General features: G+C 38.4%; 3 protein-coding genes across 15 annotated transcripts; 1 reads left to right on the top strand and 2 right to left on the bottom strand.

Moving 5' to 3' along the window:
• Positions 1 to 30,086: 30,086 nt before the first annotated feature.
• RPS6KC1 (ribosomal protein S6 kinase C1) lies at positions 30,087 to 123,142 on the bottom strand. 12 transcript variants are annotated; one of them, XM_026695765.2, is made up of 16 exons: positions 122,931 to 123,142; positions 116,841 to 116,876; positions 109,332 to 109,452; positions 103,610 to 103,725; positions 101,580 to 101,673; positions 100,497 to 100,547; positions 97,991 to 98,353; positions 77,986 to 78,107; positions 73,319 to 73,411; positions 63,988 to 64,035; positions 62,246 to 62,378; positions 57,461 to 58,996; positions 57,100 to 57,189; positions 41,978 to 42,060; positions 38,268 to 38,363; positions 30,087 to 32,222 (listed from the first exon to the last, which is right to left on the bottom strand). In XM_026695765.2, exons 1-16 carry the CDS (start codon positions 123,033 to 123,035, stop codon positions 32,112 to 32,114), a joined length of 3,198 nt encoding a protein of 1,065 aa, XP_026551550.2. In that variant the 5' UTR covers positions 123,036 to 123,142; the 3' UTR covers positions 30,087 to 32,111. The 12 variants fall into 12 exon arrangements, with proteins under 12 accessions (XP_026551550.2, XP_087789419.1, XP_087789442.1 ...); XM_087933296.1 differs by lacking the exon at positions 30,087 to 32,222 and adding an exon at positions 35,515 to 35,589; XM_087933280.1 differs by lacking the exon at positions 30,087 to 32,222 and adding an exon at positions 36,982 to 37,140.
• A 2,711-nt stretch (positions 123,143 to 125,853) lies between these two features.
• Positions 125,854 to 128,193, bottom strand: KTI12 (KTI12 chromatin associated homolog). Its single transcript, XM_026695768.2, has one exon. It carries the CDS (start codon positions 128,191 to 128,193, stop codon positions 127,426 to 127,428), a length of 768 nt encoding a protein of 255 aa, XP_026551553.1. The 3' UTR covers positions 125,854 to 127,425.
• Positions 128,194 to 128,383: 190 nt separating this feature from the next.
• On the top strand, positions 128,384 to 141,543 carry ANGEL2 (angel homolog 2). Of its 2 annotated transcripts, none has more exons than XM_026695769.2 (9): positions 128,384 to 128,912; positions 131,343 to 131,749; positions 133,884 to 134,140; positions 134,793 to 134,862; positions 135,668 to 136,089; positions 136,831 to 136,957; positions 139,218 to 139,281; positions 139,835 to 139,998; positions 141,118 to 141,543. In XM_026695769.2, the coding sequence occupies exons 2-9, from the start codon at positions 131,350 to 131,352 to the stop codon at positions 141,267 to 141,269; spliced, it is 1,656 nt and encodes a 551-aa protein (XP_026551554.1). In that variant the 5' UTR covers positions 128,384 to 128,912; positions 131,343 to 131,349; the 3' UTR covers positions 141,270 to 141,543. The 2 variants fall into 2 exon arrangements, with proteins under 2 accessions (XP_026551554.1, XP_087789393.1); XM_087933267.1 differs by lacking the exon at positions 128,384 to 128,912 and adding an exon at positions 129,178 to 129,911.
• The last annotated feature ends 2,636 nt before the right edge of the window (positions 141,544 to 144,179 follow it).

The raw sequence follows: 144,179 nt of genomic DNA, 5'->3' as shown, positions 1-144,179 counted from the left end.
CATATGGGCAAAGTACCCAAGCAACTACATTCAGTCTTCAAAGAGACCTGTGCTGCAATAATCTATTCTGCATAGTAAGGCTAATACTGTTTTCTTTACATAGAATCAAGTGTACCAACCCAAGATGTTTAAAAGAAGTCCAGGATGCAGATGATTGTGGTATTTATTCTTTTTGAACTTTAACATTTACCTGTTCTATATCTCTCAGACCAAGAGAGAGAGTGAAATATATCTAAACTTTTCCAGAAGTTGTAATATAGTTCCTGGCTTAAAAAAAATAAATCAGAATGTATTTTAAACATTGTGTTTCAAAATGTGTCTTTTATATCTATAAGATATAAAGGCCTACACTAAAATAGCACCATAGAGAAAGAAAAATAAAAGACAGCAAATGAGACCAACTTGGTTGCACAAGCAATCTGACAAACTGTGGGACAAGAAGGAATGATATAAAAAATGGGAAGAGGCATATGTAAAAACCAGCAAATAGCCCAAATCTGCAGGGACGGAGTCAGGATGGCTAAACCTAAGAATGAACTAAGACTTGCAACAAATACCCAAAGATAACAAAAAAAAAATTCTTTCAATATGTAGGAAATGAGAAAAAAGTCAAGGAAAAAGAGCAAAGAACCTGAGCTTTAACTATGTCTGGTGCAGAGATGGTATTCAGCAGGTTCTAACCAGTTCTGGAGAACCAGTAGTGGAAATTTTGAGTAGTTCAGAATACCACCTCTGACTGGCCCACCCCCATCTATTCTCTGTCTCCCGAGTCCCAGCTGATTGGCTGGGTCTTCTTTTGTTGCCCTGCACAGGAGAACGGAGCTGGAAAGCAGGTTAGTGGGATGAGGAGAGAATGGGATTTTGCACTATCCTTCCCCTGGAGTGGGGAGGGAATGGAGATTTTACAGTATGCTTGCCCTGCCATGCCCACCAAGACACCCTCACCAAGCCACACCATACCCACCAACCACTGGTCTGATGTACCACTGGTCTGATGTAGCTTTTTGCAAACTAATTATGGTAGCTCTAGGTGGCAAGCTCTCATTCTGATCGTTTTACATAAATTCAATTTAAGGTCCCCAGTAGAAATCATATAACCTGCTGGATATAGAGTTACCTGATCTCTCTCCCTTGCTGCAGAATACTTTCAGATAAAGTAGACGATGTGGTAAGATACTGTAAGATGTTGAACAAGAAGTGAGGAGAGTCAGTTGAAGTCCTTCCTCAGTCCTTCCTGGATGACAGTTGAACATTTTAGGTCAGCTGCTCTCTCTCAGCCAGGCTGTTTTGCTCTTGGGAGAAAGGAAGGTTATAATGCTAACGCTTTTATTAATATTATGCATAAAGCATCTGAAAAGAAACATCTTGAATTTAAGACCCAATCCCTTAAAAGGACAATATAAATGGAAAAAAGGTGTCAGGGAGAGGGAAAAAAAGCGAAAGACTCAGTTTAAAAATTGTAAAAAATTTAAAATTCTTCAAAGAATTTTATCCATAGAAATATTGGTAGGTGTTTGCATCTCAATGGTGTCTTTTCTTGCCATCCCATTGAGTAAATGCAGAAATGAACGAGCATCTGAACACATGACAATACAAGTGAAATAATTAATTTGCTTAATGGAATCTCTGTCTAGCCCAACAACACATGAACCTAAATTTTTGAACATAAACATACTGAGCAGGTAACATAAATCATAATAAAATTCCTGGTGAATATTATTATGCCCAATTGATTGCATACCACTATGCATACCACTATGTACCTTGTTTTGGACTGAATTTTCTACAGTTCCTGGGAGAGTTTTTCTCCAGCGAAAGGTAACCTGGACATTGGGGGCAAAAGTGCAGATAATAAAGGGACTCTTGTTGCTTATTTGACTGTGCTGTCTTTGTGCCACGCCCCGGGTCATCACAAGACCTCCTGACCATTTTGAAGATTCTCCTGCCAACTCACCGAACAGAATTCTGGGGGAGGGGGAAGCAGGAGAAGTGGAAAGTGAACCACTGAGAGATGCTGTTGGGGTGGCATAGTGAAGAACATGAAAGATCTTGTTCACCACACAGCCCTCCCAGGACTGATCAGGTATTTTCAAATATTTTCTAAACATAGGTTTCTTGCTATTTCTGAAAAGCATTAAACATCTAGAACAGAGGTGGGATGCTACCTGTTCAGCCAAGTTCTGCTGAGCTGGTAGCTCCGAAGATCAGCTGAGACCAAACTGGTTCTCTCAGACAATCTGCTGTTGGGCCCGCCCGCCCTCCTGGGCTCCCATACTGACCTTTATTTCCTGCTTTTGAAGAGCAGCTGCTTTGCACAGCACAGCAGATTGTCTCACGTCAGCTGTTGAAGGCACAGGGAGCATGCAAGATTGCAGAAGGTAAGTAGGAAAGTGTGCAAAGTGCATGAAGTGCATGTTTGGCACATGCATGTGTGCAAAGTGTGTGCATGCGTGCAAAACATGCCTTCCAATCACACCCACCAAACCGGTGGTTAACCACTTTGAAACCCACCACTGATCTAGAATAATTCTAAAAATTACAGAGAGAAAACATGGAAATGAGGTATAGTGGGAGAACTCTGTTAGGAATATAAGTCACCTAACATGTATTTGGGTTGGACAATATATAAACCAGGATAGACATTTTAATAATATTTTTTTAAGAAAATATTAAAAGTGTAATTGGGTGTGGTTTCTCAAATGTCCATAAGATGGAGCCAGAAACCTGGGTTGTCTTAGTCTTAGTCTCAGAAGAGAGTGTATCTTAGTGAGTCTCTGTTTCCTTCTGTTGGAGAGTATTGCCGTTCCTCCATTTTTCCTAACTGACTGATATTCCTGGATTTGATGTAAGTCTGATACTGAACTGTTTTTGACATTGGACTTTATTATTGGATTATCCCTGGACTAAAAACTGACTGATCTTACCTGTGAATGACTTTGGATTGCTTGTTTTGAACTTTGCTTAAAACCTTTATTGGAAGTAAAAAACCAATATTTACTGTACAATGTATCTATGTGCTGTGTGTGTATTATTCAAACACTACTCTCAAATATGTCTCCCTGTATGCGCTCATTCTCCTAACGGGGAATTACCTCAACAAACTCCTTCCTACTTCAGCTCAGTACTGATGTCATCACTACACCTGTCAGCTCTTTTTAGAGTGTTTTTTTCATACATGGGTTTATCACGCTTTAAGAAAAACAGTAAATTATGATTAAAAGTAAGTTGGTAGAAGTCTTGAAAGATATCGACTGCGCTGGATTGTGAAGTGGGAAAGGTCACTACATCTACACACACACACACACACACACACACACACCTTCCCCATACACATAGAGCACCCATCAATTTTGCAGGATCTGTCTGACAGATTCTTTACCCAAGACTCCAACAGCATGATTTAACCCATGGCGTCAGACAGCTTGCATGTAAACTATTGAATCCTCCTGTTCCCACATTTTCCTATTATAGCTCCTTATAACCAGGTCTCCTATTCCATAAAATAGTTTTGTATGACCAAAGTCCTTGGTCTGGGAATCTTTAGCTATGCCTGCCTCCACCACCCCAACATCTGTTGCCTTGACTTCAAATCTTGATCTGCTGCCACATCTGGGAGAGAAGGCAAGTGACATAGAAAGAGATGACATTTTACTATCCTTTTTCCAGCACCATGACAGCAGTCTAAGCAACTGGGCACCTGTCAGATATGGGAGAGACTATGGATTGAAAGAACTCAACTTTCCTATTACTAAAAAGAAGAATGGGCATAGAAGACAGTAAAGGGATTAGAAACAAGAGGGTATGTCTGCAGCAGCCTAAAATGGCTTGTAGGTGCCGATCAGCTCCTAACTTTTACCACTTAATTAGCCATGTCATTGATGAATGGTTCTACAAAGTATCCAGGGGTTCTCCCAATTTGTATGGAAATAACAGCACTATGTTTAAATTAGAATATTAAAGACAAATATAAATTGCTCCTTATATTTGGGTTATGGATAGGATGAATGTCATGACATGCTGAAAGCAATGAGCAGATCATCTTCATGCTGTGGTTATAGGACATGCTCTTAAATCAAGGCTTCAGTGTGCTGCCTCCTCAGTCACAATAGCAAAGCACTTAGATTTATATACATTTTCATAGTGCTTTACAGCCCTCTCTAAGTGGTTTACAGAATCAGTCTGTTGCCCCCAACAATCTGGATCCTTATTTTACCAACCTTGAAAGGATGGAAGGCTGAGTCAACCTTGAGCCTGTGAGAATCGAACTGCTGACAGTTGGCAGAATTAGGCTTCAATATGCATTCTAACCACTATGCCATCATGGCTCTCAACAAGCATCACTATCAGAAAGTAAAAGGGGTTTAAGCCAAATATTCAATTTAAGGATTCAGATATTACTGCACATCTGCTAAAGCTTGCATCCAACAAAGGGATCACAGTTGACCACAAATTACTCTGGACCCCAAATTACTGTGGATATATCCCTCTTGACAAGACCTCATAGCAAAGCCCAACACCCAACCAATGATAAACTAGCCTGCTACTCCTTCCTTTTGCCAATGTTGAAGCAATATTGAACTGCTGATGCAGTTTTGTTCGAGATAAGGAATAGGCAATTTGGAGCTCTAGGAAACCTTGCCCATTTTTCTCAGGAGCCACTGGAATACTGCAAAGTAGCTTGCTGTTTCCCACTGCCATTAGAAACAGCTTGGTCCAGACAGACAATGATCAACTAATATTACTGATTTTATTGTCTTGCGAGTAATGTACCCTTGTACAAGAGTAGCCCTGGTCTCCAGACTGGCAACTTCTCAAACCAAAGGGTGCAAATGGTGCATACTCAGAGGGCACATATGGAAAACCAAAGCAAAAAATTATTTAAATTAGCATACATTTAATTGAAAGATCACCAGAATCTCAAAGCTTTTCCCAGCTTGTGCAAATATAGCTAAATGACTTAGTTAACAATCCCAGGGCCAATCTGCTCTATGCTTGCACAACCTGGAAAAGCTTAAAAAGTAGCCATGGCAAGCTCATACCCACATTCTTTGCAAAGTACGCCCTCACACCTTTTGCATCTTATTGGATTTATTAAAGATAAATCACATATTTATTCAGCGGCAGGGTTCAAGTATTATGCTAAACTGTGTCTTATTTGTTTTTTGTTTAGGAACAGCGTGAAGCTAGCTGTTGGGTTAGTTGATCATGGTTTATGGCTTAATTCTGGGATGTAGCTTACTCCAAATGATGGTTGAGGTAACAAGGACTTACTGCTACAAATAAAGCCATGTTCTAGGAGTGTAAAAGTTTCCCTAGCTATCAAATTAAGCATTATCTTTTGTCAGCAATGTCTTGACAGGGGCTCAGATTCACTTCTGGGAAGCCATCAATTCACCGCAATTTCTTTTTTCCCAGAGTTATCTAGGAACTCTTTACATCAGTGACTTAACGCTGTTCAATAGCTTCTGATCTTGGTGCCGTAATTCAAACGTGTCACCATTTTATGCTTTAAAATTTGGAGGTCTCCTTTCCAAAGCAAGATGAGGTTGATGTCACCTATACAGACAGAAGCCACGTGTGATCCAGTAATGTTTTGCATAACATTGGGAAAATGCTCCGTGCTAATCTCCCAAATGGCATTTGAACCTAACCAAGTTGGGATGCTTTTTCTCCTTCTGCAGTTTTTCTTGAAGTGGCCCAAACCGGGAGGGAGGCAAGGCAGTTTTCAATGTTTATCATTATTATAGGTTATATATACAGAAAGAAAAGTTAATTAAGCTTTAAAAAAAATCCATCACACATCAATGGCTGCATTTTAATGAGTACAAAAAGTTGAGGTGTTTACTGCCAATTAAAGTGGCTTTTTAAAATAAGCATTAATTAACACTGAAATTCAGAAGAAAGTTATGCCTTGTCAAAGAAAGGCCAGTGCTGGCAGTGCCCACTTCTGCACCCATTCATATTCAGATAGTAATTATTGCCAACCCTATATTTTCCATAATAATGAGGACAGGCTGTCATGTCTGTCAAACAGGGGGGGGGGAGGAAGTGGTGGGTTCAAAACACCTCAACCTGAAGCAAACTTGAAAAAAAGAAAGAAAGAAAGAAACCTCAGGGGAGGGAACCTCTCTCACCTAACTGGAACTTAGGAAGCAGATTGCAAAGCGCCGATGAAATCACAGGGATCTGCCAATTGCTTCCCCTCCTTGATCTTGTCTACTCAAACTCGGGGTCAAGTGAGGGTTTTCTCCACAGGAACCATTTCTATCAACGCTACTTCCAAACTTCTCAAAGTGGGATGAAATAACCGTGCTTTATATTGCCAAGCCGCAGTTATATTCCTTAGACTAGCATGGAATAAAGAGAAAATAAATAATGACAGTCCTTTAGACCAAGGGTGTCAAATTCGATTTCATTGATGGCCACATCAGGGTTGTGTTTGATCTCAGAGGGGCGTGGGGCCTGGCCAAATTGACATCAGTCATCGAGGCTCCATTTTTGGCCGCAATGGCCTCCTGCAGCCCTCTGCCAATGAAAACAGAGCTCAGAGAGGCTGTGTGCAGCCTCCCTGAGCTCTGTTTTCGCTGGCAGAGGGCTGCAAGAGGCTGTCATGGCCAAAAATGGAGCCCACATGGGCTGCATGCAGCCTCCCAGAGCTCCATTTTTTTCTGGCAGAGGCACCAAGGGTTGGTCCTTTGCTGTTTCCAGGGTTGGCCTGCAGGCCAGATCTAAGCACCCCATGGGCTGGATGTGGGCCACGGGCCTTTTGTTTGACACCCCTGCTTTAGACAGTCATTTACACCCTAATCTCCTTCCAGCTTGACTCCTGAAACACAATCTATCTGGGGTTGTCCTTGAAGAGCCTCCAGAAGCTTCAATTGATTAAGAATGCAAGCAAGTCTGGCATGCCTGTGGCACTCTCCAGCCTTGCAAGCTGTACTGGTTGCCAGTTTGCTTCCAGGTAAGATTCAAGGTGTTTGTTCTGACCCATAAACCTCTACATGGCCGAGGGCCTGGTTACTTGAGGGACTGCCTATCTCCTTATAATACCTGCCCAGCCAATCAGATCTGGCAGGGTTTGTCATGCTCCAGAATCCTTCAATTAAATACTGCCATCTATTCAAAAGCAGAAAACTGCTTTTTCTCATCTCTTGCCCTCTGAAATGAGGTTGCCCCCATGATGTGGGTGATTCCCTTCCTGCTGGTTTTTTAGAGGGTTTTGCAGACTTGGTTTTGTTTTTTCAGTCAAACCTTTGGCAAGGGCAACTGAACCCCATCTCCTTTCTGGATAGTATGGGCCTGCTTTTCATTGTTGCTGGTTTCTGCCATCTTTTTTCCTTGTGTTTACTATTGCATTATTTTACTCTCTTTTTTCCCTGTGGAGCTTGTTTACTTGTTTTGCTTTTAAACTACCCAAGGTCTCTGAGAATTAAGCAGTGCACAAATTTAATAAATACTATTGCCCCACTATGATCCAAGGTATAAGAACTGACCTCTAGGCCATAGACAGGTCAGAAGCCACATTATCCCTAGTGTGGTGATGGGGAAAACAGTCAGGTATTTTTCCCACCAGTCAGCTAATCAGCATGATCTGCTGGCCCTCTAGAAATAGACTGTTGGTTGTTATCATTGCAACTGGGAGATAGTGAGCTTGTCATACTAGTCAGCTGATCAGGTTGAGCATATTGAATAGATTGATAGGTGGGAAAAGCACCCTGACATTTATCTTGACTGGATCACTAATGTTCTGCTGCTAACAGCAATGAGAATTCAACTGTCTAGGCTGAATTACTGAGAGAATGGTAGTTAGTTCGTTATTTTGTGGGTCTTTTCTGCATTGCTTCAGGTCACTGACTCCTTCATAACAGAAAACCCGTAAACTTTAGCGACATCAGAAGTATCTATCACCCAGCAGAAAGGGAAGGGAACGGGGAGAGGGGTACCCAATTTAACATTCAGCCGGGGAACACACAAGTGCCCAGAGAATTCATGGTAACTGGGCCCTTTTATTTTTAGAAAATAAAGAAAATGGTGCCAGCAGTCCAGTCATGCCTGGGATTGAATCCATCTGCCTAGAAAAGGGGCAAAGATAACCAGGGATAAGATGGAAATCCTCCAGAAGGAGGAAAGGCTCTTATTTAACTTTATAGAAGACCTCAACTTTAAATATAGAAGGCAAAACGTTCTATTATAAAGTATAAGCTGGACCTGAAATAATTATTTTATGTTAATTATTTTGTGATGATTATTTTAAGAATTTCTTTTGACTGAATTCACAAAGTTGGTAATATCATTGACTAAAGCAAGATTTGACCGCTCAATATGGACCATGTGCTTTAACTGCCTCAGAGAAACCTGAGATGTTTTTTCTTTTGATGGTGCACATTTCTGAAGCCAAAACAATTTAAATCAAAAGTTAAACAACATTTTTAAAGTTACAATTACTTATTTTTATGATGCATGGATTGAAGAACTGTAATGTCTAACAGTGAGATTGTTGTGGAGCGATGGTAAGGAAGAGGCATGAGACCAGAGCATACAACTAACAAGGCTTTATTGCAGGGAATAAAGGGTTGTTGCGTCTGCTTGCTAACTTGCAGACTAGCGGGCAACAACAGGCTGGCTCTGCCCGACAGCCGGCTTATATAGCCGACTGTCAAACGGAGCCAACCAATGGGAGCGGCTGGTGCTCCCGCTCAAACAGCGGACCTGGTTGGGAACCCCCACCAGTTCCACGGACATAACACTCCTTTCCCCCAGCTGGGAACATGCGTAGTCCTGTAGGTAAGTTGGCTGTCTGCGCTGGCGACCAGAACGTCGCAGTTCGGGTGAACTGTTGGCTGGTGACAAGTCCAGGCCCTCGGGACGTGCCTCGACGGTCGTCGGGGCATGGGCTTGCCCTGGCGTGGTGTTCTGCGAAGTCGGCGAGTCCCTTTGCTCGGGCTGACCCGGGCGAGTCTCGTGGTCCGGTTGGCAAACTGGAACGCTCGGCTGCTGAGTCGGTGATCCTGGCCGGAAACTCGGGTTCTCCAGTAGACCTTCCTGTTCGTCGGGGAAAACCGGGTCCCACAGGGAGCTTCCGTCTGGCACCGGCAGGGAGACGTTGGCGCTGGCAGGTCGGGTTGGGTTGGTATCAGCCGCACGTCGCCTTCTGAGTTGGTCCACGTGCCTTCGCCACAAGCGTCCATCTTCCAGGAGGACCCTGTAGGATCTTGGACCTGTGACTGACACGATTTGACCTGGTACCCACAAAGGATCCCCTGCATAGTTCCTGGCGAACACCAGGTCTTGCAAGGCAAGGTCTCTGACCAGACTGTCAGACCCTAAAGGGGTGTCTGGGCAGTAGTGGGGGTGTAGCCTGTCCAGGGTGGTTCTAAGGCATCTCCCCATTAAAAGTTCAGCGGGAGATTTGTTAGTAGTGGTGCAAGGCGTCGTATGTTGGCTAAGCAGGAAACGAGACAGTTTAGAGTGCCAGTCTTCCTGGCCAAACCTGGCGAGTGCCTCCTTGGCTGACCTTACGGCTCTCTCTGCCATCCCATTGCTAGCGGGGTGAAAGGGAGCTGTAAGGACATGTCTGATGCCCAAATTAGCCACGTACATACTGAACTCACATGATGTGAACTGCGGGCCATTGTCAGACACCAGCGTGTCTGGAAGTCCATGGGTGACAAACAAACGGGTCAGGGCTTTGACTACTGCTTGGGTGGTGGTCGTGGGAAGCAAGGCCACGTCAATCCACTTGGAGTAGGAATCCACGACTACCAAGAAAGTCTTGCCATGCACTGGTCCAGCCAGGTCGATGTGCAGGCGAGACCAAGGGGCACTAGCACTTTCCCACCTGGTGGGCGTGGCGGCGGGCGGGGCAGCCCTGGTTTCTTGGCAAGGTTGGCAAGAGCTTACCCAGTTGGCGATTTGAGCATCCATGCCGGGCCACCAAACGTAGCTGCGGGCCAATGCCTTCATCCTTATGATGCCCGGATGGCCCTCATGAAGCACCTTCAGGATGGGTACTCGAAGGGTGGCTGGGATGACTACTCTTGTGCCCCACAATAGACATCCCTGTAGCCTCGACAGTTCCTGCTGGTGGGTTTTAAAGGGAACAAAGTCAACTGTACATTGAGTTTCCGGCCACCCCCTTCCCACCCAGTCCAGAACCTGGGCGATTATTTTGTCTTTTTTTGAGTGCGCCGCGATGTCTTCGGCTGTCACTGGAAGTTTGAGTTTGTTGACCTCAAAAATGGCATGAATTGGTGCAGGGTCCTCAACTGGGACTGGCAGGGGGCAGCGACTGAGGGCATCGGCATGACTCAAGTTCTTGCCAGGACGATGCACCAACTTGAATGAGTAGGTGGCCAGAAACAAAGTCCATCTGGTCATTCTGGGTGAAAGTACCTGCGGGGTTTGCTTATCTCCAGATAAAAGTCCTAGGAGAGGTTTGTGGTCAGTCACAAGTTCAAAATGGTGGCCAAATAAGAATTCGTGGAACTTTTTAACTGCAGCAACCGCAGCCAGGGCCTCTTTATCGATTTGGCTGTAGTTCCTTTCTGCCGTGGAGAAGGTCCTAGAAAAGAAAGCAATTGGTGCCTCGGAGCCGTTGGGGAGTCTGTGGCTTAGGACAGCCCCAATCCCAAAAGGGGATGCGTCAGCAGCCAGGACCAGAGGAAGGCGTTGATCGAACTGGACTAAAACCACTTCCGATGTGAGTAATGATTTGACTGATTTGAAAGCGTGGGCTTCTTTGGGTCCCCAATGCCAGGGTGAGTCTTTATCTAAGAGTCTATGTAGGGGTTCAGCGACTGATGCTTTGTGCGGGAGGAATGAGGCGTAAAAGTTTAGAAGCCCCAGAAAGGCTTGTAGTTCAGTCTTGTTGGTTGGTGTGGGTGCCTCGTGGATGGCCTTCACCTTGGACTCAATTGGGTGGATGCCAGAGGCGTCTATCCTATAACCCAGAAAGTCCACCTGCCTAGTGGCGATGGCGCACTTCTCCCTTTTAAGTTTGAGGCCATGCTGCCTAAACTTCTCTAGCACTGTCCTGACCCTCTGAATGAGTTGAGGTCGGCTAGTAGCTGAGACTAAGATGTCATCGAAATACGGAACAACTCCTGGGAGACCTTGGAGAATCCGTTCCATGAGTGATTGGAAAATACCCGGGGCCACACTGACCCCGAATTGGAGGCGCTTACATTTGAATGCCCCTCTATGCATGACTATGGTTTGTAATTCAGCTGTCTGATCATCAACAGGGAACTGTTGGTATGCCTGGGACATATCTAACTTGGCGAAAATGGTACCGGGTTCGAATGTGTGTAACAGGTGCTGAATAACAGGGATGGGGTATGCGCTGACCTGTAAATAACGGTTGAGCGTGGTTTTATAGTCTGCGCAGATCCTTAAACTGCCATCCTTCTTGAGTGGGGTGACTATGGGGGTCTCCCATTTGGCAAAATCAGTAGGTTCTAACACCCCTTGTTTAAGTAGTTTGTCTAATTCTGCGTCCAATTTAGGACGGATGGCGAAAGGCACCCTGCGTGGCTTAAGGCGGAGAGGAATTGCCTGGGGATCTACGGAAAACGAGATGGGGGTGCCCGAATAGCAACCCAGCTCGCTGCTAAATACGTCAGAAAAATCAGAAAATAATGTATCTACGTCAGAAGTTGAGACAGCATGGATCCCAGTTACACTAAGGCCAAGGGAAGGAAACCAATCAAGTCCCAACAGGCTGGGGAGGGCACCGTTAACAACCACTAAAGGCAAATGGCCTTTAAAGGCTTGGAATTGAACGAGGAACTTGCCTTTCCCGAGGACAGGAATGTTCTTGCCCTGGTAGTCCCGCAGTGTCAGGTGGCATCTTTGGAGCTGTTTCCTTGACAGTCTGGGCTGGATCGTCTTCAGAGTGTCCCAGGAGATGATTGAGAGCGCAGATCCCGTGTCTACCACCATCCTGCAGGGTTTACCTTCTAGGAAAACAGAAATTTTAATTTTATCGGGGGTTTGGGAAGTATGGTTAGCGTGGTAGCAGGTATAGTAGTCCTCCACTTGCCTTTGGGAAATAGAAGGTGGTGGAGGTCTTTGAGGCAAGGAGCGCCCTGCTTGGCATACTCTAGCGAGGTGACCCTTCTTTTGGCAGTTCAGGCAGATGGCGTTTCTAAACCTGCAGGATGCCCTAGAGTGGGAGCCTCCGCAGGTTAGGCACAAGGGCGGTTGTTTGAAGTTGTTTGTCTGTCCCGCTTCTACCTGTGAAGGCTTCTGATGCTTAAGGCGGTTAATGTCTGATGAGTCTGTGGGGTCTTCTTCACTGAGCACTTCTTCAGAATGGACGGTTGGACTGCTGGGCTTTAATGGACTGCCCTGAATCTCAGCTGCTGACTGGGCAGAGAGCTCAGCAGCCAGGGCTTCCTCCATGGCTAGGGCCAGATTCAAGTCCTTTTTTGCCAGCAAACGTCTTTGGAGTCTCAGGTCTCTAACCCCACAGACGATCTGGTCCAGCAGCATGTCTTCCAGATATTCTTTGAAGCCGCACTGTAAGGCAGCTGTCCTCAGGGCAGCCATGTATTCGTTGATCGACTCCCCCACTGCCTGCTTCCTGATTCTGAAGGCATACCTTCTGGCGATCTGGGATGGTTTTGGCGCGTAGTGATTGGAGAGTATTTCTTGTAGTTCATCCCATGGGACGCTTCTGATGGCGCGTGGTGCGACTAACGCTGTAGCGGTGTCAAAAACGGCGGCCCCACAATAGCTGAGGAAATAAGACTTCTTTCTATGTTCCGCAGCGTCAGCTAACCCGATGGCATCGAGGAAATGGCTGAAGCGATTCTTGTAGGAGTCCCACGTTTCCTCGTTTGGCTTGAATGGCGGGAATGCTGGATTAGCATTCATCGTGGGTAGTGTCGGGTTCGTCTTCTTCAATCGTCTTTGAAATCACGCTCTTAAAAGAGCGCAGGCTGTGACTGTCTCTCTGGGCTACGTAGCTCTTTTTGAATTTCGCGCTCTTGGTGAACGTTGGCGGCCGCGGCTACGGTGCCGGCGGCTCGTTTCAGTGACTGCGGCTCGAGTAATGGTGGTTTGAATTTCGCGCTCTTTGTGAGCGTTGCACGGCTGTGGCTACAGCGCTCGTGACTTCACTCTCAGTGATTTACAGCTCTTTGAATAGACGCATCTGGCTAGCCTTCGACCATCCCACCCTCGTCGCCAGTGTTGTGGAGCGATGGTAAGGAAGAGGCATGAGACCAGAGCGTACAACTAACAAGGCTTTATTGCAGGGAATAAAGGGTTGTCGCGTCTGCTTGCTAACTTGCAGACTAGCGGGCGACAGCAGGCTGGCTCTGCCCGACAGCCGGCTTATATAGCCGACTGTCAAACGGAGCCAACCAATGGGAGTGGCTGGTGCTCCCGCTCAAACAGCGGACCTGGTTGGGAACCCCCACCAGTTCCACGGACATAACAGAGATGACAATTGTTGAAAAGCTTTAAAATGTTAAATTGATTTTATCAGACTTGTGACTGAAACTGATTCAGCAAAATATTCTATTTCAACTTTCTTAGATAACCCAACAATGAAAATTGAAAATTGGATATCAGATTTTCTCTATTAGCAATGTAACAAAATGTGAGGGCTCATTGACTGATTTGCTTTTGTGAGTGATTGGCATTCTTCTGGAACAATGTTTTAATGTATATAAATAGATTTAAGGGGAAAATTTATTGTTAAATAGGTTGCTGAATTATATTCTAAAAATGCAGAATTTGACTGTTCTTGAAGAACTCTAGATGTATTGGGTGTGGATAATTTTTTAAGAATTACAGTATTTTGCATACAGGTAGTCCTCAACTTTATAGAAAGTTAGCACCCACCCCTCTCCTAGAAGAATGAAATATTCTAGTAAATATTAAAAAGGCAGAATATTTTATTTCCCTGGATGAGAAAAGGAGAAACATGGAGAAACAAAGCAGGTTCCTGCAGCTAGCTCCCTGCCCCCGCTTCAGCTCCAGGGTGATGGGATTAAGACATTGCTCTCGGAAATGATAGGATTACCCATCTCGCCACATGACATCTGGGAAGATTGCATTAGCCAGCACTCAGGTGAAGCCATGTGGTCCAGACAAAGTTTACAAAGTTAGCTAAGACCCCCGCCTCTGGGAGTCTGACAGCCAATGGGATACATTTCTTACACAGGAACAGGAAACACTAAGGAGGGGCTCAACAGAGGGTATAAAACCAAGGGGATTCTCAGCATCTCTTCCCTTTTCACTCAGGAGATCCCAGGCATGTGGTCCTGTCCACCATTAAACCTTTCCAAGCACCTTCCATGAATCCAGTGTCTTTTTCCCCACTTGGAACTGAACCCAGAAGGATATTTCCTCCAACAACTTACAACCACAAGTGAGCCCCAAATTTCTGTTTGCTAAGTCAGGACTTTGTTAAGTGAGTTTTGCCCCATTGTACAACCTTTCTTGCTACAGTTGTTAAGTGAATCACCGTGGTTGCTAAGTTAGTAACACAGTTGTTACGTGAATCTGGCTTCCTATTTAACAAAATCTGAGACTGCAACCATCATAAATATAAGTCAGTTGCCAAGCATCTGAATTTTGATGATGGGGATGGTCGTAAGTATGAAAAACAGTCATAAATCACTTTTTGCAATGCTTTGTAAATTTCAATGGTCAGTAAATGAACTCTTATAAATTGAGGACTAACTGTAATTGGAAAAAATATTATTCTGGCTTTTAAGGATTGAACTCAAGCCACATGTTTATCCACTTATGAAAAGGTAATCTTTTTTACTCATCTAATCTTAATCCTATTACAATTAATCTAATTTACTAATCATAAGATGATGTCATAAATTTTCCTCTTGCACAAATTTCAAAATAATTTATAGTAGCTTTTCTACAATCTTTTTGACCAGAGGCAAACATGTGCAATGCTAACAAGCACAATGTTGCCTCCGAACTCTTACAGAAAATATATTGTCTGGGCCCAGATTGAAATCTAGCCCCTTTTAATATCACACTTGCCCTCTTGAATTTATTCCCTAACCCATCCCCTCTACCACCATTACTACTACTACTATCATCACCACCACTGTAGATACACCGGCAAGATTTCTGAAATGAGCTGAGCTACAATTGACAGGAAATCATATATTGTTCGAAGGCACAAACAAGAAAAGCCATATTATGCTTTTAGTGGAAAGTGTGAACCAGGTCACAGTTTTTCTGTAGTATATGATTGAATATGACAGAACGTGCTTCATGGAAGGTCATGTCCTCTGTTTATATCTAGCACAGAATTGTCTACTTTGATTGTCGATCAAAGTATCTCAGCACTATGACTATCCTTAACCAGGTTCATTGGCACTAAAATGAAAACAATGATGTCATTATGTAAAGGATCCTAGCATCTGGTTTTACAGTGATTTGCTTCATTTTAATCACAGTATCATAATGCATTTATCAGTAGTTCCATACTTGCTCCCCCAATCCCTACCTCTCCTCCAAAGATGCCCATACCAAGATTAAAGTTGTTCCTGAATCTTGGGACAGAACTAAATACCTTCAGCGTGTAACTTAAGCGTCTGGCTTCATGTGATGCATGACCCAGTCATTAACTTAAAACAGAGTCCCCAACATTTCCGGCCCTACGGACTGGTGAGGGGGAAGAAAGGTGGTTCTGTGCAAACGGCCGGCAAGCATGCGCACAGCTCCATTTGCACAAGCAGCATGCATGCATCTCTGCTTCTCACTTAGTGCATGTGCTCGCCCGCTGCTCCCATAAGTGAGGATGTGCATGTGTACCCTCACCAGCTGTTTCTGTGGCCCAGTTCCATGGCAAACCCTTTATGGCCCACAGGTTGGGGACCCCTGACATAAAAGTCATTGTGGGGTCTTTGAGTTTATATGTAAATTTCAAATTCAGGTAAAATCTCAGTTTAACAAAGCGTTTGTTGGGAAGGGTGTCCATTAATCCTGAAACGCCATGAAATCCACCCGCCACACAAATGGGCTCGTGCACACACTTCTTTCTTTCCTTTCTGGGAGGTCAGCTACTGAGAAAATACCCTCCCTTTCTTTAAGGAAGCCAGGCACTCACAAAGACAGCTTTCTAAGGCTCAAGGATGCTCTTTTTTTTTTTACCTGCTCTGACTGTCAGTAAGGAAGTGCTAGGCACCAAGGTGGAAGAAAGGATCACCATTGCTATCACTAACCTAGGCTATTTTCTGCAAGCCACCTACCTACCTTGTTGGCTCAATCAACTTACCTTCCCAGAACTTTCCTTCTCCCTTTCCCCAACCTTAAATTAAAATATGAAGTACGCATACATCTCTTTTTGGGGGGAATGGACAGGTCTATTATTTCAGGATGCCATCTAAATGTAAATGTTTTCATTATACCTGAAGGCCATTACTGTGAGATCCACTGAGGCAAGAATTTATCATAACTTGATCTAGATCACCTACAGTATCTGCCTTGAAGGCAACAGACAGGTAGGAAGTTACATTGTCCTTCCTTTTTTTTAAAAAAAAATCAAATTCTAACACAAAATGTTATAGACTTTGTTTCCAATACAGATGCCGTGATACACATCAGCCTTATTTCTGAAATGTTGATATGGCACTTGTAACTACAATGTCCAAACACTCTCCACTGCAGCTCGGTTCCTGGAAAGTTACAATATTCCTCAGTAACTGGAACCCAGCCAGCAGAACTGAATGAGAGGCAGGAATTTCCTGTTCCATCTTGCCTGAGACCCACCCTCAGCACCTTCATCTTACTGGAGCAAAGATAACAATAAATTCTAGATTACATGCATATTAAATGGTTGTGCTGGGTATTTTATGACCATAAGCTTCCCTTTTATGTCTGATTGACATAAATAAGTTTGTGCTTCTAAACAGAAAAAAAAATCATGAGCAAACCAAAAAGAGTGGATAAAGTGTAGTATAATTTTGGATTTGGGAGAATGAGACCCATTGACAAGCTGGTGTCCAGTTCAGCATTATATCTTGTAGGATATTAGGGTCATCTTTCCATTATCTCTCTCATGGCAATCAGATTTTTTATACCAGGACTACCATATTTAGTCAGCAAAAATACAAATGTCCACTAAATGGCAGCATGTAGCACAAATGACTCTAATTCTTTACTGCTATTTAGTGGAATTTGGAATTTTTGCAACCTTCTCTGATAACCTAGCCTTGACCTTTAGCATTTTAAAATTGAATGTATACAGGTGAAACTTGAAAAATTAGAATATTGTGCAAAAGTTCATTTATTTCAGTAATGCAACTTAAAAGGTGAACCTAATATATGAGACAGACTCATTTACTTGCAAAGCAAGATAGTTCAAGCCGTGATTTGTCATAATTGAGATGATTATTCCTTACAGCTCATAAAATCCCCAAATCCACAATCTCAGAAAATTAGAATATTACATGCAATCAATAAAACAAGGATTGTACATAGAATAATATCGGACCTCTGAAAAGCATAAGCATGCATATGTACTCAATACTTGGTTTGGGCCCCTTTTGCAGCAATTACTGCCTCAATGCGGCATGGCATGGAAGCTATCAGCCTGTGGCACTGCTGAGGTGTTATGGAAGACCTTCAGCTCTTCTGCATTGTTCGGTCTAATGTCTCTCATCTTTCTCTTGGCAATGCCCCATAGGTGCTCTATGGGTTCAGGTCAGGTGAGTTTGCTGGCCAATCAAGCACAGTAATCCCACAATCATTGAACCAGGTTTTGGTGCTTTTGGCAGTATGGGCAGTTGCCAAGTCTTGCTAGAAAATGAAGTCAGCATCCCCGTAAAGCTTGTCTGTGGAAGGAAGCATGAAGTGCTCCAAAATCTCCTGTAAGACAGCTGCATTGACCCTGGACTTAATGAAGCACAGTGGACCAACACCAGCAGATGACATGGCTCCCCAAATCAATACAGACTGTGGAAACTGCACACTGGACTTCAAGCATCTTGCAGCGTGTGCCTCTCCATTCTTCCTCCAGACTCTGGGTCCTTGGTTTCCAAATGAGATGCAAAAGTTGCTCTCATCAGAAAAGAGGACTTTGGACCACTGAGCAACAGACCAGGTCTGTTTTTCTTTAGCCCAGGTAAGACGCTTCTGATGTTGTTTGTTGTTCAGGAGTAGCTTGACAAGAGGAATACAACATTTGAAGCCCATGTCCAGGATCTGTGTGTGTGTGTGGTGGCTCTTGATGCACTGACTCCAGCCACAGTCCACTCCTTGTGAAAGTCCCCAACACTTTTGAATGGCCTTTTCCTGACAATCCACTCCAGGCTGCGGTCATCCCTGCTGCTTGTACACCTTTTTCTTCCACACTTTTCCCTTCCACATAACTTTCTATTAATGTGCTTTGATACAGCACTTTGGGAACATCCAACTTCCTTTACTATTACCAATTTTGAGGCTTTCCCTCCTTATGGAGGGTGTCAATGATGGTTTTCTGCACAACTGTCAGGTCAGCAGTCTTTCCCATGATTGTGATTCCTACTGAATCAGACTGAGAGACCATTTAAACGCCCAGGAACCCTTTGCAGGTGTTATGGCTTAATTAGAGTGGGACACTTTGAGCCTAGAATATTGAACCTTTTCACAATATTCTAATTTTCTGAGATTGTGGATTTGGAGTTTTCATGAACTATAAGACATAATCATCTCAATTATGACAAATCATGGCTTGAACTATCTTGCTTTGCATGTAATGAGTTTATCTCATATATTAGGTTCACCTTTTAAGTTGCATTACTGAAATAAATGAACTTTTGCACAATATTCTAATTTTTCAAGTTTCACCTGGAAGAATAATATCCTGCCTTTCCAGTATTCTAGGACTAGGACAGAAATCTGCCTTTCCACTAACAATCAAGCCAATTTACATAACATTTTAAAAAAGAAACAGAGATGACATGTTAAACTCCACTAGAATAATTGAAAGAAGAACTATTCCAGCAAGGTAGCAAGAAAGTTTAAATTTCCCAACGCTGCTTTATATCTGTTTTATTCAGCATCTTTCTATCAATCTCACCTAAGTTGAAAACAAATATAAATGCATACGTTTGATTGCCACAATACTCAAAAATAGTATTTCAGAACTAAAAAGCTGCTAAAGGGACAGTTAAAATGATCAGGACATCATGAGCAATTTCCATGCAAATACTGATTATAATAATAAGAGTCATTCATTTTTTTTTAAAAAAGCGAACAAGACCAAGAAGACAATGGAGGTTTATAATACTGGGCTTGGTATGACTTAGAATAACTTTATTGTCACTTTAAATGTACACTTATCAGCATACATTAAAATGAAATTTCATTGCATACAGCTGTCAAAGGGTCACCATCTCCAAAACATGGACAAAATGGGCAGGACATTTTCTTTTCATCACTTATAGAAGATCTCTACATTAGCAATTTAAAACACCACCCAGATATCACTGAGTTGATATATCACTAATAGAGACATATTTAGAATGTGAATTTTTATGGGGCTACTATATGAATTTTTGGCCTGCCCAGCAAGGCTTTCTTTTCTTTCATTTCTTCTCTCATGCTGAACTACCTCAGAAAACCACATTAAGGATGAAATGGGGTTTTTCTGTGATGCCCTGGAGTTGGAAGAAAATCAAGATCAGTGAGTACTGGATAGATAAAAAGCTTCTTTCAAGATGTTAGAATCTTAACTTGCATTCAGAAAAAGACTACCATGTAAGACTACCATGTACTGCCTGCTCCAAATTGTATTTTTCCTAATTGCTCTGGTCTGAGCCAAGTCTTTCCTCATCACCACCCTCTCTTCATTTAAGTGAGAAAGGTCAGTTTGATTTTTCCAAAACGGATACAAATCTTTAATTTTAGATACTACATTTCCAAGGACTGTGCCAACAATGTGACAGAGGAAGAAAGAGGGTCTGCTTGCATTGCAGCTGATGTTGCTCTGAAATGGTAGGGAAGGTCACCAAGCCAGCCCTGGAATTATGGCCACGAGACAGTCCAGAAATTCCATGCACTGCGCCAAAAAAACCCTAAACCAAAACAGACAAAAGGCTCACGTGGTCCCCTGCACTGTAGTGGGTGGAGCTCCTGAAAGGGTCATTCACTACTCTGGCAAGCTTATCTCACATGGACAGCACAGACACCTGCCAAGTGTTAAAGCTGATTTGTGTTTTGAAAATTCCAAAAAGTTTGCTAATGTTCAATCTCTTTCTCTTTTACACAGACCCCTACACACAGAGAAATACACACAAGCATAAACAAGTACAGAGATTAAATGGCATAAGAACTTCTCATAGTAGGAGCTAAATAATTAGGTGAATCCCTTCCCATTAGCTCATGTCAATGAGCTAAATTATGTTCAGTAGAGCTATTGATTCATCTAGTCCGATGCCTCCTGCAGAATATTTTTCTGCTCTTTCTCCCACAAATCCTTGTAACATCAGTTACATATTACTACCTCAAATAAATTAACACATAATTCCCACAGAACTGTCTCATTTCTCATCTTTTCTCATTGTCTATGAAGATTCTCAGTCACCCAGGTCATGGTTGTCCCAAAGGTGCTTTTTCAAGAGGCAACTGGACTTTCTAGTTTTTATTTGAGGACGTTTCGCTTCTCATTCAAGAAGCTTCTTCAGCTCTTCAGTTGCTTCTTGAAAAAAGTGCCTTGGGAACGAACATCTTTTTCTCATCTTCCCATCTTTCCTACTTTCTTCTATTGATTTCTTATGATTTATCAATTGTTGTTTGTAACTTATGATTAATGATTGTAACTATAATTATGACCTACCCTGTGAGCTTATGCATCGGAGACAGATTCCTTGTTTGTCTGATCATATTTGACGAATAAAGAATACCTATTCTATTCTATTCTAGTCTAGTCTAGTCTAGTCTAGTCTATTCCATACATAAATACATAAAACTATTGTCCAAGGATTTATTTGGAGATTAGTTTATGCCAACTAATCTCCGTATGCTCTCTGAACAGTTAAGTTTACTCTATTTTGTATATCATCTACAGGAGGTGCACCTCAAAAATTTGCCTGTTGCTTTTTTTCTTTTATAAAGTTTAAATCCAATTTCCTTGCTTTCTCACTCCAAACTTTGAAAGCCATTGGTCAGAGATCCTAATCCAACTTTTTAAACTTTACACTCTGCAGATATATTGGCACCACTGCAGCTCTTAGTGGGGTTGATTGTTGTTTCTGAACTATATTAAAATGGGAGGAAGTGATTGATATGGCAGACAAGAATATTATTTTAACAGAAAAGAACAGATCCAGAAAATCTTTAATATCATTCAACTAAAATTAAGCCAGATGCCCCCTTGTGATTGCATTTATAATGACATTATCCACTCAGTAATCTGATGTTGTGGGGCAATTTAACCAGGCAGGCCCTGATCTACTTCTGAAGAAAATTTTGGTTCTGGGGATTAATGGATGGTAGAATAAATATACGTCTGAAAAAAGTGCACTGGGTTTTGAGTCTATTTATTGCACTACTGAATATAATCTGGAGTAGCAGTAATGTAATCTGCAGGAATAAAGAGTAAAAATGTTTTTTTTCTGTGAACTAATAACCAACACTTGTCAGTAATAGAGTAAGATCTCCCTCTCTCTCTCTCAAAAATCTGTTAAATAAATTCATTTTCTCTTTCCTAGCTTCCTGCAAATAACCTTAAAAGTGTCCCTCAGTAGTCCTTGCTATGTTATTGTTCAGAGCAGCTCTTTAAGCAGCCAAGACTTGAACAAAGCAAAGGAAAAGTACCCCCCCTTCCATCAGAAAGCCCCTAAAGCTATGGCATTTCAGATTTGTGCCATAAAACCCCGTCCCCAATTTTCATAAGTACCTTCTTTGGATCCAGCTGGGTCATAGAAATTTAAATGCCACTGTTTCAAGGGAAAAGTGTATGTCATCCAACAAAAGATTTATCTCTGTTACAACAGTCTCATCCCTTTCTGAATATATGAACAAGCTGCTTTTAAGTCTGTATCATCATCATTATCATCATTATCATCATCTTGTTGTTATTGTTGCTGCTGCTGCTGTTGTTATTCAGTGGATTTTTCTCATTCTTAAAGTAAGTTGGCATACATACATACATACATACATACATACATACATACATACATATATCCATATCCCCTAAGGAAAGAATTCTATTCCTGACTTTTAAAACATCTGTATTTTTCTTTCAAGGAGTTCTATCCCTTAAGGCGCCTGAAAACTGTAATTGCACAATAAGAGAAGGTTGCAAAAGAAACATCAGGATGAAACATCCAGAAGAGCAAATACAGATAAAGTATTCGACAACAATCACCTGAGCTTGTACCTTGCATCTTTAATACATGCATTCCTCCCGCTTCCTTCCTTTCTTTGTTCCCTCAGTCAGGGACCACAGTCTCAAAGAATCAGTGTGCCTAACAGCAAAATAAGCCACATGACAGGCTCAAAAGCAGCCAGCACAACTGTCTGTGATGCCTGCCAATGAACCAGATGCCGCCACATATTGGGATCTGGAATATCAAGCCTGTTCTCCCTGATTTGGCTGGATATTCTGATCCAGACTGCTGAAGGATACAAAAGACAAAGAAAATAGAAAGGGTGAGAAGGAGAAATCACCTAAAGATAACCTCCTTGGGACTGACTTATATGTGCTCCTATTTCTTCTTTGCTTACCTATAACATCTAACAGTGTACATCAAAAACAAACAGAGGACCAAATTGGCTACTCTTCGGAAACCAGAAATATTTGTTTACAACAGTTGATCTTCATAAACTACCTTTCTTCAAAGTTGAGTCCATGTTTATTCTCTTCCAGTATTGATCTGTCAAGAAGAGAGGACCAGGTATCAGGGTCTGTTATATGAACTTCAGGATGAAATCCTAAACATAAAGTGAAGGATGTAAACTCTGTGGAGTTCGGTGAATATATAATACATCCTGTTATATTTGGGGTTGAATGAATGAAAACCAGAAAATGAACTTTAGCTAAAGTTCTTTATTAACACAGTGAAACAACCAGCAACAGTCTGGCTGACAGCACTCCTTTTATAGGGAGCTGTTCTCCCGCCTAAATGGTGGACGTGACTGAAGACTTCAGCTCTTGGTTTCAGTAACTAATTACAATATTTAACACTCCAAATAAATATAACTGCCTGTTTCAAGGAAAAATTGTTCCTTTCTAATGGATATCACATTTGTACTTCCTGACAATGGATAACAATTCCCCTAGCACTGGTTTCTAAAGTAAAGTTGATTGTGTGGCTTTTCTCTTATTTTTAACCAGGTCTTTTAACCAGATATGGTGACCTCAGCCCAGTGTTTGTTGAATATCAACCATTTTGCATGATAGAGGAGTGACATTAGTGCTCTTCCAGTCCCTAATATGGCTAAAATAGGAGAATACAAGTGCTCCAGGCAGAGTCTTTTCTGCAATCTTCCACACTTACATAGACCATGCAATCTATGCTCATCAGGAACCATCAATGCGGCTTTTTTTAAAAATAACACAAACCTTATTTATTTATCCAAGGGTTTTTTTTAAATGAACCCGGGTGACCATAGGCCAATTATCTTTAAGCCTCAATTCCCTCATCAGGTCATTTTGAGGATAAAATAAAAAGGGGGATCATTATTGTCTTCACAAATTAAAACAGGCCTCTGCTGATTAAAAATCTGAAATGAATAACTTAGTTCTTCAGTTTAGCCCTTGGAGAGCTACTTTGGTCTCTTATTTTACTACTTCAGAGATTGCATGGAATATAAAATGACTTCCTCACAGCAGTCAGAAGTTCTAGGGGTGAAGCATTTCCCTGTATTTGGCCAATAATGGAAACATTTGCATTTATAGATAGGTTAAGCATAAGTCAATTGTCCCCCATCTGACTCCTAGGGAAGTGGCCAAACACTTACAATCCCAGTGAACCAATTTCTGCATAGGTTTCTACCCCAGTACTTTAAACCTCAAGCATTCTGATATTTCCATGTGCAGAAGTAGAAAAAGGAAAAATACATCTATCTTAGCATGTCCCTTCTAAGTGATGTTTTAGTGGGGTGGGTGCAGAGGTGGCATTCAGCAGGTTCTGACCAGTTCTGGAGAACCGGTAGCAGAAATTTTGAGTAGTTTGGAGAACCGGCAAATACCATTAATGACTGGAGATTTTACAGTATCCTTCCACTGGCACACCCACCAAGCCATGCCCACAGAACCGGTAGTAAAAAAAATTGAATCCCACCACTGGGTGGGTGGGTTGTGGTTTACATGAGTGTCAACCCCATTATTGAACCTTGTTCAACCACCATGGTTAAGCTAACCACAGTAACATAGTATAAAATCCAATCTGTTCATATTATGTCTTCATTCTGGGCTGAAATAAAAGGAGAACTGATCCAGTGTCACATCTTATAAAGAGAACATGTGGCAATCAAAACTCAGGAATAGGCAAATAAATCTCAATCTTCTTTTCTTATCATTGACTGTAATTTGCGGGCTCTGCAGAAAGTTTCATGAGGATGTCTTTTCCTCCCAAGACAGACAGCAATATTTGTTATAGATCATATTTGAAGACATAATATGATCAGGAATGTAAGAAGTACAAAGTGATAGATAAAATAATTTACAAGTGCAATATAAATGAGAAATAGAAATAGCTGATGTTCAGAAGGGCAGCTTTTTGCCCTTACTCTGTGAAACCTGGCTGGACAAAATGATGAGCTAAACAGTTTCCTGCATATTAGGGCCTATAATTCAATTAATTTGCCTTTCCATCATATTTGGGGAAGAAAATTGCTCAGAATTTTGCATAGTGCCAAGGCAAGACTATTCAAAAATACGCCGCTTATTAACCCCCAGTCAAATTAGAAAGAGGTTTTGCATTGCCGGTTTTTTGAAAGAGCCTCTGACCATCACGACATCTGTTGTTTTCTTGGCCAGCCCTCCCCTAATTCAGTTTTCAGCTTCCCTAGCCAGATCATTTGCCAGCTGGCCAATGTGGTTTATTTCCCCCAGAAGGGCTTTTCCCAGATCAGCCAAACCCAGGATCTGGGGTTTACAGCTGCAAAAGAATCAGGGTGATTGTCCCTCCTCTGCATCTTTCAATGGATGCCCAGTATAAGGCTATATCATCTCACAAGCAGAAACGCTTTAATTCTCACTGGGCATTATGCTTGCCAAGAAGACAGAGGTACAGCTGTCATTGGAGAATTTTTGCCTGTGGTCCCCAACAGCTGGAGCATTGCCTTAAGTGTCACCCGGTAGCAGAACCTGGTCCTCTAAAATGAGTTTCTGTCTCCTCCGTTTTGCATCAGCACTTGCTTGTCCAGCAGCAAGGACACAAGGCCACAATTCGTCTTGCGCTGCACAAAATAATGCAATGCTTCTTGACCTCACTTTAACCTCCTGACTTTCAGAGAAGCATCTCTGGTTATATTCTGTCTTGTATCAAAACGTATTCCTGTTTTGTGAGTTCTCTCCCATAGCTACCCTGATAGCTGTGGGTGCAAGTGCTTATCTTTTACCAAAATGTTTGCCAGAGAGCTGGCTTTGGCCTCTTTCCCACTTCCAGCACTCTTGGGTATGTTGGGGTACAAAAGAAAAGGCTTCCTCAAAATGAGTTGAGCTACTAGTGGCCATATGGGTGTCTGGTTCATACCAATGGTGCAGAAATGGTTTTCATTGCCTTTCTCTAAAATGTCTTTTTGAATTCTCAGTCTAGTTTATAGTTCTTAGGAGTTCCTACTGGTCTCCCATTTAAACTTTAACCAGAAATTAGCTAAAGTTAACTAGGGACTGTCCATGCAGGGCTAACTGTTCCCATAATTTCCAATTAATGTGGCCACTGCCTGGCATGGACTTTTAAAAAATGAACTGTGAGGAAAGATACTATTCTGTTTTTTTCTGCACTGAGGCTTGGCTAAACTTTTAGCCTAATTACATTTGCTTTAGTGCATCCAGTTGAGCCTATGTACCAAGTTGATATAAAATGTCATCAAGAAACATTTCACTCTTTTGAACTTCTGCCACAGTTTCAATCAGTTGCCAAGCAGCAGAGAAGGTGATCATCTTGTGCATTTGTAGGAAGTGGAAGAAAAGCTGCTTTTCTGCAAAGCAGAGGGTGTTTTTTTTTAAAAAAAACACCTTAAAAAACACTTTAAAACACTTTTTTAAAACACTTTAAAAAAAACTGTCCCCCCCAAATTGTATGTGAAAGGTGTTAAGTATTAGTGTACTTCAGACTCTGAGACTGATAGGTTGTATTGGATTTTGTTGCTTGCTTTCTTCTCTTGGAAATGTACATACTTCAGAATTGTGAGAAAATGAGTCGAAAATGTTTCTCACTTAGATTACAAGCATTTCCTGATTAAATATTCTCTACCACCTCCATCTAAACAGCAGGATTCAACTGATATTTGAACTTCTTCTCACAAGGCATTAAGAGCTTTGAAAGCAAATAAGAGCTCATTTTATTACTTAAATCACTATCATAAATCTTATCAAAGAGGAAGTTGCTGTTTCTTCAGCTTCCCCTTCAGTGTCCTTGAGAAAACAAATGACATGACAATTACAAGAAATTGCAATGGGTAATACTTCCCATGCCTTTGGCTCTTGCTTAGTTTACCTCACTTTTTTGCACATGAATTTGATGGTCAGGTCCACTTTGTTACAGCAGTTGCCCTCCAGGTTTTCTTTGCCGGGGACTCTTAAATGCTTTGGAGAGTTATTTGCATATATGCCTTGCAGTACTAATTCCATTCACTTAGGCAGAGAATCCTGGAGCACACGTGGCCCTTCTGGGTAAATCACATACTCAAATGAGGGCCTCTAAGCAGAGTTTTCCAGCCTGATACAAGGATTGAGACTCTAGGAGCTCAGTTGTGAGCACAGACTCACAAGATTTTACTTTTCTATAACTGAAAATATTGTTTTCTTAGAATAAAATCAGCCACAGATTACGTTTGATTTAGATTCGAAGCGATTTAGATTCGCAAGGAAGGAGCTGCCTCACTTTAGAATTGCCAGGTGGGAGATATCCATAGATTGTCTACAGACTGCTACTATGCTCTCTTTGTATCACATGCAGGATCGAAATCCCCTCTTTAGTGAGGGTGTGAGGGGATTTTAATCCAGCATATGATACAATCCCCTTTCAGCAAATAATTAACTCTACCTACAATTATATGGGTGGCTTCTTCCCTTCTTTCTTTTTTCAACAATGGGGGAAATAAATATTATTTGCTGACATCAAAAACAACAGCCCTTTCTGATTAAAAGTTATTTTTCTACCTGATTGGAGTATACATTAGGTTAAATCTTCACTTTTAATAGGATTACTCTATAGAGATTGCAAAACTGTGCACACTGGATAGCAGTAACAACAGATAGAAAATATATTTTCTGCCATGTATGGGTTGTCTGGATTTTTGTAGCCCAGACATTTTAGCCCTTGTTTTAAACAACTATTTTCAGTTCTGTTTTCACTATATAATGATGGGATGAAGAATAATAAAAAAGATAATATATCTACTGTCAGATGGTGAAACAGTGATTCAAACTTTTTGTTCTTGTGAAAAGTTGAAGTTTACCTTGACACGTTGGAGTATTGCACAAATCTTCTTTTTCCTCTCTCGGAATTCTTATTTTCTTCATGCTTCCCCACAAGTCTTCCATTGCCACCAGCCCTTCTCCCCTTGCACCCCACCTTCTTAGGAGAGGAAATTATAAAGATGTAAGCTGGGAGCACATAACATTCAGTGCTAGTATTCAAAGATCTTATCCGGGCCCTTTTTTGTAAGACACTGAACCCTTCTGTCTTCCTCACACCATGCATTTTTCCATTCTCTTCTTCCAAATGCTAATGGAAGATTCCTGCTCAGTCTTAGGTTTTTCTTGATTGCATCCTAGGTTTTTCTTCCAAATATTTTGAGTAGTTATGCAAGAAAATAAGCCACCCAGAGGCATTGACTGTGAGCTGGGTGGCTATAGAAATTGAATGAATGAATGAATGAATGAATGAGCTAGCTAAGTAGCTAGCTAACTAACTTTAGGTTAGGGATGGGGGCATCTCTCAACTGAGTCCCAAAACTCAAACATACATATTTTTTTAAAAGATCATTGAAATTTGTACGGTGCAGTAAGCTTTGACGATGTAGTTAGATCACTTGTAAATCCCACTAGTGAGTTACCAGCTGAGACCACCATGAAGACAGACATTGGGTAATATTTGAGGCTAAGAAATGGGCCTCTGTTTATGCAATGAAAGTTCCATCCCTTTCCACCCTTATTTCTCTCCCTTTGTTCCATGGGTACCCCATCTTCCAGGGCAGGTTTCAGGATTAAGCAAAGACGCATCAATTTCCCCAGCACGTAGCACATCTTTGGATATGGTGCTATTTTCCCCTCTGCTGCCTTAGTCATTTGTTTTCATTCATTTATTCTTTTTCCACAGGGAGGGGGGAAAAATTGTTACCTGATTCAGAACTGACACATTCAGCAATCTTAAAAATTGCTGCTAGAAGGATATCAACCAATCAAGAGGCAGCAGCGCAGCCAACCAGCCCAGAACACCAGCCCCTCCCCCAGTATTTATAGAGATGGCAGCTCCGATCACACACTGCTTGCACTGGCACGAAGCCAAAAGCACCAGCCTGAGGATGGCGAGTGGGACCTCGCCGAAACGTCGCCAAAATACTCTTAATCTTACACGGGAAAAGACCCGAACACACCTAGACACACACACACACACACACACACACACACATATTATACTAAATATATTTTATTAATTATATTATATTTTTAAAAATGTATAGATGAAATCCGGGCAAAAGCAAACCAAAGGCCCACTCCTTCTACTTGCTTTGGGACTGCAATTCCCAACATCCTGCTGGTGAGTAGACTATCCTAGAAAGACTCAAAATTCCAACAATAAAGAATGACTAAAGGTTCATGGTCACAACTGGAAGTTTTCTTCTCTTCCAAAACCATCACATGGCCACTGCTGGAAGGAAGCTCTGCATTTCTCTCAGCTTCAGAAATTTCCTCACCTCTCAGCACAGGAAGTTGTTGTTGCAGCTCACCTGAGGGAGTTCCTGTTATGTAGCAGTGGAAGAGTTTTGTTCAAATGAAGTTTTGGAGAATGATGTAATATCAGATAGCCCTCCATAATACTAATTCTTTTGGTGACCTGGTTACAGCCTACGGTGTTATTACAGTCTCGTGGTTTGTGTTTTTATCACAAGGGGTGGAGGTAGGGGAAATCAGGAGCAGGATAATTTCAAAAGGAACAAAACAGAGCTTCCAGATTTCCTTTGGATCAATGAAGTCTTTTCCTTTTTCCACTTTATAGTAGCACCAGTTCTAGCTTCCAACAGATGTAGCCTGTCAGATGCACATAGGGAATGGCCTGTAAAAATCTTAACTTCCAGTGTGAACTAGGATAAATAGCAGGAATTACTAAAAAGCCTAAATATTTCTTTACCAAAGAAATTTACCCTTTGGTCTCCAAATAAAATTAAAGGAAACAAATAGACAAGAGACTGTACTATACAATAATGTATAAGCACCATGTAATTGATCAGATTGTGTACATTTACACAGATAAAAGAATACTGGTGTTTATAATTCAGATCATCTTGATTCTTTTTGCTATATGTCCCATTAGGGAATTGCCAACTTGATCAATATTCCTGAAAATGGTTTAATTCTTCTTAATTGGGGACTTTGCCTTCATTGTAAACAAAAAGCTCTTCATTTCTACTGTTGAAGAGTAAAAATTTCACTCCTTCCTCCTGTAATCCTGAAACAGCAATCCTCAAATTTCTTGGGAGATAACCCATGTTAAGCTCCCTGGGAAGTATTTCAGAGCCATGTAGACTGTTCATAAGAGATAACATTTGAGAAAGGCATAGCATCAGGTGCAAATAGAGGGAAGGGTTGCCAGTGTCAGGATGAATTTAAGGAAGTAACAAGGCACATGTTTGTATGGTATTTTAATATATGCATTTAGAGCTTAATATCTTAATGAGTCATCCTAAAGTAGTTATTACAGATTTTTACATGTACTAACACAATGACCTTTTAAAAGAGCGAGCCTTTATTTAAATTAATATTAACTTTAGGTTGTCTTATTCTCAATTTGACAAAATTATCAACAGATTAAAGACAAACTGCCAAATCACATTTACTCCAATTGTATCAGAAGTCAGCAGTCTTCTGAAACAGCTTTTTGGCAAATATATTAAGAAAACAATATTCATGAAAAGCACAAGAAATCCCTTGTAGACATCTCATCGATCCCTTTTCAGTTGGGCTTATTCATGGCACATACAATGGAATTCCAATTGTGAAACACCAGTGCGTGTAAAAGGTTTCCAAATATTCTTTCTGATAGAGCACTTTAATATAAAACTCCAAATTTTCTCAGAACCGTTGTTTGAAGACTCTCCTCCTTAGGAGGGATTCACATTGATAAAACACATAAAATAATGTTTCTAAACAAAGAAACAAAGTTGTAACAAAATTTACAAGCTAAAACATTTTTAGAATTCACACAGGCAAATAAAAACACATGTACATGTAAGTGGAATTCTACAAACTTGAACATTTTCCGTGTAAGCAAAAAGAAAAAAAAACTACCATAAAAATATTAGAGTTATATGAAAGCATGAATTACCATACAATAAATGCTAGCTTTCCATACATCCATATCTTTTTCTGCCTTCTATTTTCTTGATCCATTTAAATTACTAATAATTTAAAAGTTATCTAGATGAGAGATTTTTTGATCTTGTAGTGATTTAAAACTTGAGGTTAAAATTAGTGCTTTAAAACAAACATTGCATTGCAACCAAGAAGCACAAAATAGCAATAGCTAGATTACATTTTCCCATCCTTTAAGAGATGACACTTAACCATTTTGGAATTACATTGCATGATACTAGCTTTCATTCTCCTGCCATCCCCCTCTCCAAATTAGACATATTAAATGTCAAGTTTTGCAGAAGCACCATAATATTTTATTTAGCATATGTTATTGATAAGTTATTTTTTCCCCTGTTCTCCGTCTACTTAAATTCAACTGTGCCAAGGCTACCGAAGGATAAAAAAGGGGATTCTATGAGGGGTGGGATTCACATTTTTTAACAACCAGTTCTGTGGGCATGGCTTAGTTAGTGGGCATGGCTTGGTGGTCATGTTATTGGCTGGGCATGGCCAACTCAATATCACTCACATTGAGGCATGCATCTCCTCGCCTGGCCTCTCATGACTGTGGGGATGCTGCAACAGTTGTAAGTGTGAAAAACTGTCATAAGTCACTTTTTGCAGTGCCATTCTAACTTTGAATGGTCACTCCACACAAGCAAAGTACCAGCAAAGAAGGGGAAAAAAACTCTAGAGACGTTCCAGAGACAGGAAGTCTAGTCCTGCCAAGAATGTCACAAGGGTTAACAGAGGCAGTTTCAGTAAGCAACACCAGAATATTTCCTTCCTGCCTCCTTTACAGGATTAGGCCAGTAATTTCTTCTAACAACCAGTTCTCTGAACTGCTTAGAATGTTAACAACTGGTTCTAGCGAATAGGTGTGAACTGGTAGAATCCCACCCCTGGGTTCTATTCAACTGGCATACTTAATGGATATTGGAATGTACAAGATAAATTCCACAACTCATCATCATTTAAAATAAAACCAAATACAAGGAGTCCATTCTTATTTGCATAATCCCCCACCAACACCAGGGCTAGATGTGACTTCAGTCACAAGGTAACTGCCAAAAACGGTGCCAAATCTTTTCCATCCCATGATTTGAAATGGGGGTAAGGATATACGTGACATGCAATGGCAAACGCTTGTAATGCCCTGCAATTAGCGCTACACATGATTCCAACACAAAAGAAGAATTGAAGTCAGTCCCTAGCAGTGTGAACTACACCTTTCTTTTGTCCAATCAAGTTTAAACATTTCAGATGGTGTTTGGATTCCAATTTACAATTTATTCATCCTGGTCTGGAAACATCTAAAATCTTCATAATAGCAGCAAGCCAAGAACATTGTCTGTTGGAAGTCTGCAGCCTAAGCATAGACAACTTGTACAATTTTTTAGTTAGATAATTCAGTCCAATCAATGGTGGCAAAAAACGGGTGTGCTTTGATGTCTTCAACTCCAGCAATTCCAGCACCAAGACGTTCCACAGAATTGAACTGCAAAAGCTGAAAAGAAAAGAACACACCAATCAACCCAAGCTTGTCTGGTTATAGCTCATCGACATAGAGGATTGCATCCTCTGGAATTAATGCCTACATTTCAATAATATTTATAATAAATTTAATTTTTTCCCAATATGGCTATTAAAAAATACTAGCACATTAAAAAAAATCAGGATCAGGATAGTCTCCTCTCATAGTTACAGTGCTAGTTTTATCATATAGTTGGCCATCCTCTTTTCTCTAAGACATATATAGTTAGTACATTTTTGATTGCAATATAACAGCCTGTTTGTTGGAACCTGTTTTTACATATCAATTACTTTGGAGGATGATTTTGATATATTTTAGAACATCTTCTCTTCCATCTTTCACAGCAATTCTGCAATTACTAATCTTAGAACTAATTACCTCACCTGCCATTATGTGGAGAACATGTAGTGAACAGAGCAGCATGTGATCAACCATATTGAAATGGTTTCCATGCTACTGATCAACTTAAATATCTGTGTGTTTTTTGAGACTGAAAGACAAAAAAATAAAATAAAATTTTGTACTGTTAACTTCTATTTCTTCAAAACTGGTTCTCTTTTAGAGCCTTTATAAATAAGTAACAAATGTAGCCTGATAATCTGGTTGATTTCCCTTATGTGAGGGTAAGCAATACCAACACTATAGAACAGGGTAAATTATCAGAATTGTACAACAAACATGACTAATAATCTTTGAAACATCTGGCAGAGGTCAAGACAGTAAACTGAAGCAACTGATTCTAATATTGAAATGTAAATGGATTTATTTATTTCACTCTCAGAGCAATCTTTTCCTAAAGAACTTAACAAAGCCTATGTATTGCTCCAAATGCCCTCATCTAGGAAACATACATAGTTTAAGGCAATTACCTCCCTGATAACCGCTATATATAGGAAGTAATGGGGATGCCTGCATACATTTTATAGGAAGGTAAATGCTCTTTCCTGTAAAGAAATCCACATAAATTCTGTTCTCTTCTTCTATGACAGGTTATTATTTCTTTTATTTTTTTTCAAAAACCCTGTAAAAATATTTAAAAAGATCAACATCCAATCACCAATTTTCTTTTATCAATATCATATTCATACAAAACACTATCAGTTCTTCTAATATGTCAAGCTTATTCTTTACTGAACCCTTTCCTAACCTGTCAAATGGACATATTGATGTAAGAAAGTTCTAGATTAATAAAGCATGTCTTCTGAAGAATCACCTAACCTAAGTATATAATCTGATCAGTCTGAATCTTCAGATTCATAAACTGAAGACCTTGCAGTTTGCAACCAGAATTAGCTGATGAGAGCACACCTAAATCAGCTGATTAAGAATGTAGTCAAAGTCCCAAGCCCAGCAACAAGCTGCAAATTAAGAGACAGCAGAGGAAGTCAAGTGTTCTGCTTCAAAGAAAGAAACACTGACTATTAGTCAAACTGAGAAATAGTTTCTAGAGATGGCTATTTGAGGCAAACCTATCTCCTACCTGTGACTCTGATTGTATGTTCTTGTTGGATTGTCGTTTTAGACCAGAAAAAGATTATACTTGAATCTTCCTGAACTTGAGCTATCTCTCTGGATTCTTTTGTAAGCTCTTGTGAATATTTTCTACACAGAAACCTTTTGAGTTTACAATATGCTTCATGTTATTTTGGTGAAAGATTTACAATTGCAACTTATCTTGAATTTGTTATCAGAAGCTGTATGTATATTTAATTGGCAATAAAGAATATTCCACAGACTTCTCTAAACAGTATAACAAATCTGCAGGATGATTTGACAAGGAAGAATTGGCCATATCCTTGCTATTTCTCACATTCTCTAAGCAATTGCCTAAGTTGCAAATTGTGATCATGTGATTGCAGGATGCTGCAACCAATCATAAATGTGAGCCAACTGCCAAGCACCCAAATTGTGATGACTATGGAACTGGTGCAGGTCAAAAGTCCTTTTCCCCAAGGCCATCATAACTTTGTCATTAAACCAATGGTTGTAAATCAAGGACTATCTAGTGACTTGACATTAATTTTACAATATCTGTAATGTATCCCAATCTCTAAACATATATCTGGTCACCTATTATACAGTATATTTAAGCAGACCTGTAAGTAACTTTATGCTTGTGGCTTCCCTGTTGTATTTAGATTTGTTTTTACTAAACCTGATTACATGTGAAACTTAAGCTGTACTGGATCTTTGCCCTTTGCTTGTAAGGCCTAGACTACTGAAGTATAATGTTTTTAAGTTAATGGAGAATACACAAGTTTTTAATTATAACGCTAGAAATTTATCTGAGTAAACATGTAATAAAAATGAAATATGAAAACTTTACTTGTCATAGCTCATTAAAGCATGTAGAATTAAAGTATTTCAGATAAAATATTGGCTGCTATGTAAATGTAGGGAGGAAGGTAGAGAATGGCTTCTGGAATTCTTTTCTTGACCAAAAATAGACATAGGAGGCATCTGTATTTAATTTTATAAGTAACATGTTGCATCTATTTAAGTGTACACTTATTCTCTTCTTCGTGTTGCATCTCTGTGTATGTGCACCAGGAAGCACGGAGTGAACTGCATAGGTTCTGCTCTGAATCAAGTGATGAAGGAGGAGGAAGGTGGAGTGAGAAAAGCAGGATTTCAAGCTGTTGTCCATGACCTCTTCCATATGGATATATATCTGAGAGTTTCTATCTGAGAGTTTCTTCCTCTACTGCTTTTCAGCTGAATCTCGCCTATTTCAAACTTAGTCTTCTTTTGCCAGCTTCTCCCATAACACTAGATTTGTTCCTATTCTCTTCTGTTCCCAGAAGACTATCTTACTGATAGATGAACACCTTTGCATAATTTTCTAATATTGGGGGGTGGGGCTAGGAAGACAAAACCAGTGCTTGAGTATATATGTATTTTTATCTGAATTTTATCTGCAACAAGAACCTATTACACTATACGTGAGACTTATTAATGGCAGTTAACTGCCAGTAATTTTATTTCAAACTATCAAATATCAGCTCCTTTAAGCCTTAGTTTTTTCTGAAATAATCCTGAACATTCCACTTACTGGTTTGTAAGTGCAGATTAAGAGGAAGAAAAAGAATATATCAGCAAATACCTGTTGTATTAAAAAACACTCTGTTGTCATTGTTAGAGCATGATATTTTATACTGCCTCTTATATTTATTAGCCTACAAAAAATACAAGGAAAAAAGATGGACAGTCTCCACTTAGTGTAGATGAAAACTAAATTTCCTTTTACCTGATTTAAGACATCAGGCTAGAAACCAGGACATTGTAAGTTTTACCCAAAAAGACATCAGGGTGTCCTTGGGCCAGTCATTCTCTCTCAGCCCTAGGAAGGAGGCAATGGCAAAGCACTTCTGAAATCTTGCCAAGAAAACTGAGGGACTAAGTCCAGGCAGTTGCCAGGAATCTTGAAGATACACAGATGCACAATGAAGGTATGTCACAGAATGTATGCCTATTTGCACTACATGCGAAAGGTATTTGTTTAAATCATATGGGAAAAGATAAAAATACTCCTTGATGGGTAGCCCCAGCACGGGGTTTCAGTGAAAACCAATGTGATCAGTTCAGACAGAGGAAACAAAGAGGAACTGATGCTTTTCAGACAATTAAAATATTTATCTAAAAAAGTCTTCAAAGAGGCCCAAGGAGCTTTGGCAGCTAAAGACTCACAAATGAAATGTAAAGAAATGGTAGGATTGATTGCTAATAATAATACTAAGTAGGTTTTTTTTAAAAAAAAAATGCACATTAAAGTTAAAAGGGGGATGAATATATACATAGAAAGTGAAGTGAACTCTTCTTATGTGCAACTTCTGATGGAAAATGTTTGAAAGGAAGTAACCAGCAAAGCATAAAAATATTTACAAAGGATAAAGGAACTGAAGTTTACATTTCTTCCTTCTTATGAGTCTGTCACATTTTAAATAAGCAGTTCAAAAGAATAATTTCATTTCTAAGTTTCCTTTAAAGGGAACTATAGCATAATGCAGTTGTCTTTGGTATTATTTGGGGCGCATGCCTTCATATGCATACATCTAATAATCAAAGAGAGAGATTTTCTCATAAAATGTATTCATTTGCACATCTTAAGTTGGCTCTGCCACTTAAAACTGCTCTAACCCTCACTTAATAAAATAACTCAGATAACAAAACAAGCCTTCTTTGTGAATATACATGAGTTAGTAGATAAGCAGTCAGAAAACAGTCACTAGATCCTCTTCTGGAAAATATAACAGCTGATACCAGGTGGAAAAGTTAAGTACAAAGACATTTATGTTCTCAAGGCTTTCCCAGTTACAAGATTGGGTGGGGGGGACTTTTAATATGAGAAAGAAAATACAAAATAAACTGCATTAAAGCTGCACTGTTCAAAAGAAGACTGGTTATTATGCTAACTGGGACAGCTTTCAAGAAATTTGATGTCAATTAAGAGAGCCTTAAGAATTTCATCTGTATCTTCAGGTAATCAAAATAAGAAATAATGCCTCTGAAGTATGTAGCTACTAGCTGGCTAGATCGGGGTGGGGTGTTATTTTTTCAATGAGGTCACGGATTTTGAAATCCATGTCATGGGACACATTTGGCATGTATCTGCACAGTGTTTCTCTCCTAGACATTCTGTGATGGGCTGACCCAAGCAACCTGTGAAGCGGGGTGGAAGAGGAAAATCATAATGACAAATGACTAGCTATGCCAAGAGTCCCTTTTTCCTTTTCCTGACAAAGCTTCCTCAAAAATGAATGGTAGTTTCCTTCGAAAGACACACAAAAGAAAGTTGATTTACTAGGCAATGGAGCAGACTCTTCAACTGTAAAGTCAGCCACATGCAGCCCAGAGATGAAACACTTCCTTTTGGACATGGGTAACCTTGAACCTGGGGGAGGAGGGAAAATAACAAATGTCTGGCATAAAGTGCTAGATGTTGCTATGTATGGCTTTAATAAACTCCCAAAGATACCAGTGGTAAAATTCCATTCATTTTCAGTCTCCCTTCTGGGATGGAGAATAAAATATCCTCTATTCTACAAGTCTAAAAGCTAGATGAAGTCGTTGATCTTAATAGCACATGTATACTTTTATTCTTATTTATTTATTTTAGGAGACTTTTCTACTACTCCCGCTGAATACTGACTATAAATGGTTTATAATCCTACCCACTTAAGTAGATTAAAACAATAAAAATAACCACAATTTTTAAAAACTAGATCTGATCAAAACATAAGAATCATAACATTCATACAACAGGACAGATTTAAATCAGTTTGGCTCCATCATCAAAGTTTATTACAATAATCAAGTTTTAGCATGTTTTTAAATCCTAATAGATTATGCTAACTTTAATATTAAAAATATACTTTTACTCCCAAGTCATCTATGTCAGGAGAAATAATTAAAGATAAATCAATGGATTTCTGCAGCAATTTTGTGCCCTAGCTGTATTTGGTGACAACAGGTGGATAGGTCTTTTGTACTTCTCTATCATTTCTTTCCTCCTTTCCAAAATTAAATAATTAAGTCCAGTGTTCATTCATGTTTACCTGGCAAAACTGGCTCCTATGTTTTTTATAGGACTTTTTTGTAGGACTTTTCTACCCTACGCATTAATAGTTTAGGTTCTTTACTTGTTCATATATTAAACAGAATTTTACTGCTAAGAAGATGTAGCTACTGGGGACACTAAGATAAACCACAATCCTATTAGTACATTTTCAGATGCTGAATTTAAACATTACTCCCAAATCTTTTATAAAAGCTTCTAAAGATAAATAGGAAAGATAGGAAACCCTTTACACCATCAAGTATGAAAAGAACAAAGCTAATTTTATTAATGCTGTAAGGTGGTAAGAGGCTGTCATTTCCATTGAGTGAAAAAAAAATCCATTTATTACATTTTTGTAATATAATAAACTGAACATTTTTGATATGTTCAGTAAAATATATGGCATACATTTTAGCTGTGGCAAGGAGTACACCATTTATACATATTCATCATGAATTTACCTGTTGAAGGAGTGATCTGGCTTCTTCTGAAATGTGATCTGGCAAGTTTAAACAGGTATGAGTATTTATTCCTGCTGGATGGCACTCCAAGAGAGTCTATGGCAAACCAACAAAAAATGTGTCATATTAAAGTTCATGTTATGGTAAAGAATGGCAATGCATATTACTATATTCAAAAACTTAAAATAATCTTCCTCAATTTATGCTAATATTTCCATAACTATTAACCAGAAAGTGACTGATATTGCTGACTGAAAATGAAGGAGGTTGTAATTCAACTACTTCAGGGGTCCCCAACCGGGACCGGTCCGTGGATCATTTGGTACCGGTCCGCAAAGAAAATAAAAATAAAATAAAAATGGCGGCTTTCTTCGCCTTCGGTGAATGCTGCTGGGATCAGGGATCAAGGACACAAATGAAAGAAGGGGAGGGAGGAAGCAACCAAAGCCTGTCCTGCTCTCCGGCTCAGTGGCTTCGGTTTCCTCCCGCCTCGTTCCTCTCTCAGTCGCTCTCTCGCTCCTCCACCAGCCCAGGAAGAAACTGCTTCAAAGAAACCGGCAGGGTGGCTTTTCCTGTCGGCGCAGCTCCTCCGAAGCGCCCGTTCACCCCCACCCCGCCGCCCACGGTTCAATCCAGTGCTCCATTCTGCCTGCCTTCGTTTCTGGTTGTTTCGGAGTAGCTTTGGCTGAGAATAATAACTATTCGCCTCTTTTACTCAGCCGAAGGAACGAGGCAGACACCTGAGGGATAAGGCTGAGGGAGGAAGGGAGACACCTGAGGGATGAGGCTGAGGGAGGCAGGGGTGAGAGGCGGGGCTTCTCAGCCATCCTGCAGGGACTTGTCCTGAGCCGCGGAGACAGCCGCGGGCCGCCGCCGCCCAGCGCTCAGTTTTGAAGGCGCTCCTCAGCCCGGCGCAGTTCCTGAATCTGCAGCTGAAACCCTCCGTTTTAAATGTCCCAATAGAAGAGAATATCTGTCGCTCAGGGTTGCAATGAGGAGGCATTGGCGCTCCCTGAACTTGGTGGTTTGCTGGCAGACGTTTTATTACCCGACTAGGTAACAACATCAGATATTATCTAGTCAGGTAATGAAACGTCTGCAAGCAAACCACCAAACTCGGACTCCTCCCCCTCCCCCCATGAAAAAGTATCTCCTTCCCCCCGCTGGTCCTTGAAAAAGTGTTTCTGCGTGAAACTGGTCCCCGATACAAAAAAGGTTGGGGACCACTGAACTAGTTGAGCTAGTTAATCGGGGGTAATAGAACTGATTATCAGTAGAACAGAACAATGCAGGCTTGCATTATTTTGGGAGCTTTACTTTTTGAATATTCATTATCCATGCCTAAAATCTCATTCCTGTTGTGAGATGGGAAAAAATGGAGGTGCAAGCCAAGGTATACAGATTCAAACAGGTAATTATGACCTCTGTGAATATCCCTAACAATAATGGAACAGAAAATCTCATTAAAACACAAAGCAATTACAGTGGGTATCTCCTCACCCAAAATTGTATGTAGACTTGTTTTGCATTGTGCATATACATACTGTCCATTTCTACTGCAAACAAATCTGGAAAACAAGCTGATAGATTGTTCCCAAAGGTGTTCTGAAAATGTAAATGGGGGCACGAGGATCAAGGAGGTACAGACCTCTGCTCCATTTCTCAGCCAGATTACCCAGCCTAATTATGTTCTTTTACACGGACATAACCTAACCTAATTCTCATCAACTTCAGGAATAGTGGAAATTATATTTCAACATACACCAAGGCTAGCAAAAGGAAATTAATTCAGAAACATGTTAGGACAGGGATATCCAACCTTGGCACCTTTAAAACTTGTGGACTTTAACTCCCAGAATCCCCCCAGCCAGGGTGACTGGGGCATTCTGGGAGTTGAAGTCCGCAAGTCTTAAAGTTGCTAAGGTTGGACACCCCTGCTTTAGGACAGAGTTTCCCCAGCTTTCCGGCTTTGCGACTGGCAGGAGGGATGGGTTGGTTCTGCACAAGCAGCTGGCAAGCACACGCATGCACGAACACTGTTGTGAAGCTCCATTTGCGCAAACGCACATAAGTGCCACTCACATAAGTGGGGATGCGCATGCGCTCACCCGCCATTTCCACAGTCAAGTTGCAAATAGCTCACGGCCCACTAGTAGGCTATGTCCCAGAGTTTGGGGACCTCTGCTTTAGGGGACATCATTTTCTTTCAGAAGAAGCAAAAGGAAAGAGGCTAATGAGCCCATCTTTCCAACAAAAAGACATGTCTTCTTCTTACATAATTTAACCCTTTCACCAGGCTGGAGGCAGGAAGATGAAATTGGAGGAAGAGATTGATTTGTTGAACAAAATAATGTGGTCCCAGGTTGAGCCAACCAACTATTCCAAATAATTGTTGTTTTAAAAAAATCCCTTTGAATCTGGGTTCATCTTCCTGAAGATCTATAAAGATGGGCCGAATTCAAAACATTAAAAATCTGTTCTATTCAAACGAGGAACAATTAAATAAGATACATCTTTTTCATGAATTCACTTCCAGAGTTTACCCCAACAACTTGCATTCATTGTTAATTACTTCCTGTTCCTTGGTGTTACATTTCAAAGGGAATACTTCTTTTCCATCTATAGTTTTGTCCCCCAAAACACATTATGTACTTTAAATCCCAACAGCATGTCCTATTGATAGCACTAATTTTTTTTCCTTGGAAGAAAAATACATATTTAGTGTCTGGATTCATCCCCATGCTAAGTCATATGTTCAGTTTCAGTTTGAAACACTATGTGAACTAGTAATGTGGTATAAGCTATTGTCAGGAGTGGGATTCAACTGGTGTTACTACCGGTTTGATGACTATATTTTGCGCGCATATGTGTGTTTTGTGTACACGCAACTGACGCGTGCTGTGCGTACATGTAAAATAACCTTAGCCTGTGCTGCCAGGACACCTGAAAAGCGCTGTACACAAGTGCGCAGCATTTGAAAAGCCTTTTTCCCTTGCACAAAGCAGCTGAGGTTGAAAAAGCACGAAATAAAGGACAGGTAAAAGCCAGGGCGGGTGGGTGGGCCAAACAGCAGCAAGCACAGAACTGGTTCGGTGTCTGCTGCTCTTCAGAGCTACCGGCTCTATAGAACCAGGCAGAACCAGTAGCATCCCACCCCTGGCTACTGTTTATGGCTTAGCATGTTGTAAGCACCTGGCCATCTGTGGTTATTCAGCAAATGATATATACGGTCGAGTGCCAGTTTGGTCTAGTAGTTAAGGCACCAGAACATGGGAGACCATGAATTCAAGTCCTGTCTTAGCCATGAAAGCTAGCTGGGTAATTTTGGGCCAATCACTCTCTCTCAGCCCAACCCACCTCACAGAATTGTTATTGTGAGCAAAATAGGAGGAAGGTGTTTTACAAATAACTCATTACTTTGAGTTATTTGTAAAACTAATAAAGGTAGGCAAGCAATGCATAAATAAAAAGTAGTATCTTCAATTGTTCTGAAGTTTTTTCTTACAATATGAAAGTTTCTATCTTATATTTTTGTTGCTCTATAGTACGATATTACTAAACTCCGTAGGCTGCAAAAATCCTGATGTCCACTAAATGGCAGCAAAACATTAGTTTTTCTGTATCTCTTAGCTGCCTTTGGATATTTACAGTCTAGAACTAATTCCCTAATTTTCTGTAGGATTCAGGACATGGCATATTTTTTTTCTTACCGTTCCAGTAAGGAGCTCAAAGAGAAGGGCACCCAAACTCCACCAGTCACAGGCCTCCGTTTCTTCAAAAACAACACCAACTTCTGAATGAAAGGTGAACACAGTTAAAATTCAAACATCAAATATCCTTTCAAACTTACATTTGCAAGAAGGCTCAGACCATAACAGAACACCTTTCCCCAATTATCTAGACATCACTAGGCATACCAGTTTGACACAGCAATCAGGATTGTCAAATGTTTATCCTCTAAACAAAATACAACTATTGAGTTCACCCATCATGCTAAACCATAAATAGTTTGAGCTTAACATGTTGCATAAACCAACCACTGTGGTTTGTAATAACTATGGCTTTTTCAACAAATTGTTGTTACAACAAGCCATAGCTAAGTATGATGCATGCTTCACTATCACCCCCCTCACTTGGCTGGAGGAACAATCTAATTAGCTGAATTAAAACAATTCCTAATAATCCCAAATAAAAATAAAACACACTAATAACAACATACAAAATCACAAAACATCTAACAAGTTCACAATGGTGACAACAGAAACACCGTAACGGGCACAGTGATTTCAGTCAAATCCACACAGGTTGGTATTTCTCATTCACTTTGGTGTATTCAGGGAAGGAATTCCAGAGTCAGGACCTGCCATTTCCATTCTGAAAGGAGCTACATCTCCTCTTCATGTAAGAAACAGGAATCTGCTTCTAGAGCAATTGTCCTCACCCTGGTGCCCTCCAGGGCAAGGAATTATGCAAGCTGTTTTTCTGGGCATTTACATCTGGAGGTCTCTAGGTCAAAAAAGACAGCCATACCTCCTATTTTAGTGAAAGGACAGGATTATGGAATTCACTGAGCAGCCTTGAGAAAGCAATTATCTCTCAGCAATGTAGCATGCAGTAGATTTAGCACTATAATGAGAGCCTTTTATCTTTAAGTGCTGTTGTTTTTAGGGTGGGGTACATTATAATTTTTTTAAAAAAACATGGCTATTGTAAATGGATTTCTGGCAAATTTTGCCTGAAGTGGAATCAGAAAGGAATGGAATTTCTGGGCAAAACTTTTGCGCATTGAACCTTTGGGTGGTGATGCAGCACAGAGGCTGAACTGTAGGAGCTTCCTTGATGAGATCGAGGTTTCTCTATCTATGATGCACCTATGATTGAAGGTAGCAGGATAAGCTTTGCAAGCAACTTCTTAGTGTATTTAGAGTTGCAAAGCTTTAAAGGGTTTGACAGTTCATGGGCATGCCAAAGTATATAACAATGGTATATAAAGGTGTATAAAAATGATATAACTTCTACACTCCAAGACCAGAAATATACAACATTTCTTCTCTGATATTAGTTTTCAAACCAAATAATGTACCACTAGAACTTTTTATACATTTAGATCATATTAACAAGGCCTGACCATAATCAAAGTAGACGGGGTTGGACTAGAGCAGGGGGTTCAAGTAGAAGACCTCCAAGGTCCCTTCCAATTCTGTTATTCTATTATTTTGTTAAAGTAATGTATTAATTTAATAAAAGAAGCATTATAAAATGTTGAAGTTTATACCAAGCTCACTTTTTTGTTCAACATCCTGTTACAGGCATATCTGTCCATGGTAAGTACTTATAGTTATTGTATGAGTTGGATAGGCCATTAGATTGTACCCACATAATTAATTAAAATGCAAAGCAATATAACTTTGAGTACCCACAAGGCTCAATCTGCAAATCAATTTTAAGCTATGATTTTGTATCTCTTCACCATACTTCGTTATGAACATTTAATATTAGGTGGGCCTATGCAACTATGCCTATGATTTTACTGCATAATTATGAAGAAGACCTCTACACTTGCAGTGATCATACATCCAGATCATCCATTATTGTGGAAATTCTACTGTTTATATGTTCTGGTGGATTTTGGGGTCTGGATGCTGATCCTCTCCCTCATCCAGGAACAATTTTTCCTTTGTGACTAGTCTAAAAGAAGGCATCTGAGTCCAATGTGCACAAAGTTAGCTTGCTGTCCATTGGTACTGCTGAGGTGAATGGCTAAGAAAAATGGGGGGGTGGGGGGGGAACAGCCATCACAACCTTTTTAGCTGGTGAGTGGGATAGGGATACCCACTTCAGAATACCATGGCATCACTTATTGGAAAAAGCTTCAGATAAATTTTTCCTCTGCACTCTCCTTCTCTTGCATTTTCTCTGCAACATATTGATCTAATAACCTTTGTATATCACATCGTTAAAGCAACCTTTACTCTCAGTAATACATCATAGAGAGAAAAATAAGAAAACGATAGATTGCAAAATACATTTAAAGCTCAGCAAGCTAATGTAATTCTGCTTAGCGAAAAAGCTCTCCGTGTTCCAACCATCAAAAAGTTTTAATATTGCAATAAATCTTACCCAAATGCCAGTTCTCAATAATGAAGCCATTTCACTCATATCAGCTAAGACATTTATATAATAAAAAGTGGTAGCCTATAAACCTAAGCAACCATTTGCTTTGCTATTAGAACTGTATTTCTAACAGTTCTCTGCCTTACCTATATAGCGATCATTCAGAAGAGAATGTCAGGATATTTATTTATTTATTTATTTATTTATTTATTTATTTAGTCAAGCAATTATAAGATAACAGGTATAAGTATAAACATAGTTATGAATCCATGAAATGGATACATATAAGAAAAAAAAGAAACAACGGGACAGGGACGGTAGACACGTTGGTGTGCTTATGCATGCTACATGATATCTGCATTTGTACTAACTAGCACTAACTGAAGATATGTATGTATGGTATGTATGTATGTATGTATGTATACAGAGTCAATCTGGTGTAGTTAAAGTGCTGGCCCAAAACCCAAAAGACTGAGAGTTCCAGTCCCACTTTAAGTATGAAAACTTGCTCGCTGACTTTGGGCCAGTCATTTTCTTTTAGTCCAACCCACATCAGAGTTGTACTTGTGAGGATAATAGGAAGGAGTATTATATATGCCCTTCATCTTGAGTTTATATATAAAGTAATAAAGGTGGGATAAAAATATAATAAATAAAAATAATATCAAGTCAGAATAGACTGTCTTGCTCAATATTGTCCACTAACTGACAGTACATCTTAAGTATTCCAAGCAGGTATTTTTCCCAGCCGTTCTAGAAATATCGGAAGCTCAACTCCCAGAGTATGCATTTAGCGACTGAGCAATAATTCTTTCTTAACTAATTCTCAATCTTCTCCTTATGAAAGAATCCTATTTATACAATATATCAGCTCATATATTCTGATGATATATCTACGGCGTAATCACTTCAGCCTTTACAAGAGAGTTTAATTGAGAAAGAGCTACATGCAAATGTGTAGCTGCACAAATCTATACAAAATATGTACCAGCTCAAACAAATCTTTCATAACATCTAGAACAATCTCCCTGTTAATTTAGTTCAAGGATTTACATCTTCCCTAACTTTTTTTTTAAATAGTTAGATGTTAAATAGATGTTAAAACTAAGGAAAGGCATTCTTCTTCAGAATCCCTGCAAACAAAAAATGGTTTCTGTCTGTCAATCTAACCTCTTTATTAAAATATTTCTATTCTAATATTTTTGTGGACAAGCATGTGTATGCACAAGAATCCTAATTCAAACAACAGCTACATTCGTGCACTGACAACTTTATTCTCTTTTCTTCAAAACCAAAGTTATAATGTCAGAGACAACTCATTTCATGCTATTGTGAAATCGTCATTGTCACAAAACTATCATTGTCACAGTTTGAGATCTCAGAAAACTATTCTGGCTCTAAAAAAAAAGCCACCGGGTAATGTTTTTGTTTTATTTTGCTCATGAGAATCAGATTGGATATTAAGATAAATTAACACAAGCTTTTACAGATCCCATTATTAAGATTTCCACTTTCTCTCTGTCTACAATTCTAATACTTAAGCTTACTTTACTGTCCTATCATATTAAAATTGTCATAAGGCTATCACAACATTGTTTAAACTGTCTCAACAAACCATGTTTCTTAAAGCTTTTTTGTCTTTCTGAATTGGACAAAATATGTGGCACAAAAAAGCCATGGGAAAGATACATGCTCAGCATTACAAAACAAGATAGAAAGACCTGCATATGGATTAGAGAACAACCAAAAGTATACAATATCATCCAGAGAATAAAAGAATTGAAATAGAAAAGGGCTGGTCCCATAGGAAGAAGAACTGATGGCAGGTAGACCAAGGCAGTCGTAGAATGGATTCGACTTAATAAAAAGCACGCAAGAAAGAGACGTAAAACAAGATGGATCAACGATATCTGCAAATATTGCAGACCCAATTGGCAAAAGAAAGCTCAGGACTGTATTGATTGGAAACATTCAGAAGAGGCTTTCATCCTGCAGTGGATAGACAATGGCTAAAATGATAGTGATAATGATTCAACAGCTAGTTCTAGCCATTAAAGGGTTGATAGCAACCTCCACATCGGGTTTTCTTTAAAGAATCAAGGCAATATTTACACATTTCATTTAAAATAATATAAGCTTTAAGAAAATAGAAAGGGTTTTTTTTTTGTTAGCTACCTCCAAGACAAAGTTTAAACTTTCTCTAAGCTATCTACTAATAAAGAGTGGACAAGTTTTTTAGTTCCATCAAATTATGGTAAACAAACACTCCTAGTCTTACTTCTTCCCAATTATATGGACAAGGAACTAATTTTCTCCCATACACACCCAATATGTACACAAAATGATGTTTAGATCTCATGGTCTAATGGAAGAGATTCCTTTGAGAATTATGGGTGTCACTGACAAGTATAGGCTGAACTTTACTCTTGTTATCTTGGAGATAACCATTAGGGGTATTCTGTTGATCATATTTTTTTCAAACAAAATCATTTGCTTATTCATTGAGAACATAAAGTAGATTAAAACTCTGCATTCACAACTGACCTTTGGGAACTCCCAAGTATCACAGAAAGTTTCCTTATGATTATGTTTTTTCTACAATGCCTTTTTCTCAGAAATATTCAAATGCGCAAGCTGTAATAATGTGTGATAATGAGACAGGCAAGGCTGTTGCTCAACAGCAACAAGTCCTAAATATTTTTATCAAAACGTTCTTCAGGAGCTTTCAGAAAGCCAGAGACTGATATTGGCAAGATGGATCAGTTTATAAACAGAAAGGGTGAAAAATCACCTGATCTGAAAAAAATTATTCCACCATTCTGCATTTGTGGAAGCAAACTGCAGACATTCAAATTTTTTTCAATCAAATGGCAGGGGCGGGAGGAAGGGGAAATCGGCTAGAACTGGAGATATTTGATAATGACATTGGAAGACTCACAGTTAATTTGTGCAATTGTTTTTACAGGCAGATCTCAGGTATCATGCAATCTGAAATGATTACATTGGAGATCCTAATCTAAAAGGATTAGCTGGCAGATACAAAAGGCTTAAAACCCCAGACTATTCTGCCAACCGAAATATACCAGAGTTGCATAACTGGTATCTTCCAGATTTAGCTTCCATGATCAATAGCATAGTCTGGTAGAAGTTATAGTTTAAAACATTTATAGAGCACCAAGTAGCCTAATCTGTGAACAGACAACATGGAATTAAATGGGTCAGAATGTTGTACATTCATACATTACTGACAGTAAACTCTACAATGAATGAAATTGTTCTATGAATCAATTCATATATTCCTTATGCGATTCTTACCTTCTGCAGTTTAAAAAGACGTTATGGCTAATTTTTACACATTCTCTCTAATACCTACTTTATACTTTTCAGATTGTTTGTGAACTACGATGTATAACTTAATGTTTTCCTCATTTCAGCAGCAGTTATTCTTTAAAATTTAAGATCATAAATTTGGCAAGGGGGAAAAAAGGGCCATAACAGAAGGTGATCATTTGAATTTCAAAATGAATCTTTCTTGCTTTCTCCTCAATTAGACCAAAAATGTTGATTTAAAAGGTTTGTGTCTGTATGTTTCTTTTTTCAAACTTATTTTTAGACAGAATAATGCCCCCCCCGCCCGCTAGCTTGGCATTTGCTCAAAATTTTTGTCCCTGCAAATCAAATCTGTTGCTGGAATTTTTCCCTGCTCCCCCTCCTCCCCCTTTCAAAATACCAAGGCACATTAACCAAAAGATAAAAAGGTTGGTTGCTGATATTACAAAGCGCAAGGCAGGTGGTTAATGTTTTTTTTAGCACAAATATCTGATAAGATTCCCGGGGGACACTAGAAGCAAAAGGATGTTTCAACAGAAGTGAAACATTTGCATCATGAGTTGGGGATAACCTTATTTTTGATCTTTACCCTAAGATTTGTCTGATAATTTAAAAACAAAAAACATATTTTTAATGACATGAACAGACATTGAGAAATTTGGACATCTAATGGGCTATGAAATATTGTGAACTAGTAAGAAATTTGCTGTTTAGGAAGTGCTTATAGCAAATCAGAGCATCTATCCATCTATAGTACTGACTCTAACTTTCAGATAGCAATATCTTTCTTAGCTCTTACTTGAAGTACTTGGGAATTAAAATGTCCATGTGCAAAATTCCAATTCTTCATTTCTGGTAGTGGTTATTTTTCTACAGTCTACAACCTCCAGTGGCATCCATCTCTTTAATTATTTGGGCCTAAATAGACCTTCTGCTTCCTTTCTTTTTCCTCATCTCCTTTGTGCATTTGATTATTAATGGAAAAAAATGGCAGCCCCTATTGCACTTCATTCTTATTGCTTTCTACTTCATATTTTTGACCACTGTAACAAAGAAGAAAACTCTGAGCACCAAGAAGTAGGAGAAGCATGAGACTCCATGTTTAACAACTGCCTCCTTAACAGATTCACCCAGCTGTATTTATACATTAGACATTCTGCTTCATTGGAACAGGATTTTTATTATTATATTGTGCAGACTTTTTATACTTATTATTATGGATTTTAATAATTACCATCATTCTCTGAATTTATGAATTCTTTGGGCGGGTAAGAGCATTATGTTTTGGAAATAGAATGACAAGTTATTTATATTTTCAAACCATGTCCCACAAAATCTTTGGATTCTCCAGGAACTTGATTGGATTCTTTGACAGCCTAAGGACCTCTTTTCTTTACATTTCATTCAAACACAGACAATTGTCTATCACAAGAACACTGTCTCTTCATCAGGAGTTCTGGGAACTTTTCTTTTAAACTAACAGTTTCTGAAGGCTGGAAAACCCCGATTTGTATCACCTTAAAGTTTCTGAAGTCACCTTCATTCGAATCAAGGGAATTAGCCTGATAAATGGTAATACTAAAATACTCAGCAACTTGCACTGCTGAAAAAGCAGTTAAGTACAATTATAATTAATTATAACACAGCTTCTTCTCTATCTGGGGTTCTCCCATAAGAAACTGCTGGGTCTGATTGTAGACAACAGTTAATGGTAGGTTGCCACCTACTGGTCAACTTTGAGAAAACTTCCTTGGCAAAATGACATTCTTGGGCAAATGTACTACTTACTATATGATGGTGGTTGTGATGGAGGTTTTCTAATCCAAGCACTAACTTTCAACTTCAGAGGTTTAATTCTTTCCAGGCATCCTCTTCCATTCTTAATTGCTCCTACTATTATCATTAGGCATAATTTCAGGAATACAGGTCTCAACATCCACTGGAGGTGGCAATTTACAAGTGGGAAAATAGCAGGGTCAGAAAAGATTAAACGGGGTACTCCTCAGATTCAAATCGTCATAAGAAGATTCTGAGCAGCACGTGGCTCTATTCTGACAAGGAGAAAATTTGTTCTATTTGCCAGAAGATGCTCTTCCAAAAGTGTGTTTTTCGGCTAAATATTTAAAATGAATTGGACTACAAGACTTTTTCCCTCTGCAATTAGAAAAACAACATACTTTCTTCAGAGTGTCATATTTGAAAAAAAAAAAAAAAGCATTAGGGACATAAAAAGAAAGAGCATCTAAGCATAGATTTTTATGGGGGGGTGGACATCATTACCCGCTAAGGAAAAAGCTGCTTTGCTCAGATATTTTAAGACTTTCGTTGTATTAAACCAAAATCTCATTCCTTCTATTTTTTTCTGTCTCCAATAATCTTTGGCCAGGTGTTTTGAATGTTCTTAAGATGACCATGGAGGAAATGACCTTCTCAAATTTGTCCACATCTGATATTGGAAGATGTACTTTATCTTGACACAGAGTGTCAATTTTAACTACATTTTATTTATAAGCGTTTGTTTAGAGACCGTCCAAAGTTGTAACAGTACTGAAAAAAGTGACTTACGACTGTTTTCACACTTATGACCATTGCAACAGCCCCATGGTCACATGATCAAAATTTGGATCATTGGCAACTGGTTCTATTCATGGCGGTTTCAGTGTCCCAGGGTCTTTTGCAACCTTCTGACAAGTAACGTCAATGAGGAAGCCAGATTCACTTAACTGTGGCAAGAAAAGTACAAAACCTACTTAATAACTGTCTCGTTTAGCAACAGAAATATTAGGCTCCATTGTGGTCATAAGTTGAGGACTACTGTCCTATACTGTATCTAAAAGGAAGAAATCAAGCTGTGCTTTTTAAATATGTAGTCTTTTGAAAGATTCAAAAGGTCTTTTCAATTGAAAATTCATTTAAAATCCTGAAAAATTACTGGTACTTTTCTGTCTAATCATTTATCAAAAACAAAAGCAGAAGCAGTTGTTTTGAAGAGGGTTATAACTGGGCTGGTATATATATTGTGTGTTAACGTAACTAGGGGCAAGGTCTTTCCTAACAACCTTTCCATTCTGTATAGTCTTGATAGGGATAAGCAAAGCATATAGATCTGGCCTCTTTTCGTATATTCTAATCAATCTATCATGGAAAATTGTGTGTCTTTGCAAAGCAATACTTGGTTCCAATAGAAAAGTTCCTTGCTTGTTACAAATGAAAAGTAACAGAAGCATCATTTCTTTTGGTGACCTTACTGGCTTCATGCCCCCCCACTTTTTTTTTTGACACAAGAAGATCCAATATGATAAGAGATCCTGACATAATCCAATGTTCCCCAACTGCTGATCTTCAGGTACGCTGAGGAATACCAGATTGGGGAAAGCTGAAGCAGAATCACTCCCCAATTTCCCAGGACGATGATTCATACTGGTTTGCTACCTACATTTGGATGCATAACTGCAATTACCTCCAGAAACTCTAAAATATGCCTATCTCTTCTTGAGTAAAGCTTATGTTTTCCCATCCGTATTTTGGACAATGGTTGTTTGGGAGGGGAAAAATATGCAGAGTGACAAATAAGTCATGCATTTTCCATTCCTATATACATGAATATACATTTTCTTATTCCTATCACATATGGAGGAGGTTGATCAGATGACAGCACTAAGCCAACCTTAGCTGATAACATTTAAAAGGGTCTGGCTTGAGTGGTACCTGGAGACTACCAGGAAATTATAGCAATTCAAAATTCAAAAAGGAACAGCAAATCTCTGCACTGGTGTCAGGAAAGTAACATTTTATTTGTTTGATTTCTATAGCCGTCTATCTCAACAAGTGACTCTGGCCGTAGAGTATTATTATACTACCATCCTTGTCAGGAATTCAAATAGTGGTGCTCTAATCCAGTACAGTATTCTACCTTTTAAAGAGAATCTATGGAGAGACATCACTATTACACTATGCCAGGGCAGTAGAAACTAGCAAAAGACACAGGACTGCATCTTGTGCCACAACTATGAATAATCAGAGTAAATATTATTAGTCTTTTTCCTGATTATTTCAAAGTTCATCAGGTGAAATATACAGATTTACAAAGCTTTGGCTGATTGAACAGAGAAGCATAACTTGCTTAACAGCTCTTGATCCTACATCAGAGAGTGAGGAACTTGTGAGTGTCTAAATGTTTGTTGATCTATAACTCTCACTATCCTCATCATAGACTTGTTGGGAGGCAGAAGGGCTGGAAGTTACAATTCAACAATATCTGTTGTCACAGGCTTCCATCCCTATTCCATATCATTTTCACTTTGTGAAAATATTGCAAGTTATAGCATGTGGTGAAATATTCCAAAATACCACATTAACAAATAAACCTAAGTATGCAATAATATATCCAGCTTTGTTATGACATACTGTTTGTCTAGAAAGTAACAGAGTTTTTTCTCACAATTAATTAATAAGTTATATACTGTATATTTATAGTAAGGCGTATATCTATACACCATAATATTTAATGAATATTACTGTACTTAAAATAATGAATATTTCCCCATCATTGTTCCCACTTCCATCTCTAAAATAGCATTCCCCTGGAGATTAAACTTGTAGCAACATTATTGGGATTTAGGAAAGCAGTCAAAACTTGGCTATTTCAATAGACCTCTAAGAGAGAGATGAATTTATGTTCTTCCTCTGTCTGACTTCTTTTATTTAAGCAGCAAAGTAAGAGACAACAAATGAACATCAAATTCTACTAATTAGGGGACAAGGACAATAAAATTAAGATAGATGATTCAACATACTCCTGGTCACATGTATTTTTCATGTGTTCAGGAATAGTTTTGAGTTATATGTAACTTTTTTTAAAAAAAGACTAATGAGGTATTATTACATTTTACAGATTTTTAAATAAAGTACTACATTGCAAATTTATAAAATTAAAAAACTGAATAACTGAAATATTCCAAGCTGTAAATAAATTGAGAAGTGTGCATCAACTCAGTTCACAGAAGAATCCAAAGAATTTGATAAAAATAAAAGCAATTGAATTATCTGATAAAAATTTCACCAGAATTTTTGTTAAATCAATTAAGCTTCCCAGGGGAGTCAAAATCACCCAATTAGTGATGAGTTCTCAACAAGAGAAAGTTGTCCTTCAGTCTATCAAGACTCAAGAGACTTAAGATTTCAAAATTATTTTGTCTTGGTCTTGGAAGTGAACAAGGAGCCAATAGAGAATATGTCTCCAGCAAAATTATTTAGCGAGGGTATGTCAACAGAGTATTTGGGAACAACAGTCTCAAGATGACTTCTAAACATGTTCCTGCTTGAAGTAATTATTAAAAATATAAAGAAGAGTTCATAGATCTTATTCATAAATTTTCTCAGAAACAAGTATTTAAACATTGTGATACTGCAAATAAAGGACCCCACATAACTCTTCAAATACTTGTTATCAGTCAAGAAGCTTCTGAGGGTAGGTTTGCCTTCAGACAGAATATAGACTGTTCTACAACTGGGCACTTGTACCTCTCCCAGAAAAAAAGATTTATTCTCAGTAAAATCAGGACTTTGATGATGCTTTATGAATAAAAACTTTCTCTGCACAAAGAAAAATAGCCTTTCAGGTAGTTTTCTATAAAAAGGCAGCCTTTTGTACTGAAGTACAGTTAGCTGTGTGAGATTCTTCCGGCCTTCTACAATTTAAAACAGTACAATGCAAGAGACAGATTAACAATCTTAATCAAAACTAGGACTTTGATATCACAGGGGGTTCCTCCATAATACCACCATAAATAAAAAATACTTTTAAGAAACAGCACTAATCCTTTGAAGCCTAAATGATTTATAGTTATAGTCTCTTTATTCTGGGTTTGGTCCAGGCTAAACTGTTGCACCTCATTTTTTCTGAAACCTTTATAAGTGAAATCACTATATGTGATTTCATTCTCTTGAGTCAAAGCAAGTGGCAGCATCTCAGTAGCCTTAACTAAGCTCAAAAACAAGAGAATTGGATCTAAATCATATTTGGACTGGGTGACGACAAAGGAATCATAGGGCTGTAAACTAGAAACCTTTTTTTTTTAAATGATCAACCACTTTAGCCTTGTTACCAAGAAACATGAATATACCCGTATAGTCTCCAGGAATCACATTCAATCTGAGGGATATCTTATCTACTCTTTCTTGTAATCAGTTTTGTTCAGACACTTTTACTTAATATAATCTTAATTATTCTTACTAACATTAAAGCTAATCAAAATATGTTACTTATACATCACTTGCTGGGATGCCCATTTTATTAGTCCATATTCAGTATTTATGTCTATCGTAGATTTATAGCCACAGTTAGATTAAAATTTACTGAATATTTTCCTGGGGAAGATACCATAATATGTATGTGCAAAGGAAAACCTGTTCAAAATGTGATACATTTAACCCTTCTTCATTTCAACAATAAAAAGTTTCAAGAACTCTGTATACTTAAGCAGATTTCATAAATCTTTAGGCTTATCTATTACATCTAACATTATTTATTTATTCATTCATTCATTCATTTTTCAAATTTAAACTTTGATAGTGAATTCTTTTAAACCAGTGTTTCTCAACCTTAGCAACTTTTAGAAGTCACGACTGCAACTCTCAGAATTACCCCGCTAGCATGCCTGGCTGGAGAATTCAGAATAACAGAGTTGGGATGGGACCTTGGAGATCTTCTAGTCCAACCTCCTGCTCAAGCAGGAAACCCTACACCATTTCAGACAAATAGTTGTCCAATGTTTTCTTAAAAATCACCAGTGTTGGAGCACCCACAACTTCTGGAGGGAACTGATTAATTGCTCAAACTGTTAGGAAATTTCTCCTTAGTTTTGGTTGGTTCTCTCCTTATTAGTTTCCATCCACTGCTTCTTGTCCTGCCTTAGGTGCTTTGGAGAATAGATCGACCGCCTCTTCATGCATTCCTAGCCCTTTTTTTCATTCAACTAGAGATACCCAATTCCTGCAACTGTTTTTAATATGTTTAGAATATCATATTCCAAAATAGCATCTCTGTGTGCGTGCGTATGTATGTATGTATGTGTGTGTGTGTGTGTGTGTGTGTGTGTGTATATATATATATATATATATATATATATATATATATATATATATATATATATATATATATTGGTTTTCTGAGTTGTATTTGTATGTGGATCTTTGGTTATTCGGGTTTTCTCCCGTGTAAAATTGGAAGTATCTAGGCAACGTTTCGATGAAATCTCATTCATCATCTTCAGCTTCAATGTCATATCCCTCTTCACCCAAGTGCCTATAAAAGAAGCCTTGACAGCCATCCAAAACAAATACAGCCCCCCCAAGCACATTCTAGATCTGACCAACCACTGCCTATCCAATACATACTTCACCTACAATGGACAAAAATACAAACAAATAGAAGGAGCACCCATGGGATCACCCCTCTCACCTGTCATCGCAAACCTCTACATGGAACACTTTGAAACACAAGCTCTAGAAAAATATGATCACAAATCCAAACTCTGGCTCAGATACATAGATGACACCTTCATAATCTGGCCACACGGGAAAGAAAAACTGAACAACTTCCTCACATACCTCAACAGCCTACACCCCAAAATACAATTCACCATGGAAACAGAAGCTAACAATCAACTTCCCTTCCTAGATGTCTTAGTATACAAAAAATGCAATGGCTCCCTAGGACACACCATCTACCAGAAGAAAACACATACAAACCGCTATCTACATGCACTCTCACACCACCACCCAGCACAGATCAATTCCCTAGCCGAGACACTCATCTCCAGAACAAAATGCTTAGCCGACGAACGACACCTAAAAACCGAACTACACACTCTCACTAATGTACTAACAGCCAATGAATTCCAAAGAAAGAAGATTATCTACCTAATCCAAAAAGAAACCCCAACCAAAATCCAAGACAGAGAACAAGGGAACGGCAAAGCCCTCCTCTCATATATAAACAGACAAAATCAGCAAGATCCTCCAAAAACACAACATTAAAACAGCATTCTGCACAAACAGAAACCCTAAAGACAAAATCGAGTTAGAAAACCAAGGAGTATACAAATTCCTTGCACCGCCTACCCCACCACATACATGGGACAAACTAACAGAAGAATAAGTGCACGCATTGAAGAACACAAGAACTCAATCAAAAAAGAAGAACCGACCTCTTCCCTGCTCCAACACCTCAAAGCCACAGGACATGAGATTGACTTTAAAAATACCAGAACTATCGCCAAAACCGAACACTTCAACAACAGAATAATCAGAGAAGCCATAGAGATAGAAAAACGCCCACACAGCATGAATAAACGAGATGATACTTCCCACCTACCAGCCATTTGGAAACCCACCCTCATTAACAAATGAGTACCTAACATGAAGAACGACACCAGACCCACACCCACGAGGGCCACACAAGATGCCACCACCACACTTCCATGTAGAAAGCAGACTCACACCCACACAGATGAGACACGACCACGGACTAGAAACCGTACCGCATCTACATCACTACCCACTTCAAACCCCGCCGACCCATACATGAAGTGAACTGACGCCCACCATGAAGATGTGGCATGACCACGAACACGAAGCCAAACAACAGGATCACAGCTCACCAGCTCAAATCCCCCAGCAACTTAGACTAACCTGAGCACAACCAAGCCCCCACCTGAACAGAACACACCCCCAGCCAATCAGAACACAGCCAAACCCCCAACCAATGAGAACACCCCCCCGACCCAATCAGAACACAGCCAGGCCCCCACCCAATCAAGTCACACCCCACTTCCAATTTTACGCGGGAGAAAACCCGAATAATCAAAGATCCACATACAAATACCCGCGAAAACCTCAGAAAACATATATATATGTATATATAATATATATAAATAATATATAATATATAATATACATATACATATACATATACATATACATACATACATACATACATACATACATATATATATATATGGCATTCAGCTTTTTTCGGGTATTTTCCTACGTCATTATAGTTGTGCTTTTACAGTTGTAGCAACATTTCGGCAGAATCTCATCTGCCATCATCAGGCTTCTGTATTGTGTTCGTCTGTGAGTCAGACTTTACAGCTGATATATATATAATATATATATATATATATATATATATATATATATATATATATATATATATATATATATATATATATATATATATATAAAAATATAAATGGGTAAGCAGATACTGAACAGCTTGTATTCCCAAGAACAGAGAAACGATGGAATGGGATGAAAGTTCTGTGAGAAAATGAAAGCTGCTAATCTGTTTTCCAAGTGAAACATTTGAGGTGATTGCTCTAACCTGGGGCACAGTACATTCTCTCTATGGCATCGTTGTCACAGGAATCTTCAACCTCACTCCACCTGCTAAAATACGTTAGCTGAATGTGTCCTAAAAACAAAACGACAGGAGAAATCAAAACATTTTTCCCTTCCATTTTATGCAGAAGTGAACTGTAATTACTCCTTTTGTAGCTAAAAACAGTATCATTAAGAATAATGGCATCATTAAGTACTAGAAGCTATTACTGGGGGTGAATTTGCTGCACTGATAATGAAGCTCTAGACAGGAAATGAAGATACTAATTACAAGATAAAACGCCTTCTCAGTTAATTGGGAGCAACAGCGAATAAAAAGAAATGCATTTGCAAAAGTTCCTGACCTCGATCATTCAATAAGATGTTGTTTGGGTTCAAATCACGGCACACAATTCCTTCCTGATGCAAGGCATCAAGGGCTACCACCATTTCAGCTGCCCATCTTTGAACACAGCCTTCAGGGAGGTAAAATCTGGAGGTTAGTGCTAATCTCTCATCCAAGTCCTGAAAAAGATGGTGTATTTCATTCTCTCCTCTGCTCCTCACATCCACCTCTTTGCTTTCTGCTTTGTGTGACAAAGAGGGGGCTGTTCCCTCTTTACAGTGGTCTTCAGCATGATCAGAAAACAGCAACACAGCTTCACTGTCCACATCTAAGCTGTCTTCCGTAACCACTACTTGTGCACTGGCAACCATGACATTGTCCTTTATGCTGAAAATATCTAATGATGATGATGTTGCTTCTCTGAGTCCTTGAAAGGCCGTCCTGTCTCCAAAACCAACTGAGTCACTAGCAGCTGTATGGAATGTCCTAGCTGTTTCCTGATTGTCCTTGCATAGTCCTTGTGATTTTTCTTCCTTCAGATGCTCTACCTTTTGCTCAAGCGCTCTGCTTTGTTCTGCACTATTCAATTGCAAGACATCGGGGGTTTCCAAAAGTTTGCTTTCCAAAATGTCTCCATTCTGTTCCGTCAGTTTTGTTGGCCTGTCCACTGAAGCTTCTTTCATTTGCTCCATAATGCCTGGCAAGTTGACCAAAAGGTCAGGTCTCCCTTCTTCAATACTACCAACCTCATCAAAGGCTACATCCTTAAATGATATCACAGGCACAGAGTCATTAGAACCCCTGCTGATAGTATCCTGAGATGCAAAGCCTAATTTGTTTTCAGTGATTTCAAGGCTCTTATCCTGATCTAACGTAGGAAAAAATGGCTTGAAAGATTCTGATTTTAAGTTATGAAGTTTATCTCCAAAATCAAGACCCAAAAGTTCACTGGTGCTATCTTTACTATCAATTCTGAAAAATTCCATGGGGCTGTTCTTGGATTTATTTAATGATTCTGATATCATAGTAGGATTGGCAGCTTCTGGATCCACATCGTCAGCAAACTCTTTTATTTCCTGACATGTGAATGCAGATTCCAAGTTCCCTGGAACAACTTCATCTTGGGCTTTGAGGCCTCTTTGCTCTTTGGAAATGAGAACGTTATCATCTGGTTTCAGGACAGGTTCCTCATTTAATGAACCAGGGTCAATTTTTTCTTGACTATATTCGTTGCATAATGTAAGATAACTTGTGGTACATTCCTCTTCGGAACTAGACCCAGAGTCAAACCACTTAGGAGAGCTTTCCTGATCTTCTTCTTGGTTACTACTACCATCTTGAGAACTTGGAATGAGACTGGTCTGCAGTGGTAAAACCTTTAATACATTGTCCCCATTACTTCTGGAGCCAAGGCTATTGTTGATATCCTGAGGACTAGGACTTGCCTGATGCAAATGTATTTTGGTAGAGCTGGATTTTCTGGATTTAGGGGCTTCAAAGCTTTCTTCAGGGCTCCTGTTCAAGAATTTACTAATGTAAGACCAAAGTTTGCCTCCTGTAAGAAAAAAAACAAAGTAACCAAAGTTAGTTGTATTTCATTAACCAAACTATGGCAGATGGTAAAATTATATGTAAGTAGTAGATGTTATGTATACATTTTTATACCATCCATCATCTGCAACAGCAGAGTGATATTTAAACATTCTAAATGGTTTGCAATGAATGATTTCTATTTACAAATGAAAAACTTAGGCTGACACTTTTTGGCACTTTCATCCTCCAAACCCTGCATCTTAATCTAGTATTGTTTGGTGACATACATGAGGTCCCAGGTATGCAAAGCATGGGATATTCCAACCCATGAGTAAGATGGGTGGGTGGGTGGATGAATGGGTGGATGAGCAACTAACTGCTAGGGTTGAGCCTCAGTCAAACTGCCTAGGTGATGGGCAGGGCCAAGGGGTAGGGGTGTGTCATTCTGGCAAACAACAGCAACCTATCAGCAGTTTCCCAGCTGGTGGCCCTTTGCCTACAGACCAGCCATTTGTATCCACAGAGATGGGGCAGGATCTGGCTCTTTACAAAAAGACTGCCAGTGCCTGATATAAAGTATTAGCTGCCCCTCCCAATGTTATATCATATTCAACTTTCTAAGCATCCCAACTCTTTCATCCAAATTATTGATAAAAACATGGAGTGGCCCAGGGCCCAGGCCAGTGCCATATGTCCAACATCACTTGCATAAAGAGAAATTTGATTGGTACATAGAGCATATGATATAACGCTTGGCACACCAAAACAAAAGATGGCCAAATTCTAATGGAGGTAAACCATTGCTTCAACAATTCCGGGGTTGGGAAAGTGGGCAAACTTTTTTGGGCACTGTAGGTTGTAAGAATAGGGGAATGACAAAGCACTTTTTAATGACTACAAGGAAATTTGAGGGCAGTCCTATTGGTGGCAGATTTTTGATAGAACAGCTGTGTGAAGCCTATGTGGAGGTTTTACACACTTACTGTACTGTTTATGTTTAAATGACCTGGCTACCAAGTTTTAGTGACATAATCTGAGGTGCCTTCTGGGAACCACAGGAAAGAAGTTGGGCTACCTTTCCTGACTCAGAATTTAAATACTAAAGAATTATAGCATTGACAAAATTAAAATACGAAATAGTTCTCTGTTTCCTGCTCGTAGGGCAACATATGATCATTAGGGTTCAAGGAGGAAGGCTACTAAACATTGCATGCTATAGAATTAGTGTTCATTAACAGGAAACATCATCGTTTTGAAGTTTCTTGTATGCTTTCCAGATGAATATGAATTCCAACACATTTATGCTGAAAAAGATTTGACACTTCCCAGCAGCCACTCAAGTTTAAGTTTGATCTCCATCAAATCTTCCCGCAATGTCCCTCAAGACTCTTTTTGAAGCATCTGTTTTTACCATTTCTGGCACTTATGCCACTAAGTAGTAGTGAAGCTTCAACATGTCTTGCCAAGTGCTTTGTGACAAAACTAACAGATGCTTTATGAATGTTCTCACCTTTAACAAACCATTTACTACATTGTAATGTGGAGGAGGCTTGTACTGGATTCAGTGCTAATGCTTGGAAAAAAGAGAAAATCTTTTCATTACTGATCCTTATTTTCAATTGAGGTGTTAACCTTTTAGATCCTATAAATCCAACTTAATATTTAGACTGAACAGATACTTTCTGCAATTGTGGAAAGACTGATGGATGGATGAAAGTAGTAGGAATTAATCTACAGTTGTTTGACATGAAATTGGAGCTTCTCCATCTCCTACCCATATACAATTTTTTCCAGATGGTAATTCTGTAAATAAGTGTGGAGGTAAAGCTTACCATGGTAAGTTGGCACCTTAAAAATTTAAATATTGGCTTTTGTTGCAGTGACATAAGTAACATCACTTTACTGGCATGCTAGTGCCAAAGAATAGTCAAGTTCCAATGCCCATTTTAATTGGGCCACTATGAATTTTAAACAAATGCATTTTTTTAAAATAAAAGACAGCAGGAAGCAGAGGCCTCCCAAAAACTTCTGAGGTAACTGGAGGCCTGTCAAATTCTGAGCATCTGCCACCAACTCACCACTGTATTTGCATTAGGTGGCTACTGAGTGAGTCAACTGTATCGTGTAAACATAGTTCCCAAAATTAGAAATAGCACTGGAGATCACTCCAGAAGCTATTACTAGCCAAAACTAGGCTTAATTCCATTCATGGTGATTTTTTTTAACATGTGACTGTACACAGGCAAAGGAGTTGGGATTTTTGCCTAGAGGTAAATTATGTTTATATGACCCAGGGCAAGGAATTTGTCTCAATATTCTTACTGAGCCCAAATAGGCAAGTTATTCTTACAAATAACTATTGTTTTGTTAAAACATACCAGGAGCATCTGCATGGAGGCATCGAAATGAAATTGGTGACAATGGATATGCTTCTCTCTTCAATTCATATTGTTTACTTCAGTGCAAGTAAGGCCCTTTTGGAGAGTTTCTCACCTTTTCTTCAGAAGCGATTATGGTTAACTAAAATCTGATTTGGTTAGTCTGAAATTCTACAATCGAAGGTCCATCTCTTTGAACATGCTTGACATGTAGATGCGTGACCCAGAGGTCTCACTAAAGAAAACAGAACCTTAGTGGACCATCCTGCCCCTCATGTACCAATTGGATCTATGGATTTGGCAATATGCATTCACAGACACCAGTGAAGTTTCTGCCTGACACACACAGAAGCCATACAAACATCCTTTACCATCTGGATCAGGACTACTGCAGCAAACAAGACTCAGCCAGGTTTCTTTTTAAAAACAATTTCTCTACGGTTATCACTTGTTCTAGGAGCATCATATGGAGTAATTATTTGAAGCGGTAAGGATTTACAAACAGTATAAACAGACCAGCCTATCAGTGCATGGGATAAATATTTACCTCACTGTTTTATTCAAAAAGCACCTTAAGGTAGTGTGTGTAACCTAAAAGCTTTACATCCAAAGAGGAAGGCAGCTGCTTTGCTGAACAGTAGAGCTACAGCTACAAGAACTTTAATGGGATGAAAAACTGTAAAAAGCAATAATGTAGCATAACAAAGAACATGTATGCCTCAAAACCCTTTGCCACAGTGTTCAAGACAAGCCCCAAAATTTTGATTCAGAAGATAAACTTCTACCATCTGGATGGTATAACCTGAAGAAGCTGAGGCTTTCTTTCTCCCCCTACCACCATCTCCCCTGCCTCCGCTCCCTTTCCCACAGCTCATCTGAAGCCACAGACCAACCTTCTGCGTGATGCAGCACAAGGAAGACCGATTCCTCTGAGATGATGTACTTGTGCAAAGCCACCATGTTGGGCACACTGCGGGGGATGATGGTCTTTCTCTTCCTGCTGCATTCGCTACTTTTTCTTAGACCCTGACAGAGAACAGAAAGGTCAGTTGTACCCTCAGTTGCCTTTGGAGCATGCTGTGCTCTGTGCTTATCAACCAAACTAATCTATCCAAGTTACTCCAGGCTTCAGAGAAACCACTCATCTGCTGTTCTGTGCCCCTCAGTCCCCTGAGGCCCTGCTGATGGCATCTGGCGCACATCCAGAGAACAGAAGATGGCACAAAGCTGCCATTAAAATCAATTACATGGGTCAATGTTTTCATTAGAATCTCTCACAAACCAAGTCATCAGAATGACACTCAGTTATTTCTCTATGACCTTTTTCCCCCAGATATCTCTTGGGGGGGAGGGGCAGGGAGGGCAGGGCCCGTACTTTAAGGATCAAAGCAAACTGCTAAATCCATTCACATTCCAAAGGAAAGTCTTGCCCCACCTTCAATTTGATGGACTCGAGTATGTACACATTTCCACTGGGTCGAAGGGAAGATAGACTGGTAATGTGATTTGTTTCCTGAAGGTGTTATAGATTTTTAAAGATGGCACGCATAAAAAAAAAACCCTCATGAAAAAAGCACTGCAGATAAATAAAGTGTGGCTGAATTACCGAAGATCACAATTAGTTTTCACATGACCTCCGGCTACTGCTGTGGAAAAAAAAAACAGCCCTGATTCTCTTCATCTCTTGGCAATGTCAAGAGGAGGAATGTATAAAACAATGCAATAAAACAAAAATATGCATTACTACTATGCAAATGTTCCAGCTAACCCTCCACTTTGTTTAGTGACCTAACCGTGCTCATTCAGCTTTATTAGATGATATTAGGAAATGGAAAAAGAGATGCAGGATTGTCATTCTCTCATCTCATACATTGTTTGTGGCTGGCCTTGTCATCTTCATGCTGCTTCCAAATTTGCAAATTAAACAAAGGCTTCTTCAAGTGGAAAAATATTAGATGAATAGGAATGGAAAACTCTAAAGCAGTTAAGGCCCCAACACATTGGCAAAGGCTTCAGGAAGGGGGAAAGCTTTGTGATATATCCTATAGATGGGGACTGATCTCCCAGATATTGTAGTACCACAACTTGTAGCAGACTCAGCCAACGTGCCAATCGTGAAGAATATTAAGAAATATTCAGATTTAGCAAATCTGGATCTCACATGCAAAATAAGGTGGGCTGGGGGAACAAAGGAAAACAACAGCTATGTACAAAGCCCCATAAATGAGTACAGTAATGGCCCCTGAATTATCTCTCCTATTCACTGTAAATATGAATCATGGCAGACTAAGCACCACAAGTGCTGGGAGAGAGTGAAAAATTACTTTAATGTCAATAATTACTACTTCTACTATTGAACTGACCTAGATATTTCAGTGAAGAAAATGTAAACTATGCCATGGGACACTGACTGTAAAAAAAACTCCCTTTCCTTTGATGGTCAAAGCAGAAATAAGTTTTGCCAATAGCAGAAACCATTTATTAGTTCTATAGTCTGCCACTGAAGTTTAACAAATAAAACACAAACTCCATAAACCTGACTGATGACATTCTGCATTCTGGGTTTTGTGGGCTAAACAGCGGGAAACAGCTCGCCATTGGCAAAGTGAAAAAATTAGGAAAAATAATGACTTACCTTCAATATATATGTTTGTTGTGTCCTAGTATCCATTACAAGCAAAACCTAAATGGAAGAAGTAACTGAAATTAATCCAATCTGTCGGAATTTTAAGTTATCAGGATTAATATTTCCTCTCTAATGATCAGAACTATATGTCTCTAATATGGATGTGGCAGGAAGTATATACATAACAATTAATTTCTTTTTTATAAGATATGATAGCTGCAATACTTAATCAATGAATCAATTAGACTGATTATTTAAAAGTAAATCAGTAATACTGTCAATTAAAAATATCTCTAATTAGTAGGAGCATATTTTAAGCAGTTAATTATTTTTAATGAAATATTTATAGGCATTAAAAATGGCAGGCAGAAAAGGCATGGCCATCCTTGTAATCTCATAAATAGCACATTTGCTATGTTATTTAAGAACAAAAGGATGACATGAAAAAAAGGTTTTTTACCTTCAAAATTATTTTCACCTGAAACGTATGCAGTTCCAAGAACAGTTCACTGAGAAATCTTATAAGCTTAGTTATTTTTTAAAAACTGTATGAAAGCCCTCAAAGTTTGCTATCTGTTCCTATTCTTTGGATCCGGCTTACACACTGCACCAGAATTAAAGTTGTACGTCCTGTTCTGTAAGGCACAGCAAGCAGCACTGAAGTTTTTTATACTGACCCACTTCCTGCAGAACTTTTAAATGTAAACAAGATGGAGTGAGAATTGTCAACTTACTTGTCTCTAGAACAGCTTGGATTAATTCATGGTCAAGAGCTAACCACTCTTGCTAGTCAAAATCCTGTCCCAGTGCCTGGAGTCTAATGGAGACTGGCTGAGGTGGAATAAGCTTACGTTCATTCTTAGAAAGACAATAAGCAAGTGGCAGCCTCTGAGGTTCTTTGCACAGGTATATCTGGTGCATTTACACTCATGTATCTTTTGGGAAGACCTATTCATGGTCAATCATACTTTAGATCGCTCTCATTTGAGCTACTAAATGCAATATGCTCTACATGGGGCTTCCCTTTAAAATCATGCAGAAGCTTTAATTCATGGGTGTCCAACCTTTTGGCTTGTCTGGACTTCATTGAGCGAAGAGGAATTGTTTTGGACTGTATATAAAATATATGATCATAGCTAATGCACTGTATATAAATCACACAATAGTGTTAAAAGTTTACAATCTTGTGGGGCCGCCTTACTAGCTATCCAAGGCTGCGTACAGCCCACAGGCCATAGGTCGCACACACCTGCTTTAAATAGTCCTGAATGCAATAAGCAAGTATTTACATGGGTATATCTCATTTCATCCACCTGATACATTTACTGCATGAGCTATACTAGTTACTAGTTGGGTTTCAGATGTACTTCAGCGTGTTGGTTGTCTCCTAGAACAGTGTTTTTCAACCTTGGCGGCTTTCAGATGTGTGAACTTCCCTCCAAGAATTGCTGGTTGAGGATTCTGCGAGTTGAGGTCCATACATCTGAAAGTTGCTAGGGTTGAGAAACACTGTCCTAAAGAACTCTTCCCATCTTGGGGCCTAGACACTAGAAGGACTGTGATTGCTTCTGCCTGTCCTCTGAGGTCTGACAGGATCAACATGCTCCAGTCACATGAGCAAAACGATGCCATCTTGTAGGGCCTTGGAAACAGGCTTTCCCTGAGGCTATGCTTGCCCTCTGGAACAACATCTCCCCCGCCCCCCCCAAAAAAAAGAAGTCCTTATGATTCTGACGATATGGACATTTAGGAAAGTTATTAAGATCTAGCTTTTTATCAACAATCCCCATAAGAAGAAGACAATTTATAACCCTGCTGTTGTGTATTGTTTGTATTATTGCTTCCCAATGTGGATGCTTTTTGTTTGCTATTTTAAACTGTTATTTTATTTATAAACACCACCTAGAGTTTCTCTGGCAAATTAAGCCAGCACTGTTTTTCTTTTTAGCATTTGCCCTGCTTAGTTGTAGGCTTCACTTTGCCTAGTTTACACAGTGAAGCCATCGAAGCACAACGCAAAAGGGTTTGTTCTGCAACTGCCTCACACGTTATCTCCTGCAGGACATACTGTATAACTTTGGAAACATGAGTGGGAACATTCTTAGCCCCACATTTCTTCTCACAAAGCAATTGTATCGTGCTTGGAACTGGGCTATAGAAACAGCAGTTCTTACCTCAAACCAGCCCAGCCAACATAAGTATTTCTCATTCCTAATATTCTGGTTTAATTTAATCCACATTGAGATAGTGATAAGTGATCAATACTGCTCCCACAACGTATTTTATTGGATCAATGAAAAGGGTTGCTTGTGGAACACCAAAAAGGGATATATTAACCCACTCAACTACTTCCAATGGATTAAATACAACCCAAACCAGAGCTAGCTACTTTTTTACAGAATTCCCTTTAATTAATGCCTGACAGCCCAGAATCTAAGGTTAATATATGTGGTCGCTAAAATCCATTCAACCACCAGGTGGCAGCCAAAAAACTACAGTAAATAGTTTTGCAGCCTAGATCTTGTATACCTAGTTTCTTTCAAAACACTGATTGGCTACAATGACCAAGCTGCTCCTAATACTACCTGTGTTTTAGCAATAGTGAAGAGCCTATCACACTGCTCCAGAAGTACAGTATCCCTAACAGTGATTTCTGATCTGATTACAATGTGTTGCCAGAACATTGCTCAAGGTATCTGGCTAAATCAGAGGTGAAGCATACTGTGGAACAGGACCAAAGAATGATAATCTCATCTAGACTTATATTTAAAACCACATTTAGCTCTGAATATGACTTTCTTAATTCACTTATTTATTGATCAAATTGGTAAACTGCCTGTCTCACACAGTAGGTCTTATGTGTTCACACTTAGCAGGATGGCAAAGACTTATCTGATCTTCAAACCAGTATGCACACACACACATGCAGAATTGCATGCACACATGCGTGGCTACACAGATATGTAGAATTAAGAAATATTTCAGCTGCCTCTATAAATATGAATTTAAAGCATGCTTTAAACATGTCTTTATGTCATTAGTTGAGAATTTTTCATCAAGACAGTAAATAACAGCAATTTAAAAATGGACTAGGAACTGATGGGATAAATCATAAGAAGACAATTGAGTTGTAGTTTCCCTTTTTAGTCACAAGACATGGGGTAGAAGATATGCCAAATTAAAATAGATAAAATGGTTAAAAATGATGCATCAATTTTCCTAGGGACTTTGTCTTTTCAACCAAGTTTATTTGCAGCTAGCTAACATTCACATTGAGGTAGTAAATACAAGAACATATGTGATTTTTTTTTAATGTGCCCTTTGACTGTCAATTTTTCCCAAACAGGTGTTGGTTAAATGATTATAAATTGGCCCCTGGATACACCTCTTCAACTGAGCCGTACAGGACTGGAGATAATATAATTAGAGTAAAAACATCAGGCTGGTGAATGCTTTCCATCTGTTTGGCAATAATATTTAGTTAACAATAGTCTTTAAAAAGAAGCACCTTCAACTTCCCTTCTTAAAGTTATTTATAGAGCCATTCTTAACACCCCAGCACTCTTGCTAACAAGAGCTTTAGCCACTTGGAAATTATTAACCATACGGCTAATAGCATGAAGAAACGTCTGTACACAGCATCTGCAGCTCTCCAAATTTACACGAAGCAACCTCATTTTAGAGTCATTTCTTAATGAATGGGCTTACGACTCTGCATTAATATTATCATTGCATACACAAAAGATCATAAGGAGCCAAGCATTTAAACAAAACAAAAAAAACCAACACTAGGCTAATCGGTAGTGAAGCCATCAGCATAAAGGACAGAATAATCACTTCTTTAACCCTCAAGAGGGCTGGATCATTTATAGGGTAGAACACACAATTTAATAACACTGCTCATGGCTTTGCTCACCTTTCTAAAGACAAAAATCTAATTTGAACTAATTTGATATGTCTTCCCAATCAAAAGCATCCAACACAGACTTTCAATTCAGGATAAAACAAATGCTATAACCAAGCTGTCATGAAATAATTACCTTTGATAAGTATATCATTTTTGGGGTGGTAACAATTAAAAGAATGCTTCTTTTAATTCCACATATTTGTTTATCTACATTTACCTACTATGCAACTAAGCTTTAATTGAATATGTTGTCTAAGAAGGTGTCACTCACAAACAGCATCAGGGTAAACTGTATCAGGGTCGTTTTTCTTAGCTGCTTCAGAATCCCAGTGATTAACCTTGAGTGTAGCTCACACATCCTATACTTATCAAATGTGGAGTTACCATTTATGGTAGGTTTGCCAGCCTATGGTTTGAGACAATTTCTCTGTGACAGTGGGAGCCATAATGTTATAAAAAATAGGATGCCAACAGGTTGCCCTTGCCAGAGACAGCAAATGAGAAAAACTGGACTGAGTTGATTGCTTATCATTTCCTTATTTCATTTTGAATGAATGACTGTTTACCAAAGAACTGTGGAAACCTATTGTTACGTGCATGATTAGGTGTATTCACATATCAAGGTACAGTGGAGAACTTGTAGCTGTTCTCCCCCTCCACCACCACCCCCAAAAAATTGTACTCTGAATTCGCATCCACTTAACCAGCACAACCAAAATAACTGTTGACTGACAACATCTGGATGACATAGATTCTTTACCTATTGTAATGCTACATGTATCAAAATAATGACAGAGGAAGTTTCCTTACATCAGGTCAAACAATTTGTTCTATTAATGCCTACTCCTACTATCAGCAACTCTCCAAGATCTTAGGCAAGCATCTTGCACATGTAAGATTTTAAAAAAAGCTGCTACAACCTATCTAAGACCTTTTAAATGCAAAACAAATAACATATAATTCACCTCTGGTCCCTTCCTGCAATTAGCTGCCACTGCAACACTTCTCTCTGAACTAACTTCCATAACCATTATTATCAGTCCTTCCCTTGAAGCAGATAACAATTTACTGGAAGGGCTAGAAAGGAAAAGCCAACCCAATGCCATGCTCTTGCATTGTTTTATTGATATTATTAAATTACTGGGAATCATGGAACAACAATGACTTGCAAATCAGTGAGAGCTAACTTTTGCTCAACCTGCTTAAAGTCAGTTAATGTTTTCCTGAGTTAACCAAATTCTAGTCTGGACCAGAATTTCAGATTACCAACTTCCTTAATAAATAAAGAATCAGGCAGTGCTCCTTAGGAGTCAGACTTGGCCTAAGTGGTTTCAGTTTCCCCTAGCTTATTTTAAATAATAAGATAGCCAAAGTAGTACCTGTCTGCTATTTTCAAAATAATGATGGCAAACGCCCTAGAAATGCATTAAAGACAAATATGCAGATCATGTTTTTTTAAACAACAACTAGAAAAACCGCATCAGCCACTTCAAAGGAGTCTTTGTGCTTTGACAGTACTTTCAGCCTCCAAGAGCAGTATTAAAGATACAAAATGTATGTAAATTAGGACAAATCGCTATATATGGAACAGAATTTATGATAGCACTGAGTAAGTTTAGAAAAAGGGAGGACTCCAAAAGATTAAGAGTTCTTTAGTTTCTGAATTTCAAAAGTTAAACATACTGTGATTCTAGTCTTCTAATCCTATTGAGCAAAGATACGTGCTGATAGAAAGCACAAATACATAGTAGTTTACGCCACAGTTATTCCCACTGAATTTAATGGGCTTGTTGTCAGTTAAGTATTACACAGATTGCAACCTTGTTTCCCTACAAAGGGCTTATGTGGGAAGAGGTGAAGTCAACATTACTTTTATCCCACTTCACAAAATTACACATAAAATTCTGAGTGTTTTGATTGGGATCCAGCCGTTCAGTCTGCTACAAAGAAAAAAAGGGTTTATAAATAAATGCACTGGAAAAAAAAGGAGCAAAATGATGGTAAATAATCACACTTTAGCCTAAAGAAAATAGTTGATTTTAGATGCCTTTAAACACATAGACATTAGCAACTGTTTCAGTATGCTAATTTTTTAATTAAAAGATACTTCTGCAGCAAGAGCTCTTTCATATGCACTGCTGACTCTTCATTAAAAGCAAAGTTTCCAACTTAATACCTGCATAGCTGGTGGCAGCCTGAAGGGTTACCATCTGCTGCCACCCCAAGTCATGGTGGCCACTTTCAGAATATATGCATCAAAGTGCCAAGATTAGAGGCCGAAGGAATAGAGAAGTTGGCAGAAGGGAGCCGTAGGCCCAGAGGCAGGCAACAGGCAAGCCACCAGCAGCAAAGAATATAGCGAGCCATTAGTCACCTTATTCAACTCCTTGCCAAGGTCACAAGGACATAACTGGATGAATTAAGAGTCTAGAATGAAACCTTCCATCTCCACAGGTTGTTGTAAAAGCAAACTGAGCTGGCCTACCAATTGGGACAACTGCTTTACCACCCCACCACGCTACCCATGTTGTTTCCTTTGGGTTTTTTTCCTCAGAAGATAACTTTTTCTGATTCCTCTTTCAAATTACGGAAATGTTCTTTTTAGTTTAAATAATCAGTTTTGCATTTGACTAGGAAGAACAGGGTCCTGCCTAGGAAAGAAAAGTTGCTGCTTAAGCGAGACTGGTGGGAGGGAGAAATGCCACAACATTAGTGCCACAACATTCTTCCCACAGGATGGTGAGGAACTTGAAAAGTTGTGGAGTTGCATAGAAAGAATGGCAAACTGAAGATGGCCCCAATGATCACAGCAGAATGAAGAGTCAACAAATAGATTCTCTGTAAAGCCTCTTCAGACAAGGAGAGAACTTGAACTCATCCACAAGTGCGATACAAGTGGGAACTCATACTTACTTGTGAGGAGACCGCAAATACAGTGGTGTCTGGTAGGTTTAGCACTCTGAGAGATGAGAATTAAATTCTTGTTCAAATCACAGTTGGTACTTTCAAAAGGACACTCAGTTTGCATACTTCCTTTTCTAACCACTTTGGAATGAGCTTGTTAATTGTTTTTCAGCTATTGCATTGACAAGCTTTTGGGTGAGTTTTTTCCAATTCTTAGTGAAAGAAATTTTAAATACAAGTTTAAGCACTTGTTGCTAAGCCATGGAACCTTATTAAGATTTTTAAACATAAGCCCAATTCCATTTTTATGTTTTAAAGGATCTTAATTGTTTATAGTGGCTTCAGCTATTTCAATTGTTTGAACAGTCAAGATTCTGCAATTCTAAACCACCTGTAACAAAAGTGTATACCTAGTGCAACTTCCAATCCAGACCAGCAATTCTGGCCTTCAACTCCCACAATCCCCTATTCCCAGTCTTCAAATTGCTAAGGTTCACACATCTTCATGTTGCCACAGTAAAGAAAGACTGATCCAAAGATTTCTACCAAATTGAATGCAGCAGCAGAAAGGGGAAATTGTTACATTTGTAATGTGATCATACTGAACATATTTCATATACAGTATTTAAATCAAACCTCACTATTCTCCTGCTTCTACCAACCCTGGCAGTGCCAGTTTTGGACTATAGCCCTTGCATGCTATTCAGTGGTCAGGCACAGCCCAAGGCCCCCCAAATGGTTGTGTACTACTGGCCGATAGACAATGATTGATTAATATGATAATTAATCACAAGGATAATAGCGCAGAGATGTAAAATAAAACAACAGTAGAGGTATGTATCCATTTATTCTGAGGGACATCTTATTCCCCCAGACACTTGGCTAGATATAAATTGTTGCCACACAAATCATTCTTTTCATGGACATTATGGCCACTGTCATAAATCTAAAGCCAGTTTTAACATAAAAAGCAGTCTTACTCTCTCAGATGCACATACATACCCAAATTGGAATCCCCTTCCTATTTCCTATATATAGATCATAATATAATAAGTTTGCTAGGGTTTAGATTAAACTGGTTCACCTTCAGCAACCAATTGGCCATTCCTGATTTGATTAGCCCATTTGCTACAAGGATTACCTTGAGTCAGCCAAAATCCCATAGCCTGGCTGCATTTTTATTTTTTCCATTTTATTAACAAGAAAATATATATACTGTGTGTATGTATGTGTGTGTGCGCACACACACATACACTGTAAAGTGGTTGGTTCTATCCTAGTCACTCTAATCCATTCAGCTCCCTTCTCACCTCTAGCAAATGTGTATCAACTTCATCTTCCACTAGAATTTAGTCTCTGATATTAGTTCACATATCATCAGGCATTGTATAATATTTTTAAGAGGACTAAGAATGTTTAGTATCCAATTGAAATATATTTTTCTACAACAATCTTGAAAAGCCATTTTAACTTTCTTAAGGAATTCAAGAAAGATCATAGCAACACATAAACATTGTATAATTTATTCCTTGATTTTCTATACATTTATATTTCGATAGTATCTTCCATATTTGTTCTAGGAATTTTGCAAAACTATTTCAAGAATTCAAACAATACTATGATCTGATTGCCTATCAATAACTAATAAAAGTTGTGAATGAATTGGCCTTGGAACCAAGGATTTTCAACATTCAGCTCAAAAAGCTGGCTAAGCTATGCCAACCATTTGCTATCAGTATCTTTCTTTATAACCTATTATTAACCCAGTTTTGTTTGATAATACAATATATAGCATTGCTAAAAATCAGCAACCATTTTTAGACATTTATATCCTGCCTTTATTATTTTTATAAAGAAGTCAAGATGGTGACTGTGGTGGTTGTTTCATGGGTTGAAAAAAAAAATGACTGGCCCAAAGTCACCCAGCTGCTTTCTTGTCTTTCATGCCAAAGGCAAGTCCAGAACTCACAGTCTAGCCTGGTGCCTTAACCACTAGGTATTTCAGTTACCCAAATCTCATTCATTATTTGTATCACCTGGAGATCTGAGGAAAGAAGAACCAGCAGACCTAAAAAAAAAAAGATTAAATAATTGTCTCTACCAAAACTGTAGTAAACAAAGCTGAAGAAATTCTTTGTTGGTATTTGACCTTAGTTTTTGAGTTAGGACTGCCAGTTTTCAGTGGCTGTCGAATTTTCCAACTTGCCTTCTTTCAGAGTTGTTTATCCCCTAGTACCATCTTGGCAACTTTCTGAAAGTGCACAGAGCAATTCTTATTAAAATCAAGGCCCTTCTCACAGAATGGAACCAAACATAATTCTTTTACTCAAATATATTTTGCATGACCTTACATGAATTGCTTAGATAAAAGCCTTTCTTTTCCTTCTACTTTTGTTATTTTAAAGTGCAGATGCATTTGAGTCATTTTCCTCCTTTGTTTCATATCCTTAAGAACCGCAGCTTCAAAGACAGAATGTCAGCATGCAGTCGATTTATGACTGAACTCTTGAAGAGACACTGAAGAATTACCTTGTCAATCACCCCAAGGACTCGAAAGGCCTTCAGTTCCTCGGCAGGGCTCCTTAGGTTCCAAGAGGGCCTTGAACTTAGTGATCCTGGAGGCTAATGGAAGATATCAAAGATTACAACATCAATCAGGGTGGTACTTGAAGGAAGGTTGCCTGCTGAAGCAAATGCCAGGCTGAAGGAAACTAAATTTATCATAAATCAGAGGGAAAGCAGATGAAAGAAGTTTTCTGTTTGTCCTTAATGCAAAGAGGGGAAAAAAATAAGTTGATAGTAAATAATTTGCAAGAGATGAAAATGGATATAGGACAAAAAGGAATATTAATATTTTTTAAAATATTCACAATTTATACAGTTCCCTGGTTGCGCAAACAGGAAAACTTGGGTGCGCAAACAGAAAAACTTGGGTGAAATGCTGGAGAACTTATTCATGCACATTACTCAAATTCTAAAGGAACAGAAACAGGGTCATAAAATAAAGCATATCCATAAATAATATTTGTATGCAATGCCTTAGCTTGGAAAAAAGTTTGAGGACAAGTACATTTGTTACTAAATGAATACATTTATTTTTAAGTTTTCAACCTTGATGAGATCTGCTACAGAATTCCAAGGAATGAATTACATTAAGAATACAAATGACCCATAAGTAAAGCCACATAAGTAAATATTAATCTTCCTCATTACAGACTGTCATTTTCCTCATCTAAATGGAAGCATTCTTTCTCCTTGTCATCTTCAATTGTCTATCATCTTTATAATCACCAACCTGATGGCAATACATGTCACTCAAAACTGCAATCTGAAATGGAATAGGCCATTTTACACTTCTGGGCGCTATCACCTTAGTCCTCTACATAAGTTGACCGGTTTCTAGAATTAAGGGCTAATTTCTGTGGCAAGAATTTGCAGACTCTCATTAAGACATAAGAGTTTATTATATGTCCTAAATCTAGGTATGGTATTGAAGGCAGACTAGGGAACTTCTCCAGTGAAATCACAGAAAAACCTATCTTATTTTATTTTGTATAGCCAGAACTACTGTTATTAATTTGCAAAAGAAAGACCACAAGTACACTTGGTACTGCTAATGCAAATTAGCCATTCCAGATGACTAACTCTCAAGAAAATCTTCTTTCCCAGGTTTTCTTACAAAAGTGCACCTACCGTATAAACATCCTTTAGCAATATTAAAGATCATTCAAAATACAGAGGAGAAGATTGAAAACTCATACATTCATACTCATGCCCAAATACAGTTCATTAGGTAATACAGAACTGTTTACAATTCTTAAAATTATGTTTAAGGCAGATAATATGTTTTACAAGTATTTTCTAACTCATATTCAGGGCCATTATCAGAGAAAACCCAGGTTTGATGTTTTTCACAAATTTAAATTACTCTATTTTTGTCCTACTACCACAAGCCATTCTGTGACATATCATTTCATGAGAAAATGAGAAAAAATATGGATGAAGAAAACTAATATAAATTAAGGCCACCTTATATGAAATTAATTACAGTAGCAACATTCCTTCTGATATGGCAGCTTAAAAGCAAAGTATAGGTTCTTCTTATATGGAGGACAGTCTAACAGTTGAACTATATTAGTCTGTAAATTAAAAGAAGAAGAAATAGCTTGATGAAGCCTTAACATTTTCACAAATCTTCAGAAGCAACTTCGAAGGGTAGAAGGGTGAGAATGAATGGAATAAATGAATGGAATGAATGAATGGAATGAATGAATGAATCAATCAATCAATCAATAAGCCTTTCACCTATTTTATTACCCAAGTAGAATTACTGAAAGAATTAGAAGGAAAAAAAGGTTACTTCTTCACTTTCAAGGAAGTTTTCCCTTATTCCATCGTTTTACAGAGCAGTAATGGCTAGAATATGAGATGTTTTAAAAGACAGAAAGCATTACTATAATTTTCTTTTTTTCCTAACTTTTCACTTGATAAACATAGATTGGCACTGCAAGAAGCTTGTTCCACTCCGGCTGGATTGCCAAAAATAACCTGTGTATTGGGAATAAGAGTGCCTCAAATTTGCTGTAGATTGCTTTTGGTAAATTTCAGACACATATCTTTTCCATTTTATTCCAGCTTGTACCTACTTAAATTTATCCCAGAAAATGTAAAAAGGGATACTGGGGAAAAAACTAGATTTTGAAAATGCCAGGCTAAGACTAGGATTTACACCAAAAACTATTATTTGAGCCTGGGCATCTGACATCCATCCTTTTACATCCTGGATTATTTTGCTACACAATTCTGCATAAATAGGTAGAGTATTCTTCAAGTCACAGGTACTAGTGACAAAACAGACAGATTACCTCTCATAATAATGCAAATTTGCACATAGAACTTAGTGCCATGTAAGGAAATTTATATTTCATTAAGCAGATCAGTATTATAAGGCTGGAAAGAACCCTAAGGGAATTTTAACTTTAGTCTCTGCTATGGCTGGGTCCCTTCACACATATGCACACCTACAAATTAAGTTAAAATTAAGTAGTCCACAGGAGGAGGGGGAACTGAGGAATCCTTCAAAGCTTACATGAAGACTTCTATTGCAGAAGAGATTTCCCCAGTTTTTTTCTCTCTATGAAAACAGACTTAAAAAGCAGAGTAGTTGCAATAGATTATTCCTCTGTATGCTCACCTTGCACCATTCCCCTATATCCACCAAACAGCTTGAACTATTATCACGATTGTTTAAAGTAAAGCCAAGGACTCTATGGCCATTTTGTGATCCAAATGGGAATCTGAAATTTTAACATTTCTACACCAGTGCAATCAGCAACAATCACACAAGAGCTGTAGAAAAGATTCCCAGAGTAAGAAGAAAAAGGGAGGTTCGTTTTATTATTTTATTACGGTATATTGTTGCTGTTACTGAGGTAAAGTCAAGATTTGCCAAAAGCTCTTGAGCTTGGAGTTCAAGGAAAAAAAACAGCAATTCCAATTTATTTATTTATTTACTGAATTTATATTGCCGTCTATTCGCCCAGAATTCGCCCAATACTACAAATGCCGAACTAGTTCTATCTCTTTTGTTAAAGAAAAACTCCATGTAAAAAAAAATCGCAGCATCAGAAAATTTCAGTTTTCGGAGGTGACCCTAAAAACATTATCACATTCCTACAGGATAAGATCTCCAATGTTCCCAAACTGCTTTCTCCAAATCTGGCCTCGTTATCATTTCACTTTATTTCCAATTATGTGTTTCTGCACTGTTTGCATTCTGAGTGCAGCATTTTTTGTTTTGACAAACTGACTTCATGGAAAGCTCAATCTGATCAGGACCAAAGCATTGTTCTGACCCTTCCTCTCCTTCTCCTCCCACAAGGAGAGGAGTTTAATAAGTCCTCACTGGTGTCAGTGAAATCAGAGCACAGAGAAGAGCCAAAAGAGATAATTAGAGGAGTGGAGGCTAAAACATTTGAAGAATAGTTGCTGGAATTGGGTATGTCTAGTTTAATGAAAAGAGCGGTGACATGATAGCAGTGTTCCAATATCTCAGAGGCTGCCACAAAGAAGAGGGAGTCAAGCTATTCTCTAAAGCACCTGAGGGCAGGACAAGAAGCAATGGGTGGAAACTAATCAAGGAGAGAAGCAACTTAGAACTAAGGAGAACTTTCCTTACAGTTAGAACAATTAATCAATGGAACAATTTGCCTCCAAAAGTTGTGGATGCTCCAACACTAGAAGAGATCAGAAAACAATTTGTCTGAAATGGTATAGGGTTTCCTGCCTGAGCAGGGGGTTGGACTAGAAGACCTCCAAGTTCCCTTCCAATGTGGTTATTCTGTTAATCTTTTGCTTGGCAATGTTAATTTCAGGAACACAGAACACATTCCAGATTGCATTGCAGCAAGAGAAGAATTAACACTCCATGCTTATCACACCAGGATCCCAATCTGAGACAATCATCTGTCCCTAATAATTTCTCTAATACACACACAATCTGTACCCAAGATAACAGATTGCCTGATCCTCACAAATAAGATCAAAGGATTATATCCATCTTCTCTACATTCAGCGTAACAGAAATCTCTCCAGCAATTTACTTGTTCTTATCTCACTAATAAGGAAAAAAATTAAAAAGTGCTTTCCTTAGCTACATATAATGATGCTAATGCTGATCTTGACTGTGGTATTCTTTCTTAACTGATAATGGATAAATATGTAACATTTCTGAAGAATCAACTAGGACGAGAAGACTGTCAGATATTTTCCTTCACTTTTTAGCCCTTTATTCCATATATGCATGCATTTATTTATCTAGCATAAAACATATTTATTTACAGTAGAACCTCTAGTCACAACCATAATTCATTCCATAACTTTGGCGATTTCTTCATCTTCTAATGTTTCATCTTCAGGAATTTCTGGATCAGGGATCATGTTTGATCGCCACCTGAGTATGTGTTCCTGTGACCAGATTCAAAACTTTTGTGAATTTTTTGGTCAGAACCCGATTTGGTCATGGTCAGAAGCTTTTGTGATCAGAGGTTCTACTGTACTTATATATCACATTTATATTTTTGATACTGTGTTAACCATAAAGAAATTAAATCAGTTGTGAAGGAGATACAATAAATGTCCATATGTGTACACCAACACAAGAAAATTAAGTTATTTTAGAAATAAAAAGAACCTACACCAAATATTGAGCCATCTTCTGATGAGGGTCTACAGTAAAGGCTGGAAATTTTTTCTGCTCTCATCAGATATTCTGAAGTCTTCCTCTTCACTGCTTCACGACGAGTTGGACTTGATTCTCCTGTGTACCATAAAGAAATATATTTATAAGCCTGAAACCTCTGCAACAATTTCTTTTTCAGTTATGGTCTCAGAAAAGTGGTCACGATAGAAGTTTTAATGCATTGTTGCTCCTATCACCTAATGGCTACCACAGGATGTTCATCAAAAATTGGCAACTGTAGTAAGATATTATATCACTAGATACTCGTGTGCAAATATCTGTGATGACATCTAAACACCAAAAGCGCAAAATCATGCTACAAAACCCATTTTTTTTCTATAATAGAATCCTATTTCTCAGAAAGTTTATGGAAACACATCCTCCACTCCGATCATGCAAGATTTACTTATTCCAGCCTTCACATTTTTCCATATAACCATTCTACAGATTCCCTAATATGATCCACTGTAATGAGTAGTGTGTCCAATCCTTGATCCAGTTTAAGTGTTTCTCTTCCCACCTTATTTTTGTTTATATATCACATTTAGAAACCCCCTATCTCACTCAGATCTGTAAGATCGCTCATCTCTCAGAGAGATGTGAATTTGATATATGTCTCTAAATTTATATAAAAAACATATAAAAATCTGATATAGGTAGTCCTTGACTTACAACAGATCATTTAGTCACCGTTCATAGTTACGACAGCTCTGAAAAAAGTGGCTTTTGACCATTTTTCACATTTAGAACTGTTGCAGCATCCCCAGGACCACATGATCAAAATTCAGGCACTTGCATACTGACTCACATTTATGACTGTTGTACTGTCTTGGGGTCATGTGATCACCTTTTGCGATCTTCTGACACGTGAAGTCAATGGGAAAACCAGACTCACTTAACAATTAGTCATACTAATTTAACAACTGCAGTGATTCACTTAACAACTGTGGCAAGAAAGGTCATAAAATGGAGCAAAATTTACTGAACAAATGTCTCACCTAGCAACAAAAATGTTGGGCTCATTTGTGGTCGTAAGTCAAGGACAACCTGTATTTCAATAAAAGGAGGCCATTAAAACAAGAATAGAATAATCCAAGTTAAAAGGGCAGGGGGAGGGCTCTCAAAGCGTTAACCAATCCCAAGGTTGTGTGTTCCTCTGAGATTCCCACACAAGTCAACAGAGCCAAGTCTTCAGACTCTTCCAAAAGGAGAGTGGGGTCTTGCCTTGAGCTATTACAATTTATTTTCCTCTCCATTCCAATGTTAGTATAAATATATCCCCATGAAATAAATGAGAAATGTTTCCCAGTGATTCCATAAAATCTTGCCTGTAATATATAAAATTAATCAATCTTTAAACTCACACTTCTATACAAGAACAAATTTTTACAAAATGTAGCTACCTAGCATAGAGCGGAGGCAGGGGAAAACACTTCCTCCTTCACATATAGGTGAAACTTGAAAAATTGGAATATCGTGCAAAAGTTCATTTATTTCAGTAATGCAACTTAAAAGGTGAAACTAATATATGAGATAAGACTCATTACATGCAAAGCAAGATAGTTCAAGTCGTGATTTGTCATAATTGAGATGATTATGGCTTATAGCTCATGAAAACCCCAAATCCACAATCTCAGAAAATTAGAATATTGTGGAAAGGTTCAATATTCTAGGCTCAAAGTGTCCCAGTCTAATCAGCTAATTAAGCCATAACACCTGCAAAGGGTTCCTGAGGCTTTAAATGGTCCCTCAGTCTGGTTCAGTAGGAATCACAATCATGGGAAAGACTGTTGACCTGACAGTTGTGCAGAAAACCAACATCGACACCCTCCATAAGGAGGGAAAGCCTCAAAAGGTAATTGCGAAAGAAGCTGGATGTTCCCAAAGTGCTGTTTCAAAGCACATTAATAGAAAGTTATGTGGAAGGGAAAAGTGTGGAAGAAAAAGGTGCACAAGCAGCAGGGATGACCACAGCCTGGAGAGGATTGTCAGGAAAAGGCCATTCAAAAGTGTTGGGGATTATCACAAGGAGTGGACTGAGGCTGGAGTCAGTGCATCAAGACCGCCACACAGAGACTGATTCTGGACATCAGCTTCAAATGTTGTTGTCAAGCCGCTCCTGAACAACAACCATGTCAGAAGCATCTTACCTGGGCTAAAGAAAAACAGAACTGGTCTGTTGCTCAGTGGTCCAAAGTCCTCTTTTCTGATGAGAGCAACTTTTGCATCTCATTTGGAAACCAAGGAGCCAGAGTCTGGAGGAAGAAGGGAGAGGCACACGCTGCAAGATGCTTGAAGTCCAGTGTGAAGTTTCCACAGTCTGTGTTGATTTGGGGAGCCATGTCATCTGCTGGTGTTGGTCCACTGTGCTTCATTAAGTCCAGGGTCAATGCAGCCGTCTACCAGGAGATTTTGGAGCACTTCATGCTTCCTTCCGCAGACGAGCTGTATGGGGATGCTGAGTTCATTTTCTAGCAGGATTTGGCACCTGCCCACACTGTCAAAAGCACCAAAACCTGGTTCAATCACCGTGGGATTACTGTGCTTGATTGACCAGCAAACTTGCCTGACCTGAACCCCATAGAGAATCTATGGGGCATTGCCAAGAGAAAGATGAGAGACATGAGACTGAACAATGCAGAAGAGCTGATGGCCACTATTGAAGCATCCTGGTCTTTCATAACACCTCAGCAGTGCCACAGGCTGATAGCTTCCATGCCACGCCGTATTGAGGCAGTAATTGCTACAAAAGGGGCCCAAACCAAGTACTGAGTACATATGCATGCTTATACTTTTCAGAAGTGTGATATTGTTCTGTGTACAATCCTTGTTTTATTGATTGCATGTAATATTCTAATTTTCTGAGATTGTGGATTTGGGATTTTCATGAGCTGTAAGCCATAATCATCTCAATTATGACAAATCATGGCTTGAACTATCTTGCTTTGCATGTAATGAGTCTATCTCATATATTAGTTTCACCTTTTAAGTTGCATTACTGAAATAAATGAACTTTTACACGATATTCTAATTTTTCGAGTTTCATCTGTAGATATAGCCAATAAAAAGTATATTTTCATTTTTTAAAGATTTTATGATGTTCTAGTGGGTGGCTTAAACCTTCAGGTTCCTATGGCACTTTTTTCCTCTTAAAACTCCTACAGACACTCATATACCCAGAAAGAAACAAAAAGACATAATAAATCTAGGGATTAGGTATATAATGCTTAGTAGGTTATGATAGCACCAAATTCAATTAGTGAATTTCTATCTTCTTTTGTTCGTCCTTTCTACTTTTCTCAGATACTCACTCACTGGACATAGAATTATCTTAATTTTCAAGATAATTTTAAGATTTTTATTTTGCTATCTATTACATGTGTTCACTGTTATATATAATTAATCAGTTAATATCTCACAATGTAAATATTTTTATGTGCTACTTTCAGTTATTTCTTGTTTCTCCTTAAATGCAAGAACTATAATACCAATTATTTATAATAATTAATTTTATTAATGAAATAAGAATAACATCCCTGCTAAAGAAAATACCTCTAATTGTATTTCTAAAAACATTAAAAGCCAAAATTAATGATCTCCAAATACTCAAGTTCACGTTGCCTTCATGTGTCCTGAGATTTTCAACAGAATTTGAAGTCATGTTACGTCTGAATAATCCTTGAGATTTTTATGCTTTGAGATTTTTTTCCAAACATTAAAAAATACATCAGGAATATGTGTTAGGTATTATTAAAGCTTTTAATTAGTCTTTATAGCACAATCAAGCAAGGTCATCTTTCTTCAAACGAAATATTCATTTCCTATTTAGGTGTCTTCCTTGATACCAGCAGATATTTGTGTTTCATTTGATGAAGATCACAGGGTTTTTACCTGAATCAGACTTTTATAAATAAGGCAATGTTGGTTTTTTTTTTTTTTTAAAAAAGATCATCCTCTGAAGAAAGATATAAAAAGTGTGATAATGTTGATGACAGAGACCTTCAAATAAAAACCCTTCGAGATTCCTCTGTTTCTCTTTCCCTCTCTCTCCCTCTCCCCATTTGCTATACCGCAGCTGTGCCTCGCACAAATTCACATGAATGAAAATATTTAGGAGAGAAACCACCCCCTTAGCTTGTTTTCCATATGACTTTCCTGTAATTATTTTGTAATCTGTTCGCACAACAATATATAAAAACATCTGCAAAAACAGGTAATTAATGTGTCAAGCTAAACTAATGCATTTTTATGGTGGCCATGCTTCGTCAACTGTAATTATAACTCTTTTTAAGCAAATGATGATGTGTTTGTTGCAATGTGAAAGTGGTTATTTTAGATGCTCTGTTCGCCATTCCTGCAAACAGAATATTAAAAAAGAAACGATGAAAAATAACTATACTGCTACCAAGCAACACATATAGGCTTCTAGCCATTTTTAGTTATTTGCTGCTTCCATTGCAAATCATCCTGTATGTTTTTTAAAAAAGGAGAATTTTATTTTATTTGCATCAGCAGCTGAGTGGGTTTATATCTGCTGCAACTATGCTAGCATAACACTTGGATTCTCGCAGCGTGGAAAGGATAAATATAGGCTCCTAGCCTGGCACCTGAGCCAGCTTCAAGTGTGAAAAGGCCCCACAGTCTTCTCAGTGAGTACTGGTGAATATGTGCGATGATGATGACAAAAGTATTCTGAACATTTGGGGCTAATTTCCATTTCTAAAAATATAAGAAGGGTCTTGTGGATTAAGCCAAAATCATGTCTCGTCCAGAATGGACCCAACCAGAGAAATCTGAGAAATTTACAAAGAGATATAGAAAAGTTATAATCCTCTTCCATGGTTTTTTTTCCCCAGCAGCTGGTTTTCCAGGCTTTCTGCCTAGGATTCTAAAATCATAGTCATTAAGCCTAGTAGCCACTGTTAATCTGATCTTCCATGAATCTGTCCAATTCTCCTTTAAAACTGTCTAAATGGGTAACCATCATCACACCTGAAGTTAGCAAATACCAGTGTAACTGTGTCATGAAAAACAACAAATTGAGTTCATATTAGTTTTGAACCTCTTTCTGTCTTCTGTTACTTCATGAAGGGCTCAGAAGGAATTAATGAAGTTTGCTGTCTTTTAAATTATCTCTAGTTTAGCTTGTTGTTGAAACTATAAGCTATGTTTGATTGTAATTATGGTTAATCAAAATAAAACAAAGTCATAAACTCTTAAATGAAGTTGGCTTCTTTCCATTTATTCAAGTTAAGAGTTATATTGTTCCTCCAAGGTCAGACAGCACAGCAAGCTGCAGTTAATCTGAAATGTAAAATGAAGATTATGGATTTGTTTGGCTGGTTGCTGTGTTAAAGAAGGTGGGGAGCAGTGGTGGGATTCAAATTTTTTGACTACCGGTTCTGTGGGCATGGCTTGGTGGGCCTGGCAGGGGAAGAATACTGTAAAATCTCCAGTCAAAGGTGGTATTTGCTGGTTCTCCGAACTACTCAAAATTTCCGCTATGGGTTCTCCAGAACTGGTCAGAACCTGCTGAATACCACCTCTGGTGAGGAGACCATGCAAGTATAAAAGCTTGTCTAGATTTGTTCCGGTGACTGTTACTAGGAATTAACATTATTATCATTAAATAAATTATCAATAGTAACAAAATAATAGTATCATTAATAAAAACTATTATCTGTACCGTCCACCAATGAAAAACAAGGGGAGAATTAAATTAAGACATAGCATCATGTCTTAAATTCCCATTGTTTGTTTATAAAGTTACGTTGCTTTTTAATCAAACTGAACTCAGCATACAATAAGCATTACTGAAAATTAATAGTAATGTGTAAATAGTTGACTGGTTAACTATTTAGAGCAACTAAATTAAGTTAAAATATAGAATAAAAAATTAGGTCACTAAACCCCAAATAGATGGTACTAACTGGATTTGTAAAGTGGAGCAAGCAAACTTTCTGCAGCTGAGGTCATGCTTATTAGTATCAGGCCCCAATTGCTATCGGCAGCATAGGCAAGTGTGCATTGATCTCACTAAGTAAGGGATTAAAATGTGCATTCCATTTGATGAAAAGGTAAATTTATGGAGCAAACAAGGAATTAATTCACTTATTTGCATATTATTTTAGCAAAACATAGCAAAAAAACATGCCACTAAACATGAGCATTTTTGCTCCTAAATTTCAGCCACCCAAATTGAGAATATTTTTAAGGTTGCAAGTCAGGATTAAGTGGGGTTCTTGTAGGTGCAGATTGCCTAATCTGATATAGTGTAATACTCATACAACTTGGAATAATAATGATCTAATACATGGACATGCTCACCATGTATGAAGCTCAACAAATTTGGAGTAGTTCTACTTTTAGAGAAACTAATGAATATCCATTATGATGATATTTTATCTGGCAATATAGCTTTAAGTTGTCAGACAGTATAGGACAACAATGCATTCTTGTCACATTCATATACTTGGTCTGTAATATATCATTTATGGAGTAGCTTAAAAAATTCAAGAGATGTGGTACTTCCAGTTTGAAGGGCTTCGGCAACAGACAGAAATCTGCGATCGTGCACGGTTTCTGTCTGGGCTCGCGGCTGGTTTCGGGGCTAAGCCACCCCGTAGAGGTGAAGGGGGGGAGACTGCCAGCTGGGTCGATGAGAGCCGCATCTCTCCTCCTCAGCTGGCCATTACTCCCCTTCCCAAAGGCAGTAGCAGCGGTGGTCAGAAATGGCCACCACAAAGAAGAACTCGACCAGAAAAGAACGTGCAGGAGGAAGATAAGAAGTGAAAGTTTTGGCTGACCAGGTTAAATTGTAAAAGCAACAACCAAGGTACCCTGGAATTTAAACTTACAAAAAATAACATTGCTCCCAAAGACGAGTCAGAAGCAGCGAAGGAAAGGGAAAAGGGAAAGGTTTGGCTTTTTTTTTTCTTCTCTCCTTTCCTATACTGACAACTAAGGGACTTAAATAAGAAATCAGAAAAATCCACTTTGACATCAATAGGCAATTAAGATGAAAATAAAACAAAATGTCAAAGGGATAATAAAGATTACTGGACATTAAAAACTTTCTTTTTCATAAGCAGGAAGGGAGAGAAAAAGAATAAGGGCAGGATCTGGAAGAGGGAGGAGACTGCCTGGAATTAAAAAGAATCTAAAGTAAAACTTCAACAAGACTTCTAAAAGATACATTTTAACTGAAACTTTGCAACTAAATAGTAACCCCAGGAAGAGAAAGTGAAAAAAAGAGCAAAAAAGAAACAGCTTGCGTGTATTTGGATTATTTGGTGATTTTTGGATTTTTGGTTATTATATTTGAATGACTAAAATCAATTGGGTGGTTGCTTAAAAATTTATACAATGGCACCACTTCTGGATGAATTGCAAATGGAACTTAAAAAGTACAAAGAAGATGCACAAGAAGGGAAGGGTTCTTTTGGCTTCATTTTTCAATTCTTAGAGATGGAGATTTGGAACTATGAGAAACAAGAAAAGACTGCAAAACAAGAAGACTGGGACAAAGAAGAAGCCATCTTTAATGAACAAGTAATTTAATGTGGGGAAGAAAAAGGAAAGGGGGGAAAGAGAATGGAGAATTTAAGACTTAAAAAAACAACCAAAGAAAAGAAAAATAATTCAAAAAATAAGTGTAATACTGGAAAGCAACAGAAAAGGAGAATAAAGAAGAGAGAAATAGAGGTAGAGACAAAGGGGTAAAAAGGGGAGAAAGAAGAAGAGAGGGAAGAAGGAAAGGAAAAGAAGTTACAAAGGACCGGAACACGATATAGAGGAACAGGACCTATTTAGAGATAATGGGTTTAAAATCTAACTGAAAAAGGGATTCTGTAAAGGTACACAAGATTGTATCGTTATATTAGTAATAGAAATAACTTTAGAAATTGGAAACAACGTATGATTAAAATGAGGGATAAAATAGTTAGTGTAATTTAGTGAAATGTTTGTGAATAAAATAAGTGAAATAAAATAAATGAGAAAATTGAATTAGGAAGGAACAGGAACATTTTAATTAGTCAAGGTTTTATAAAATATAAGCGAAGGGGGGAATTAACTATGGAAAATTTATAATTGTTCCCATAGAAGTATGATATTTAATTGAAAAGTAACGTTAAAGATGTTAAGACTTTAATGAATATTAATATTAATGATAGAATTGAATTGGAATGGAATGTTGTTTTAATTATATATATTTATCATTTTTTTCTTTTTTTAAGAATACAGTGTGTATTTTAAGAATGTACCAAGCAGAATCCGAATGGAAATTATGTATTATATTGAATGCTACAACTTTAGGGAAAAGATATAAAGGCGTCATACTCCAATCAGTAACTACACGAGAAATTTTGTTTAATGAGAAAAGATAATAGATAATTGAAACAGGACAGACAAAAAATATAAATACAATGATTTGAATTGAGATGAGATAATTAAAATAAAATTGAGAAAATTAAAAGAGGGGAGAAGCTATTCAGAAAATGTAAAATAGTAATAAGATATGGAATAGAATATAAAAATGAGCATGAACCTGAATTTGTGTCTGTATGAAGAAATGTAACCCGGGATTATGCTGCTTTCAAAAAAGATGTTTTATCTGTATTTTTTTTTCTCTTTGTGAAAACTCAAATAAAATTTACAAAAAAAAATAAATAAGAGATGTGTAAACCTAAATATGAAATGCTCACTTATTTAGAATTGTTAATATATATTTTACAACTGCTGTCAGTTTAATGCTTTGCACCTTCATTTTACCAATGGAACTAAGAGATATTAATTTTTAAAATTATTATACAGCCAGCAAAAAAGTGACAAGACAATTGAAACCTAAATGAGATTTGTGTGTGTGTGTGTGTGTGTGTGTGTGTGTGTGTGTGTGTGTGTGTGTGTGTTTGTCAAGCGACTTTCCTCAGCAGGCTTTAAAGCCAATGGAAAATTGGAAAAACTGTTTGTTTTATCAGTGAAGGTCTCTGCTTGTTAATTTCACAACAGAAGCTTCAGGGCTCAACAATGGCAAGCGGGACCAGGAATCCTTAGTGCAGAAGTTCATTAATTCAGGAGGGACCAAGGTTAATTTGATCATCAATAAGTGTCAATGACATAATAAAATGTGGGGGTTTGTTGTTTCTGTAAGCAGATGACACAAAATATTTAACTTGGTTTTGTGTCTGTGTGTGTGTGTCTGTGTGTGGGGTTGTTTTTTTTTAACCTTACCTTTATACCACTCCAATCTAAAAGACTTTGGACCACGGACAAGTTTATAATATAATTGATGATAATATTTATCTGTAATAACATCATAATATAACATTATAAACTAAAAACAGAAACAAATATTAGAAAACACCCACAATTCTTCACAAATGGCCAAATGTTCCCTGAAATAAATGTCTTTATGCTTTCTGAAATGTTCAGAGAATAACAGAAAAGTATATCCTCATTAGATAGAGCAGGGGTCGACAACCTTTTGGACCTCGGGGACCACCAAACTCATAATTTTAAATCCTACGGACCAGAGACCTTGGGAAAATCCCCCAAAAAGTCTGCAGGAAAATTCCTCACCCCATTTTTCTATCGATCAATCATTCTTTATTTGGGATCGCAGGATACCATCTCCAACTCCGTTCTCGGGGGCGGGGGAGAGAGAAAGAAACTTTTGGTTTCATGCAAGGAAAGCAGCAGAAGCAGCAGAAGTCTTTTTTTCTCTCCCCCAAACTCCGCCAGAAATGAGTCTTTGTGAGACTTGTCGCGCCAGCACAGCCTCTTGGAGCAGAATGACTTGCAGGGTCCAAAAGAGTCATTTGGTGGAGTTTGGGGGGGAGAAAAAGACTTGCTGCTTTCCTTGCATGCAGCCAAAAGCAGAAGAGGAAAGAAGCAGCCCGGTGGCCCCGCGAGGCACGTGGAGCGAGTGGGACAAGTTCCCCCCCGCCCTTTCCCCCCTCCCCCCACTACCTCATGTTGTTTGCAATGCAAGCAACGCAAGCCTTGTGTTTCCTCAGGCCATGTGGGTGGCGCAGCTTTGTGTTCCCACGCAGCCTGGATTAATTGCTTTGGGTGGTGCTTTGGGGGCGACATTTCTCTGCGGACCACCAAAATTTTCTTGCAGACCATCAGTGGTCCCCAGCCCACTAGCTGACAACCACTGGGGTAGAGGCCACTACTGAAGAGGCCTTTCTTCTGGTCCACACCCTTGCTATGGGTGTGGGACTTTGAGCAGGCTTTCTCTATTGGGTCGGATAGGAGGGGCAGAATCATATTTAGCAAAGTAGTCCTTGATACAACCTGGCATCATGCTGTATACTATGGCAAATCTAGACAGCATATTAAAAAGCAGAAACATGACCTTGCCAACAAAGGTCTGTATAGTTTTTCCAGTAGTAATGTATGGCTCTGAGAATTGGGCCATAAGCAAGTCTAAGCGCCAAAGAATTGATGCTTTTGAATTGATGCTCTTGAGAGTCTTTTGGACTGCAAAAAGATCAAATGAGTCAATCCTAAAGGAAATCAATCATGACTGTTTTTTAGAAGGACAGATACTGAAGCTGAAGCTCAAATACTCACCACCTATTGAGTAGTGAGGACTCCTTGAAAAATACCCTGACATTGGGAAAGATTGAAGGAGAAGGGGGTGCCAGAGGATGAGATGGTTAGATAATGTCATCAATGCAATGAACATGAATTTGGGCAAAGTCCAGGAGAAAAGTAGAGGGCAGGAGAGACTGGCATGCTATGGTCCAAGGAGTTGCGAAGAGTCAGAATTAGCAACTGAACAACAACTGTGCTATATACAGCTTTATCAAAGATAACCAGCATGTTGAACAGGGCTCAGGGGTCATGTAAAAACCAATGGTAGCTTTGACTTCTTTGACATTCTCCTGTAGAGACTGTTTCAAAAGTCTTGAAGCATGCCCACTCTTTGAGTTATCCTAAATCCAGACCTGACATCTTCTGTCATTCTAACTCAGGGTGCAAATAGAGACCCAGAAAAAACCTCTGAGTTACACTTGTGGACTTCAACTCCCAGAATTCCTGAGATAACATGTCTGGAAGAAGAATTCTGGGAGTTGAAGTCCACAAGTCTTAAAGTTGCCAAGTTTGGGGAGCCCTGGCCTAATTGGGAGTGACCATAAACCATATCAGGAAATGTATGTCACAGGGGCTTCCTTTCATTTAGCCTCTCTCAAGATACAAGTAAAATTAGCTTTCTGAAACTATAAGGCATTCTTATTTGGACTGTTATTTAACAAACACAGTTAAACTGGCATGAGATAACTTTGTAAAGGCTGCCTGCAGTTTTTGTTGAATTTCAGTCCCTGGGATTTTAATTAACAGGGGGAAAAAGCCCTCCTCAGAAATAGCTTCTCTATTTTGATAAGGAAATAAAAATATGTCAAACCTCTTCTTCTTCCAGCGTTAAGTTTTGGAGTAAACAGGAGGAGGTTATTTTCAAAGCCATGTTCGAAGGTTGCGCAGCCAGACCCCAATCACAGCAGCACGGAGCAAGTGAGAAGAGTGAAAAGGATTCCCATCCCCTTTGCATTCTGTTCTGGAAGTAACGCTTTCAGCCCAGCTCAGATAAAAATGGCCAAGAAACAGAGTATCAAAAGAGGAACTTGTTAGACAACAAAAGAGGAACCCAGCAGACTCCTGATCCTGGGAAACCAGCTTGAACAGGGAATGCACGTTCAATACAGGGACCGCAGGAAAAATATTTGCATTACACATTTCCTGGACGATATTGCAGTGCCCGATTTATTTATTTATTTTGTATCTGCAAAGCCTGTAGATTTTCCTCCTTTTCTACAACTACTTTAAATAACTATAGTTTCAATCTAGGTATGGCTTGATGCAAAGCACATCTATATAAGCAATAAAAGGAAACCTACTGAAAGAAAATCACGTGTGTGCTTCACAAGCCATAACTGTAGAGAGTGGGTATACTCCAGAATGCTCTGCAAGAAGTAAGAGTCTTCTGGTCTTTAATAAAAACATTTCCCTTCCAGTTTTGCATGACTCCTCTCAGGGCAATTGATTTGAAAAAACAAAATAAACCAACAACATCCGTATAGAAAGTAATAGTAAGAAAATACCAGCAGCGAAAATTATTTCATTGGAAAGACTGTTCAAAGTATGCTTCTGGCCTTCTTTCCAACCCATCTATAAAAGTAGGGAAGAGATTGATGTGGTGCACAGTTCGTCTGAGGACTTACTAGAAAGAATCAATTAACAAAAAGGGTATTCGCTAAATCAGAAGGCAACAAATGGGCCTGGAGGGGTGTACCAACCTTAGGCTGCTCTTCATATTAATAAACTCCAGCATCAGTTTTACAGATGATCTAGATCATGTCCTTCTCTACAACTGGGGTAGCAAATTTCAGCCAGAATCCATGAAGTTTTACAGCCATCTTCCCTATTCTGATGCCCTCTGGATATCCTGAGATTTTAATCCCCAGAATTCTTAGACAGCGTGGGCAAGCATTAAGGGGCGGGTGACATCCAAATACATAGAAGGCATCAAGTTGGTGACGGCTGATTCGGGGCATCACTTTGAAGGAGGCATGCAGGCGGCTAGAAAACCATTCTGTAGAAACACAGAGGCCTGAATCAAATTTGATGCTAAAAATTATTTTAGCCAATATCTTTGCGTACTGTATACCAGAATTTCATCTACCTGCTAGATTGGGAGGGGGAGTTTGGGGGGAGGAGACATCACATTTCCCTTTTAATACTGTGCTAGGGACTCTAGTCCTGGTGAAATATTGAATTTAAGCTTAATTAAAATTAAATTATTTAACTACAGTTCACATAATTACTCTCCACTTGGTTCTGAAAACAAAAAACAAACCCCAAAACACAACACTGCTGAAAATTTTGTCATCTTGCTGCCAAATCTGAGTGGAGCCAGGAAAGATACATGCGGCACGTACATGCAGCACATAGGCTCTCCCACTTCTATTACAGAATCAAAAAAAAGAGGGCCAGAAGTAGGCTAATGGAAGCAACATAGATTCTGGGAATGACAAAAGTAGGTTCTTTCATTAGCCTGAAGGATTACTGTGTGTCCTTGATTAAACCTTAACCTTGCTGTCAGCAAAAATCAAAAGTCCAGATGGATAGCTAGGCCTTTCCAAACCAACACTTTCATTTCTGAGCTGGGAGAGCGTTTCATAATTGAGGTGCTACAGCTAAGAAATCCTGCTGTGTCTCCATATAATCCAATGGGAGGATGCAGACAATAATTCTTTGGGAATCTTAACATTCTGACTTATAAAGAAAAGGGTAGTTTGATATTTTTATGTATTTTGAAAATAATCATTAACTTCTATTAATATAGATATGTACAAAAATTTTCCATCCATCCATCCATCCATCTATCCATCTATCTTAATTAATTTTTTTCTTTGTGTCTTTCAAGATAACCTCGTGAATTTCCCAGAATAGTTCCTCTCTAAGTGTATTTATTTCTAAAATTTATTAATATCAATCTTGTGAAGATTGAAATATTTCTGGCAACCTTGGGAGCATTCCTAAGTCCAGGGTTGGGATTCTACCTGTTCGGGCTGGTTTAGGCCAACTGGGAGCTCCAAGGATTAGCTGTGAGGGAACCGGTTTGCTCTGATGATTAGCTGTTGGGCCCATCACCCGCCCTGACTCTAGTCTGTGCTTTAAATCCTTGTTTTCAACCTAAGCTGATTTGCACGGGACAGCAGATTGCCGCCCATCAGCTGTTTAACATACTGAGGTCACTGAAGAAGGTCAGTAGTAAATGCTCTGTGCGCACACAAAGCACGCACTCACCAAACTGGTTGTTGCACCGGTTGAATCGCACCCCTGCTAAAGACATCTATATACCCATGTTAGAAAACAAAATAAACTTTGGCCTGAGCTTAAAAATTATGTGTATGCATTTAACATTACAGTATGTGTAACATTCTACTAAAATACAGAATAACAGATTTGGAAGGGATCTTGGAGACCTTCTAGTGCAAACCCTGCTCAGGCAGGAGGCCCTATTCTATTCCAGATAAATGGATGTCCAATCTCTCCTTTAAAACCTCCAGTGATGGAATACCCACAACTTCTGAAGGCAAGCTATTCTACTAATTGATTAATCTCACTGACAGGAAATTTCTCCTTAGTTCTAGGTTGGAGTTCTCTTACTTATCAAATTTATGTGCTGCCTATTTTGCTATGAGGCTGTTCTAGACAGCTTTCTTTTTTCTTTCTCTTTTTAAGCTTCCATTGGTGACTTCTTTGTGTTGCTTTCAGATGCTTTGGAAAATAGGTTGACACTGTGAATATTGAAAAACTGCCATCATGTCATTCCTAGTCCTTCTCTTCACACACACACACACACACACACACACACACACACATCCTATGATTTAAAACTAGGACAATTTAATATATTAAAAGAACATAATTATTGTCAGGACAAAACAAATAGAAATAAATCAGACTAATCCTACGTCTTACTTATTTTACAGATACATAAAGACTCCTTTTTTCTAGAACATCCCTAATAAGAAGAATTTGGCTGAAGAGGTAGGACTCAGAAAGCAGCTTCTCGGTCTCAAACTAAAGCTTAATATATGATGCATTTCACCCTGAAGTGACAGGCTGATCACTTTTCTTGGAAATATTTCTAAGTGAAAAGTAACACGGGAGAGTAAGCAACATCTACAAAACATAGCTATGGTTTTCAAATAACTCAGAGTAAATTTCTTGGGTCCTGAGAGACAGTTCTGGGAATCTTCAGCTAGCTAATTTCGTGACCAACATTTCCAGCTAGAGCACAGCCCTTGTTGAAAGGTTACAACTCAAGGAAATACCATATTTCTTTCCTTTTCTATTTCTCTTGTTGGACTACGCACAAAATTTTATTGAAAAAATGTTTTCTACAAAGAGGAAAATAAAAACACAGGAGTCTATCAACGGGCAGTGTTATTTTGTGATGAGGAAATTCTGATCACCAGCTGGCCTCCTTTAATAAATGTGCATGCAGCACACTTACTTTTGCCACAGATGTGCATTGTTTTGTTTCATCAAATCATTCTCCTTCATGAAAGTATTAGCTGTATTCATTCTTGCTTTTTTCTTTTTTTCTAATAAAATTTTATTACAAAATACAATATTTGGACTTCAAAATCTCTGTTAATTTCAATCATAGACTGATTTTACTCCCAACACTCCCAAATAAATCTGATATTTTTACCAGAAACTCTTTAAAGAGCAGTCTTTAAGGAAAGGGGTGGTCAGGACATATTTATCCCCTAAATTTGGAGTAGTAAAGGTACTTCTCTTTGTATTTAGCTGTTACAAATATACAATATATTCCTTACAAGAAAGCTACTAATAACCTCTCCTGTTGAGATGGTGAGAGAACCACTAGCCCAGAAGCAGTTTTCAGTTATAGCCCTTGCCTCCCCTTGAGTTAATATCTCCTAAACTCAAATACATAGTTTCCTGGAATTGATGTAATAGTATGTGGGAATGACTGCAGGAGACAAGAGGGAGAGCTGGAGACTGACCAACCAATGTATAAAAGATATTTCAGGCCATAGAAGGAGGGACTGTGGAAAAAATATTTCAAAAAGATCATCCCTAGTTTTCTGGAGAATAAAAGGGAAATATTAGAAGCTTGGATTAGATAATTAGACAGCTAACATGTGGACCTAAGAAAAGAAGAGGTTTCTTTAAGGACCTGTCAACAGATACAGTGAATATGGCCATTAAACTGGTCCAAACTGTATTTTCCATTTCAAATATATTTTATCTTTTTGCCTTAGGGAACAAAAAGTCCTACAATGGCCTGGCAAGAGCTTCTCTTGAACAACATCTTGCTCACTGCTACTTACTTCTTACTTACTTACTTCTGTGACACAAAGGCACAGAAAACTGTTCATCAGTGAGGATGGACTGCATTTAGGCTTGGTGAAAATACTATTAAATTATTGGCAAAGCTGATTGGGAATTTGGGACCTGCAAACTTAACGTGTGAAGGGTGTCAGTTTGGAGAAATCTTCCTTAGTGGATCAGAGCTTCTTGGTATATAAATTCCTGCAAGGAAGATTCTTTGAAGATAAAATGTCTGAAAACCGCTTCCACCATCTTGAATGGGAATTAAAGAATATCAAAAATGTTATTTTAGAAACACTGTTAACTAATGTTATCTTCAGGAAAACACAAATGGTTATAGCGTATTTTATACTCTGGAAGCAACTGCAATTCAAGTATACTAAAGCAGACTGGCATTGAAGAGCAGTTTTTTCTTTTATTAAAAAAAATGTTTCTATATCTTAAAGGAAGTTCAATAGACATATATACAAAAATGAGTCCAAGATAAATGTCTATAAAGAAGAAAAACTGTAGCTCATTAGTAGGACACATTCTTAGGACACCACCATCACCAAAGACAAGATTCAATTTCTAGCTAGTGTAGACTATACCAAGCAACGTGAAACAACATGATTTGTTAATATATGACAAATTGTAAAAAAAAAAAAAACAGGGAGAGGGAAAGGTGGGATTATTTTACGTTCAATAGATATCAGATAAAGTTTGGGATATACCTATTCTACATGCTTGATGCCACCATGTGGCAATAGCTTGTATTTGTATTTGTGTGTAGTAGAAAATGAAACCCTGTTTCTTTTTAAAGACATCAGCACACAATCCTATGCAATGTTTGTGATTCCCAAATTAGGTTCAGCTGTAAAATAGCATCCTAGTTAGAAGTTAAAGGGGGAGATTGGAGAGAAGGATTTTAAAAAGATCAAGGACTCAAGGACAGAGGTACCAGAAGATAGTTTTCTAACAACAAAAGGCAACAGGAATGGAGAGTCATTTGAAGTCTCAGCCTTTCTTTCAGTTTTTAACACAACTCTGGGAACAAGCTGAAATGAGAGAGTTACTGACTCAAAATCACCCAATGAGATTTCTCAGCTGACAGTGGACTTCAACCAGGGAATCTCCAATCTAAATACACACTATAACAAACACACTATGATAGCATTATTAATTGTAATTATACTGCTACATAATGCTACAGAAAGCTAAAACTGCTTAAGTGCTGGAAAGATTCAAGTTCTAGTACCCCCTTAGGCATGGAAGCAAGCTATGGAAGCAAGCTGACCTTGGTCCAGCCATTTCCTCTCAGCTTAAATCAATGTCAAGCTCTGCAATAAGCAGCTGATCAACAAACCCTCATCACTGTTTCATGGATTAATAGCTTCACTGCAAAAACTAGGTGAGTACAATCTTAAAAAAGCAGGCCCTGCAATCACACAGGGCAAACAAGTAAGACAACTATTACTACAGCATACTAAGCATTCCCTAAGTGGTATCAACAAATTCAATATACCATTAGTGTACACTTCCAGAATATGAATAAATACTGGCTGTACATCTGTCCTCTGAAATAATATTCCCTCAGATATTTCTATAATGTCTACCTTACCAGCCTTTAAAGAAAGCATTAAAGCATTTTGTATAATTATACTTGTTCATAACTTAGATCTTCCTCTCTCTTTCTGCTGGTGGAGAGAGTTTGGTTATTTCTTTGTGTGATGCTATCTATTGCAGCAGTTGCCAACCAGTGGGTGGGCCAGGAGAAAATTTTGGTGGGCCGCAGAGAAATGTCACCCCCAGAGCACCCCCCCCCAAAGCAACTAATCCAGGCTGCACAGAAACACAAGACTGCGCCACCCACATGGTCTGCGGGAACCCTCCTCCCAATCACTCCTTACCTGGCAAACTTGCCTGCTAAGTTGCTACTTTCCTCCCCCCCCCCACCATCAGCTGTTTTACTGTGCCAGGAGATTTAGATTAGCTAGGAAGCAGAAATGGTTGGATTTCTTGCTTTCTAGCTAGCCTTTAGATCTTCGGCTCTGCTTTTAAGCACAGCCAAACCTCCCTTAGGACTGAAGGTTCTATTATTCAGTGCAGACTCATGGCAAGTTAATTTTATGTGACAGACTCAGGTAACTGATGATAGATAGATCAATGAATGATTCTGTGAGCAACTCAATCTGCCTGCCTGCTTTGCCTGATTTTGGGTAAAACTTGCTCCTTTTTATATAAAAAATTCAATATTTACATACATGGTGTGTTGTGAGTTAATTTTGTGAGTTTGCTTGCTAGCAAATTTTATGAATTTGCTTGCAAGCAAATTTTATGTGGCAGACTGAGCTAGCCAATGGCAGATGGATAGATCAATGAATAAATCTGTGAATCTGTGAGCAATTCAATCTGCTGTCTGCTTTGCCTGATTTTGGGTAAAAGTTGCCCTTTGTTTTATAAAAAATTCAATATTTATATCAATATTTATAATATTTACATACAAGCCATGCCCAGCCAGTCATGTCCACCAAGCCACACCCACAAATTAGGCCATGCCCACAGAACCAGTTAGTGATCCCTGGGGTTTAAAATTATGAGTTTGGTGGTCCCTGAGGTCCAAAAGGTTGGTGACCCCTGATCTATTGGGTTTTATTGTTTATAGTATTGTTTTGTACATGTTAAGTTGCCCAGAAGATAGGATAGGATAGGATAGGATAGGATAGGATAGGATAGGATAGGATAGGATAGGATAGATCCAGATTTGATAGTACATAAGTCTCCAATTTTATTTGTGAAGAAAGTATACTAGTTTCACTCATTTATTAATGCGAAAATCCTGATGGGAACTGTTTTGGCACAATTAGTTTGTTAAGAAATTTGGGACATTCAAAAATATTACCTTCCAGTTATCAATTCATATTCAGTGGAAAGGATTCTCTTATCCCCTAGAGAAAAATAGAAGACTTTGCCTTGAGCACCCCCCTGTGGGCTCAGATTAGAACTTCAAGAAAGGGTTCTTTACATTGTGTCATAATAACTCTTGCTTTATATGCTGGGAACAATATAGCGTCCCTCTAGAAGCTGTGTACTTCTCAACTTAAACTTTACTTCTATTTCTGATTATTCATATTGGAGATTTGTTCTCAAACATGTGAAATAATCATTATATGAAATAAAGTAACTTCAGCTTATGGTTTATAAGGTGGTCTGTTTCTACAAACCCAAAAGATAAATAATACTATAGGCTCCGAAATATTGCTAAGTTGTGGTTAAATAAAATTGGAAATGAAAACTTTGAAACTCTCATTGAAATATCCAAATGCAACAGGGGGGGGGGAATAAAACTCCTACTGAATCATATGCAAAGAAGAGTTTTTAAGGTATGTCAAAAACAGACAGAGCTAGAATTTTACCTATTGAAGTTATGGAAGTAAACTTGTTGGTCAGAAGTTCCTTGCTCCTAGCAAAAGCTACTGGACTGATTTGAAAAAAAACTTTCATTCTACCAGAAGCCTCACCTGCTAAACCTGCCTCAGAGGAATGGATCAGAGACCAAACAGCAGTCAGAGATTATTTCACCCTAAGTAGAAACCACCTTTTCCCCCTATCAGCTGGTGCTGCCAAACGTATCAGAGGGAGAAGTCCTTTTACTGCAGGGTTGTCAAACTTGCGGTCCACGGGCCGGATGCATCACATGCTGGCCACACCCACGCCCAGTTTAGCGAAGGGAGGGAAAGTCCCAATACATCACCTGATGCCGCCATGACAATGTGAGTTTGACACCCCTGTTCTATTGCATCCTGATCTTCAACCTGCTAAATTTTGTAACTAAAAAAACCTCCTTTTAATGCCTTGGTGGCTTGCTTATTTGCTTTCTCTTTTCCTTCTGCATACTGACTTTTAGCCTGTAAGCCTATGAGTAAAGTACCATTTCTGTTCTTTATAAGCTTTTCTATTTCAACAAAGAAAGAAAGAAAGGTAAAGTGACCCAGAATGGCTTTTTTTTCCCCTTTAATATCCAATTATTTAATTAAAATTCAAACTTGCTGCATAGAGGATAAAGGCTTAAGTAAATTAAAATTCAGTGTTAAATGAGGTCATACCTTGAACTCCTTCTAAAAGCAGATCAACTCCTTTTCTATAAAAGCCAAATGCAGCTTCATAATCTTCCTCTTCCTCCTTCTTCAAGGCCAGCTTTATCAGTTCTCCAGCTTTGTCCAAGTAATCTCTTCTGCCAAGTTTGGCCTTCAAGCTCCCAGTGAATAAACCCCGACTCTCCCTCTCACTCTCAGATTTGCTCCGTTCATGATCTAAAATGGCAGATGCCAATACTGCAGGTTCAGCAGCAAAGCTGAGACCAAGTGATGTGCTGGGGGAATCCTGGTTAGAAGCCATTCCATCATCTAACTCAACAAGAGAATCTGCATCAATGGTCAAAGAAATCAAGTCACTGTCACTGGATAAACCTGTAATGCAAGGAAAGAATGGCAAGCGAAGGAATTAATGTTCTTCTCCCTTTGTCCTCTAAAGAAACCCTACTAGCAAGTCTTAATTTAGAAGGTGAGTACAAGAAGTATCCATGAAAGATATTAACTATTTTAGCCTCAGATCACTGCTTCTAAAAAAGATAGTGGTCTTTCTTTTATATGGTGATTAGATGTGATATACTTTAAGCACTCAGAAAGTATATCATAAACTCTAATGATGATGAAATTTTTTGATGAAGATCATACAATTCATAACTTATTTTTGTTCAACCTAAATTATATAACCTATTCCACTGGTGAGTATAAAAAAAAAGTACTCTGCCAGGTTAAACTAAAAATCGATCTAGTTGAGAATTTAATTCATACTATGGCTCAAGAAAAGCCCACTGGAGACCATCACTCATGCAGCCCAACAATTAACTTTGAGAAATGTATGGCTACGGAGGTAGAGGTATTGCCATGTATAGGCAATATGTCTTGCCACCAGTGACAATTTTTCCTGTTTGAATTTATTTAATTTTCTTTCAAATCATTCTAGGTCAGTGATTATTATCAAAAAACTTGGGATGCTACTTCTATAATTCCAGGTGAAGAAATGCTTCTTTTTATCTGTTGCAAACCTCCTAACATTGGATTTATTGGATGAATCCAAGTTCCAATTCAATGGGAAAGGAATACAATCTTCTTTGTCCATTTCCATTATTGTTTATATTATGCAAAGCTGATGAATCTTTTTTTAACCTAATCTAATAAGTCTCAGTGTAAATATCTATGAAGTTTCTCAATCATCCAGGTCATGGTTGTCCTAAAGGGAGTGTTCAAAAGGCAACTGGGCTTTCTTAGGTGGGGGGGTTTCCCCTTGAAAACATTCCGCTTCTGATCCAAAAAGCTTCTTCAGTTCTTCAGAAATGAAATGTATTCAAGCGAAAAAAAACCAAGAAAGTACAGTTGCCTTTTGAACAGCATCTTTGGGACAAGTCTCGGTGCAATATTCCTCATAAAGGAGTGATAGATTTGCTTTATTACAATTTCTGTCTGAACAATTAAAGCACAGTTGGTAAAAATATACTTTATCTATCTATATTAGCTGTCCAGGATATTTTGACAGTATTTCAGACTGCTGAACCTACCCATACCTCAATATTTCTTCTTCTTTAGTGGTTCTCCAAGAGATTTGGCTCCTAGGTTATTGAGTAACATAATTTTCTCAAAGTACATAATGACATTTAATAGTCACTCATCTTTCTTTTAACAAGTAAATAAAATGCAGTAAGCAGGTGAATAACACTAAAATAGCCCCCATTGCTTGGAGATTTATAATCTGTATTCCTGCCTCTATTTAGAGCACTTTTGTAAATAAATTGATGGAATAGTCCAAAAGTCACTGATGATTTGAATAAGATGCTTATTTGTACACCAATTCATATTCAGTGGACAACTTATTTTATTGCTGTAAAATAGAGCCGGTGTAAAATTAGAGCATTCCAAAAGTTCTCATACTGAAAGTGTAGACCAGATGAGCATTATGCAAAACTCAAATTAAAAGAACCAGTGAAGTAGCACAGCTTGAAATTGAAGTCAAAATCTGGTAAACCTCCAGTTAAAATCTGTCTTCTGCCAAAAATGAATTTGGCGATCTTAAGCTGGAGGAGATGAGCAATAGTTTAATAGAAAGGCCAATGTTTTGCACATAGAATGTCTCAGATTATAGCAACTTGCGCTCTCTCTCTCTCTCTCTGACACTACGACAAATCAGGATGAATTCTTTATGGTCATTCTTGCCCTTGTACCTCTCATCTATATTGCTACAAGTTTGCATTACACGGAGCTGAGGGCTATTCAGAAATTTTTAGCTTGCATGTTAATGGGTTCCGCTTTGTGTTCCCTATGTGATAGTGTTACTGTGGAAGCTGACTTGATTGCCAATAAGATCCAAATGCAATCCATTGTGTTGGTGTTCCTTAAAAGCCCCATTTAGCTTGGAATCTGGTAATGTTCAAAACTGTACACTGCAAGTGGAGTCCACCCTAAAGGGCTGGTGCATTATGGGTACATCTCTTTTTTTTTTCAATTAAATAATGAATTAACCAAACACTGCTCAATTTACTCCATTCTTTCTTACCTCCATATTCTGACTGGCTAAGCGTCACTTCATCAAGGACATCTTTCCGAGCTATAGAAACAAAAATAAAATGAAGCCAACATTAATTACGCATAGGTTTGACAAAGGAGAGTCTTAGGAAATTCTAAAAAATAACGGGGGAAAGGGGCACAGTTTGTTGGGTATAAGTACTCTAGAAAAATATAAATGTTTTATTATAAAAGCCTAAACCAGGTTCTCTCAACCATTCACCCTTCAGATATGTAGGATTTCCAACTAACCTGATCAATGACCTATACTGAAGATGCACCACAAGTCTATAAGTGTTCGGATATCTGATCTGTATTTTCCCCTGATATTCTTGTTTTCATCCAAGTCTCTATTTCTTTTCAGATTTTACATTAAGTTCTACTGCATTTTTTACCAGAACCTCATTTGGTGAATCCCCCTAAAGAGCACTGGCTATTGGATGATCTAGAAATGCACCAAAAAGCCAATCATAAAGAGGATTATGAGGATCATTTACAGTCAGAACATTAGATTAAAAATTGCCTGAACAGTTATTGCTACAATAGGTGTTATTCCATCATTGTTTCTGCACAACAGAGAAAACCAAACCAGGAAAAATTTACTTCTTGCACAATCAAGAAAATTAGAACTGAAATATAATGCTGCCATCTAGAGGAGATGAAAGATTAAGAGACCATAAGAAGTTGTTACCAAATCTAATTTAAATGTGACAGAAAGACAGGAAATGTTAAGGCATGACTGAAAAGTATTGACATATTTTATTGTTTTCTTCTTACAGATCCCTTCTTTCTGCCCACTTGGGGAAACAAAGAAAGAAAGAATATATCAAAATAGTTAAAATTCCAATTTAGATTTAATTCTATTTTGGAGAAATGGGTGTCCAGCATGCCACTCAAAAAGCCAAGGAAACAATTGCATAATATATTAAATCAGGATTGTTTCGATCTCAGTGCACCATGGAGATCAAGGGGTCCAAATGTACTATATAAAATTCCTCAACTGCCTTTCCCAAAAGAAACTAGAGTTTAAAAAAATCTGGAACTAGATTACAAAAAGTTAGAAGAGACAGCCAACCTTCAGAACTGCAGGTAGATAAGCTGTCTGTCAGAGAGTCTACCAGAGGTTCTGCAGGACCAATCAATTCAGATCCATCATGCACCTCTCCATCCTTAAAATATAGAGAAACAATATACATAGATGGAGGGAGGGAGGGAGGGAGGGAGAGGGAGAAGGAGAGGGAGAGAGAGAGAGAGAGATTTCAAGTTGGTAAAGATTAATTTTAAATTATTTCCAGATTCAATCCAAGTATACATTGAAAGAAAGAATAGTCAATAAAATCAAAAGTATTCCTAAATCAAATTGACTGATTTACAACACCTTCCAGCTGACATATATTCCCATCCTAGAAAAATGAAATTGAAGAGTGCCATCTGTTTTCAAAAAGATCTCATTTTAAAGCAACAATATTAGCTTTTAGGATAAAATAGATTTTTAAACACAAGAGGCATTCTGGCTATACACAAAATTCCTCAAAGAGGCTTAGAACTTCCTCATTAAACAATCTGCATGGATACATCAAAGAGTGCATAACCCACCAGATCCCTGCTCCATCTGCTAGAAAAGAAAGCTGTCTTATCTTAAATTAATTGTCGCCCATGTTTTAGTTTGATATCTCTCGAATCAGAATGGTTCTCCACTAGAAAATATCTTTGCTGGTTTTTATATCAGCTTAGCAGCCTTATTCTTGTTGTACCAATTTAATTGTTACACCATAATTATAAATTATAATGAACTCCATTGTAAACCTACCACTATGTTTACCAGTCACACAAAAGGTTGTGATTTCTCAGTCAGGTTTATATAAAACGCATTTTGGCTTCCCAACACAGTTGGACTGTATATGATACAGTTGAGCTTAAGCACATCTGGATCTGATTAGAACCTAGGCAAAGCCTGGGTTCTCCATGCTTGTCTCTCTAATCTCTCATGGAAGAAATACTGGATGTACATAAACAAGCTTCCCTGACCACAGTTTGGTATGATATGTGAAGTTAGCCAAAACCAAATGGATCAGATCTGGACTGCAAAATTCTGCATGGTTATCAAGAGTAGCAAAAAAGTACAGAATACATATATAGAGGCTTTGCTGCCATCTTAGGGATGTCTGGATATTTGCAGCTCTAGGGAACATAATATTCCCTATTATGGGGGAGTTTGGGTGTCTACAGGAAAGATCAAGGAGGAACAAATGACATGAACTTAATGCTACAGAATATCTGATTTTTGCATTATCTTGACATAATTACTTTATTGCATTTGCATTGCCAACTGACATCATCTCTGTTTGCTAAAAAAACACTTAATAGAATATCAGCAATGTGCAGTTACCAATCTAGCTGCTAACTATTAGACACTCTCTTTACTTCCAATGTGCATCAATAATATAGTTAAGGCAGAAAATAGTAGCAAAGTTGTTTGTCTATTTAATATAATCTATAGGGTACTTTATTCATTTGTTTCACAATATTTGTATACTGTCCCAATCGAAAATTCTCTGGTTGTTCTTCATTCTAATAAAGTGCATTTCTGTTTTATATCATATAGAGAATGATTTGTAATAGTAACTATCAGTTTAGCCTACTTACATCACCCAGAACTCTATTTTAAACAGGCATAATTTTCTGAATAAGTGGTTGCATATGGGGGTATGAAAGAATGGAGATTTTATGTTTGTTTGTTTGTTTGTTGCCATACTATAGAGAATCTGTTTCAGCCTTAGGTCAATCCTGAGAACCTATTATTTGCAACTGTTAGATGGGAAGTTGAGGCTATGGATAGCTGCCCTTGAGCAAATACACAGAGATTGCTTACATTTTCCTGATATTTATGGTAAACTGCATTTTTTATTTTTTGTTTTAAATATGATTCTACATTGTGTAAGCCGCCTTGAATCGCCATGCGCGAATAGGTGGCAATATAAATCAAATAAATAAATAAATAAATTTGTACTAGTTTTTGCAGAGCAATAGCACTATGAACAAGCATTCCACTCACACAGTGAAATGAAATAATCTATTAGACAGGCTAGCTGAAAAAAGATTAACCTTAAAGAAATCTTCAAGCTGCTTGCTATTGTAGAGCATGGGGATGTTAGCAGAAAACTGAAGCAAATCTTCCGCGCACTGTCTTCTCTCTTCAATCACACCTTCTTCAAATCGCCCTGAAACACAAATAAAATCAACATTCTGAGAAAAAAGCTGGGTTTTTTTCTGACAAAAATCTTTTATGAGGAAAAAAAGGACTTGCATCTACAACTGCTTCAGGAGACCAGATCAAATATCTGGGCTCAAATGTCCCAGAATGTTTTACCATCTATTGAAGATACATATAATTTGGCAGCCCTAATGGATTGTATAGCTCCATTTTTTATGAGAACATGTTGACCAGCCAATAAAACACTATCAAAAATAAATAAATGAGAGAATCTATTCTGTACTGTGCCCACTTCAACCCTAATCCCTTATGGTTGCAGACTTCAGCTATTTGGTTGGTGATAAAAACAAAAGACTTGGATTCTGAATTTCTCTTCACTGAACATCATGCATACAACAGTCTTGCTACTAGAAGACTAGACACTTAACAGACTCCATGGTCAAGTCTCATCTCCTGGCAATGTTTCTATTTGAGAAAGAGAGGGTGCCATTTCAGCTGGGTACTGATAAATGCCAATTCATCCAGCTGCTTTATCCAATGAGTGAAGCAAAACAGAAAAGTAGGCTGCCCTTCATCAGTCTACTGGCAGCTGGTTTGTTTCTCTCCTATAATGATCCTCAAAAAGGGAAGATCAACTAGCCAGGGCAAATGCAATGTTCATTTTAAAAAAGGCAGGAAGCAAGAGTCCAATTACAGTGTTGTAGCTATCCCTTGGTGTGTGTGTTTTTAACTGTATTTTTGCAAATGCTGACTCTAAAACATCTTCCACAGGAAGTTGTCTTTTGTCCTTCTCATTTTTCTGGTTATTATATTATATATTCACAGGAAGACTTTGAGACTAAAAAACCTTTTCAGTCAAATTTGATACATAGATCAAGCTAATGCACATAAGCCCCAATTGGTTAGGTTCACACATCTTACGAAGTTCAAACCCACTACATTATAGCTTAGCACACTATACTTCATTACATTGTTCTTTTAAAGATTTACTATACTTATTTCTTTTTTGTATTGTTACTTTAGTATTTTACTACTATTTTATCAATTACTTTAATTTACCATTGTTGATTACCTTGAACAAAACTGAGGAAAGACAGGGTATACACATTTTAAATTTTAAACAACCTTCAGTACTTCTATTTTTATTATGTCCAATATTGGATTACCAGTTCAGTTTGGACACTGTTAACTATGGTTTGTACCAATTCTAAAATGAGAAGACACTACAAATGATTTTGGCTTCGAGACAAGTTACAGGAAAACCAGGTTTTAGAGCTGCTTGATAATATCCACATCCATTTACTCAATACTCAGCTTCCTAAATGTTTAATTTTATCACTGTATCCATGATACAATGGCTTCTTGAAGTAGATAAATTATGCTGAATGTCTGCCTGTGTATCTAAGAACAGTGCCTCAAAAGAAGACATCATTACTAGACTGGTTGATCACAGAAACTAAGTAGAGTCATCCTTGGTCAGGTAAAGGGAGGTTGTCTGAGAATTCCAGTTGGCAGATGACACTCAGAAGTTGAAGTTGAAAAACATCCCAGAAAAATGTTTTCCATAATATATCCAATCTATTCCATAATAATGCCAAGAAAACTACAGGAAGATGGTCACCAGAAATCAAGGGAAAATATTTTTATTTTATTTTATACAAGAATAAGGAATAGAAAAGTTACATAGCACCACTGCCATAAAAATACATAACTATCAAATCTTATCCAGGAAAAAGTACTATTTTTATTTTTTGCTTTTTAGAGGTATATATTTTTTAAAAGGGAGAGATATGGATAATCTATCAAGATCAAGAATGAAGACAATTACCACCACATTATAAATTGAGGAAATTATTGTTCTTTCAGAAAGATTACGTATTTCAATGATTGAATCATGGATCTAATCTGAGCATATCAGCATTGGATGACAGTAAAATGACAGACATATCTGAATGTCCTCCTTTTATTACCCAGTCTTTATCCTTTACATCTTTTCCTCCAAGGAGCTCAGAGCAGTGTGCATAAACATCTCTCGAAAAAGATGCAAAATATGCACACACATATATGCACACTTTTTTTAACTGACAACAGTCCCAAGAGGCAAGATAAACTGAAAGACAATGAAAGGCAAAACCTCAACTAGTCAGCCTCTTGATCAAATTGAGATTTCATTCAGAGTCTCCCTAATCCCAATTGAATGTTCTCGGCACTGCACTGTAATAGTTTACAGTTTATATTCTCCTCATTTTTTCCAAAATCAGAAAAAAAACAACAGCACTTGAGCACCTCAGAAGAGGACATCTTGTCCAAAGTTATATCAGACATGTATTTTAAAACGTTTTTCAATATCAACATGCTTATAAATTCAAAAAATTCAAGAACAAAGAAGTTTATATCCAAATAATAAAAATATGCTATTGGGACATCCAACAGTTTACTTGTGGGACTGCCTCTCCCTGAGGATATCTCTCCTGGGTGCATTCCAGGTCCCCTTCCTTAAATGTATCCATCTGATGGGACCTCAGAGGCATGCTTTATCGGTGGTCACCCCAAGTCTTTTGGAACAGCCTCCGACTGGAAATCAGGGGAACCCCTAATCTTTTGGCAAATTTGGGCACTTGGCAACGAGCATTTGTGATCACTGTAGCATCCCATGATCACATGATCACCATTTGCATACTTCACATCCCATTTCCAACAGAGTCAATAGAGAAGCCAGAAGTAAAATCACAAATTGTGGTCATGTGTTGTCTAACTGTAATCATTGCAGTGATTCACTTAATGATCACAGCGGGAATTACATAGTTGTCAGTTCTAAATGTGATTGTTAAATGAGTATTACCTATATTATTTCATAATTTCATTAATCAAAGTCCTTTTAAAATTTTAATCAGCAGAGCATAATGGGAACTTACGGTGGTTTCTAAACAATTACAAGAAAAGGGTATAGAAGGAGTTCAACATAAACATTAAAAAGCATGTTTTTTCTATCATTCAGCTATAAGAAAATATTTGAAAAGAACACTATACTTAAGTATTAGCAAGTAAATAAAATATTCTGCATTTTCCTGGAGTGATTAATGTCAAACAAGTAAAGACTCTTTCACACACAGAACCACCCTCACAACCAAACACATTTTACAGGCACACAAATGTACTTCTTCCTCTTTCCAATGGAAACAGCAAAAAATAAAGAAAAACAGAATGAAGATATAGCAAGAAGAACAGGTGGCTACAGCAGAAACAGAATGAAGACAAAGAGGAAATTTGATGGAGGAGCTATGCAAACAAAAATTAGCTAGAGGGAGAACAAAACAAAAGAATACAACCTCTGCTTAGGCATTACAGTTTAACAAGGCAATTTAACTAGCCAAGCAGTCCTCAGATAATGATATTCAGGCTTATGTGAATATCAGGTTTTTCAGCAGAGATAACTGCAGACATCACACTCTGACCCAACTGTTTGTTTTCAACAGTTCCTTATATTTATGTCAGGAATATAAGACAAATTATGATTTGGAACTGATCAAGACTAAGAAAATGGTTTATATATAAATTAACACTGGCCCACAATTAGATTCAGAATCAGGAATTGAAATCTGTACAAATGAGATTTATACAGTAACAAGTTATCTTGACATTCTAATTGTAATTAGAATCTAGACTTCCGGTGATGTCTTCCTCGCTGACAGACCAGAGACCGCAATCTTGCGTGGCTTTGATGTGTGCTCTCCCATAGGAGGGCCCCGATCACCTGCATTTGGGGCCAGAACCACCCTGTAGGGATGATGAAGAAAGGGGAGAGCGCCAGCTGGATCAAGGGGAGCTGCATCTCCCCTCCTTGGCTAGGCATATTCCCCTCTGAAGACGGCTCTAACGGTGGTCAAATATGGCCACCCTGAACAGAAGAGCTAACCGGGACAAGATTGTGCAGGAGCAGTGAAGAAGAGGACAGCATGAAAATCGGGCTAATCAAGTGCAACATTTAAACACAAAATTTTAAGGAATTTTTAAGAGAAATAATCAAAGCAGCGGCCAGAGAAAGTGAAGAAAAAAATTTTGACAGCTGAAAGTGGCGTTGAACTTTGAAAGGAAGAAGCCAGAAGAAGATACCTGTTTAAATTGGATAAATATATGATCTTGACACTAAATAGGCATAACTAAAGCTGAATTTGAACATGTCAAAGAAAAAAGAAAAAAACAGTAATTGATATTTGGACTTATTGGAATTTTGAATTTTAAAAGCCTTAAATAGAGAGAAAATGCAGGGGGAGAGTAGAATTTGGACATAACAGAGAGTGCCATCTATGGTAAAATAAATTATTTGTGATTCTATAACCTGGCTCTCTTAAAAGTTGGATCTGATACAAAGCAAGTGAAATTTTGTTACAATAAAATAGAGACCCTGGAAAGTGAAAGTGGAATATTGAATATTAAAATAAAGAAAGAAGCAGGAAGAAACTATCTTGGGATTGTTGGTGATCTTGGCATAAACTTAAATTTATGGATAGTGGACTATTTAATGAATCTGGGCAAACCTAAAGAGGAATTAATAAAATGTGATTGTTGGAAATAAATTCTATAGACATTGGTTGAATCAAAGTACTGGACAGAAGTGTTTAAAAGTGGCAGAACTTTTTTTTACACAGAGATAAATGGAATAAATGTGAAAAAAGAGAAATTATGATAAGTTTATTAACTATGTTTAGTTAATGTATAGAATATAGTTGAAATGAATTATGAGGATTGTTATAATGGGATTAATATCAGTTTTTATGATGAATTGAATAGATTAATTTTTCTTTTTGAAATTATAAATGTTTCCAATGTAACTGAAGGGGAAAGTACCATGCAGAATCTGACTTAAAAGGTATATATGTTATGTAGTTGCTAGGAGATTATTGTTAATTTTAAGGTGATAATTAAAAAGTTAAATGATTACTGGGATTTAAAGGGGAACTAATTAAATGATATATAAGGTATAGGGGTGGCACACTCTAATTGGTAATTGTGGGGGGAACTTTTTTGAAATGTTTGAATTGAGATGGAATTTTTGAAATGATGAAATAAGAATATGCAATGAAATTGCAAACCTGACAGATAAAAGTATAAAGTACAATGGATATGAAGATAGGAGAATTATTTAAAATTAAAAGAAATGGGTTAAGAAATGAATTGAAAAATTATAAAATAAACTTGAGGAAAGTATTTGGAAAAAATAATAGAAAATATATAAAGTAATGGTAAGATATGAAATTAAATGTGAAAGATGAATATGTAATCAAATTCATGTTTGTATGGAAATGTGAAAACCTGGAATCATGCTGTTCACTAAAAAAAGATGTTTTTAAAATGTGGAAAACTGAAATAAAACTTTTTATTTAAAAAAAAAAGAATCTATAATGAGATATACAATGGATATCTAATACATATAGGACATATTATTACTTTGTGCCCAAGTCTGGCTCTTGATCCTTGTGGACAAGTCCCTGCAGTTTTCTTGGGAACATTTTTCAGAAGTGGTTTGCCATTGCTTGACAATCCAATTATTTTATTTCATGATGAACAAAAATATATTCCCAAATTATTTAATGATTTGAAAAAGATGCTTACCAAATACTATTGCTTTAGCAAAAGGAGGAAACAATTCTGTATGCCTGAATAAGTGCTTATGAATCTGCCAGAGTTCTTTGTGCAATTTCTTAAAGTCACTGTATCTCTTCCAAACGACTATCTGAAGCAAAATAAAAAAAAACAGAAAACAAAAACACCCATGAGGCAATTAGTCCTTCTAATAAAGCATTTATAAAAATTACAAAATAGCAGAAACCATTACAGCCACCAAAAATATTAGCCAGCAATATAAACCTAGATTTTGCTGTGATATCCTTTTTCCTTCCCTCCCTTTTTCTACTTGAAGAACAGATCTACTAAGACGTACCAAGTAAGAATTTTAATCCAGGAAATCACTTAATACTTAGTTTTGTTCATAAACTAATGGAGAGAATTCTAATTGAATTCTTACCTAATAATGTATTTAAATACAGTTTAGTCATGTAAAATATATATTTTAATGTACAGTTTCAGCCCATTTTAAATCTGTAAATAACTGCACAAAAATAGTAAGGTTAAAAAAAAAGGTTAAAGTTTCCTTTGTCCAGTTGTGTCTGACTTAAGGGGAGCAATGCTCAGCGCTGTTTTCCTAGCCAAGGGAGCCAGCATTGTCTGAAAACAGTTCTATGATGATGTGGCTATATGTCGAGGCACACAGAATGCTGTTACAGTCCCACCGAAGTGGTACCTATTTATCTCCTTGTATTTGCATGCTTTTGAACTTCAAGGTTGAGAGGAGCTGGGGCAAAAATGGGAGTTTGCCCATCATGCAATAAGCCTGAATTCATATTCATATCCCCACTCTCTCTCCCTCTCCTTCGCTTTCTCTCTCTCTCTCTTACTCTCTTTTGCAAAGCTACTCACATAACCCTATCTCTTTTCTGCAACCTATCGTTATGTTTTCCAATGGATTTATTTGTAGTAAAAATCCAGTGCCAGCCTGGAATTCTTAACTGTTTCTTAAGAATTACTTTTTCTTGTTAGGGGCACCAAGATCCCATGTACCCCATATTGTACACCTACATTTGCACAAACACAAATTATTAAAAAGATAACATTATTCAGAATGTATAAATTCAAAGGCATATATAGCCATTCCACCATTCCCTTTTGGAATAAGTAACACAGAATGCAGAAAAGAAGTAGGAAATAGGAAACCACAGAAATTAGAGTTATGAAATAAAAAAAAGAAAGGTATCGTAGTTAAAATTAGTACACAGTAACACCATTCTCTTATTATATTTCTGCATACCTTTCTAGTCTTGCACATCATCCTTGTTTCCTCCACCACTTTACATACTACATTTTAAATTTCTTATCCCTCTGTTCTTGGACATCTCATCAATTCCATTCAACCCTTCCTTTCTCAATCTTTCCCTTCCTCCTATCCAAGTCACTCTTCTTTTACACTTCTCTATATTTCAACCCGTTCCGATTCTCCCCCCCATACAGATAGTCCTGTTTAACAACCGTTGTCAGCTGTGGTGATAAATGCAATATTACAACCTATCCTCCCATTTACAACTTTTGCAGGTCTGTAAAGCAAAGCAAAGCTGAAATAAGATCACAAGCATAGTCACAGTTTCACTGAAAGATGCCTAGCTTAATAACAAAGTTCCAATTGTGGTCATTAAATGAGGACTACCTGTATATGATCAAAGCAACTTTGTATATTTCTTTCATTCTGGTCAATCACTTTTGCATTCAATCCACATTCATTCAGCACCCATGTTATTATTTACACGTTCTGTTAAGTCCTCAATTCCCACTGCCTTCAAACTACTTTTTGCCATGATGTACTTAAATCTCTCTGCCCTATAGTAGAGTGGACAGAAGTACACTCCTCAACCCTTTTCATTTCTTTTGACAAACATTTATCCCTAACAGCAGACCACAACTGCTTATTATCTTTCTACAAACATTTTGCATATTTTAATGTTTTTCTATTTTAACCTAGTGCCCCTGTTGTCCACCACTCAGTACTGAACTATTTTTTAATATATCTATAGCATATGTAAGAATTAAACATTATTCCAGATATTGGTGCTCAAAGATTTTATTCAGTACAGATTTAGAAGTGACAGTCCTAATTTGCATCTTCCAGATAAAAATTCCAATCAGAAAGAATAAGAAACACTCTTGGCAATTCTGTCTTTCTTCTGTTTCTCTGATGCTGTTTCCAACTCCATGAAATGTTAAAACGCTAAAAGAACATGATTGTATATCATGTATTTTACTACTGTATAAAATATTTTCCTAGCCTTAGAACTTTTTATACATAGTTATACAGTGTGCAGCTAGGAAAAAGACCTGCCAAGCTCAACAGAAACATCTATGCTATTTGCTCAAAAGAAGGAAAAAAAAGGTAAAAAAATTATTTAAAGCTTTTGGGCTAGGCTAGATTTTTTTTTATAATAACACCAAAGTGCTGTTTATAATTGTAAACATTAAACTTGTTTTTAAAAAAGTTAAAATAAATAAGTAGCCAGAAGACATACGTTTCCAGTTTCGGCCTTATGCAGAGTCTATAAGTTATCTGTTTGCCAGTATCAAATGATATTAACCAATTATCATATTTGCCAAAGCAAATGAAATATCTCCACTGAATAACAAGCCAGGAAGTGCTTTTGAATATATATTTTTTTAAAACACTACACTAAAACACTAAATTCAACATGAATATATAGGCCAACTAGATCTAACAAGGCAAATCATTCTAAAAATCTAGATGAAGTAGCATCATATAATACAGATAAATAATGTATTAATTATCTTACATTAAGTTACATGAATTTGAAAGGCTAGAGTTTGTGGCATTGATATATTTTTGATATTATTGCACATACTATATTTTTAGAGTTGGAAGGACTGAATCCATAAAAGCACGTTAAATAAACAAATAAGTAAATAAGCAAGCAAGCATGAAGATAGTTGGGGGAATATGTTGTAAGGGCCTTGTACTCCTTGTAATGGTCAAATGGTCAATTTCTCCTCTCCAGCCCTCTTCAGGGTGGGATGAGTATAAGACTTTCCTTATACCCCATCCCATTCTCTCACTCAGGAGGTGGGCTATAAGCCTCTTCCATATTCCTCCCTTCTTCCACCTAACCATCCTCTGCTCATATCCTCTTCCATTTCCTATCCAATCACAGACCCCACAATTTTTCCATATACTCCAAGCAATCTTTCCTGCTCCTTTTTTTCCACCGCAACTCCAGTCTGTAGCATTCTTTCCATCTTCATCTTCCCCACTCTTGTCTCCAACAGTCTTTAATCTAATTTTCTCCAAAGATTCCTCCAACTCTAATCTGTAGCACAGTCCTAGTCGAATTTTCTTCTAGTTCCTTCTCTTTCTGTTTCACAGTATATGGAGTTTTAATTCTTCCCTTCTAAGTTCTGATTCTGAGGAAGATTCTGATCATCAGGGCTGAATTTATCACTGGGATTGGTAAACACCCTGCCTGCAAGAAGATGTTCTTTCAACTCTTTGAATGTTGGGAGGTTGCTGATGAAATTCACTGAGACTGCAATGGAGGAAAAATGTGTCCTCTACTGCATCCTGTCTTAACAGACTAGCCTTCTCTGAGATCGAAGCTAAGCTCGGTTGGACAAGGAATACCAGACTGTACCCTAAAATGACAGGTTGAAGAATCATCCTAAAAGAAGCAATACATGCTATGTCCATACTACTGCCAAATAAATTACATATACAGTATATGTGCATAAAAGAGACTTTATTTTTTCAGTCTCCACACTACATACACATTAAACACTCTCCCTTAATATTATTTAAAAATAAAATAAGATTACCTGATTTACAATTAACACGACAAGGGATAAATCTCAGCTTTTGTTGGAATTGCAACTGTGAGGAAAATGATTAAACTTTCCCAACTTACATATTGGAGTGATAATTAAATATAAATGGATTCTTTTTAAAACAAAAAACAAACTGGCACTTCATGCTATGCACTTAGCACAATGAGCAAGAGCCCTCATCTTTGCCTTCAGCTTATCTCAGTCAAATAGAACATCTTCAATTGAACTTGCTACAATCAATTCTATCATCATATTGCTTCCAAGTTTATTTGTCTTTTTTTATGAGGACTCCAAATTCTTCCTTTGCTTGATTTCTAATTCCTTGTCTCCTAGTCAACTCATTTTCTTCTTAACTGGAACTTACTATATAGTTGCGATTCTTTGTGCCTGACAAAGCCAACTGTACAGGAATATAGACTACAGGTGAAACTCAAAAAATTAGAATATCTGCAAAAGTTCATTTATTTCCATAATGCAACTTAAAAGGTGAATTTAATATATGAGATAGACTCATTACATGCAAAGCAAGATAGTTCAAGCCATGATTTGTCATAATTGAGAAGATTATGGCTTACAGCTCATGAAAACCCCAAATCCACAATCTCAGAAAATTAGAATATTGTGAAAAGGTTCAATATTCTAGGCTCAAAGTGTCCCACTCTAATCAGCTAATTAAGCCATAACACCTGCAAAGGGTTCCTGAGCCCTTAAATGGTCTTTCAGTCTGATTCAGTAGGAAGCACAATCATGGGAAAGACTGCTGACCTGACAGTTGTGCAGAAAACCATCATTGACACCCTCCATAAGGAGGGAAAGCCTCAAAAGGTAATTGCAAAAGAAGTTGGATGTTCCCAAAGTGCTGTATCAAAGCACATTAATAGAAAGTTATGCGGAAGGGAAAAGTGTAGAAGAAAAAGGTGCACAAGCAGCAGGGATGACTGCAGCCTGGAGAGGATTGTCAGGAAAAGGCCATTCAAAAGTGTTGGGGACTTTCACAAGGAGTGGACTGAGGCTGGAGTCAGTGCATCAAGAGCCACCACACACAGACAGATCCTGGACATGGGCTTCAAATGTCGTATTCCTCTTGTCAAGCCGTTCCTAAACAACAAACGTCAGAAGCATCTTACCTGGGCTAAAGAAAAACAGACCTGGTCTGTTGCTCAGTGGTCCCAAGTCCTCTTTTCTGATGAGAGCAACTTTTGCATCTCATTTGGAAACCAAGGAGCCAGAGTCTGGAGGAAGAATGGAGAGGCACACGCTGCAAGATGCTTGAAGTCCAGTGTGCAGTTTCCACAGTCTGTGTTAATTTGGGGAGCCATGTCATCTGCTGGTGTTGGTCCACCGTGCTTCATTAAGTTCAAGGTCAACGCAGCCATCTACCAGCAGATTTTGGAGCACTTCATGCTTCCTTCCACAGACGAGCTTTATGGGAATGCTGACTTCATTTTCCAGCAGGACTTGGCACCTGCCCACACTGCCAAAAGTACCAAAACCTGGTTCAATAACCGTGGGATTACTGCCAGCAAACTCGCCTGACCTGAATCCCATAGAGAATCTATGGGGCATTGCCAAGAGAAAGATGAGAGACATGAGACTGAACAATGCAGAAGAGCTGAAGGTCTTCCATAACACCTCAGCAGTGCCACAGGCTGATAGCTTCCATGCCACGCCACATTGAGGCACTAATTGCTGCAAAAGGGGGCCAAACCAAGTACTGAGTACATATGCATGCTTATACTTTTCAGAGGTCTGATATTGTTCTATGTACAATCCTTGTTTTATTGATTGCATGTAATATTCTAATTTTCTGAGACTGTGGATTTGGGGTTTTCATGAGCTGTACGCCATAATCATCTCAATTATGACAAATCGTGGCTTGAACTATCTTGCTTTGCATTTAATGAGTCTATCTCATATATTAGTTTCATCTTTTAAGTTGCATTACTGAAATAAATGAACGTTTGCACGATATTCTAATTTTTCGAGTTTCACCTGTAGAATACAGAAGAACAGAGTTGGTAGGGACTTTGGAAGTCTTTAGTCCAACCCCCTGATACAACATTCCGTGCAAATGGCTACCCAATTTCTTCTTAAAAAGCTCCAGTGATGAAGCTACCACAATTTCTGGAGGCAAACCATTCCACTGATTAATTGTTCTCACTGTCAAGAAATTACTCCTTAGGTCTAGGTTGGTTCTCTCCTTGGTAAGTCTCTAAGACTTTTTGTCTTGCCCTCAAATGCTTTGGAGAATAGGTTGAGCCCCTCTTTTTGTGACATCTGCTGAAACTATACACACAAAATGTGTCCAGACAATTCAGGAAACCTGCTGGGCACATTATTCACATAACAGGATAAAAGTCTCTCCCCCTTCGATATGGAACTGCAGAAGGAATATTTTTCATTTTGTCCATTTGTTTCATTTGTTCATTTGAGCCAACGCTTAGAAGAATTTTCTAAACTTCCTCAGTGTTTTACAAATAAATCTTTGTCAAAATACATTCACTATAGTGTGCTGGTCTTTGATCATAAAAAGATTTAATTTGAACATATATCAGAATGATAATCAGGGATGACAAACTGTATACTGATTAAATGTTGGGCTTTCAGGGAGAATCTGAGCTATGATTAACTTTCTAGCTCTCCATTCCCTCCTCCCATCCCAACCACAATGGACAGTGGTGGCATTCAATTTTTTTTTACTACTGGTTCTGTGGGCGTGGCTTGGTGGGCATGGTGTGGCTTGGTGGGCGTGGCAGGGAAAAGATACTGCAAAATACCCATTCCCACCCACTCCAGGGGAAGGATACTGTAAAATCTCCATTCTCTCCCCACCCCACTAATCTGCTTTCCAGCTCGGTTCTCCTGCACAGGGCAACAAAAAAATACCCCGCTGATCAGCTGGGACTCAGGAGGCAGAGAATAGATGGGGGCGGGCCAGTCAGAGATAGTATTCCGAACTACTCAAAATTTCCGCTACCAGTTCTCTGAGCTCCTCAAAATTTCCGCTACCAGTTCTCCTCAGGAATACATATCACCAATTTCACCAACCTTTAGCTGTGGAACCAAAGAGGCTGCTGTGGGCTGTCTTATTCTGTTCTTTTTATGAATGTTTTCAGAGTTATCATAATTGCCTTCATCACTCTGCTTTGTTTGCTATCAACCCCATTTTACTTTCTCCTTAGGAACACATACTGGTTCAGAAATAAGCACACTGCATTAGTCACTGAATGCATATTTGTAAAGGGGCCAAAATCAATGCCTTCCGGTCAGTTAAAAAGGTCAGAAAACGGGATAAGAATGACCTCTACCTGGGAGTCTGAAACCAGAGAAGATAAATACTGGGCTGTATGATCTGGTCTGGTCTAGAATAAGGAACTTTTAAAATTTTCCTTCATTCTTTATCAAAACTGTTTTGTATTCCTTTCCTCTCATCTTGTAACACCTTAAAATTCCTAACATTCTGCAGTCTCTCAAATCATATTTCTGTGTTTATTTTAAAATACCAGTACATATCTCAACTTGACAGTGCATTGTTATTACTTGCAGGCAGCTACTGAGACTTTCTTATGGAGTGGGTGGATGATGACATTATCATGCAGACGCTGAGACATATATCTCCTGATAAGAGGTCAATGTTACTTTTAAAAGGACAAACTTAAAAAAAAATGGGAACAAAAGAGCCTTCATTACCTCTTGAACATCTTCTGGATTTTTTCGTGAAACAATCTGAAAAACAAAAAGCAAGGTCTTTTTAGTGCTCAAGGCTTTTAAAAGGATAAAAAATAACAAATGAAATAATACTGTTAACACAGACTGAACTAGGAAATCTGTTTTATTGTGGAATCCTTGATGCTCTGTGAGTTTAGTTGTGTGTTTGCAGCTGTTTCATTAACCAATTAGGTAACATCATCAGTGTGAGAAAGTGTGGATGTTACATACACTCCCAGATCCGATTTATGGTCACTCACTCACACAATGACAGCCCTGGTCAATAACCAGGAAACAATTAAACAATTACTTCAGATCACTTTCAACCAAACACTGAGGCAGAATTCACAAGTGATCCAGTGAATTTAAAATAACAGCAAAATTTACTGGTTACAATGTACATTTTCTCTTTTTCACATGCACATACATACCCCCTTCAGGTTCTTCACAACTAGACTACCAGGCACTAGATACTGGGATGGAAGCCACCACGTCTGGATCCAAAGCAATTCAAAGATTTTAGGGCAGACTTTAGAATGCCTTTAGTCCCTCAAAGTCCTTGCTTTATTGATTCACAAGACTCACAGCTACTCTGTCCTTGTTCAGTTATAACAGGGCAGTCAAACTCATGGTCCGCGGGTTGGATGTGTCATGGCCACACCCATGCCCGGTTTAGTGAAGGGGGGGAGAGTTGTGATATGTCACATGACGACACTGTGATGACACAAGTTTGACATCCCTGAATTATAAGGATGATGATGGAGGACAAGGATAGAGGAGGATGGAGGAAGAGGAGGGGGGATTTCCATGTGCTCAAGCCCAGGTTTTTTTTTGTCTTTTCCTTTGTTTTCTCAAGGACTTGTTCCTTCTTAACTACCTCCCCCAATGAAACCTTTAAACATTTAATCTTTAAATATGGCAATTTCAGCCTAGCCTTACACATTTCTCCCTTTGGCATTGAGTTGCCACCAAACGGGGCTCACTAATCACCCAGAGCATTACAGGGTTTTTTTAATGTATTCTTGACAATAGGTTTTCTCTCCAATTGGCATAGACATACAATATTTCAGAAAAATAGATTTAACACATTGAAAAACTGAGGAAATTAATATGGAGGAAAACAATACAAATAGCAAGGTTATGATAGGTCTCATTTATGTTGAGGTGATAGGCTTACCTGTGTGGGAGACAGGGCATATTATTTAACACCATATAGAAAAACCCTATGGCAGAATCCCCTGCCCTCCCCCCTCCCATGCTCACACAACAAAAAGAAATATTTAGCTAAAAATAAAGAAGGAGAGGCATAGCAGATACTAAGATGTTTCCACAGATAAAAACAGGAGAGTTGGAGGGCAGTGGATATTTACCGGTATTATTCCCAAACTTAGTGAAATATTGACTCCTACTGGTTGCATCTAAAAAATTTAGAGTGATTCTCTTCTAGTTTGTCCATGGTTTTGGTTCTGGAAATGATCCAAAGTGAAAAAACGCATTCCCTCCCATGAGTCATTAGTGAAATCTTTTAAAGCAGTAACATCTTTTAAACTTGAGGGTATACCAAAGAAACAGAGCGATGTGACCTTCCCACCATAAATAGTCACTTATGAAATTGTGGGGAAGGAGGGAACAAAAGAGGGATTGAAAACAAAAGGAATCAAGCATTTAAATAGACTTAATTTGAGAGTGGTATTAGTATCTGTTTTTGTTCAGGTATACTAAGTGGGGTGAAATTACATCAACTGTGTGTGGTTCCTTCCACCGTGATCCCAGGGCTACCAAACCCATTTCCCCATCAAGATTATCTAGCAGAGCTGTCACCTGGGAGCCCAGCCAGTAACAAAGCATCTGTTAGTCATCTCCAGATTTCCTCAAGGGATAACTAATCACTGGAATAAAATATTCAGAGGATCAAATCCATGCATCCCACCTCAATTCCAACAAAAACATTGGTGGAAGCATTATTGACAACTACATTATGAAGAATATAAGAAGCTACATGTTCTAAAGAATATCAGAGGGTCTATAAAGGTAAATCCTACTTCATTATCCTTTTAAAATCAATAGGCCTTTGCATGGGGATTGGTCAACACATGGATTTTCAAAAGATTTCTGACAAAATACCTTTTCAAAATAAACATAATATTCATGAAGCACTATCTTCTTACAAAGCAGTAACTGGTTAAAAAAAAGAAAGCAAAAAATAAAAATGGACAGTTCTTGCAATGAATGGATCTAAATGGTGAGGACCCAGAGTTCTGTACTGAAACTAGTACATTTTATAATGTTCAATAAAAATTGAGAAAAAGAGGCAGGGGTGACCAATGAGCTATCAATTTTTGTAACAACATCAGATGATTTTACATAATTAAAGTAAAATTTGAAAGATGTCCTAAAGGAGTCTATAAACTTGCAGAATGAAGTTTAAAATGGTAAACGTTGCTCGAAATAAAAGTGTGTCATGTAGTCTTTCTGTCACTGAGGCTTCAAAACCAAAATGTAATCCTATTAACTCTGGGATTAAAAATATTGTTTTATTCCCTGAATCAAACCTTTTTATGATTTGAACACTCACCCACCTCTCGTGTGATGACCCAGGGTGGGATACAAAAGCAACAAAAACACAAAAACAGGTGAAGTCCCTTTAATTCCTTCAACTTGGCTTCAAAGGTCCAATTATCATTGACTGGAGAAAAAATTCCCCCACAAACAGTTGTGAAAAGGAAGAACCGTTCAAACTCAAAATACATATAAATTATAAATAGAAAAAAAACAACACAAACCACACTGAAGCAATTAATGAGACAAAGCAGGATAAGGGCTTGAAGACATCCACAGATATTGAAATACACACACTGGGAAGGACACCAGAACTCAGATAAGAACTGACAAACTAGAAATATTTTCACGCTTTGCTTCCAGCACTGGCCCATGCACAGTTTGCCCTTTTAAATAGTCCTCACAGCTGCAGCCCTTTCCTCCCCCGTAGACCACGCCATTCACATTTCTCCCTTATCCACTCCTCCCTGCGTGCCCTAGGATGAAGAGGAGATGGGCCTAGGTCTTCCTCTGAATGCCCAGCAACCCCCAGTTTCCTCCAAAACCTCCGGAACCACACTCCCACTCCCTGTTGGCTGTTCCTCCTCTCTCTCTCTCTCTCTCTCTCTCTCTCTCTGAGATTCTAACAGGGGCATGACATCTCGCCTCTGAGATAATGGGATTTCATGGAATATGGTGAAGCTGTAAAACAGCATACCCATTTTAAAAACATTTAAACAAGAGTTTTTTACTACTTATCTATTGGCTGTCAATTCTTGTTCTCCCAGGACTAAATGTATATTTATAAATTTGTCATTGTGACAAACTGAAATCACTCTAGAGCTAAGACTCAGAGCTTCCCTCAGACCCATTCTTCCACCCATAACCTTTTATATGTCTCTCTCTCTCTACTCATTTCTCATTCGCTCCTGAATATATACTGGCAGAAGGCACTCCACATTAACAGTCTTTGCATGGCAGTTCTCATATCTATTCATCAAAATGAGATGCATAGAAGGGAAAATCCTGGCTTCACACAACCACTTAAAAAAATCTCGGCTAGCAGTGACTGAAACCAGAAATAGGTCTTATATTTGTGATGGATTAATAATATGAGAACTTAAGTGGCTGCACTGAAAAAGATAAAATTTCACATTGGAGATGACTAGGAAAGAAATCAGAAATAAAATTGGAATTATCCTAATGCTCTTCTGTAATCTTATGGGATAACAACACTTGCATTTTTGTGCAGGAAACTACACACAGACATACATATACAATTTATTACTTATCTACCTATTATTTATTTATTTGATTTATATCATTAATGACTCTGCCAATAATGATTCCCATTTACTGCTGAACATAACAACTAACAGGGTGCAAACATTTTATGGAAACTCAATTTCCTTCTTGGTAGAAGTGTTAACATCCGTTATTAAATGTTCTCATGCATGATAAATTGATGGTTATCAATTCACAAGGTTAAGCATCAAATGCACTATTTACAGCATCTCTGCTCTGAAGAGTGAGAAGTATGCATGTAGATAATATTGTTACATCTTTCCTGTAACACCTATTTTCTCTAAGGCATTGCAAGCTTGAGGTGTTAATTACATAGGAGCTATCTAATGCCCAGAGAGCATGATGCAATGTGCATTAGATTCTACAAGTCGAAAAAAAGAATCCAACCCATTTTTCTGTTTTCTGTTTAAGATTTTATAACTGGTAAGGGTATGTGCACATTCTGTATGTCTTCTACCTTACTGTATGTTTATAAGAATTTAACTTTCAACTGCGAAATAGTTCACTGCTTTATGACACATGACTTTAGAACAAAGTCAGGGCAGTTCAGACAGAGAAATGCCATGAGTTAAAATAAAAGAGAAGGCTGCCTGTACTTTCTTCCAAGAAAGCACAAAGTATTTTAAATATTCTTCAACTCAAAAGTCTCTGATAAATGAAAACAATTTAAGATCTCAAATTAATAAAAAGTACCGGGAATACTCCCCCACTTATCATCAACAGAAACTAGCCCAGTACAGTTCTGTCTGCATCAAGTGTTTTTAGGCTATTAGTCTGTTGCCCTGTCATTACTATTGTTGAATGTCCACATTCAACAAAAACACATTCTTAAAAAAAAAGATGGACAAAATTAAGTGGTTATATGAAATAGAAGTACATTAAGGATTTTTAGAACTTTCCTTCAGCAGTAAGGTTATTCCGAGGGTCCAAAATATTTAATAGATACAATATTTAGGTAAGGTCTTGTAATTATGGACAGAGATTGGAAATTCAAAGAGGATCGACTCTCCGAAATAAGATTCCCTGTAATATTCAATGCATTTCTACCAATGTTCAAAATAACGGTGTAGTGATTAACACAGTAGTTTGGGCTGTGTTTTTTAATCCAAAGTGGGAAAGAGCTTCCAAAAAATATCTGCTGTTTGAAGTATGAATGGGACTGGTTTGATTTGTACACAGAACAAAACCTTCATCCCCTTTAATTATTTTTAATATGATTCTTACACTGAACTCCAGGGAACATGGACCTTGCAATTTAATCACCTTTTGCCCTTCAAGGTAAATACCCAGAACAATCCATAACCTTCTGCTGCCCTTTGCAAACATAAATCAAGTATACACTGGCTGTTGCTCTGGTTCTGTCATCCTATTTGGATGTATGATGACAGCTGCTCCTTCCAATCTAATCTTGCACAGTGCAAATTTTGACTGCTCTTCTCCCAGTACATTTTTACCAGGGAACACCTGTCATTCACAATTCTGACAAATCCTTGGTACTTTACCCAAACGTAAGACCTGCACTGTGGTTTACCTGAGACAAGCAATATCATTTCTGCACTTATTCTTTGTTCTCTCCTCCCCATTCCACAAAGGAAGGATGGATGTGAGACGAGAGTTACCTTCTTCCATTTTCTACCATAGGGAGATAGGAGATGGAGGGGCATCACAGTTTCTCATAATCAAGAAAGTTTTTAAGAATAGAAACAATAAATATATTTTGTGTGATGGGAAACTTTTATAGAAAGAGATGGAGATTCTGTGCGGTTTCCCAGTTCACGCTGTAAAAAGACTTGGGTGAGGGATGCTAAAAATAATCTGCTGAGGGGAGGAAGAGAAACATCTTAGCAGTAAAAACCTACGCACTGACTGCAAAGAGCCTCAGGTCCAAATCCTGCTGCCTTCAGCTTTCAAAGACTGCGGACAGCAGAACCAGGGAAAGATGCCAGAGGACGGAGCAGCTTGATACACGCGCAAGATGTCTTGGCAAAAGAAACAGCCCTGCGTTCCCTTGGATGTGCCGCACGGGGCTCACCGGCGCCTAGTCACAGCTAGGAGCGCCAGGCGGCTTGCTCCCGCCCTGCTACCGGAGATCTAACGCGCAGCTTCAAGGAAACCCAGAACAAGGTTCGGGGATCTTGGAGGGAATCGGCTCCTACCATCGGCTCTGCAACCCCCGACTCTCGGCCATTGAAAATCATCGCTTTCCTGACCTCCTCAAAGGCAACTCACCCTCGCGGTGACCTTATATACCGTGTATCCCCGCGGGTGGCGTTTGGGCTCGGTGACCGTGTAGAATCGGGCCACCTCCCCGCCTCGATTCCGCGGGGAGATCATCCTTGCCGCCGTGACTGATGGTGCAGCGGCCCTGTCGGAGGTGCCGACGCTGCCGCTTCCCGGGCGCCAGCTGGGCGCCGCCTCTCAGAGCTGTCAGTCAATCGATCCACTCCCGGGTCAGGCCCGGACTCGAGGCGGAAGCAGCTGCGGAAGTACTGTGGCGGTCCCGTTTCCCTCGTAGCAATTCAGCCAGCGGCGAAAACCGGTATTTTTTCCCGTTCGTAGCAAGTCGATCCATATTCCACCCACCCATTCTTAAGGGCTGGAGACAAGAAAAAAGGAGCGGAAGGATCCTCGCAACGATGTTAAAATCGAGCAGTAAATGTTGGTGCATAAACAACTGTGGCGCTTTTTTGGTATCAAAATAAATAAATAAATGGGAAAAAACCCTCGGTTTTGCCTGGTATTCCCATTCTGATAGGGAATTCAAGAGTTGAATTCAGTGGGGTTTAGACTCCTTAAGATTTGTTTTCATCGTAGTCCTCGGCGTGCAGTGTAAATGCATGTTTGTGGCATTTTTCTATTTTTTCTAATGTTGCTGTATGCTATTCTGTCTGGGAAGGATCTAAGACAGAATTAAGAGAGAGAAACAGGTTTTTTTCCTACTTAGGAAAAAAATCCACTTAGTAATTTCCAGACAGATGTTACCTAACTTCAGGTGTTGAACCAAAAAAATAATATTGCAGTTTAACTGATTATGCAAAATTGGGCACTTGTTTCAATGACATGTAAGGGAGTTGTAATTATACAAAACACTTGAAATAAGGTAATATAAAAATAAGAAATGAACCCTTATTAGGGAACTTTGCTGAACAGTGGACTGTTGTAGGAATAATGGCAGAATGCAGTTTAACCAGCTATATTCACCAAAGTACAATGAGATGCAAAATAAGCTAAAATTTTCCCCAGGAATCATGTTCCACCACCAATTCAGCCAACCAAATTTCTGGCATTACTAGGGGATCCTGATTTTAAAAAATCAACTCTCCAAAGTAACCAAATTTTGAGTTTTGGAGGGTTTATGTTCAAAACAATTGATAAATTGGGATAATTGGGAAGTGGATTTTCCAAACCATGTTGAGTATACAGAAACAACCAGAACAGATAGGAAAGGACTTCCTGTTCATTTTGTTTATTTTTTTTCAAGGACTTCTAATTAGTATAAAGTGATGAAGTTGGTTGGCAGTAAAGCAAACATTCCAGACAATATTTTGCACAGAATAGTGAAATATGATTTACAAGGAAATATTGGCTCTTTTTGCAACAAGGTCTTTTTATCCTATAGTCTACTTACTGAAATTGGCTAGAAAACTAAAATTCTAAGAAGTTCTGCTTTGGTTTAGAAGTGGCTTTTCTTAAAATAATTATTTCTCCCTAACACATGCCACTTTTTAAATCATTTCATTTTAAATGGATTCATAAGACCATTCCTTTCTGGAGTTTACAGGATTTTATTAAAATCTACTTCTATTTCCTATATGACAGGATTGTCCTGCAATTGAAAATTAACATCAAGTCCTGTGAACATCATATAGGTTTAACAAGATTGAAGGAAGTAGACCACAGAAGTCAAACTTGCCATGTCACATTGTCGTTTCGCTGACATTTCACGTTTTTCCAGTTTGTGGAACTGGGGTGCACATGATGCATCCGGTCTGCGGGCCACCAGTTTGACACCCTTCAATTAGTAGATCAAGGGGGCAAATATAGGATAAGATCAAATAATGAACATCCTATAAAGTTTTTGGAAGAGCTGAAGACTGTTGCCAAAATGTTTAGAGTTTTTTAATACAATCATCAGAGATCAGGAAGAATTTGATGACAACTAATTAGTTACAACTATAAAAAATAAAAATATAGTTCTACTGAATATTGAATATCATTTATAAATTATATATACTGTCTTTCCAAACAGTAATTGAAATATATAAGAACTTTATTTTCATACATAAATACTGAACTAACTTCAATTTGGAAAATGTTTCAACACAGCATCTTATCTGCAACACTTTAATGCAGCTGAATCTTTTCCTGAGATCACAGGCTTGCTTTATCATATCTCAACACATTTTTCTATTAAATTCAAAGCACTGCAATAATTTGTGGTGTGGTTTCTGTATATTTGGGAGATTACAATCTGAAAATGGAATCAACCTTCTGCTCAGATTTTTTTAAGAAATCATTTTTTAGAAGATACAACTTCATGATCAAAAATGAAAAGACTTTAAACCTCCTGACTGTTGTTTAATCTTAATTCAGTTGTTACATTATCTAACTATATACCATGTGTATGCATGTGTGCATGTACACACACATTATATATTATATGTAGCCTTCAAACATTTCCTTTTTTTTTTTTTGGACTAGGGCACAGAGGGGGGGAAATACTGATACAAAACATGGGAAGTAACCACTCCACCAGGCAGAATATTTAAAAGGCAAATGTCTACATACACAAAAGCCCCATCCCCATCTTTGCAGATCCCCATCTCTGCAGAAATAAGTGCCAAGCACTATATAGCACACGCAGTTGGGGGAAAACTTTATACTAGTACTAATAGCAGCAAAAACAGTAAAATGTCACAAATTTAATATAAAATTTGTAAGTTGCCCCTGGATCCTGGCTCGGTGTTTTGCTTTATATCAATTTCACAAAAGGATCAATAATCAAGGCGTTTCATGCGTGCAGAATCCTACAAAATGTGCAGATAAGTCATTATAGAATTAGTACAATTAAGATAGCCTCTGTCTGTAATTTACTGACAGCCAAATCTCTAAAAATTGTTATGATGGCAAAATAAATAAAAAATACAAGTGCAGGATTGTAAACGCTAAAAATGTATTACATTAGCTTCTGTGAGTCTTGCTTATACATTCTAGGGCCAAATACAAACCAAAATCTTTCTTCATTAATGTGTTGTCATGCTATAACCTGCACAATTAAAATCTATAAATTTGGGTAGGCTATACTGACCAACTTATAAACAAATAGGTTTTTTTAAATAAACAACTGCAGATGTATAATTATGGTAAGAAAATGGGCAAGATCTTTTGTTTGAAAATGTCACAATGTGGCTGTATTGCTGCCAAATGTAACACAGAATATACATCTGATGATTTTCTCTGAAGGCTACTTGTACAGAACAATTGGGATTTGTCTATTACACTCAACTACACAACTTGAGATTCTCCTCATTTTAGAATGTGAGATCACCACAATGCTTCTGTGTTCTAGGTATAGCAGTCAGTATTTCCATGACAACTTCACTACTGTACTGTATAGATTTTCATGGACATTCTTACTGTATTTGGTTTTTAAAGGATAGAATCAATTTTGCTTGCTCAGTGACTTCTGCTTCATTCAGTTAAAACTAGATGAGAAATGGCATCATGACAATAAGGTTTGTAATATATGAATTTGTCAGATATTTAACACTCATTTAATTGCCATGTATCAAAACACCGATTCTCTTTACTGAGAAGTGAACAATAGTTGTTTTTACTTAATCACTCATCTCAGCACATTTAAGACAACTGTTTAAGGAAGGTATGCTAAAACTTAGAACTAAATCCCAAGTTAAAATTGAAGCTATGTAGCCCTATACACACGCACATATAGTTTGTAAAAACTTTTAAAAGGGAAGATAAAAATACAAATAAATATAAGAAAAAAAGAAAAATCAGAAAAAAGCTAACAGGTTTAGAAAAAAAAAATAGAAAAAAAAATACAAAGACTCTCTTCATAATCTGTCAAATCATCAAAACATCATCTAGTCAACAGTAAACAACTAAAATGGGAGGAATAGCCAGATCTAGAAGGATCTTGACAGACTTCAACTCTGGGCCTTATCCAGCAAAATGGAAAGTCATGAATGCAGCTTTGTATAGGCCTTCTCAGTCAACATCAATGCAAACTTACAGCTCTTGAATAAGTTAATCACACATACAAATATTATAAGCACAATGTAATGTTCTTTGTGTAAAAAAATTAGTTATATTAAGTCCAAATGTATTTGATAAACACATTTTTCAGGATTGCACTGAATTTTTGGTTAGAAAGCTGAATGTGTGAACTTCAGTCACTCTTTCTGCCAAATTCACCCCATGGGAATCACTATGAATGTTGAAATCTACCTATGAACTTCTTTAAACAAGGCACAATATAAAAATAATGACAACTGCAATTCAAATATAAATAGATGTATACTGAAAAACATCATTTTAAAAATGTCTTCCATCGGTCTTCATCAAAAGCAGTCTATAAATTCGGTGAAAGAATTCTTCTCCAGAATTAAATAGCAAAAAGTATCTAAACGAAGCGTCCTGCCCAAGTCCATCTTCCATACACAGAGCTGGGCCAGCAACTGCTACTCAGAGGAATCTGCTGCGCTCACTGCAGGTTTTGACTCAGGTATTGAAGAAACATGCCGCCCAGCTGGGGCAGATTTTGTTCGCCTTCTCCCGGGTGCATCTTGGCATAACTGAGGAACTGCCTTCGCAGGCGGCTCAGCTCAGCCAGGCTGACCGGCCTGTTAAGCAGCAAGCCTGGAGGCTCTCGGCCGCCTCCTGCTAGCCCATCCACCGCCACCGGAATGAACTGTCCGGCCTGGGCGCCGTCCCTCTGAGCAGCCATGACGGCAGCCAGCACCTCTTGGGTCAGGCGGTCGAGTTGGTGAAGGAAGCCGGCGGCTTGGAGCGGCTGGGAGCGCGTGGACTGGTTGGGAGGAGGCGGGCGCCGCTCCAAGAGGGCAGCGCGGATCTCGGGCAGCGGCAGAGGCTCGGCGGGGTCCTCGGGCGCCAGAAAGAGAGGCCAGTCCCAGCGGTTTTGCGAGTCCGGCGGCTCCAAAGGAGGGCGGTCGGGGAGCGCGCCACCTCCCGGGCAGAGCACCAAGCAGTGCGTGGTCCCCGCGTGCTTGCTGAGGCAATATAGCTCGTAGCGGAAGCTCTTCAGCTCGCTGCCCGCGTCGACGATTACCACGTCCCGCTGGTTCAGCAGACGCTCGGCCGCCGCCCGCAAGGCAGCCCGGCCTCCGGCCACGTCTGCCTCGGACACAACGAAGGCGCGCCGTTCGCCTTCAGCGACCAAAGCGGTGCGCAGCTCTTCGGCGCGCCGGCTCTTGCCGCTGCCCGGCAGCCCGCAGAGCAACACCAGCGGCATCGCGCCTTCTTCGCTCACTCGGCCGAGGAAACCTCGCAGTCTCTCATTTCTGCTTCCGCCCAGCGCTGAGATGGCGACAGCGACGTTTCCGTTAAAACCAAAAGGGTTTTTCGAGTGCACTTTCCTTTTCCGGTTCCTCCCCCACCCCACCCCACCCCACCCCAGTCACTTCTTCGAGATTTGGCCTTCGGAAAGACGAAAGAGATAAAATAATGAAGAGTAGTTTTCCGGTTCAAACTTCCTGGCTCGCAGCAAACCTTTAGATGAATTCATCCGCCCGCCACGAAATGACCGTTAAAAGAGTTAAAAACTAATCACCTCTTTGATCCTTCAGCAGAGCTGGGGTTCCCAAGCAGTTTCCTAAACGGGGAAAATAGGAGGGGTTTAAAGAACCCCAAAACAGTTTTTCAACAGCTTATTTTTCGTGAGTCTACGGAAACGTGATCGAAAGTAACGCCCGTGGAAAAAAAATAAAACTACAAGTCCCATGCGCCGAAGCGAAAGCAGAGGTGGGGTGGGGGAAGAAACAGGTGTGCTTTGTTCTGCGGGAGGAGTGGCTGGTTGAGAGCGCGCGGGGGCCTGACTCCTGATCGCGCGCGGTGAATGAAAGAGGCGGCGGCGGCGGCGGCGGCAGCGGCAGCAGCCTGAGATGACCCGCCGGGCGAGTGGCGGTGGAGAGCAGAGGTCTGGCCGGGAGAGCGGAAGTGGCCTGCTCGGAGGTAAAGATACGGACCTCCCTCGTGGCCTAGGGCAGGCTCCCCGAATCTTACTGCCGTCGGATATGTTGGACTACAACTCGCATCACTCACTTGATACGAGTATGGTCACTGTAGTCGAGCATCACCGGGAAACGCTGGCCAGAAGGATAAGGACTGCCCCTTGGGATTTCACCTGCTCGGGGGGGATAGTGTTTTCTTGCAAGACATCATCAGTGCTAGCATGTTACCTAGTTTGGGTAATGAAACGTCTGCAAGAAAACAAGCTCAAAGAGCACCAAGGACCCCTCATGTCACCCTCTGATCTACAAATACTCTCCTTTATCAATAGGCTGAGTTAAACGTCTGTAGAGATTCTCAGTCATCCAGGTCATGGTTGTCCCAAAGGTGTTTTTTTCAAGAGGCAGCTGGACTTCCTTGTTTTTTTTTTGTTTTGAAGACATTTTGCTTCTCATCCAAGAAGCTTCTTCATCTCTGACAGAATAGTGGGGAATGGAAGGATTTCTATTCCTTGCAGACAGCTGGTCATTTGCATCCTTTTAGAGGGTCCTTGAAGCACTTGGAGATTTATCTTTGTCGTCAGGGTCACCTGAGTATAATACTCCTGGTTCCTGTAGTTGCAATTTTTCCCTCTGGAAATCCATTCCTACCCCAACACCATTCAAAGGGTGTTCATCCCAAATTGTACAGCTACAATTCTGCAGACTTTTAGCTACACACCCTGCATCATGCAGTCATTCTTAAATTATATTTGTGTTCAGTTTGAAGGGTCTATCATAATCACCGAAATGTTTCAGGAAGCAAACAGTTTTTGAAAAAAAAAAAGTTTTATTGTCCAGTGTTATGTGATTCTAATTGTGCTTGAGTGCTGTATAACCAACTCATTTAAAAAAAGACTTTGGGTATCCACAAAGTTTTTATGGCATAAAAATAATGTCTTCCCTAAATTCCTTTTAAGATGAAGGCTGTGGCTTGGATCAAATTTATATGGCAATATTTAGTGTAAGCATGTTGTTAATGTCATTTTGTCAGCAGGTGCCAATCATTCTCAAGCTAGCACCAAACTAGGAATCTTGACTCTAGTCCTGTTATAATATTGAAACACACTTCCTCTGTTGGTTGTAGAATATAAATACAAATGTTGTAAAATACAAGTTACAAGCTCCAAATCTGTAACAAAACACAATTTTTTTAAAAAAATTAATTTAGCCAGTTTATTTTGCAACAAACTTGTATTTCAATAGACATTACTTAAAAAAAAAAAAAGATCCCGGGTGGGGTTATTCACACATGATTAATTGCAAACAAGGAGGTACTGTTTATTCACAGTCTTGGAGTTGGCACATTGGTGTTGCCCATCATGTCAGGGCTAAAAAAGAAATGGTATCAAGCTAAAAAGATATGCAAAATTGTATTCATACAGTTACTATCACGTCTACTGTACTTTAGTTCAAAAAGATACTCAGATTGTAAATGAAAAGACCTGTTACAAACGTAGCAGGAGAACAAAATGTGCAGCATTCTGTACCGTCTGTGGGCAACTAGAAAACAGTAATATACAGATAATCCTTGACTTAAGACCACAATTGGGAATTTTTGTTGCCTATCATGGAAGTTGTTAACTTGCACTTGATTTTTTGATCTTTTTTACGATAGTTAATTATTGCAGTTGTTAAGTGAATCATGTTGTTAAACAAATCCAGCTTCTTCCAATAACTTTGCTTATAGAAAGCTGGCTAGGAAGGTTGCAAATGATGGTCACATGGCCCTGAAATGCTGCAACCATCATAAATATATGCCAGTTGCCAAATATTTTGATTGCATAACTGTAAAGATCCTGCAATGGTTGTAAGTGCAAGAAGTGGTAGTAAGTCACTTTTTTCAGTGCTGTTATAATTTCGAACAACCTCTAAACAAATGATTGTAAATCAAGAAGTACCTGTACCACAAAAAGTATGTGAAGGCAGAAATATTTTCCCACTGACCCAGCAACTGGCTTCTACCTACACTTTTTAATACTGAAATATTGATGTCAGTAAGTGATGCTTATGCACTTTCATGGACAGCTATCTTAAACATTATACAAATGACACCAGTCTAAATTTTTAGATAATTGTAGCAATAGCAATAATATTTAGACTTCTATACCACTTTACAGTGCTTTACGGCCCTCTCTAAGCGATTTATAGAGTCAGCATATTGCCCCCAACAATTTGGCTCCTCATTTTACCCACCTCAGAAGGATGGAAGGCTGAGTCAACCTTGAGCCTGGTGGGATTTGAACTGCTAAATTGCAGGCAGACAGCAGAAATAGCCTGCAGTACTGCACTCATTGCTCCACCTTTTCCCTCTTATCCTTCTCCATTTATTCTTTCTCCTTTCCATTTTAAATTTTATATTACAGAAATCTAACTGCTGTTGCTTTTCTTCTAGATATCCCATGCTGTCCCGCCACATTCACAGGCTGGTTAGAGATTGTGGCTTTTACCAGAATCATCTTCAAAGATATCTCCAAAATGCTCAAGCTTTTCAGTGCCTGAAGTGTGTGAAATACTATTCTTGGGCTTGCTACCCATACTTGAAACTTCAGAATTTTGGGGAGAATTTGAGACTTCCCCTATTCTGGAACTTGCAACTTTCTCCCAATCTCTGGCAAAACTATTCCATTAATTTTTGTACAGCAAAAATGAAATCCGAGGACTATGAACCAGTTTTTAAAAAAAGAAGAGATAGCGAAGTGCAGGACATTAGTTGCAGTGTTGAAACAAAAATAAATGTATCTTCTTTAAATGAAAAATCATCATCTCCACTTAAAGAAGAAAACACTCCAAAACTAAAAAGTAAGATGGCATTTTATTATGTTGATTGTTTGTCTTCATAGGATATGGATAATTAGTTGGATTATAGAGAGAATTTGAATACTCTTGTCTAGTTTTTATGATTGTCCAACTCTGGATAACAAACAGAATAAAAACATAATCAACCAAGAACCCCCAAAGGAACCCCCAAACCAAGAAAAGAGCCCTCATAACTAATATTCCTGAGCAAAGAACCAAGTCTTCACAGTCTTCCTACAGGCCAATTGGGTTGGGTCATCTGCATTTCTGGGGACAGGTTGCTTAATAGAGCACGTGCAGGTGCCTATGAGAGGAAAAGGTATACTTGCTGGGATCCATCAGGTGACACAGCTTCATCAAAAGACCCAGAACATTCCCACTGCGAGATCGAGTAGGATGGGCAGAGATCAGTGGATTGGCAGTCCCACAAGTAACCTAAGTAAACAGGTCCCTAATCCAACACATTGAGTGAGACTTTGAAAAAGATAAGTTGTTGCCTGATGCCTGCTGTAAGTTCTTTGGAGGAACAACAGGATGCCATCTGATTTTAGTTCCTCAATTCTTCAAGTACACTGACTTGCATTTATTCAGATAATTTTTAAAAATTCATAATTATCTTATTAATGTGTATATTTTTATTACCTCTCCTCCAAAGAATCCTAATTACTAGAATTATGTGTAGATATCCCAGAGTACACTTTTTGGGGTCTATGAAATTATTTCTTCTTAAAGATACCCTGAGGAGTCTTTTAGATAATTTTGCTATGCTATTACTGTTAATCTTGTCATCACTCCTTATCACCCATCCCCTCCCACTTGGGACTGTATGACTGTAACTTTGTTGCTTGTATACTTATGATTTATAGTAACTGTTTTCTAGTATGATTTGATTGTTTATTGTACCTTATGACTATCATTAAGTGTCGTACCTTATGATTCTCAACTCTTGATGAATGTATCTTTTCTTTTATGTATACTGAGAGTATTTACACCAAGACAAATTACTTGTGTGTCCAATCACACTTGGCCAATAAATTATTCTATCTATGCTATGCTATGCTATACTATGAATAAACATTTCTGATAATAAAGATGCACCCACCTTTTTAAATGGGAGTCAGTGTTAATGGAAAATACCAGTATTATACAATAAGAAAAAATAATCAATTTGACATCTTCTAGATTTCTTCTTGATTATTGCTAATGCACTGTCCCTGCTATGCATCTGGTAATTAGATCAAAATTTGATTAGATTTATATTAACTTACTAGATTTATAATTAATATTATATATATATATATATATATATATATATATATATATATATATATATATATATATATATTTATATAAAAGCACAACTACAATGACGTGGGAAAATACCCGAACAAAGCTGAATACTATGTGTGTGTGTGTGTGTGTGTGTGTGTGTGTGTGTGTGTGTGTGTGTGTGTATATATATATATATATATATATATATATATATATATATATATATCGGTGTGTTCAGGTCTTTTCCCATGTAAGATTAAGAGTATTTTGGCGATGTTTCGGTGAGGTCCCACTTGCCATCCTCAGGCTGATGCTTTCGGCTTCGTGCCAGTACAAGCAGTGTGTGATCGGAGCTGCCGTCTCTCTATAAATACTGGTGATAGGGGCTGGTGTGCTGGGCTGGTTGGCTGCGCTGCTCCCTCTTGATTGGTTGATGGAGTTGATGTTGGTATAATGGGCTGTGTGATGGCCTTGTGAGTTTTATTGTGGAGATATCCTGGATCTTGTGCTGTAAAACAGTGCCACAATAAAACTCACAAGGCCATCACACAGCCCATTATACCAACATCAATTCCATCAACCAATCAAGAGGCAGCAGCATAGCCAACCAGCCCAGCACACCAGCCCCCCCACCAGTATTTATAGAGTGACGGCAGCTCCGATCACATACTGCTTGCACTGGTACGAAGCCAAAAGCACCAGCCTGAGGATGGCGAGTGGGATGTCGCCGAAACGTCGCCAAGATACTCTTAATCTTACACAGGAAAAGACCTGAACACACCTAGACCTACATACCTGTACCCATGAAAATCTACAAATATATATATACCTTATTTCCATCCTTTGATTTATTGTGTTTTGCCAGGATTGATCAAGAGACATTGGGAATACTTTTGCCATCAAAGCAAAAAAACAACAATTATTGGAGACAAGATGGAGATCAACCAAGATGATAAAGACCCACAGGCAACATTTGATTTTACTGTAATGTCATACAACATTCTTTCCCAGGATTTATTAGAATACAATCCCCACCTTTACAAACACTGCCAGCAGCAAATACTAGCTTGGAATTATCGCTTTCCCAACATTCTTGCCGATATCAAACAACTTGATGCAGATGTAAGTAGAAAGCTGCCAGTAAAAAAACTGATCAAAATAAATGCAATAAATAAGAATACCCGGTGTGCTCCAACTAATCTCCCAACTCCCGTGCCTAGGAACAAATCCAGGCCTTCAAGGCCTTTCAAAAAGCCAGCGGGGTCAGGAGGTATGGTGTTTCAAAATACACTTCCCTGACAAATCTGACATCAAAATGAAAGGGTTTTTTTCTTGAATCTTGACTTTTTTTCTTGCAGCACAATGTTACTTATGCTTACTTAGAAGTGGATCGCTTTCAAGTGGAAGAACATTGGAAAAGCCAACCCTTTTGCAGAAAATGTATTTTTTTAGCATTGTATGCTGCCCTAAGCCTAGTAGTATTTACATAAATGTGCATAGCATTGTGACCCTGTAATCGTCCCATTGCTTTTGCTGGAAAAGCTATATGTATATTAACGCCATCTCTCTGAAATCGGTAAGACTTGGAAAAATTTTAACTTTGCTTGGATGTATCCAGTCCTTTTCATCAATCCTTTTATTTAGTGTTAAATTATCTGCATTAATTTTTATTACTGTATTAATTAGAATTCAAATCACTTTTAAAATTGTCATAATAATACTGTTAGGTGATGACATGGCTCTTTCATTGTGGATCGCCTGTTTCCACCCACAGGTACTTTGTTTGCAGGAAGTCCAAGAAGACCAATATGGAGTAGAGATCAAACCAAGCTTAGAAGCCCTAGGTATTATATTTCCATTAAATGTAACCTGCATAGTAAAACAGTAAAAAAATCCTGCATAGTAAAACAGCTTTTTTACTTAATTATAAAAATATATGGAGTACTCTTCCTTACTTTACACCCTGCATTCTATTTACCCCCAGCCCAGTTTCAGTACTGAAAAGTGAGCAATTTGTAAGAAAGCAGCAGTACCTAATAGGTTTGCTCTCTTTCCTAACCCACTCTAATATAAACATAATAAGTAATCCTATTAGCAAACCAACAAAGGCTTTTAAATATGTGAACATATACTATATAATAGGTTCTTTTATGTGTCATTAATTCTTCAGAATTTGCTCATTATGAAACATACATTCTGTCTAACCATTCCTGCCTAACCATGATGCTAAATTGTTTTGCTTAACTATTTTTGTTAAATCATAAATTTAAACAATACAGCCAAAAGATGAATAAAGGTAGATGCAAGCATTTCGTATTGACTCATCAGTACCTACATTACAATAATGATAATACTGATGAGGCAATATGAAATGCTTCCATCTCCCTCTGTTTGTCTTTTGACTGTATTATTTAACTAATTAAAAGGGACTAATTGTTTTAAATCATAAATGCTGAATTGTCAGACTGTGCTAACCCCTGATTTCTTTACCCATGCTTTGTTAAACCTACTGTAATGAATAGATTCACCTGGTGCCCTAAGCCAAAAGTAAACTGCATTACAGCTTAGTGTGAGGCAAAATTCTTGCTCAATTTCTACGCTTGTAGTTTTTGGAAATCATGAAACTTGTCCTTTTCTGTTTTTTTCTAGGCTATCACTGTGAATACAAAATGAGAACAGGAAGAAAGCCTGATGGCTGTGCCATATGCTTCAAGACCTCCAAATTCAGTCTTCTTTCCTCCAAACCTGTGGAATTCTTCCGTCACAATATCCCACTTTTGGATAGAGATAATGTGGGGCTAGTTCTGCTCCTGCAGCCTCGGTTTTCCTACAAAGCCCCCACAGCCATCTGTGTGGCCAATACACATCTCCTGTATAATCCAAGGCGGGGAGACATTAAACTAACCCAGCTAGCCATGCTCCTGGCAGAAATTACCAGTGTTGCCATTCGTGAAGACGGGCGTTTTTGTCCCCTTGTCATCTGTGGTGATTTCAATTCTGTCCCTCATTCTCCTCTGTACAATTTCTTGACAGAAGGAAAGTTGAATTATGATGGTCTGGCAATAGGAAAAGTAAGTACCAGTTTGTGAAGCTGCTGTGAAAACAAAGGTAGACAAACAAGCTTCCCTCAAAATTAGTCAGCAACGATTATTAATTTCTTGCAAAAAGTAACAGTAAGAGTAGAGATTGCACTAAGGCCTGTGTGAATTGAAAGGCTTGAGATGAGGAAATGGAAAAATTCAGGGAAAAAATGGGGAATCTCTCTTCTCCCCACCCACCCTCACGCACAGTATATGATTAAAAAGTCCTGGAATTGGTTTCTTCCAATGTTTCTGGATTTTTCATTCCTTTCTCCCTTAGATCTTGCCCTCTCTAATGGAAAATAAGAAGGCATACACTTTAAAGTTTGTATACCATGCCTCGGCTTATCCTGATCTGTGACAAGAGGGTGATATATACAAAGGATCATTTGAAAGCAGAAATGAGAATGACAACAGTGCATTAAAGGATTGGTCCAGTAACACCTGCATACAGATCTTAATCTTGTGGATGCTGTTATGAGCTCTTGGAGGATAGCTGTGTTACAGAAGATTAAGACTATACACATTATACTTTGAAACAGACAAAGCATTTTTACATTCCAAATTCTTGAAATAATAGTCGGGAATGAGTATTAGAACCACTAAGTTTATATGTGACACTAATTATTCTGGTGGGTGGAACACAAAGCTATGATGATTGTTTTGAGAGAGCAGACTTACATTATCATTTCTAAGATTCCACCTACATCTTGTTTTGTTTTTGTTTTTAAGGTATCTGGCCAGGAACAGTCCCCAAGGGGCAATAGGATACTTCAGATTCCCATTTGGCCTCAAAGCCTTGGCATTTCTCAGGATTGTATGTACGAGGAACATCAGAAACGCCTAGTAAAAGGAAGAGGTAGATTATTATTTTTTTTGAGACTAGGGAGTGGCTTTGTGAATATTCTTTTTCTCTCATATATGATTGTTAAGTGTTAAGAGGCTGAATGTTTGTACAGGAGCCTAGAAAGCAAATTTAATAGAACCAGGATTGTTGTTTTTTATAGTTATTCCAAGTGTCCAGCTGTAGGTATGGGCAACTTTTGGACAGAGTGGAAGGAGTCATAATATTGTATGAGTCTGTCTGAACATGTGCGCAATATTTGTAGCTTCATGATAGAGCAGGCTTGTCCAACCCACGGCCCACGGGCCGCATGTGGCCCAGGTCGCCTCGTAATGCGGCCCAGTGCCCACCCCAACCTTCGTGCCAGAGCCAGCGAGGAGGAGGAGAGGCAGGCGCGAGGTGGGGCGAGGCGAGCGCCAGGCCAAGCAGCAAGAGAAAAGGCCACCTCCTGCTGTTGCCGCTGCTTCTGCCCCCACGGTCGCTGCCGCTGCTGCCCCCGCCGCCGCCGCTTCTGCCCCCGCCGCCACTTCTGCCCCCGCTGCCGCTTCTTCCCCCACCGCTGCTGCTTCTGCCCCTGCCGCCGCTTCTGCCCCCGCCATCGCTGCCGCTGCTGCTCCCACCGCCGCCGCTCCTTCCCCGCCGCCGCTTCTTCCCCCACCACTGCTGCTGCTTTTGCCTCCGCCGTCGCTGCTGCTCCCGCCACCGCCGCTTCTTCCCCGCCACCCTGCTGCTTTTGCCCCCGCCGTCGCTGCTGCTCCCGCCGCCGCCGCTTCTTCCCCTGCCACCGCTGCTGCTTCTGCTGCCCTTCTGCCCCGCCGCTTCTTCCCCCACCACCGCTGCTGCTTCTGTCCCGCCGCCGCTGCCCCGCAGCGGGGCAAAAGTGGCGGCGGGGCGGGGTGGCGGGTGGGGGCAGAAGCGGCGGCGGGGCAGAAGCAACAGCAGTGGCGGGGAAGAAGCGGCGGAGGGGGCAGCGGCGGCGGGGCAGAAGCAGCAGCGTAGCGGGGAAGGCTTCTGCCCCTGCCGCTGCCCGCTGCTGCTTCTGCCTTCCAGTCCTGCCTCATCCAGCCGGGCCATTTGCAGGAGGAGAGGTAGGCGTGAGGCGGGCGAGCTTTCTCCCCCCTCCTCCCCCGCAAAATTTGGCCGGAATATAAACTGGGATAAAAAAACTGGGATAAAAAATAAATAATTTTTAAGAAATAATTAATAAAAATAATAAAAACATCTCACTAACCTCATTTCCAAATAAATTTAATATGTTAACTATGTTTTCTATGGTTTTTTGGGGATGATCAGGTATCGTTACTGTTATTTTATTTTATGTGCGGCCCAAACCAAATTTTCATCTTCTAATGTGGCCCAGGGAAGGTGAAAGGTTGGACACCCCTGTGATAGAGTGTCTCCTTTACTTACTGAAGACCATTATATGAATTTTTGATTATTTTTTTTAATATCAGAATAAGATGAAATTATCGGGGGGGAATCTACCTAAAACTTTGGAGAGCCACTGCCACAGAAGAAAAATATTGGGTTGATCAAAGTTGGATAGAGTTTGAGGATCAGGACTTAACATTTTGAGGGGATCTGAGAGCCACAGAGTGGGTGGGCAAGACTGGACTTTGTGACAAATTTTGGGGATTTTTAAAAACTAATAATGCTTGATGAAGCCTTTAAGTAAGATAGGTGATTCTATAAAATCTCACTCGTGCTTTCCTGTAGTTTTGTAATGCAGTTTACATCTATTTCTACCTTAAAATTTCATCTACGTTTCATCTCATTGATTATATTTATAAGGCCCCTGGCATGCAACTTTAAAACAATTATATATACAAACAAAAAACAAAACCCAAGAATCCAGAAGAAAACTGTCAGTCTCTGAAAAGAGCCATTGAAATCACAAGAGGCCTGACACCTACTCCAGCTCAAGGCCAGGGAGAAGAGCCAGACTTCAAGGGATCTTTTAAACAATGTGAGGGGGGGTGTCGATTTTGAGTCAATTTTGTCCCAGAGAGCAGAGAAGGCACTTCAGGAAACTTCACTTTTAATGCTAATCAATCGTGGTTAGAGGTGGTTTCTGCTGCAATGGGGCCACAGATGACTCACCCTTGGGGCAGGTAATTTTTGTAGAAACTGACCTTTCCAATTAATCAAACAGCAAGTTTTGAAGAAGAAAAAATCTACCTGAGGGTCTGAAAAAGTGAATGTTCAACCAAATAGATAAACTGCCTGGTTCTAATGTCAGGTGTATATTCCTATCACCAGCATCTCTTTTTTCTAGAGAGCAAAGAGACTAAAGATGCAAGTTTAGAACAGTCAGAAGAGATCCTAATAATAGCAAAAAGGTAATTCTTCTCAATTTTTATTAATTTGCTTTTCAATTGTCAGTACTTAAAAGCACCCAGATTTAGCTGGATTTTATAAATTCAAGCTTAAACTATAGCAAAAACCATTCTAGAGAAATCATTGAACATAGACAAGGGAAAGGAAAGTAGCATATTCATTCACCTTAATCATTAAGGGTAATTTAAGACATGGTGTATTTGGGGTCAATATGATCATGCTAAAACTGCAATAAAGGAAAGAATAGAAAGATAGGCTTTCTCTGTTTCAAGTTTATTAAATCCTGATTAAACAGTATGGGGAAGGTTTTCACTTAAAAGTATTTCAGGTTTGTACCCAGGGATATACAAAATCTTATATATCTTATAAAACCTAGGTTATTTATTATGTGACAACTTGATAGCCGAAAAAAGGAAAATCAGCAGATGATCCTTTAAATGCTGGAGTAGAGGGGGATAGTTATGTTCCTGACTGTCTGCATAGGGTAGCTTTATATGTTGATAACTTAGATTTAGAAAGGAATATTCAGCTTTTTTATCACTTCTTCCATTTTAGATTGCCTACAGATTTACATCACAGCTTTCAATTGTCTTCGGTCTACTCTCATTATCTGCCTGACAGTGGAGTTCCAGAAGTAACAACCTGCCACTCTAGAAGTGCAGTGACTGTAGATTACATCTTCTATTCTGCAGCAAGGGATGATGTTACTCAGGAATCAGGTAATCAAATCTTGTATGAAACCTATGGCCAATTTGGTACATTTTCATCCATAGTGGGCCAAGTAAAAAGTGGTTTCTTCAGTTCCCTACAGCTTATAGTATCCTATAGACATAGAAGAGAGTTGATTTATACACTGTATTTGAATTTTTGTATTGACTGCACAGATGGCTTGGTCCACATCCTAGCCTTGAATGAAGGCTTGCAACTTGCCAGCATTTTTTTTTCTTTATCTTTATTGTAGTGAATTCCCTTTTTGCATAAATACTATCCTCAGAATGGTAGTGATCAAAAGTAAATCTAGCTGGCTTGTTCATATTTATTTTGCTTAAATTTAAGCTGCAGATGTGAAACATGTAAAATTATTACGGCTTGAAAAAAATTGCACCCAGGTTCTATTTTAATCCTGATAGTGTTTTTGTTTGGGATAAAGTTATGACTCCTGCATGCTCTTGCATGCTCATATTTTTTAACAAATAATATATCCCGTAAAATGTGATCTGGTTTTGCTACTTCAGAAAATTTATATATATATACAATAGATAGATAGATAGATAGATAGATAGATAGATAGATAGATAGATAGATAGATAGATAGATAGATAGATAGATAGTAAGTATTCAGTTTTGTTCAGGTATTTTCCCACGTCATTATAGTTGTGCTTTTAAAGTTGTAGCAACGTTTCGGCAGAATCTCATGTGCCACCATCAGGCTTATGTGTGTGTGTGTGTGTGTGTGTGTGTATAGTAATCTAGCAATAGAAAGTTTGACAATGATTCACTAGATGGTGCTAAATTGTTACCAGTCATTTGACCATCTTTTGGCAAGTAAACATGCTAAAACTCTTGCTATTGTTTGTGCATATTCCATCTGGTGCATCACACCTTCATTGGAAAGGCTTTTTTCATGTTATATCACATGAAGTCCGCACATCTGGATGCCCACATTGGAGAAAAGTACCCAGGATAATAAATGCAATTCTTACCCATGTCAGACTCAGTGATAGCACTATAATATATCCAGATTTGGCCAGAGCTGTGACAAAAATGGAATTGCCTGGCAAGCAGTATCTATGTGTTCACACTATATATATTTAAAAAAGACTTTCTTCTTCTGACAGGAGCTGAACTTCTTTTCAGTGGAGGACTGAGTCTTCTGGGTAGACTGTCATTGGTCACTGAGCAAGATCTGTGGGGAGTCAATGGACTTCCTAATGAAAGCAATTCCTCTGACCATCTTCCTCTCCTGGCTAAGTTCAGGTTGGAAGAATAACTTTTGGATGAAAATAATTGGTCTTTTCTCTCCTTCTCTCATCTTAATTTTTATCAAATCCAGCAAAAATGACTGAAGATATTTTTAAAAGATCTGCTGTAAATTATCAATATCACTCACATAAAAAAAGCAAGCTACTTTTCTGTAGGGATTTCCTTTTTATTAAATGAAAATATTTGTGCTGTATTTAAAAATGTATATGTAAATGTATATGTTTTCACAGAAGTGGTATAAATTACTTTTTAAAATAAAAAAATATTATTGCTATGCTGGCGTTTATTAGCATAATTTTCAAGGTGAATAATATAACACATATCCTTATGTTCTTCCATGGAAACAGATCTCAGGTTATCTTTTAATTTGGCCTATGGGAAGTCATAGATCATGCAGGTAGAAACAAAAATGGTACCGTTTTCCTTTACAAGGAAAGGCAGCAAACAACAACACCATTAGGTGTGGATAGTTAGCATTACAGATAAGTCTGGGACTACTTTTACTGCCAACCCACTATTACTATAATTGCATCGCAGCCCAGCCTTGTTTCGTGGATCCAATGGTTGATCACATCGCTTGAGGGATAGTTTAAAACCTGGCATGTGAGACAGCTTCTGGAGACATACCACCTGTCTTAGAAAGTAGGAAAGCAATTTTGGATGCTGTGTTCATTTAAAAGACAGTATAGTTATATACAAATAAAATATTGCTAAGTACTGGAGGTCCTAGACAAAAAAACCTGTTCTCCAGACATATTCTCTGATAAAGTGGTCTCTTGGATGCCAAGCTTCACTATTTCTACTCAACAAGAGCCCAGCAGTTTATGATGATATGCATTTATTTTCTTTTACAAAGAGCAGAGCTAATTAACTGCATTTGAATATGTACAGCAACGAAAAGGATGTAGCTGATATCTTTGTTATGAAGGTTGCTACATTAAAAATAAAATCCAGACTCCGTTCTTCCCTATAGAGAATTGAACGAGCAGATGGAAATGCAATTCATTAGTTTAATCATCTAAATATAATTATCACTCTGCACTCTGCACCTTGGGGGAAGATACTTGCTGGTGGCTTAATAGGACACATGTAACATATGCAAATACGCTTTGGGTTGTGTAGCTCATTGACAAAAGGCACCATGTTTTCAGCACAACCTATTTGTATCCTGAATGTACCCTCATGCTGTTTCTATTTTGGATTGTAACCTAAACTTTATTACCTACCTTTAATGGTAGAATTTTAGACTTGCTGCTTTGATTGTTGAAGCAATCCTATGAACATGTTGGTGTGGAAAGGCAATAGCCCAGCAGTTAAGCATATGTTTAGCAGACCCAATTTCCATTTTTTTTAGCATCCCTGAGAGATACCAATTGGAACCGCTGCTTGTTGGTATAAACATTGCTGATTTAGATTTGTATTTACAAGTGCAGATCATATATTCTAAACATCCATGAAAGACACACACATGGACGGGCAATAAAGTAATATTTTGCAAAACGTGGGTTTTTTTTTTTTTGTAAAATAGTAAATCTTAAAATGAGAGCCAGTGTGATATAGTGGTTAAAGCACTAGACTAGAAACTAGAAGTCTGTGAATTGTAGCCTCCTCTTTAGGCAAAAAGCTAACTGGGTGATTTGGGACTATATAGCTTCCCATATATTAAAGAGAACCAATATTTTTCCATCCGGGGCTAAACATTTTTGTATAATTACTAATAAATAGGCTGCAATATTTTGTTTTGAAGGAAGTTTTAAAATTTTAGTACATGAAATTGGTGTTTTAAGACTTTTTTTGTGTGCGCCTTCAGCTCAGTTTTGATACCTGATGACTCCCTGCACTAGTTCTTGCAGTTTTCTTGGCAAGATTTTTTGGCCATTGCCTCCCTCTTAGGGCTGGGAAAGAGTAACTGGCCCAAAATCACCCAGTGGTTTGCTTAAGGTGAGTCTAGAATTCAGACTTCTAGTTTCTAATTTAGTGCCTTAACCACTATATCTACCAAACTGGCTGTCGTTTTAAGATTTACTATTTTACAAAAAAACATCTTTGCAAAATGCTACTTTATTGCCCATCCATATTCCCTATGGGTGTCTTTCATGAGCGTCTAGATAGAATATATGATCTGCCCTTGAAAATAAAACAGTAATAACTGAGCTGTTCTAAATTTTAAAAAATCCCTCAGCTATTTTACAAAAGATGTTTCAATTACTGAAACATCTGAAGGCTGATGGATGAGCAAAGTGATAATATACTTGAGTTCTTCTGAATGTGCTTAGTGAACCTGCAGAAAAGAGATGTGCTGAGCACAATAACCTTTGTTTAGCAGGTACAATATAATTGCTCTCGCTTATTATTTACATTTCGCTGTGGCTAACGGAAAGAAAATGAATGATGCAAAGTAAGCATATTTGCATGATACATTCAAATAGCATAGTGATTTTGCTGGCACATAAAAACTTGGCTGGAAATATTTGTACTGGAGTTTTGGGTGAGATGATGGCAAACTAAGGTTTCTCCAGAGGAGCAAAGACCATGACATGGCCAGAACCACTTGCTGGAAGCAGGATCAAGAGTTACATCTTTAAATATCCTTTTTTCCCCCTGATTTTTCCTTACCCTTTTTTCTGAACTTTGTATTTCTTTCAAATTTCCTTTTTTCTTTCTGATTCCAGTTTGTAATATCTTTTTGTATTGTTAAACTCTTTAATAGAAGTATTTTTTTTAAAAAAAAAAAACCTCCCTTGTACTGCCTCGCTCAGCAAGGTAGTACTGTAAGTTTATTGTTCTGTCTTTTCACACTTAAGAAACCCTCAGCCACTGATACTTCATGCTGAATCACATTCCCAGTTTCCTGGGAGAAAGTCCTACTAAATTCTTGATCCTTTGTATACAATTATAAGTAGGATCAAACTGTTAC

The sequence above is a fragment of the Pseudonaja textilis genome, chromosome 1, assembly GCF_049901715.1.
Source record: "Pseudonaja textilis isolate UNSWEBS1 chromosome 1, rPseTex1.2, whole genome shotgun sequence".
Lineage (NCBI taxonomy): Eukaryota > Metazoa > Chordata > Lepidosauria > Squamata > Elapidae > Pseudonaja > Pseudonaja textilis.
This window is presented reverse-complemented; position numbering and strand designations above follow the sequence as displayed.

Excerpts from the sequence above, each read along its gene's own strand:
- KTI12 (XM_026695768.2), bottom strand. The coding sequence starts at position 128,193 with ATGCCGCTGGTGTTGCTCTGCGGGCTGCCGGGCAGCGGCAAGAGCCGG.
- RPS6KC1 (XM_087933280.1), bottom strand. The coding sequence starts at position 123,035 with ATGATCTCCCCGCGGAATCGAGGCGGGGAGGTGGCCCGATTCTACACG. Across the intron at positions 42,061-57,099 it reads GAGAATGTACTGTGCCCCAG|AAGTTGGTGTTGTTTTTGAA; the intron begins GTTAGAGCAATC and ends CCTTTCATTCAG. Across the intron at positions 38,364-41,977 it reads TTGAGCTCCTTACTGGAACG|ACTCTCTTGGAGTGCCATCC; the intron begins GTAAGAAAAAAA and ends GGTTTGCCATAG.
- ANGEL2 (XM_087933267.1), top strand. The coding sequence starts at position 129,868 with ATGAAGGCTGTGGCTTGGATCAAATTTATATGGCAATATTTAGT. Across the intron at positions 129,912-131,342 it reads TTTATATGGCAATATTTAGT|ATATCCCATGCTGTCCCGCC; the intron begins GTAAGCATGTTG and ends CTTTTCTTCTAG. Across the intron at positions 136,958-139,217 it reads ACGCCTAGTAAAAGGAAGAG|AGAGCAAAGAGACTAAAGAT; the intron begins GTAGATTATTAT and ends TCTTTTTTCTAG.